Here is a 144,179-nt window from a genome sequence, read left to right on the forward strand (position 1 = left end):
ACATTCCGTAAGTGTTATAAAATATTATTATAATCTGCGCTTCACTCAAATGCTACCCAAACTGAAGACTTCGATCAGTTCTTCTTTATTGGTGCGATAACCGCTTAAGCGGTTTTGATCGAGTTTAAAAAAGCCTGCAGCCATTTCTTTCTTGGCGTCCGGCGGCAGTTGAAAACACCAAATGAAGCCAAATCCTTCTCCAGCTGATCTTACCAACGCAGAGGAGGCCTTCCTCTTCCTCTAGAACAAGAGAATTATTCATTATGAATAATTGTATATCTAATAAATAAATAATTTATTTATTCAGGAACTCAAAGATTTATTCAAAATCTAACCATCGTTGTGGAAAAATAAGAGCGATGAATATAAATACGGAAATGTGAAATTAATATCGTGGCAAATTTTATTAGAAAAATATAAAGAAGTAGTCAAAAACGCTAATATAAATAAAATGTGTGAAAAACATCTTGCTTTCGCTCCTATTTTCAAACCGCTTCCATGTCCACTCAGCAATGAACCACGTGAAACTAAAATCGTGAACAAATTCACACGTGTGTACCAAAATGAGCTTCGACGGATCGTCTCGATTTGTATAGTGTTTGTGGCCTGCATAAGGAAGAAATTTTATTTTGATTGCTTTGATTTGTTTTCATACTTTCAACCATATATCAAATATATAATGTGTGGAATTTTTTGTGGTATAAATTGTAAAATTGAAACGAAACACGAACTGGTACATTTTTTACGAAGACGTGGTCCAGATTATTTTTCTTTCCTCAACATAAATGTTGACAATGTCTCTTTGGAGTTTGGTAGTTCCGTACTTTGGCATCAAGGGATGAGTCTGTGCTCACAACCCTTGCAAGAAGGAAATTTTATCATACTTTTTAATGGCGACATCTTTAATATTACTGATAAGTCACACGCTGCTTCTGATACGGAATGGTTGGGAAAAAAGTTTTCGATTTGCAAAGACGATAGAGAAATGTGCGATTTAATACAATCTATGGAGGGATCTTTCAGCCTAATAGTTTTTAACAAATGTTCCCGTTCTCTATATATATGTAGAGATTCGATGGGTCGCAATTCTCTTATAATTGAAAAGGAATTTGGAAATCTTTGTTTCCTCAGTACTTCACGTAAGTACAAATACATGTAATTTTATTTTTGTGGAAAGAAACTCCCGAGGATTAATCACAGTTTTGTGTATGGCGCTTAAAAAAAAAGTTCACTGTTCATAAAAATGTTGGGGGAGGAGCATATTCAGTGGTTGGTTTTTCATTGCTACCACGAAAGGTTTTTCTATAATGCACGTTAAAGAAAGTTATCGGGCAAGGCGGACGCAGAGAACGTTAATGTATAGAGAAGTCTCACGAGCTACGAATAGTGTGAATTGTCAAAAATGAAGTGAAACCGCGAAGACTTTTTCACCTCGTTCAACTCGAAAGCGGGAAACTTCTTAACAGAGCTGATTACAGTAAATTATGTACAAGTAGATTAGCTCTGTTCAGTTTTTGGCGTTCCTTGGTGGAATCGAGAGATCCAGATGTTGGGGGTGAGTCGAGAAAATTTCTCAACCGGGCCCTCAAGCCTAACCTAGCTGAGGACTGGGAGCCGTACCATAATGTTCAAAAAAACTACAAGAGGCTTATTCGGAAATCGAAAAGAGATTCCTATAGGGAATTCTGCAGCGGTATTGAATCTGTGAGTGACACGGCGAAATTGGTTAGGATCCTGAAAAAGGACCCAACTGCAAAGCTGGGGTCACTTTGGAAATCTGATGGCTCCTTCACGGAGAGTCAAAGTGAGACACTCAGCTTGCTGATGGAATCTCACTTTCCAGGTAATCTGATAAACGCCGGAAGCTTGATGGACTCGTTCTGCCTAAGCTAAAAGGAGTCACAATCCAGCTATCCAAAGAAATTAAATATCTTGGAGTAATCCTTGATAGTAAATTCCTCTGGAAATCACACGTTGAAACAAAGACATCCAAAGGACTGACAGCCTTCTAGCAGTGCGAGAGTGTTTTTGGGAAAACATGGCTCTCTCCTAGCAAGGTCCTATAGATCTACACGGGTATGGTAAGACCTATTATCACCTATGCGTCAGTGGTCTGGATGAATAGGCCCCCTCTCGTGTGAGTCAGGAGGACCCTATCGACATTACAACGCACTGTGGCCCTCTGTTGTGTCGGAGCTTTCCCGACTACTTCAAGCCCGGCATTCTACCACCACTTGATGGTTTCATTCAAGAAGAGACCTCGAAGGCCATCTTCCGGCATTGGACAACAGAGTAGACACGGACTTTGATCCAACGATCCTAGCCATGCACCTTGATTCCATGCCATCCAGAGTCGTGCTAGACAAGAGATACAGTGTAGTGTTGCCAGAGGCTCAACTGTGGTCAAACTCAGAAAATGAACCTGGCATACATTGTTTTCGCATTTTCACGCATGGCTCCAGGTAGGAACACGGCTCCGGCTCTGGGGTCTACGTGGAATTCAACGGAACAAAACTTATCTTTGCTCTTGGAATGCATGCATCTGTGTTTGAAGCGGAGGTGTATTCTGTTCGAGAAGCGATGAACTTTGTTGTGGAAAACAGATTGAGAGGCAGATCTATATGTGTCTGCAGCGACAGCCAAGCTGCGCTCGTGGCCTTACACAGCCCCCCAGCCACATTAGGGGTAGTCGAGTCCTGTAAATCCTGGCTGAACTATAATAGCCTGATGCTAACATGGGTCCCGGGACACGTGGGTATCGCGGGAACGAAATCTCTGACTCTTTAGCCAGAATGGGCTCTGGGGTTAACTTCCTTAACTCGGAGCCGTTTCTGCCACTCCCTTCTGCAGCCATCAAAGCCACGGTTAGCAAACGGATTACTCTAACCCACAAGCGAGGTTGGCAGGCTGAGAAAGGCTGCAGACGGTCAAAACTGATGTTCCTGTCATGCCCGACCGACTGTCGCAGGTCCTCCTGTAGGAGGATGGTTGGATTGATGACGGGCCACTTTCTGTGGGCGAAGAATATGGAAAAGATAGGCATCTCAGAGAGTGCACTTTGCCCAGCATGTGCAGAGAAGGATTAGATGGCGGACCACTTTCGGTTCGTCTGCCCAGCCTTCGCTCAAATCAGGGTTGAGGTCTCTGGCACTGATGTCTTAAGAAGCGACCACCTTGTCTATTTGACACCACAAGATCTACTCAGATTTTTTCGGAGGTCGAGTAGATTTGAAGAAAATTAAAAAAGGAACCCGAGTGCAGTACAATGGACTTATTTGTGTCTGAGGGCTGTACTTGCTACCCATACAATGCAGTTTGTCTGAATCGAATAGGTCAAATAGAGTATGTTTTTACTTATATGGATACCATCAGCTGTAATAACTTCGCCTTCGTAGTTTGTTCAAAAAAATCGTATGAGCTATCTAGCTCGAATAAATAAACCCGTATGTTTGGTATGTGTTTCAATTGCGAAACTAATCGAGCTGTGTATTTTTATATTTTATTTTTATTATTGGTCTACAAGTATAATAATATTACAATAATAAAATAATTTCGCAAACACATTTTATATAATATATTATATGTAGGTATTTATAGTATCATATAATAGCTTTGAATAGCTTTTAAAAGAGAAGAGCCGAACCTATATTACTTTGTTACTTATTATCTTATAAATCCGGATTTGTTTCCACAAAAGCTTGATTTTTTTTATGATCTTAGTCGTGAACTTTTTGCACAGGTAATTTTGGCGCAAGTAGAAAATACTCAATGGAATTGCCTCCTCTGGGGTTATACATGTTTGATGTTGCTTTTCCGACAGAGTGGAAGCTTTTTCCTTGGAAACAAACTACTGATGTAATTTCTGATGAAATAAAGAACTTGAATAATATTTTTGGATTAACAGTATCCATTGCAGACAATTTAACCCCAAATTGGCTAAGAAGCAATTTAAAATTAAAGGTATGAGCAAATTATATATATTATTATACCTTACTTTGTTATGAATAATTTAGACTTAGGTCGCTAAAGGCGCAATTTTTGGTTTTGCACTTTAAATAATTTATTTTCCTTTGAACCGCTAAGCTTTGGTCCCAATATATATCAACTCTCAGTTATTTCCGGCGAAAAAGATGGTGTTGACTTTAAATATAATTACTTTTTCGGAAAGGGGAGAAAAAATAAAAAGAACGTGTATCGGCGATTTTCATGTACACGTCAGAATTTTTTTTTATGTATAAAATATAGAGCTCGTAGTCCGCCTGTGTGAAAAACTTTGGATCAATTTTTAACCCTTTTTCCGTGATCCAATCGCGCTGAATTTTTGCAGGCAGACTCGTGGAAATGTTTTTATTATGTAAAATTAAAAAACAAAAATTTATCAATTCTCATATTTTCTTGAATTTTTTTTTTTCTAAAAAAAAGAAAAATTTCCTAATATAAATTTTCGGCATAACTTGAAGGGACTCCAAATTTTTAAACAACTTATTAACCTTTAATTTATTGTTTCATACAACACACTCTGTGCCATTTGTGTGTTTGTTACAGTTCCGGAAGTTCCGATCATCTGACAGTTGTGCTACTAGAAGACGTATACTTTGACAATTGTTTTAAGTTTTGTTGCGCGAAAGCGTCTTTCTGTATATTTCATCTTACGAAAAATGCAGTGCCCGACTCGAAATAACTTTTGTTACGTTTGTGGCTTATTCGCACCAAGTAAAAATTTTAAAAATATTACGAAAACAGTACTCCGGAAGTCGTGTGCGACTATTGCTATAGAAATAGACAAGGACAAAATTGTTCAAAAATGTTACAATTTTAACATATATTCATTTTAGCTCGATATGACAGCTTTTTGCCTTGACTATAGCCTTCAAACGGTCAAAAAATGAGTTGCATGCTGCATGAATGTGATCTTGAGGTATTTTGGCCCATTCTCGTATAATCGCTTTTTTGAGCGCATCCATACTGACATATTTTTTAGTCCTCACCTAGCTCTCCAAAATGGAGCAAATGGAATAGTCCATCGGATTTTCGTCTGGCGAATTCGAAAGTCATTGTGTGGACGAAATGAAGTGTGGAACAAGATTTTTTAACCATTCTTGGTTCACACTTCACACGAGCTTTGAGACGGTGCCGAGTCCTGTTGGAACGTCCGTGGTCTACGACCGAAATGTTTGCGTGTCCACGACTCTAAAGCAGTTTCTAAAACATTTTCCCGATAATAAGTCGCATTCACTTTGACACCAGGTGTGATAAAAACGATTGGAGAGCGTCCATCAGCGGTCACTGGGGCCCAAACCATTATTCGCGATGGGGAATTGCTTCGAGTGGCCATACGTAGGCTCAAATTCTCGAATGAGCCTTCGGTCAAGTAAACACGATCGTTTTGAGTGTTTATGAATTGCTCAATTGGGAAATTTTTTTCATCAGAAAACACGATGTTAGGATATTCGCTACGTTCGTGCAAGCGCAACAACTCCTTCGCTCTTTCACACCAAACCTTTGTTTTGCTGGGGTGAAAGATCGTGTGCTTTTTGGAACTTGTAAGCCTTGACCTTGAGCTCATTTTTCAATATGCGTCGAATACTGTTTTGCGATATTTTCAGTTCTTTGGCCATTTTTCTTTCACTTCGACGTGGATTTCGTTCAAGTCGAGCCTTCACTTTCCGAACCATTTCTGGCGTTGTTGCGGTTTTTTTGGTCCACCTCCATAGCGTTTTGCAATGCTACCAGTATCTTTGTAACATTTTATAGTGCGATACACAAGCATTTTATTCACTTTGAGGTGACTGAGCTCACGAACAATGACTAGTTGTGATTTTCCAGCCAAATATAATGCAATCACACCATTACGTTTGAATTCCATTACAGAAAAAAACAATTTTCAACAAAACTGTGATGCAAATGCTTATGATGGCTTATAAACAATAGAATATTGAACTGTCATTAGAACAATCGTTGATGTCATGAGCTGTTTTACAGATACAAGCAGTGTGAAGTTGGTAACACTTCATATCGTTCACCATGTATAATAAAACGAACAAAAGAAAATGTCGTGATCCATTATTATTTCGATCAAAATTGCCTTCACAGCACTATAGAGATAGCTGGTGTTTGCGATCCGATAGCAGTGCTTCTTTTAAATTCTTCCCGGAGCCACTTCACACACGTCCGCTCGGTAAGCAACGTTAAAAAAATGAAGAGTAACAAATGTTTCTGTGTATTTGGCTGACTAAATTTGATGCAAAACTTGTAAAAGTGCCGGAAGAGTTATCGATTACATCGTTGCCGTATATACTCGCGCCCATGGTGAAAAGATGTTAGAGGTCTGGCCAATGTCAGACCGTTAGCCGGCTTTCAGCGAATTTGGCAGAATCAACTGATGGACTGACGTAGCCGGGGTAGTGAATCGGTTTGTTTACGAAAAAACTAAGAATGTGTTAGTAATATACAAAAAAAAAAAAATTAACACAATGTCACTTCGTTGCGTCTGAACAACGAGTGATTGGACGAGTATGTGAATGTGTATTTGGAAGAGTGTGTGAATACATTCTGTCAAAAAAGTATCGGGAATTGTTCAATAAAACGCTAAATAATTGTTTAATCATGAAAATTTATTTTGTCGCCTTCAAAATAGGCTCTTTTCGAAGCATTAGTCCACCCATCAAAGTACGTTTTAAACGCGTTTGAAGAGATCTTCTTCAGCTCCTTCAGCGAATTCTCCTTAATGGCCTCCATCGAGAGAAAAGGAAAAAGTCACAGGGGGCTAAATCCGGTAGTTATTCGATGATATGCGTCGAGTGGTTTGTTAGAAAAGTGTTCACAATATGCGCCTTGCGGGACGGTGAGTTATCATGGTGCAAGGTCCATGAGTTTTCTTTCCACAAATTTGGCCGTTTCTTACACACATTCTCTCTCAAACGTCGCATAATTAGCAAATGTTATTCTTTATTTACCGTAGAAACATTTGGAACGAATTCTGAGTGCACAACATCATGATAATCAAAGAAAACGAGTAGCATTACTTTCACTTTTTACTGACTTCTTTTTAAGTGGTTTTTTGGGCTTCGGCTGATGTGGATAGCGCCATTGAAACGCCTGTTGACTGGTTTGCATGTCAAACTCATATATCCCCGTCTCATCACCTGTTACGCCCCTCAGTGGTTTAGAGGGTTAGAATTTGCCCGCGGTTAGGTATGCTCATCGTAGGAGGCGACTAAAATCCACAGTTCAGTCTGTTAGCTTCGAGTATTAACTCAACGGCAATAGGCTGAGCAAAACAGGTAAAAAAACGGCGGGGGGACCCCATTAAAATCGAGATCACTAAGATCTTAATTATGGCAAACTGGCGATAGGAGAGGATTTTGTTTCAAATGGGCTGGTTATCGTGGTATTCTATGGCTTTGGTAGGTAAGCGTGACACCCTACTGAAATGGCTCCTGGGCTAATGTCACGATATCTCCCGTCACGCTAAAACACTGGCAGGCCTCAAATAACGCTCTCTAGCCGTCACCATTTAGTTGGTCATGTGTGTCATTTTGCCTGGTTAGTGCCGACGCGGCTCTGAACGCATGTACTCATAAAGTCGTATGTCAACCCTCGCATGGCCTCCATACATTGTATAGATAATCATGGGTTTATGAAGCATCTATACGACGTCGAGATATAACGGACTTGCATGGGGGCCCTTATTAAATGGAGACACAAAAAGTACAATAACAGCAAGCGCTAACTATAGCGGAAAAAAGCGACAGTACCAGCAACAGCGGATATGAGAAGGATAATGAAATCATATTAGCAGATAATGCTGGGAAAGGGAAAAATCCCTTCAAGATCGCCGACTTGCCCAACTACACCCAATATATCTGATGACGCGGTGGTGGCATAGGATGATTCGTCAAGAATGAGCGATCCTTTTAAAGGAAGCATCTTCACCCCAGGTACGCCAATAGCAGGGGAAAAATGCCAAAAATGCGAAAGCTCAGCAAGCTGTATTGGCCAAGCAAGGTAGCAGAGTGAATAGGAAGCTTACTTCTATAGCTAGCAAAACGACAGGAGCTGAAAGGACAGCAAGCGAATAGCACAGCATACGGAGAGCCATGCTGTGATAAATGACTGGCGACCGCGCAAGCTAGCACAAGGACGCACCGACGCGCTAATAATTTCTAAAACCGGAGACAAGCCATGTGCTGATATCTTAAAAGCAATTGAAGGCAAACCTGAGCTGAAAGCTTGAGGAAAGCGTCAACAAAATCAGAAGAATGGCGAAAGGGGAACTTCTGACTCAGCTGAGAAATGGTGCTAGTAACCAAACCGACAAATTTAAAGAGCAGGTAGGAAATATACTGGCTTATTCGGCGAGTGTGAAAAGCCTGCGTGAAAAAATCGCTATCGAATGTAGAGATCTGCAAGAAACGAAGGAAATTAATGGATTAACAGATAGCACAGTTAAGTCAATGCGGGTACTTCGAGATAACACGCAAATAGCGACTCTAGTACTCCCCATCAAGCATGCAAGGAAATTGCTACAAGTAGTCAAACTAAAAGTGGGATAGGTACGATGCCGAATACGGGAAAAGTCAACGCTAACGCGATGTTATCGGTGTCTGTCATGCACTGTAAATCCAAGCTACTCTGTGTGTAAAATCAAGGGGTTTAATGAAACAGCACATTTTAGGCAGCACCAAATGTTGGATTTATAAGAAAGCGATTAACAATATGTATAACCAGGAATAATTAAGTGTCTGCAATTAAACCTCAATCACTGTGAAGCTGCACAAGATCCCCTCAACCAAACGCTAAATGAGACAGAAATTGATATCGCTCTTTTGAGCGAACCATACCGCATCAAAACAGATAGCAACCGGGGGGCATCTGATGCAAACGGCAACGCAGCCATAATGAACTGCGGCAACTACTCCTTTGAGATCCAGCCCCAGAAATATAACGGATTCGTAATCGCCAAAATAAAGGGCATTTTCTTTTGTAGCTGCTATATTTCCCCAAATTACAGCATTATTGATTTTGAAGAAACGGTTGATGTATAGACCAGAGACATCAGAGGGAAAGCAGCGATAGTAGTTGCAGGCGATTTTAATGGGGCTGCTCGGTAACAACACAAAGGGGAGCAGCACTACTGGAAGTCTTTGGTAGTCTAGACCTAGTGCTACTAAATCGAGCCAATAAGAGTACCTTCGACAATGGCAGAGGCAACTCCACCATAGACCTGACCTTTGCTAGTCCAACAATAGCTAGAACGACACGATGGCATGTGCCTGAGAAGTATACACATAGTGATCATAAGATGATCCTGTTCGAATGGAGTCCTACATAGTGCTTTCAAATTCGAAAACACGTCGAAAGAGTATAAAAACGAGGCTGGAAAACCAGCAACTTAGATGAAGAAATGCTCTTGTACTTCCTAGAGATAATAAAGGACGCCAGAGGCACAGCAAGCCAACTGCATAATACGCCAACTATCAGTCGCGTGCGATGCTGAAATCCTTCGTAAATGCCGAGGAAATGGGAGAGCATAATTATTGGTGGAGGCATTTGCAAGACGGAGGCATTTGCTAGCCTCCGAAATGAGGTAGATGCGAATCCATGGGGTAACGCTTATAAAATTATTTAAAAAAGTTCCGGAATGGGAGTACTAGCATGCTGCTACCACATGCTAAAATGCTACACATAGTAACAAACCTCTTCCCGGATGAAGGTGTACTCTCTATCAGAAGGGATTTCACTGATAACGAGGACAAAGTGCCCGAAGTGGACCTCGACGAAATAGAACTGGCCTGCAAAAGAATTAAATTGCAAAAAATCCCGGGCATTGATGGAATCCATAACGCCGTGCTGACATTACACACTGCAAATGAAACCAGAAGTTTTTTGAAACGTGTACACAACATGCATTAAAAGCGGAGTTTTTCCTATGAAATGGAAACAACAGCGACTAATCCTACTGCCGAAGCCTGGAAAATCTCCAGAAAATTCTTCATCATACAGGTAGCTCTGTATGCTGGACACCGCTGGTAAGGTGCTAGAATCAATAATCTGCAACCGACTAGAGCAGTACTCAGAATACTATACAGGTCTGTCAGCCCGCTAATACGGCTTCAGAAAGCATCGCAGAGCAGCAGTCTATAATAGCAAAAACTGCTATATCTGGTAGAATATGGCTAGGAGGAACCAAAAATATTGCGTAGTCGTGACTCTGGGCGTTAAAAACACGTTCAATACGGCCGAATGGGACCAAATGCTGATGGCACTTCGGAGTATGAATGTGCGGAACTATCTGATAAAGCTAATTGCTTCATACCTTGATAACAGAACCCTATGGTATAATACAGACGTAGGCCCCAAAAGCTATAAGGTAACTGGAGGAGTTCCCCAAGGCTCTGTACTAGGCTCGGCTCTGTGGAATACCATGTATGATGGAGTGTTCCGCGTGGAACAGCACGAACAAGCAAGTATGCAGATGATCTAGCTGTAGTAGTCGTGGGGGAAACTCTAAAAGAAGTGTCACGAAGGGTAGAGGACACCATCAATAAAATTAAGCAATGATTAAATCGTCTGGGCTAAGACTAGCAGACCATAAGAGCGAACTGGTTCTCATAAGTTCTGGACGAAGAGTTGAAAACCTTCAACTGAAAGTTACAGGTACCATAAAATATTAAGGTTTTCAGTTTTAAAAAGCATCTGGAATACGCAACCTCGATAACTGCAAAATCCTGCGCTGCTTTATCGCGACTGATGCCCAATGTGGATGGACCAAGACAAAAAATGAGAGCATTGTTTTACGCTGTGGAAGTGTGGGGCGACGTAGTGAAATATCCCAGCTACTTCAGACAGGCTAAACGGGTGTACAGATTATGCAATGTCGGAATCATTAGAGGTAATAGGACCATATCTGACGAAGTAGCAGGGGTAATAGCAGGCAGAATCTCCCTCGATATAAAGGTAAAATTCATGAAACAAAAATACCAGTATGCAAAAAACGAGTGTGTATCTGGTAACAAAACCTCATTGAGGGCGCCCTACAGAGGATCGATGAGACCGCTCTGCAAGATTGACAGACCAAATGGAACGATAGTGGGAAGGGAAGAACCACTTTCACTATGATCCCTGACATACAAAAATGGATCCGGAGAACTCATGGAAACGTTAACTTCATGCTGACGCAGTTTTTAACGGTGCATGGCTGTTTCAGGCAGTATTTGTACAAACACAAGCACACAGACTCCTCATTTTGCCTATACTGCCAAGAAAAGTATAAAACTCCTGAGCATGCCGTGTTAGAATGCTCTAGATTTGATGGGGAACGAAGCATGTGGCGCTCAAATATCGGCGAGAGCATGACAGCTGCTAACCTAGTACAATATATGCTAGAATCTGAAGAAACGTGGAACTATGGTTGTAACATTGGCTCTACAATTATGCGAAGGCTGAGACATGATGATAATGAACGCAGACAAATGAGTGAATAAACACATCCTGCGCCTTGAAGGAAAATCTTAACTGGTAATGCTGAATGGAAAAAGCAGAACAGCGAGGTGATGGGGTGGTTTATTCCGCAGGCATTACGAAACTTAGTTCAAAAAGAGCCGGGAATGTCGCATGTGAATCGGGCATACGTATGAGTCGGCTCAAGATTCCACCTCCCAGGTTCGCATACCAAAAAAAAAACAAAATCACGTGTTATGATGCGTTGGGTAAACGTTGGGTCCGAATTCAACTGCTCAAGCATGTCTTCAGCCACTTTTTTCCGATGAATTTTTTTATAGAAATTTAACTCTCTTCGAACGAGTCGAGTAGCCACGCGTCTCATGCAAAAGTGATGGTGTAAAATGTTGCGAATTGATTTGGACGCTAAGGTCACGAGCTACCTCCCTCAAACTTAAATGATGGTTTTCCAGCACCATTTCCTTGCCTTTGTCGACATTTTCATCCGTTGAAGACGTTGATGGGCGACCAGCTCGGGGCAAATCTTCAACGAATTCTTGGCCCTCTGCAAAAGTCTTATACCACTCGTAGACCCGTGTGTTTGATAAAGCCTACTCGCCATAGGCTTTCTGCAACATTTTCAACGATTCGGCACACGGAATCCCGTTCAAAACACAAAATGTAAGGCAAATTCTTTGTCCGATATTTTTATCCAAAGTGAAAATCGCAGAGCATACCTGTGGTTGACTGAACAACGACTGATTTGACGAGTGTGTGAATACATGTGATTATCGTGCGGAATTCGTCTGGCGAATCCCCCTGTGACGTGGCAGCCGAAGTTCCCCTCCCAATTTCGTTTTTCACCATAGTTATTGGCGAAACCTGTTAAATCTATTATCCTTGAGTCGCACTATAATTAATATTCGAAATATCAGAGACGGACGCCTGTAAAAGGGAGAACATTTTGCTGCTTTCAGGTATTTTGGACTTCACTTATGGAGTCTTTTTCATATAATTGCGGTAAACTATCTCTTGAAGCATAGGCGGTTTTTGCGGGAACGCCTGAAAGGATTGGTATGGAGTTCTAGATAAGATAGATAGATTTAAATGAATATTTACAATTGTTATAAACAATCTTTTTTAATTTTACTAAAAACTGTTTTCATCAAAGATGTTATCAAAAATTGTACATTTTTATTCAACAGAGATCTTTTAATTTCTACGAAATCTGTGCAAACCTGGATTCCTCCTCGAATGATTTATTTGAAGCTTTATTGGAGGATCAAAACTTAGTTTTTGAGCTTCAGCAGTTTTCCATTTTGCTCGAAAACTCTGTAAAAAATCGTGTTCGCCACACTACACCATATTGTATGGATTGTATACATAATGGTAGTAATTGCAATCATGCTAAGATTGCAATCCTTTTTTCTGGAGGCATTGACTGCTCAATTCTGGCAGCTTTATCAAATAAATATGTAAATGAAAATGATCCAATTGATCTTATAAATGTTGCCTTTGAAAAACTAGGGACTTCTGGAGAAGTAAAGTGGGACGTGCCGGATAGATATTCTGCCAAAGCTTCTCTCTTGGAATTGAAAAACTTGTATCCTCAACGGTAATTAAATGAAAAAATATTTGGAATGTTTTTACAAGAATAATTTTTTATTTCAGGATGTGGAACTACGTTGAGGTTAACATATCACGAGAAGAGCTATATGATAATTTACAAACTCATATTAAACATCTTATATTTCCATTAAATACGATTTTAGATGAGTCTATTGGCTGTGCATTTTGGTTTGCTTCCCGTGGCAAAGGTATATGCTTAGGAAAGGAATATATTTCACCTGCAAGAGTAAGTTTTCATTTATGTATTTATTTTATATATGCAGTCTGTGTAATAGAAGCTTGACCGGCAAAATCCAAACGTAGGTTTCCGTTGTAAAAACATTTGCTGCTAAATAGGTGTATCCTTTTCGTTATACACCTTGTGTCATTTTTTTTAGTTTTGTGAGAAAAATTAGAAAGCGTACGTTGTTTTTAGTAAAGGCGTTCCACGCATGAAAAACGATTTAAAGTGTACACTACACACCCTAAAGGCCCAAAAATGTCACGTGAATCTGCAGTAAAATATTTAAAGAAGTCGAGGAAGGCGTTCATAAATAAATGGGTGCAATGGTTTACTGAAGTTAAAAACGTTGATGCGCCCCCGTACAAGGCCAAAAAAATAAATTACATCCGCAAAGCAAGATCATTGATTTGTCTGCGACAAAGCCGAACTTATCGCTGCGTGAAGCTGAAGTTGGAAAACTGATGTTAATGTATCCAAAGATATGACTCGAGGACGTTTCCGTGCAGAAGACTTCGAATTCTGGATCACATTGAAAAAGACACTGCTCATTGAGGTATTGAAATGTTTTGTGAAATCTAAATCTAGTGTTAAACATTTGTTTGTAGAAATTGTCTGCAATAATCGTAAAGTTCTTGTTGGCAGTGTGTTCCATCGAAATAAAAATGTTGAATGATATGAAGATATTATTGTTGCTGGTGACAATAACTGCAATTTGTTACTTGAGCACTGCATAACTAATCTACTGGGCTTTTTTGGTATTTTGCCAGTGAGTTCAGTAACTCCGACTTACTTCATCAATAGTAGTGTACCTTTAATTGATCTCTTTTACACTAATAAGTTAAGACTATTTTTATTATATTACCAATTATACATACCTTCTTTTTCCAAACATGACTTAATTTTCTTGACCTCGACCCCTGTCTCACTACTATTGATGACGTACAATACTTTAGCTTTAGAGAGTTTAAAAGCAACCACGTTAAGCTTAACAAGGAATCTACAATTTAATAGGTTCTGTGTAAATAACTTGATATCTATTGACGACCAGATGCAATATTTACATAAGAATGTAGTAAAATTATTTCACACTCACGTTCCATTTAAGCCAATGATTAAGTAAGATTATGACAACATTTAATTCCATTCGGAAATTAAAAAACTTATAGAGAAGCGGAATAAAATGGATGATAGTTGAATACGCCAAATCTTGCAAAAGACCCATGAAAGGAGAATCGACACACACCATCTTTTCGTCGATTTCAAAGCTGCATTCAGCAGGACGGAAAGGAGTTACTTGTATGACGCAATGTCTGAATTTGGTATCCCCGCAAAACTAAAAGGCTATGCAAGATGACGTTGCTCAGTACGAGCTGCGCCATAAGAATTGGAAAAGACCTCTCCGAGCCGTTTGATACCAAACGAGGTTTCAGACAGGGTGGCTCGCAGTTGTGAAACTTCTTTAACCTGATGTTGGAAACAATCGTACGGGCCGCAGAACTTAATCGCTCAGTCACAATTTTTTATAAGAGCGTACAATTGTTTGCGTATGCCGATGATATTGACATCACTTACGTCACTGTTGGCAGTTATAATTTCGAGGTTGTAGAAGACTTCGTATATTTAGGAACCTTTACGCCTATAACAATGTCAGTCTAGAAATCCAATATAATCTCTCTTGCCAACATGTGCTACTTTGGACTAAGTAGGCAAATGAGTAGTAAAGACCCCTCTCGACGAACAAAACAAAACAAATAGCTTTCTGGTTCTTCACGCTTCATTTGTTGCAGCGGGCATGGAGAGTAGGGTGGTGAATAATTGAAGTTTAGGTCGATTGACTTTTATGTCCTCAACAAATACAATAGCAACATAAGGCACAATGGGTTTTTGATGAAGCCATGCTGATACGGGGATGTGGAATTTAGAACTGTTAAAGCCATTTTACCCTTAGCAATGACTTCAAACATTTTAGCGATGGGTCTATAATTCGCAACAACATTTTTGGTTTTTCTTTTGAAAATTTGAGTAATACAGTGAAACCTCGATATCACGAACTTCGTTATAACGAAAAACTCAACATAACGAATATTTATTTTTTTACTCGCTTTTACGAAGTTTTTCATATAAAAATGCTCTACAGTTATAACGAAGAATTTCTGAGTCTGAAAGCCTCTATATAGCGAAGCAATTTTTCGAACACCTCTATACATCGAAAATAAATTAAGGCAAAATCAAATTTGTGTCAAGCCGTTAAAGTTCCGTTATCCCAAACCTCAGTATAAAAAAGTGAGAACAAAGCAAAATAAGCAAAAGTCCCGTAATTATGGTACGTGTGCACAAAAATGTGTGAAATTATAGTCACTCGTGCCTTGACTTTTGCCAAAATGAATTCATTAAAACGTAATTCAATTTCTATTCGCGAGAAAAAATTAATAATTGATGTCGTTGATCAAGCTGATAAATCGAAGCAAGAAATTGTTAAACAATTTAATATTCCGCCGACTACTCTTTCAACAATTTTAAAAAATGGGGAGATTATTTGCAACACCAAGGCAGATGAAAAGAATGCGGACGTTTCCACGACAGTCGGTTCTACGTTACCGAAACGACCCGGATTTATATCCGGCCAAGGACTGTCACTCCAGCAGCATTCCCCGTATGTAAGTATGGGGAATGTTTATGCTGCTACAACAACAAAAGAATGCGGACTGCTGAATATGGAGACATTGAGCACTGTTTGTTTAAATGGTTTTCACAATGTCGGACTCAAAACATTCCTTTAGGAGGTTCGTTAATTAAAGCCAAAGCTGAAGAATTCGCTGCACGTATGGGGCACAAGGAATTTAAGGCTAGTAGCGGATGACTTGAAAATTTTAAAAAGCGCTATGAAAGCGGACAGACGAAACTGGGCTATTTTTTAAATGCGCAGCTGGTCGAACAATGTCACTTAAATCTGAGAAATGCCACGGCGGAAAACATAGCAAGGAAATACCCTCAATTTTATTTACGGTAAATGGTGCTGGCACTGAGAAGAGAAAATTGCTGGTAATCAGAAAATCGGCTGATCCAAGATGCTTTAAAAATATTAGAAGCTTCCCAGTGGACTACTTTGCGAACAAAAAAGCTTGGATGACTACTGAAATATGGTTGGATTACTTAGAAAAATTTGACAACGAAATGACTAAGGCTAATCGCAAAGTGTTATTGCTCGTTGATAACTGCATGGCGTACAAAAACCCTACATCACTGAAATCTGTTAAATTACAATTTCTGCCGCCAAACGCAACATCGAAACTACAACCTCTAGATCCGAGGATAATTAAAAATTTCAAGCAATTCTATCGCTAAGAGGTGGTCAAAATTTTAATTAATGATATGGAAGAGGGGCGCAAGAGTAGTATCAACGTTCTACAAGGCATCAAAATGGCCCATAAAGCATGGGAAAACGTAAAACAACCAACGGTAGTCAACTGTTTTGTGACATGTGGCTTTGTCGACAGTCCAAACATTTTGACCATAAATGATTGTGTTCAAGACAGCGAAGAATGGCTTGTCGTTAAAAGCCATTTCAATTTGGATGAACAATTTGATGATTTTGTTACTTTCGATGATAACGTCAGTACTGCTGGTCTTATTACTAATGATTACATTGTTGATACTGTTTTGAACAGAAGTACGGTCGACTTTGTTGAGGAGGATGAAGAGGTCGAGAACGTTATCACTGCCAAAGAAGCTAAACAAATGGTTGAAAAGCTCCAAACTTTTCTTGAGGCACAGGAAGCTATACCAAAAAGTGCATTCGATAGCTCAGCATTAGTTGAGCGAAGTATTGATGGCTGCAATCGAAACTTGCGCAAACAAACAAAAATAACCTATTATTTTAGTAAAATCTAATTGAAAAAGTTTATAACTTTTTATTTTTTATATCCACCCCACTTCAGTGCAGTTTTATCATTATTTTGATGTAAACAGGTAAAAACAGTATTTATAACGAATTTTCTTTCAGATTTCTTTAAATTTCGTTTTACCAATAAGTACATATAGCGAATAAATAGATATAACGAAAAATTTTCTGGTTCCCTTCACATTAGTTATATCGAGGTTTCACTGTACTTGTCATTCCCAATCATAAAAATTCCCGATGAAAGAAATAAGTTTCAAACTAACATTAAAGACTAAGCATAGATTCTCAAAATCATAATCCAAAAAGATTTTTGAGCGACTTCAAATTGACACTTTATTATTCTAAAATTGATTGAGATATACAACTGCATACCCATAGGCTGATAAAACAGTTGAGAATTTTGATGATAATTTTTGGAAATATTGTAAAAAGATGAAGTCAAAATTATGTAAACATAAGTGTGCACACGATTTTGTACAAAATCATGCTTTGGTGAAGCAAAGGGGTTAATTAATACTCATATCTAATTTTATATTTTTAGGTTGTTATAGTCGGAAGTGGTGCTGATGAACTTTTTGGAGGATACATGAGGCACAGAAAGGCATTTTGTCGCTATGAAGGAAATGAAACCCAGAAACTGGCAAACCTTCGTAAAGAATTAGAACACGATTGGGGCCGAATTTGGAAACGTAATTTAGGCCGAGATGATAGAGTTGTAGCCGACAATGGTAAAACATTAAGAGCGCCTTTTATTGAAGAAAATCTGGTTCAATACATTCGTTCATTTTCACCCTGTCAGCTTTGTTGTTTTCTGTTAAAAGAAGGCATTGGTGATAAATTATTTTTGAGGTTATATGGTTTTCAGCTAGGTTTAAAAAACTTAGCTAAATTAAAGAAGAGGGCAATCCAATTTGGATCAAAAATAGCTAACAAAAAGCAAAAAGCAACTGATCGATCTATGTACTTGTAATTGACCCTTTGGTTTATGATTTTTTATGCAACATAGACAATAAAATAGTGACTAAATAATAAATGATTTATTTCATTTCAAATTAGCAGAACAATTAAAGACAAATGGTTGTTATTAATATAAAATTCCGAAAATAATTGTTTACAGAATTCCAGAGCAAGGTAAGTAAAAGTAACTTTTTTAATGAAGTAAAATTTTTGCTGAAAGTTCATTTAAAATAAACCGGTAGTCTACTAGCCAATTTTTCATGTTATTACACAAGTCCGTTATTTAACGGTCATTTCCGACGAATCCAATCGCGTCGAAACAACGCGTTCGTACTGTCTAAAGCCCTGGATCTCGTCAGTTAATTCGAAGAGATGCCTCTTAAGGTGGCTGGGAGACGATTCAGCCTGCATTAAGTGCTACCAGGAATAGCTCCTGCGATATCATCCTACTGGATATCCTCCCAATTAAGAAGCACAGTAGTCGCGTTCTTAAAATGTTTTAAAAAGAGCATTAGGAACCACCCTGTGGCTTTTCTGATATCCGTAGGAGGTCTGAAGCTTCATCAACTGCATTCAGGATATTGTAGCAGGTTAAACTCCTACGTACCTTTAGGTACAGAGATTACTTAATAAAAGAGTTTAACTGGTTTTAAAAACCGTAAACCGAAAATTGTTTTGCACGAAAAATAAATCGACAGACGGCTCATGCCATTGTCGTTAAATTATTGTAAATATTTTTTTTTCCTTAATATTGCAATAAGTAAATTTCAAATTTTGTATATTTTACTTTTATTTGCAATAAATACTACTACTACTACTACTACAAACCTTTTGGGGCAGAAATACCTGTTCAAAATAGCGAAGTGCGAACACCCTACATGCATATACGGAGATACAACCGACGATAACGTTGACAACAAGAACGTCGAACGGTGGATAATGCAATCGCTCACAAAACCACTATATAATCGTGGAGCGAGGATATCTAAGAAATCATCTGTGGTTAATCCTAGGCTTAGACCTTGTAATGAGAAAAATGGAGCGCCACTCTGAAGTAATGCGAAAACGGTTCTAGGGTGGGTGACGGGGAGTCTTTTTGTCTCCGGACACACCATTGCTGCGACGGCAGCTGTGATCATGCATTATGTATTTTAAGCCCCCTAATCCGCAAAAAAAAAAAAGTAACAACAAACCAAATCAAAATTATTAAATGTTTAATATTTTTGAATTTCACAAATAGCCTCATGCCTTAGTCTATTTATTATTTTTCTATTACATTTATATTGTTTGGGAATAATAAATTATTACTCTGCAATTCCTCTATCTCCTAAATCTGACAATCAATAGACATAAACGCGGCTCCACCTTGACGAAATGTTACCACGGTCCCAGGGTGGAATTCAGCCGATAAGGAGGGTTGTTATAGTGTTAGTGGGAGCATGCCCCACATACCACTGGTGCGACGGCACCATTGATGATGTTTCTAACATTTTGATTTGAACCTCCAAAAAAAAAAAAAAAAAAAGAAAAAGGAAGACCGCTGTTAGAGTAATGATTTCTTCATTTTGGTGTTTCATGGAGAGAATATTTTCTCTGTGCTAAGCTGATCTCTTAATTAGTGCTTTGCATGATGAACGATTGCAGCTTATTGAAAAATTTAGTGTTTTAAATACTGAATTTCTTTCACTGCAGTCTAACTTTTGTGTTCAAAATGTCATTTAATGTATGTTGACTGGGAAAATTTACAGCTTCGCTGCATAGTGGATGGTTTTGTGAAACATTCTAAATATTGGGCTGGTGTATACAACAGCAAAAAAATTAATTGACCGGCCCAATCAATCTCATCTCGTCCTCATCTCTTGCCGACGGCTGTACTGGTAATTTCTCAGCAACTACTGCACCATGTGCTTGTGTTGTTTTATCTGCTGCTTTCACAAATGCAACGAATGCGATTATGACTCCTGCGTCGTCTATGTCAGTTACATTTTGAGCTGACAGTACTGAAATTCCTATTTTGGCTGATAGAAACATTGTTGCTAGCAATGCAGCTCGCCCCCTTCGATCACAAATGTTGCAACTGCCTCTCTAACGTCATGTGCTTTTTCTACGTTGTTGTTGTTGTAGCAGCTGCATCGCCTCCGCCTGCTACATCTCTTGCTGATAATACTACTATACCCATTTGTTGTGATAAATGTGTTGCGCTGCTGTTGACTCATCTTCGTTAATGTCTTTTATCAATGCCGCCGAAACCATCACGATGTCTTTGTTTTTGTTAATGATCCCAGTTTTTCTTTTTCGATGCAATCTGCGGCGTTTACCATGGTTGCTGCAAATGTGAGCTAATTTCTCCTGCTGACAATCTAATACTGGTTGGATCCTTGTAGAGAAAAACCTCGTAAAAATCTCTGAGTTGTTGGTTTGCACTCAAGTACCAATTCGCAAGTGGTATATCGTAAAAAGTGGCTACATCTTACCTTCAATCTCTGCGGATAATATAATTGATTATATTGTTAAATATGCTGGTGTGGACAGAAAGTATAGGGGTTTCCAAACAGAGGTGTTATTTTGATATTCAAAGAAAAATTATATTTTTTAATATGAATGATCGGATGTTTATTTCATTATAAAGAGGAAGGTATGCCGTTAATAGTGAAAAATAACATCAGGCAAATGACCACCATGACGACTCTTACAGGACAATATCCTTTTCATGAAATATTCCATAATGGAATTGTAAAGTGGCTGCCTATGTAATCGATAGCCTCACGAATTCCACCTTTGAGGTCTTGAATTGACCCTGGGCTGTTGGTGTACACCTTCTCTTTCACGTGTCCCCAAAGAAAAAAGTCACAAGGTGTTAAATCACAAGATCGCGGTGGCCAATTGTGAACATCTCTTCGAAAGGTAACACGCTTCGGAAACTTTTCCCGTAAAAGATCAATGGTTTCGTTGCTTGTGTGGCATGTAGCGCCGTCTTGTTGAAAATAAACGTTGTGCAGATCAATACCATCCAATTTCGGCCACAAAACATCGTTCATCATCTCTCGATAGCGCAATCCATTCACCAATAACACCTGTTATTAGAAAACCGTTTATTTCTTATGTTGTTAGGTGTTAGTAAAGTAACAAACTCCGCCTGTTACTTCCAAACAAGTTAATTTTAAGCCTTGCGTTTCGCCGGATCTTTGGCCCGCTGACGTAACTTACGCCCTTTTCGTTTTTTAGAAAAAAAGGAGGGTCAAGAAATAACATCGCAAGTAGTTCCAAAACTGTAAGCAGTTCAAGTGAACTGTGGGTATACTTTGAAAATGTTTCAAGGCTTCGTTCGAAATTCTAGTCTGTATATGGACTACGCCGTTATTGTACATGTTGAGACCTGGCTAACTTTGAAATCTTCTTCCGCTTTGCTTGAAAATAGTGATACTCTTTTGGACCAACTGTGTGTCTACGAGAGTGGATCTTCGTCAACTGGATCACTGTTTTTGGTCGTTTCTTACATTTCGGCCAATAGCTGTGATAAATTGTACTGCTCAATTGCTGATAACGTCATTTCTCTAGGTCATAAGGTAGGAAATAATAATTTATGTGTTCTATGTGGCTTTAACTTATTTAATAATGTACGTTGGTCATGTTCATGGGGCAGGGGGGATTCCGAACCCCAAAGCCTCCTCACTTATGGAAAGACGGACGGAATCGCCTTCTGTAACTAGCTCGATCTGACGGGCAATACGAGTAGGGGCGAAAGGGGTTCGGAGCCGACTTCGAGCATTGTCTCAGAGGGTGTGAGTGGGAATCCGCCGCACATTTGTAAGCAGCAGCATGCGGAACCGCAGGATAGAGCAGGAAAACCTTATATGATCAGCGCATAGCTACCAAGATCCTGGAATGGTACGGTGCCCAAAATACTTAACAGGTGCCTGAGAAGTACCTACGGACGTTTGAGTGGGCCCGGATGGAAAGGGAAGGAGCAGAAGCACCACCATTGGAATCGGCAGTCAAGCGGCAACGCTCTAAAGAGGAGGAAACACACCTCTTGAAGAAACCTGAAACTGGTGGACGACTGCCGAAATCATTTAGCAAAGTCGCTAAGCAGGCGGGATTTATCACTCTCGAGGTTGTCGACAACGACAGGGAAGACTGTGCCATTTTCAGGGTAGAATGTAAGAAAGTGGCGTCGCCTTTGCAGTCTTCATGGAGGTGATAAAGGAGAACATTGGATCTTCATCGTGCTGTGAGAATGCCAGTACCACCCGACACTTTTAAGTGTATTATGTGCGCCGACGAGCGCATGGTGAGGACACTGACCTCAGGGTGTTGGAGAAGATTATTGAAGATGAATATTCTTCAGAACTCTAGGGCAGCATCCGCCAATTTACTACCCCATCTTGAGCAAGGTGGAGTCGACGTAGTCTTGATCCGGGAGCCGTGGTTGAGCAGTAGCGGTATTTCTGGATCAATACGAAAACTACTTACTAATGGTGCAGAGGGGCCAAGGTAAACCTAGATCCTGTATACTCATCAGGAAAGAAATAAAAGGATTTATTTTGCTTAATTTCAGCAAGGAGGACATTGTCACCATAAACGTGGAGAGTACTCCGGGAGACTCTGGCTGGTCTCAGCCTAAACGGCGTAAGACGATGAAGTGGAGCCACCTCCGATGTTGCTAAGGGAGGCCCTAGCTGAGGCGAGATGAAGAAAAACCGGTTACATCATTGGTTGCGACGCAAATTCCACCACACAAGTTGGCGTAGTTCGGACATTAATTCAAGTGGTTGATTTTATTCTTAGTGAAGGCTTGGTTATTTGTAATAGATGTAAGGACCCCATATTCGCTACTGCGGTCAGGGAGGAGATGCTTGTCCTCACCGTAGCCTCTTCTTTACTGATGTATCGAATATCTGAGTGGAGGGTGCCTTAGGATCACGGATTGGGACCAATACTGCAGAAATCTAGGGAAAGCGAGAGAGACTCGTGGAGGAGATTCTGCGAAGGTGTGGAAGGGAGTTATGAGTCCGCGAGACGTATTCTTTTAAGGAGTTTCGCACCTATGGAGTACTCGAGGGATGGATCGGGGTGCTGGACTATGAGCAGCGAGAATTCGCTGAGGTTGCTTCTCGACGCTCATTTTTCGGTAAACCCAAACTTGAGCAATATCAACTGAGATAGTGTGTAAAACATTTCTTGTACACATAGCTGCTTGCTGAACAAGCGCCGACTGGCTAGGGCGATTGACTCTTTCAAGCACTTTAAAGTCACACGGGCCTGATGACATTATACCTACTACAACAAAGATGGAACTATGTGAGAATTACTTTCATACCCATGGCAGATAAAATCTCACATGTATCCCCAGCCAATCAACCTCTGATCGTTCTTGATAAAAGCCTTGGAGAGGTTGATTGATTTGCACTTAAGGAGTTTGATCCCTATCAAATTTGGTTGGTTATCGAATTTGATAGCTATCCTTATCGGACATTGTCCGTTAGGTGTCCATACGTTGAGACTCGTAATGGCTCAAGTAACCTTTCTGCAGAAGCTGTCTGGAGGACGAGGTGAAATCATCTCAGCACCTTCTTTTCAGCTGTTCTGCTCTCGTCGTGCAAAGGTTTAGACATCTGGGCTCTCAGTTTTTCGCTACACCGGCGGATATGCGGGTTTAAATATCACACATCTCGTGAAATTCATCAGTAGCTTGAAGCGGTTAATACGAACGTAAATCGCCCATTTTTGTCGTCATCCTCTAGTCCAAACACCTTCTTGCTCTTTCTTCCACATGCCTGGTTCCTCACCCTTTAAATAAATAAGTATTTAATATAATTCATTATATTCTCAATTCTCAATTTAAAAAGTTTGGAGAAAAATTACATTACCAGCACATAATTAATCCCAATTAGAAAATATGTACAAGGAATTGAAAAAGTAATCAATTTGTTGCTGAAGACTGAAGAAAAATATTTAACACGGGTGTACAAGTGTAGCCTTGTTTTCATGTTGCAAATGAATGAAACTAACATACATATGTAGTGAAAGAAATACATAAGAATTTTATTATGAGTTCGGTATTTGACAAGCTCTTATTGCCACTAACTGCAGCAAAACAAAAAGTGGTGAAAAAACTTCGCTATATTCTAATTCAGTTTGTCCAGATAATTTTAAGCATAATAAATATTTAAATATTGCAATTAGCACGAGAAAATACGAGCTCCACATAACTCTATGGAGTGCTTTTCGCTTGTTGTCCGAGTCAAGATACATTCGAATGCCTACAATTACACAGAAATATGCATTAAAAATATCAATACAAAATAAGGGACTGAAGGTGGTAAACCAATCGATCACTGAATTTGTATAAGTTCCAGATATCTTAAATGCTAATACCACAGTAAAGGTAAGCATTCCACATAGGTTTATTAATATTTCAAATTCCGTAAGACCAAGCCAGCGTACAATCTCCGATAACTTAAACATATCCAAGCAAATTGAACTTTATTAAGACATATGTCGCGTGAGCCTAACATGTACAGCAGAATTGCTTCGTTTCTTTAAGGTAACGTCTCGGTCTTCATGTAAAGGATGAGATTCATCTGAAGGAAATATTAAAAACAATTTCAACGATATTTCGATTCAACGATTAAAGTTTTACTTACCAATCAAATGAATAGTTGAAGTATGAATTGAGTATGATAAGCTCAGGTCCGATTTCTTCACCAGATGTAAGACTAAGTTTAAGCAACGGCTAATTGAACTTCCTAGGCAATGTATAAATATTTCTTTTCCTCCTAAATTGAAAATATTCGTGCAGTGCTTAACTTGTGCCTGTAATTGAAAGGTGAATTTAGAACTTATATACTGCTGAATCCTTTATTCAAATATGAATGTATGACTTATAAAATAGCATATTATATTAAATCAATGAGATGCATCAAGGATGTAAATAAAATATTATGAAAAGACTTCCCAAATAAAATATGCTGCTTGGGAGCAGCATATAACTGTGTGTGTCTCCGTTTGTGGAACATGAAAATTGGCCCAATTCGAAAATGTTTTCAAGCCAAGCAAATTTTTTCTTGTCAATCGCTCTTCTTCCTTTGATTTTTCCTTTTTTCGGCAGCTGTTATATGACCGAAATAAGCGATTTTTTGTTATTTTTATAGCTGTGGAGGTCAGGGGAGAAGGTCCAGGGGGCCTGTTGACACAATTTAGAGATGTTTTTGGAATTTGAATTCCCAGGTTATACAGTGATGAAATGCACTTTCGTATAGCGGACTTTATCTTGTATGTACGTTTATGTTTCGAAGCAGTCTTCAAGGTATTAAAAAGAAGCCTATTGGTGGTGGTCAAAAGCTTCGAGATTAGCCTAAAGTTGAGACTTTTGTATCTATCAGGGATGGAGAGTAGGCCCGCCTCGTAAAGTATGCACTTAGTAGGAGATGTTCGAAAGGCGTTAAGGCTTCTACGAAGTGCGGTATGGTAAGGCTTGTTTAGTAATTTTAGGTTCGAGATTGCGCAATTGCCATACATAGCCAGTCCATAGTCTATTTTTGATACTAATAAAGCTCTAGCTATATTAATGAGGGTATTTGTGTGGATATGAAGGTGCTTAGATGAGAGGTATTTGATGATGTTAAGTCGGGTAGTACGACTATTCCTGAGGTACAGACAATGTTCTCTAAAAGTGTATTTGTTGTCGAATACAATACCAAGTATCTTGAGCCTCAGCTATATTTGTATTTTGATGATTAATTTGTATAATATTTGTGGGCATCGTCTCTTCCGGCAGATATGCAGTGTCTGGCATTTGCTGTATGATACAATTGCTCCCGAATGTTTGCTCCAGGAGCTAATATCGTCAAGCAGCTTTACGAATATTGATTGTACTTTATTAATGTCTTTGACATTTGTGTAAAAGAAAGCATCGTCAGCATATATTCGGAAGTACAAACTTTTTTGTTTGGAGGCAATTTTATTTATTTCCTCGAAAGCTATAATAAAAGAGTACCACTGAGAAGGGAGAGCCTTGGGGTATACCGTTTTTAAGGCGGTGCATTGAGGAAGGTACACCATTGATTTTAATTTGAAATGTACGATTTGCTAAGAATGACTTTACCAACTGGTAAATTTTCGGGCAAATATGCCACGCTGCAAGGTGTTCAAGAACAACATGGACTCCAATGCGGTCAAAGGCCTTTTCAAAATCTGTCGACAGTAATATTAAGTGGTTTGCTGATGAGAGAGTATCTGCTAATGTAGTGTTGCAGGGGAATAAGACCTTTCACGGTGCTGTGGTGTTTTTGAAAGGCAACTTGATTAGGACTCACAAATCCGTTTTTTGTTATGAACCACATAAGCCGTTTTGCTATCATTTTTCAAATGATTTCCTAAGCAAGAGAGAAGTGATATGGGTCTGTAGCTATCGAGGTGATTTGTGGGCTTATTCGTTTTGGAAATTGGTATCACGTCGGCTGACAGCCAAGTGTGAGGGTATTTACCAGTTTTAAACATGTCGTTGTAGAGAGAATATTCTGACCAAGCTTTAGTGAACGTGTTAGCAATGTCTAGGGAATTACTGATTAATCCGGTTGAGAGTTCCATGGAACTGAAGGGATACCCGTAAGAGCTTTGATAGAGAACCACTTTTTTTTTGTGTTGAAGTCGGGTTAATTTCTTTAGTGAAAGTTGCTATTGATGCTTTTTTGGCTTCTTTGACACGTTTTTTTAAGAGGGCGTTGGCTTTCTTGTAGGCAATTAGAATACGGTTGGAAGGTAAAAATTTGTAGGTTTGCCAAAGGGATTGTTTACTTGTTCGAAGATTATTAAGGCCTTGGTTTCACCATGCGGAATAACTTTTTAATTGGGAAAAATTGCTCTGAGGTATAGCTTCATTGGCTGCTGATTTAATGGCTTTAGTAATTTTTGCTGCGAATTGATGAACGTTGGTGGAGCTACAATCAGAGAAATTTTTCACACAAGAGTTGATATTGATTCCACTCTGCGGCATCCGTTTTAAATTTGGGAGATTTATTAAGGTCACATGTGGTTAGTCTTGTTTGTATTGCACAGAAAATAGGATAGTGATCACTGCCATATAAGTATTTTAGAGTATGCCAATTACATCTGGGGCGTAACTGTACCTTCACTAGTGTAAGATCAATGAGTGTGGGAAAGTGCGTTGGCGACTCGTTGTTCGAAATAATGAGATTTTTTATTACGGCCACATTTTCGATGGTGGTGCCGCGATCATTTGATTTAGGCGAGCCCCAAAAGGGGCTCTAAGCATTGAAGTCCCCGAGCAGGATACGTGGACTTTGGGAATGTTATAAAAGTGTGAAAATGTCATTTTCGGAAAATGATTGGCTGGGCGGTATGTAGGTATTTATTATTGTAAAAGGAGGTGATGCGCTGAATTCTATGACTATGGATTGTGGGGTGCTAGTTTGAAAAATTACCCTGTGTGGGATATTTCGTTTCACGAGTATGGCTACCCCTTGTTTGGATGGGGTTATTATCTGTTTAGTGTGATACGAAATGTGGGTTTCTTGTAGACATATTATATTAGGATTTGTGTCTTGAATTAGGCTTAGTTCATTGTAATTATTAAAATAACCTTTAATGTTCCACTGTGCAATTAAGAAAGACATAAGAAAAGAAAACAAAAAAGAAAAAAACAAAAAAAAATTATAATAATAATAATTTAAGAGAAATCAAGAAAATATAAAGAGCGTAAGAGACGACTTTTAAGTATGAATGTTAGGTATAGTATTATATATCGACTTAAGTATATAAATGTATATTATTAACATAGTTTGGGCTTAAAAATATAAATATATGAATGAATATTATTTGTTGGTTGTATAATTGGGTATTTTGTTTTTAAGTATTCTTCGATTGAGAGTGGTTGCGTGCCACTTGTTGGCCTGCTCAGTTGGCGCAAAATGTTCTTATACAGGCTTCCGGGTCGTGGGGAGGAAGGTTGCATGAGACACATGATGGAGTGTTGCGACAATGCTTCTGCGTATGACCGAGCTTTTGGCAGCTTTTGCACCTCATTGGGCTGGGATAATAAGGGCGTACATATATGTTAATAAATGTTATATTAATTCTGTCTGGATAGCTATACTATCGAAGGTTAATAGTACAACACCAGTGTACTGTGATTTCCCTTGGACTACACGTTGAAACTTGTACACATTAGTCACGTTGTACTCTTTTAGTCCCTCTACGATCACGTCTTCGTTTTCGTTTTCGTGGTAGCTGACGGTAATGATACATATTTCAGGTAGGATTTTCGTGTCTAAGAATTTTTTGCAATGGTCTGATTTTTAAGTAGAAGTATCAGACTTCCATCTGCGTTTGGTATGATATATCTTTGCATATAATAAGCAAAGCTTTGTGACCGGCAAAAATTGAGTAGCTTGAGGAAGTTTTTTCTGAGTCTGTAGTTTTAATTACCACAAATTTAGAATCGTCTTTTTTTGTTAATGAGAGGTCTGGGAACTCTTCGGAAAGGTTTTTTGGTTGAGCTTTTTTTCGTTCTGCACGATTAGTAGGAGATAACAGGGCGAACCTGTTATTGCCAAGTTTGTGGCCCGTGAGGGTCATTATGCACTTAAATAATTTGTTGATTTATACACAGCAGATTTTTTGGTACAGTAGTAAATTGGATTGGGATGCCGCCTAGTAAACTAGCCCTGCCTAGTGTACCGTACCCCACTAGCCCTGTTTTGGATCGATATCGATATCTCTTTCCATCTAAAACCACGTTTAAAATCATATTAATTGGAATTCGCAGACTACGAAAGCTTTATTTTTACGCAGAGAGCCCATCTGCGGTTACCGGCACCCAAACCATCACCTATAGCGGATACTGCCTCCTGGTGGCCAATCGATGACTCAAATTCTCGTATGAACGGTCGGTCAGTCATATAAACCCTATCCTTTTGACAGCTTTCGAATTGCTAAATTCGAAAAATTTTCTCGTCAGAAAACATAATGTTCGGAAATTTACTGCTTTCGGCCAAGCGAAGTAACTCTTTCGCTTTCTCAAGTCTGACTTGTTGCTACTTTGGTGTGAGATTATGCGCCTTTTTTAATAAAACATATATATAGGTATATGTATATATATATATATATATATATATTAGGTTAGGTTAGGTTAAATGGCTGCCCTAGCTAAAGGGCTCACTTGGACAAATGTTAAGAAATTCGTCCGTTGTGGTGCCATACATGGGAGAGGAGAAAGGAGATGGGAAGGAAGAAGGAGCCTTGGGATTAGATACGATGATGACCATACATTTTACGACGGCGCCGACGGGGGCTGATTTGCGTTCGTAGTTAGCCGTAACAAGCTACTAATGAACTTCACCAAAGCCCAGATTTCTAAGTCTTTGCCAGACGAGAGCAGGGCAGCTGAGAAAAAGGTGTTGAGATGATTCCACCTCGTCCTCCAGACAGTTTCTGCAAAACGGATTTGAGGCAATCCCAAGTGTTACGGCGTGAACACCTAACGGACAATGTCCGGTAAGGATGCCCACCAAATTTGAGAGCTGGGGCTTTGTTAGCCTTAGGAGTTCCCTTGAGCGTCCCCGATCTACCCGTGGCCCGAGGGATCTCGCGACCTTGCATGTTTGCGCACTAGCCCAGCGCTCGCTGAGTTGACTCGAGGCCCATCTTTCCAGAAGCAGACCACAGGTTCTCAGGGGAACCCCAATTCTTTCATTTCGCGACGAAACCATCTCCAAAGTTCCCTGTCTAGCCAGCTCATCAGCCCAGCAGTTTCCTTCTATGCCGCTGTGCTCGGGAACCCAAATGAGCCTGATGATGAAGTATTCGGATGCAATCGAGAGAGAAGCCAGACATTCCCCGACCGATCTCGAACGCACAAACAGGGTCAGAACTTTGTACCCTCTCCAGCTACTTAACTGATACCATCATTTCTAGCGAGTTCCACCAGACAAGTACTCCGTATAGCAAGATTGGTTTTATAATCGTGTTATAAAGACAAAAAGTGACTTTAGGCGAGAGGCCCCATCTTTTTCCGATAGCACCCCTGCAACCATACAAGGCGACTGTTGTCTTTCTGATTCTCTCCTCAATGTTTGGCTTCCATGTACGACCTCTGTCAAGGATGAGTCCCAGGTACTTCACCTTCTCAGAGAGCACCAACGGAGCGCCCGATATTGAGGGGAGAAACACTCTTGGTATTTTGTATTTCCTCGTAAATAAGACGAGCTCCGTCTTCAGAGGATTTATCGATAGGCCGCGGTCCAATTCATAACTAGATTCAAATAACCCTGCATCAGTTCCATCAGAGTATCTAGAAACTTGCCTCTGACAAAGTGCCACGTCATTCCCGTAGGCCCCTCCCCTCCAGCTCCTCCAGCAGACCGTTAAGTACGGCAAATCAGAGTAGTGGCGAGAGAATACCGCCTTGCGGAGTGCCTCTGTTCACTTGCCGGCGGAGAGAGGTGCCACCCTATGCTACCACGACCTTTCTATTGGCAAGCATCGTGTGGATAAGCCTTACGAGTTCGGTTCCGACTCCTAGTTACCTAGCGACCTGGTGATTGCCTCCGGGAGGACATTATTAAAAGCCCCCTCAAGGTCGAGGAAGGCACCCACAGTGAACTCCTTATGGTGGAGGGACACCTCGATGTCCTTAACAATTGTATGCAAAGCAGACTCTACCGAACTGCCTTTACAGTAAGCATGTTGAGCGTACGATAAACGCCCCCGAGGAATTTCACTCCTTATGTGCAGATCAATCAGCCTCTACAGGGTTTTTAGCAGGAACGAGGAGAGACTGATTGGTCTGAAATCCTTAGGGGATACATGTGAAATCTTTCCTGATAAAGTTACTCTCACACCCCTCCAAGATCTGGGTATGCAGCTCCTATCTATGCAGCTCGCGTAGATAGGAAGAAGCCAATAACAAGATACCTCAGCAGATTTCTGCAGTTGAGCCGGTATAATGCCATCGGCCATAATATAGTGAATATTTGGAATAAAAAATTACGCGATTTTAAGTACATAAATACATATATATCCATAAATATACCTATATATATATATATGCCTAGACGTACATATATAATATAAAAATAAACTAAAAAATTTTGTATTTTTATTCATTTATCTTCTAAAATGTTTTATATTGTTTATTTATAAGATGTCCGACAGCACTTCCGCTTGTTGAAATAACGAAAATAGGAGAATTCTTAGTCAATTTTACAAATTTTGAAAACAAATAACTTAAGAGTATAACCCTTCGACCGGCGAGGTTAACCCTTTTTTTAATTCATGGGCAATCAGATGGAAATTTTTCCACTGTCACTCCAACAGCATTCCCCGTATGTAAGTATGGGGAATGTTTATGCTTCTACAACAACAAAAACAGCAACCCCTTCAATACTTGTTTTTTCAATACGTGTTGCATTATACTGAATATCTCATATAATACAATGTATAAGTGCATTAGAAATCTTGTCATACAATAAACTAATGACGGATGGGTGAATTTAGTTCAATTTTTTTGTACGCCCACATATGCAAGGTTATTGCTGTCTCCTCTGGATGCGATAATTTTTATGATTTCTTCCTGTTTCAATAGCCACGACTGCCCAGTTCTCAAAATTACACTTTAGATATAATCGAGTGGGCTTAATACATGTGTATTTCAATGCACTATAACGGAATAAAAGCATGCATGACGAAGACCCATGTTTATAGATTTTGGGCAAATTTACCAGAAGTACATACAATAGAACCCGCTTACCATACATACTAATTTTACCAAACTTTGGTAATATCTTTAGATTTTCCAAAACAAACCTCAAAACTTGAGTTAGATGTAATATATACATCGTGTTCGCTATTAAAAAGTTTTCGTGGAATCCTTTTCACATGAGTACCGTGTTTCAAATTACCCATTTTACTAATTCCGAAAAATTTTAGCAATCACCATATTTGTTCAAACAAACTCTGTGTTGATTTTATTAAAAAAAGTCGCTCCCTACACAAGATCGATAAGTCAACTAACCAATGCGATTTAATTCTTCGTTTACATTTAGAGATACATGATGTATACTTTTGTTTTGATATCTCGACTTTTAGGCCGGATTCACACTATGATGCCGATCACGGTCCGCTCTCGGTCCAGTCTCGGTCCGGTAAAATATTCACAAACGAAAAACAATGACTGTATTCACACTATCCGTGCTGTTCAAGTTTCGGTACAGTCACACTCCAGCATCGATCAAGTTCGAAGAATATTTTGCTGGAGCGTGATCGAACTTGCCGCGACTTGTACTGATAGTGTGAATAACGTTGCGTTCTCGGTTCAGTCTTTCGACAATAGCAACCTATTGGAGAATTGAAAAAATTTTCAATTTCATTTTCATTTTCAACGAACGATGAATCGCGACTGCACCGATGTAAGAACAGAAATGTAGATGTCGAAAGATTTTACCGAACCGAGACTAGACCGAGAACGAACCGTGATCGGCACCATAGTGTGAATCTACCCTTATGATGACAGTGGTGTCACCTTCGCTACTATTGCGGTAAATCTTGTTTGTTATTTGGCTGGGCTTTCCATTTCTACCACGATAAAGTTATTTATAATGTCTAAGTGCGTGGACCGTATTTAAAAATTTTAACACGCAAATGTAGTCACTATATCAGCCTTTTGATTAAATCATTTTTTATAAATTACAACTAAGAATTAATAGAAATATTTAACGTTAACAATGCTTCTTTTTTGCATAATCTGGAACAAATACCCTATTACAGACGCTTATTTCACTTAAATACAAACATTGAAAAGTAACAAATTTACTTATAAACATTCTTTATTAATCGAAGATTCGATTTAAAGCAATTTTTACTAAATAACACCATAAATTCTTTTAAAATTGTATTATTACAAATGTTCTTCTAAACGTTTATAATACGGTGCAGAATAAATGTGAGGAGCGAACTGTCAAACGAACGATGAGAGAGAGAAGAACAAAGCGAAATAAGAAAAACCCAGTCAACCACAAGCGAACAATTCTTATAATAATTATAGGGGATATGTGCAATATAACCGATCTTAATGACCACACTGATTCTTGTTTTATTTATTTAAGATAATATAAAAAACATAAACATTATGAGAACAACAGTCCATAATATTGTGGTTAGAGAAAGAATTCTGTTCCATTATACTGCAGTAACAGGAAGACTTATTCTTACTTATGAATTTTAAAACCTTGCCTAAATATTGGTTGGGCTAACAATAACGGTACTGTCCTAACGGCATTCAAATTTCCTTTATCTATTCTGTGAAACGGCTTTTGATATTTTTACTGAAACAATTTTGTGCAATATGAATAATTATTCTGGTAAATATAAATAAACTAAGAAACAAAGAGTTTAATAACATTGATAATTTAACAGATGACGCTGAACCTTCCACCAGTCGAAAAAAAGGATAAGCGCGAGTGAAATCAAATCAATGTGGAATTTGACAGGCGTAATAACCGAACTGGGAACATAAGCAAAATGCCCTAAATTCTCGGAAGAAGCAGGGCTCTTGAGGAAAACAATGTTGTGAGCAGTACATAAGGCATAAATGCGGCTAAAATTGGCAAGAACAAAGTTGGGTCTTTCGTGTGCTCCAGCGGCCAGTGCAGGTCCAAGAAGAACATCTCTCGTGCCACAGACAGTTGGTTTGCGAACACGCGACTAGCACTTTCGCGTATTTATCACTTAACGTTTTGTTTTGCATACCGCACGCCTCATGAAACGGTGCAGCGCAAAGATTTTATAAGGGGTGAGACCGTCCTATTATCAAGAACGATATCTGACTGGTATAGCTACTGCAAGGAGACTGTTGTAATATACCAGTGCATGTCATGTCGAATCATTCAACAATATTATTAGGAATTGTTTATGGACCTCTAAAACACATTGCTTATCATGATTCATGGCAGCCGGTTCAGCCGATACAGGAATCACTCGGGGTTTTCCCTACCAAGGGCGGCTACCCGAGTGAACTAGCCCTGTCTAGTGAACAGTTTATCACCCCACCCCTTCATCAGTCAAATGCAATTTTTGCAGTGGCTGGTGTCACTTTCGGAGGTGTTCCGGCCTGCGCACCACCTGTGAATGGACAACTGACTACGTTGCCCCCTGCTGCAGAGTTCTGCACCTGCAACCGCCCCCTGTGGCGCGGCCGCCCACCACCATCAGGCCGCAACAAAGACAGCGGAATGCACGGCAGGCCCCATGCACAGCGGCCTTACCTGCACAACTGCAACCGGCGTACGACTAATGTCGACAATAAAGTTGACTTTATGAGCCGACACAGTATCCCAATAGCTGTGGTCCAAGAAACCAAGCTGCTCGCTAGGTCCTCTCTGATCACCAGGGTTGGCTATAACATGCACAGACATGATCGCGAGCGAGACAATGGTGGTGACCTAGCGTTTATACTCCACCACATAGTGCAGTATCGTCTCACTGATGAAGGCATCGACCGCAGGGACAGCACTTTAAAATGTCAAGGTATCGCTGCCGGGCAGGCGATGCCGAGCTCGAAATATATAATATTTACATACCCCCTGTCACCTGTTGCTGGCAGGATATCACCCTGATATAGGTGTGCTCATCCGAAGTGAAAACCGATTGGTTGTAGGTGGCTTCAAAGCGCATTAACGCCCCGGGCGTAGTAGTTGGTAGATCAACATAAGTGGATCAAATGGGTTAAGCACCTGAAGACCTGCAACCTCACCACTGGAGTGAGTAGGCTATGGTCCACCGTCATGTCCCTGTCGAACCCGACGACAAGGTGGCTATCACTTTCAACGGTTGCACTTCGTCGGACCCGAAGAGATGCATCAGCTATTTCAGCCGACTTTTTACACTGCATCCTCCGATCGACAGATCCAAGCGTCGTGCAACCAGATGGCTGCAAAAACTGACGAACGACAGGCGCCACTTACTTTCTCCTGTGATGAGGTTCAGGAGGCCATCTACAAATCAAAATCTTCAAAAGCCATTAAAACCGCTACTGCGAGAAGTCTGTCCTAGTAGCGTTAGCAGTCAGCCATTTCACGCTTCCAGATGATCAGTCGACACTCCCGCCGCGGCTGAAGAGGTGATCCGCAAACTACTTGAGCGTTCGTCACTCGTCAGTGACTTTTTGAGACCGTACATCTAAATAGAAGAAGATTAGGCAATTTGTACGGCATCAGCAAGCATTTGCCGTGAGACCCGCGTAACACTGGCACAACTTCTTTCTGGATGCATGTGAAGGCACCCCGCACGACGCTAACCACCTTTTTACATGCCCTTTAAAAGCTACTCATCTAACACTTCTCTCCCTCTGGACCCAACCTTTCGAAACAGCATGTTTCCTGGGCCTACCTTTAGATAGGCCAGACGAAGACGATCGGTGATATACCCTACACTGACGGGGCTTGTATATCTGTTAAAACAACAACAACCATATATGACAATAATTTTTATCCGCGTTCGATGTTCACTCAGCAAGGGACAGCATTAAACTAAAATGGTCAACAAATTCACACGTGTGTGGCAAAATGAGTTTAAACTGAGTGTTTGGATTTGTTTTAATTTTGTGGCCTGCATAAAACACCTTTATTTTTAATGTGAGTTTCAATCTTTTAGAATTAGTTTCAAATACTGTAAAATAAGGTATGGTTGTGTATTTGGTTAAAATATCAAAAACATCTGTGCGTGTAAATAGGGCAGCAGCTTCTTTATGTTCAATCTCTTCAACTTTGGTTTTAACTAAGCGGACGTATTTGCCCACATGTAAATACGCTATTACTTTGGAATTACATATGGAATTTCAAATCTTCATCATGGCATTCCAAACTGGTTGGGTACTTGTTTTTTAATAACGGAACTAAGTTTAAAGGATACAACCACGATAGTGTTAATTTCGTATTAAAATGTGTGACTGGGCTCAAAAAGCAGAAGATCAGGAAATATCGAGATTGGTATTGTGGGAGAACGTTTTACATACAATAACTAAAATATGCTTGTTTAGGTTAACACTCTGGACATCAAAACAGAAGATGATAAGGATCAGAGTGTTGAAAATGCTGATGTCGCAAGGTAAAATTATTTTTGTAGTTTTTTGTTACCTGTTTGGCGGATATGTATGTACATCAACTCCACTTTCTCTTGATTGAAAAGTCATCTAATTTACATTCATATGTATATGGTTATATTCAAACACGTAACTGGCGCGATCAACATGCGTTGGATTTTACGCCAAGCTCTTAACAATTTGTGGTGTGCGCTTTGTCTTATTACGATAGAGTGGTATACAGTTTTATACTTCCTCTGAACGGCAGATTTTGTTAAGACTTGTTATTACACACAGGTTTGGCATTGCCTACCCAGGAGCGAACGTATAAAGAATCTGGTTCAGGTCTATTATATAAATCATTCCCGGGAAATATTTAGTATAATGCAAAACGCTTTGAAAAAATGTTCACTGGATGGTGGTTTGTAAAACTCCATTTTTGAAAATATAAACTTAAATGTTTATGGAAAAACGTCGCAAGAGAAAATTTGTGAGAAAAACCACGTCTGGCTTATGCTATACACGTATACATATAACTGATCGAAATTCGAAAAGAATGTTAAAATAGGTATCACAAAATGTACTAAAGTAATTAAAAACCAAAAAGATTGTTTTATAAGTATATTGTGTGCTTCGATAAGCTTTACAAAGGCGTCTTCATGGGCTTCGTTTGGCTGCGCTTCTAAAAAATAAAACCTTATTACAGTATTTTTGCGTTAATTTCTTTTCGCGTGGGCGGCCTTCGCCGCGGTTCAAAAAATGACCTTCATCAGTCCAACTCTGGTTACGCCATCTATAGTATATACATATAATATTTGTATTATTTATACTCATCAATGATCAAGTATTAATAACTATTCAATGATCAAGTCAACGAAAAAAATATTTGAGCGAGGTGGAAAAATGACAGTGCTGGCAGAAATGAGGTCCGAACAGGATATTGGAATGGTTGTCGAACATTCAAATAAAAAATTACGAACAAATGGTTTAGGTGGAACAAGGAACAAAAGCTGGTTTTTGGCCAGGAAGATGCAAGTATAACCTTAAAAATGTGGTATGATGATAGGCTTCAACATGTAAACATAGATTATAATGTATTACTAAGTAAAATTAATGCAAAAAATTAGATAGAGTCTGTCATAGCAAATTAGTTAATAAAAATAAACTTAAAAGTAGTATAATGATTTGAAATGTTCACAATTTAAACTACATATCATTTCCTATGTCAATGGCCTATGTCAATGTACATTTTAAAGCAGCCTGTGTTTGTACTCATAGAAACCCATCTAACTGAGGAGAAAATAAACCAAGCCAAAGTCCCCTACGATCATTTGGCACGCTTGAACGCCAGAGATCGTGATGCGCATTAAAATCTCCTACTATCAATCGGTTTTCTCCCCTGATGAGCGCACCAATATCAGGGAGATATCCTGCCGGGCAGCAGGTGACAGGGGGTATATAGATATTATAAATTTCGAGCTCGGCATCGCCTGACCGGACAACTATACCTTGCCATTCTAAGGTGCTGTCCCCGCGGTCGATGTCTTCATCGGTGAGCCGATGGACTATGAACGCTATGTCACCACCATTGTCTAGCTCGCGATCGCGCCTGTGCACGTTATAGCCATCCCTGGTGATCAGAGAGGACCTAGCGAGCAGCTTGGTTTCTTAGACCACAGCTATTGGGATGTCAACTATCTCGTCGACCTTACTCATGAGTCCTTTGCAGTTATGTTGAAGAAGCTTAAAGCTTCTGGGTAAGGCTGTTGTAACACGGGGGGTGAGGGACGCGTGTGGTTGCCTACGCTGGGCCTGCTGTGCATTGCGCTGTAGTTGTTGCGGCCTGATGGTGGTGGGCGGCCGCGCCATGGGGGGCGGTTGCGAGTGCAGAGTTCAGCAGCAGGGGGCAACGTAGTCAGTTGTACTCTCGCGGGTGGTGCGCAGGCCGGAACATATTCGAAGTGGTACCAGCTACTGCGAAAATTGCATTTGACTGATGCCAGGTTCCGAGGTATTCTCTGACTTACAGAACAGACTGTGCGGGGGAGCAAGAGCTACTGGTTTGGAGCAGGGGGTAAGGGGATAGGCTGTGTTGGGGGAGTTATGTTTCTCTAATAGGCTCCTTTCCGTGGAGGTATGGGTTGTGGTGGCGGTTGGAAGTGCCGGCCTATCAGGGGGGGTATTAGCCGTTGAGGCATCAGACGCCTGCTGGCGGGAGCAACACGAGGCCACATACCGTGTGGACCACTCCCTAGTAAATGCAGTTATTGTAAATATTAAATTCTACTAACTTTATTCTGCATAATTGGCCCACTTTTAACCTTCAAGCTTACACTGCCAAGGCGTGTTGTTGTAAACAAGTACTCGCGTTGCGTCAAAGCGAAATCGATGCCAACACGACGTAAAAGTTCCATGTTGTTTCTTCGACTGACCTCAACACAATGAGTTTTTAAAGCGAAATAGAACTTTTATTTTCGAAACATGGAACAAATCCGCATATTGCCATGTCCATCGTTTACAACAATACAAAAAACCGTTGGATGCGAGTATAAATCCTGGCGCAACCATCAGACAGTTCACAAAGTAGGAGTGAATATTAAACAACTTCAACAACTAGTACACTATAGGAGTACCAACTATCCTATCCGGAATCGACCCCAACATACTCAACATAAGCCCGGCATACGAAGTAATCTCGTTTGAGCCTAACCTTTTGGGTTGTGGTGAAGTCACGGCGAAGCACAGAAGCACTTCCCATTAATTTACTGGACATTTCAGATGCATGCTCTCAAATTCTGGTCTTTAAAATTTCATCATTAAAAGATTCATCCGAGACTTTGTAGAATTTTTCTTTGGAAGTCGTTTTCACGTGCCGGTTCTCAAAACCCAGCGAACAAAAAACCCTGCTTTTCTATATAGCGAGCCCCTAGCTTCCAGCCGCACTTACTGGCACATAATTGTTTTTGTTACTTATTTAAAACTTATGTTTGAAAAATGGTTGATGCTAATTTAATCCCATATATTTATATATATTATTTTAGCGCTGCTGACACAAGTTTGCTACTAAAAATAATTCGCAAAGGGCTGGTTGAATCGAATTTGGATTTGGAAGTGCAACGTAAGGATCCTAAATCACCATTGCATTCCGTTAAAACTTTTGAAGCTCTGCATTTGTAAGTTTTCCTAACATTTTTATTAAATATCTTTTATTAATTTTCGTTAAGAAGGGAAAAGTTTGAGAATATTCTGATTTTACTACGAATTTTTTTATATTGTGCGATAAGTAAAAACAGTATTTTATAATATATAGTTTTTATTTAAACATTTTTGTGTATTTATTTGCATTTATGAAATAATTGCATGTGTTGCAAAATTGCAATTATTAAAAATTGTTCTAAACTGAAATATGTACAGGGTGCGCCATCTCGAGCTTCGGTATGGAAATATTGAATAACTTTGCTATCCATTGTCAGAAGGACTTGAGAAAAAATAATTTGGAAACGTCAATTCAGTACAATTTTAACGATGAATAACTTTACACATAAAGAACGCGGGGAAATTGTGACCATGTATTTGGAAAATGGTCGTTCAATTGTGCTTGCTCAACGTGTATACCGTCGAAGGCGAAACCGTCGATGGCGACCGTTATCGGTGGATTTTGGCGCACTATGTGATTCCAGAAATGCGCAAAAAAAATTTATTGAACTTCTGGTTTCAACAAGACGGCGCCCCATGCCACACGGCGATCAAAACGATGAACTTTTTGAAGCTAAAGTTCCCTGGCCGGTTGATGTCGAAAGGTGGCGATGTTGAGTGGCCTCCAAGATCGCCGGATTTGACGCCGCCGGATTTTTTTTTGTGGTGCTATTTAAAAAGTAGAGTATACGCCAACAAGCCCACTACATTGGAAGCGCTCAGGACCAACATTAGATCTGAAATAGAGGCAATATCACCCGAAATGCTAGCAAAAGTAATGGAAAATTCGAAAAAAGAGCACAATATTGTGTGGCTCGTAAAGGTGGTCATTTGTTGGATGTTGTGTTCTAAGTGCAGTTGAAACAGATTGTAAAGGACAAAATCAAATAAAAAAACACCAACAAACATTCAATTTTGCTAGTTGCTAAAGTTATTCAATATTTCCATACCGAAGCTCGAGATGGCGCACCCTGTACATAGATTCTAACACTTTATCAAGATGTAATCTAATGTGAAAATTAGACCCCTCCGTGTTTTTTTTTTTTTTTTTTTCAAAGTGTGCAGGCCTAGTAACCAAAAATTAGCTAAGCAGGTTAACCCGATTGTAAAATGTTATTTAATTTTATATAATCAAAATATTTCTGATATAAGGACTAAAGCCAAAGATGTATTTTTAGCCACATCTTGCTGTGAATATTATGTATGTTGAGTCTTGGTTAGCGATGACTTTTTTGATGCTGAATTTTTGACCAGAGTTTATTTCATACCTATCATAAAGATAGAGACTTCGACAAAACTGGATGCCTAAGAAACGGGGGCTGCTAAGTGCCGTTAGGTGTTCTCTCCTCTCTACGGTTTTTTAGCTTTCAAATAGTGATTCCCTCCTTGATAAGCACTGTGTTTATATTTGAAAGATTTGCAGAATTTATTTGTGCGTCGTACATTCCTTCTATTAGTATTCCCTGTACTACTCTCATGCAAACATTGAAGTTTGTGAAAGAAATGTAAATAGTCGCTTTTGGATTTTAGGTGATTTTAAGCTAAATATACTTCTTTGGTCTAATTTACTAAATAATCATACTTTAACTCCAACCACTAACTGTCTTCATTAGAATAACTTCCCGGATAGCATTTTCAATCTTGATTTAATTCAGATTGATTCATTTGTAATTAAGATTAATTCATTGTAAAATTTGTAAGTCGGCCGCCATAGCCGAATGGATTGGTGTGTGACTACCATTCGGAATTCAGAGATAACGTAGGTTCCAATTATATATATTTCTGTATATATATTTCTGTCAAAAGTGTACTAGGAGGATATCTTAGAAGGCATGGTGAAGCAGTTGTGCTCAACTTCTTCCAGAAAGATCCCACTCCACCCCATACGGCAAAAACCACCCAGCAGTGGCTAAAAGACAATATTCCTGAGCTCATAGCCACAGAAGATTGTCCGACTTAAAGTCTAGATCTGAATATATTGGACTACAGTTTTTGGTCAGAATTGGAGAACATCGTCGGTCGAAGACCTCACAGAAATTTGGAGAGTCTCAAACAATCTATGGAAACCGTGCGTGCTGTACTAGCTGAATGGCTTAACCCTTTAATGCCAAATGTTACTTATAGGCAACATTATATATTTCTACGCGTAGTTTCTATAGTTGTTGTTATTTTTGCTAACGGTTTTTTTTTTACAGTAGCTGATGTGTTTGGCATTTTCTTGAGAATTTATATTGAGAAAAGCTTAACAGGTGTTCATTTGCGAGCTAGTTGAAGTGGTGTGCTGACGTGTGCAAAAAAAAGTGAAAATAATCGTTCTATAAAAATTCAAATAAAAACGTAATACGTAAGATTTTTTTAATAAAAAGTGAATTTTATTATAAATAACAGGTAAGAAAATCAAATAAAGTTTACAAAACTAAAATAAAGTTTTTTGTTTTATGTCAGTAATTTCGCGAACACAATGTTGCTTATAGGCAACATTTGGCCATAGTAGCAATAATATTTTCTATTTTATTCTTTTAGAAATGCGTCCAAAAGGTCTTACAGATCTAGAAATAAAACAGATAATAAACTTCGATTGGAATAATTCTGATGATGAAGAAGATGAGGAAGAAGAAGAAGAAGAGTTATATGATTCGAATCTGGAGAAATTCATTGAAGAAACGATGGATAAAGTAATGGAAAGTGGGGAAAACGTTGAAATAAATTTGATAGACGGTATTGTTGGAGAAGATGAGCATGCTGATGAAGAAGTTGAAAATGTAGCGGACACAGAAAATATCGCCGAGGTAAGTTATGAAAAAATCAATCTGGAGAAATTGAGATGGAGGAACGCGAGCCTAACCGTTTTTGAAACTGCTTGGAAAGAAGATCAAGTTTGTCGAGAAGTCAAAGTGCCAATCAAATACTTCAATGAATTCTTCGATGATGAAATAATAAACAAGATTTGCAACGAAACAAATCTGTATGCAATGCAAACTAAAGGAGTAGAGCTAAACTGTTCGCCATTCGAAATTAGGCGATTCTTTGGTGTACTTCTTTATTTAGGCATTATACAAGTTCCAAATTTGAGAATGGCTTGGATGCCAAACTTCAGGTTAACGGCTGTTGCAGATTCTATTTCAAGAGCGCGTTTTGAGAAAATCAAAGAATCTTTCCACATAAATGATAATTCTCAACAGCCGGAGCGCGGATCAAATAATTGTGATAAACTCTAGAAAATACGACCATTATTAAATAAAATGAAGGAAAAATGTAACAGAATAGACCAGGAGGAATGCCAAAGTATTGACGAACAAATGATTAAATATAAAGGACGTCACAATTTGAAAAAATACCTTCCAATGAAGCCCAATAAGTGGGGCTTTAAAATGTTTACGGGAGCTGGAGTTTCAGGTATCGTATATGATTTTGCTCTCTATGTAGGAGAAGGAATATGCCCATCTTTTGGACTAGGGATATCATCAGATATAGTATTGCATTTAGCCTCAACTGTTCCCTCAAATAAAAATTATAAATTGTTTTTTGATAATTGGTTCGCTTCCATAAGCCTGATGATTGCGCTAAAGGAAAAAGGTATATTAGCAGCAGCAACAATACGAAGCAACCGGATGAAAAACTGTTGCCTTACGGATGAAAAGGAACTTAGGAAAGAAGGTCGTGGTTCTTATGATTTTAAATATGAAGCAACATATAATTTAGTTGCATGCCGCTGGTACGACAACAAGAGCGTTCAACTGGTATCAAACTATATAGCTGAAAATCCAGTTTCAGAATGCAAACGCTGGTGTCGTAAGCAAAAAAAGTACATAAATATAGCTAGACCTGCTATTGTTGGCTGTTATAACAAGCATATGGGAGGCGTAGACCTAGCTGATATGTTGCTAGAGTTGTATAAAATCAACCACCGTTCCAAGAAGTGGTATATGCGTATAGTGTACTGGTGTCTTAGCACAGCAGTGGTCAATAGCTGGTTGATGTATAGAAGGGAGTTAAAAATTCAAGCTGGGAAAACGAAACATATGTCATTGTTAAATTTTCAACTGATGATATCAAACGAGCTTTTACACGCGTCTGATATGGAGCCAGTAAACCAACGCAAAAGAGGTCGCCCATTGGCAGCTCTTTCAAGCATAGACTCAGATTCATCATCACCGTCGCCTCCAGCACCATCAAATATTTCAAACGTTTCATCACAAGGTTCATCGCAATCTACAAAACGATCATATATATCTAAACCTCCAAAATCCATGCGCCTCGATCAAGTCGGTCATTGGGTTGAATGGGGACCAAAGGGAAGGTGTAGGTTATGCCATACCGGGATTCCAAAATCCAAATGCTCAAAATGCAAGGTACATTTATGTTGTAACCCCCAAAAAAAATGTTTTGTTTCATACCATACATAAAAAGTTAATAAAAGTAATAAAAAAATAAATAAATATCAATATTCCTTTGTGTTTTGAAATATACCACTATGGCTAAATGTTGCTTATAGGCAACTTCTCATAACTGTAAAACCAGAAGTCCTAGAGCCTTGAAATTGATATCAGTTCATATTTAGGACTCTAACATCTACCTAACGTAGTAAAAATATTTTTAACCGCGCCCACTTTAATTCTGACATTAAAGGGTTAATCGTTTGAAGACTTGTGTAAAAGCAAATGATGACCACTTCAAATGAAAATTAAAATATTTTTTAATATTGACATGATAAAATAAAACCAACTTCATACAAAAAGTATAAAAATTTCATATCTATAACGGACTTAACTTGTAACAGAACTTATGGCAGAACTAAGTATATATCCGGCCAAGGAATGTCCCTCCAGAAGAATGTCACATGTATGGGAGGCTGCTGCTACAACAACAACAACTATGTTTCAATGGTGACAGGACGCTGTATGCGCTAACTTGCGCAGTAAAATAAAATCAGATAAAGCAGATTAGGTCTGTGAAAAAAACCAAGACCGGCGATATTTTTGTGGAAATTTGTTAGGATGGATAGACGCAGAAGCTCTGCGATTCCAATAATAAAACATTGAAGGGCAAAAACACAGATAGAGATAAAACCAAAAGTCTCTATCGAGGTACGAGATTTGGACGCTCTTACAGATAAAGCCGAAGTCGTAGAAGCTGTGAGAGAAGCAACTCAGAACTTGGAGGAAAACGTCACGTTGCACCTGTCAAACGCAAACAGCAGGGAACGGCACGCTTTCATAACTGTCATTCGGTGGTGTTAAAGAAGGAAAGCTTAAAAGTAAGATGGACTAGACAGAATAAATGATGTTCACTCATTATTGGTGGAAAATTATCGTTCAGCATACACCGATAACAGACACCATCCACAGAAATTTAATTGGCAATGGTTATGACAGGTATCTCACTCGAGGCTTGAGAACTTCCACCAGGTTTGAATAGAAGCAATAGTCATGGCCCGTACGCCATACATGGTAGCACGACCCACCTTGTCGCAGGTTTAATGTGCCCATTCTACAATCAATTGTAGCACTTAAGCATGGGGAATCATTTTCATTTTTCGAAGCATAGTAGACAATATTACTAGTCTGAACAGTGGGCTTAAACGATGACAGATGCATCCATTTCAGTCTGACAGCTACATCGAGATTCGCATTGAAAATGCTTCCATGACAATTATAGGCGCTTTACGAGTTTTGTTTATAGTAATCTGATTCGGCCGCTGTAACCGAATGGGTTGGTGCGTGACAACCATTCAGAATTCAGTGAGAGCGTAGGTTCGAATCTCGGTGGAAGATCAAAATAAAGGAAAAGTTTTCTCTAATAGCGGTCACCCCTCGGCAGGCAATGGCAAACCTACGAGTGTATTTATGCCATGAAAAAGCTCCTCATAAAAAATATCTGCCGTTCGGAGTCGGCTCGAAACTGTAGGTCCCCCCAGTTTTGGAACAACATCAAGATGCACACCACAAATAGGAGGAGGAACTCGACAAAATACCCAAAATGGGGGTATGCGCCAATTATATATAACATAATATCATTGTTTTCTGAGAGAGAGTTCAGCAGAGCCAGCAACGTCAGCTTACGAAATGGAATAATCACCTACAGTAGAAAATCCAACACATCCATCGTTGCCAACAAGTACATTAGCTTTATTAGTAGGCAGCAACAACGTTGATGTCGACTTCGCTCGTATTACATTATTAGAGTCATCAGCATTAGAGCTCGACTGGGTGAGTACAGTTTAATATAGCAATAATAGGCAAATATGGAGACAAATCAACCTGGCTGTTGAGTTATTACAGTCATGCCTTTGTTTTTAGAGACTTGCTGTTTAATGTTTGCAGCTAAATATGATACTTGCTATTATCTTTATTAATTGTACCAGGATTGTTTTTGTTTGCACAGTTAGCAACAACATTGCGTCAAATTGTAAGTTTCGAAGTTAACGAAGATATTACAGCATTATTACCACAGTAAGTATTTGCGCATTTTCTGAGCGCAGAGCATTCAAGGTTTTAGGAATATCGAGCAACGTTATGTGTTGACTATTAGAGTTATCATTTGAATTGCTCCAAGTTTTTATCAGTTTTTATTGGGGGGTGGAGAACGAATAGATGCGCGACACTCAAGTGAACAAGTATTATAATAAACGTTTTTATTTGGTGTGGGAAGAAATTCAAGGTCGGCCGCTGGCATGATTGCATACAACACCTTTGGTACATGGTGGCGTAGTCTTTCCATATGAGACTTAGCGTTTATGTTGATCGAAGTGGCAACTGATTCGATGCCAAGGTCGCGTTCGATACCGGTGTTGCGGACGTACTAAGATGCATTAACAGCGCATCGTAGTACCTTATTTTGGAATCTTTGTATGGATTTTATGCTGGTTGAGCTTGAGTAGCCCCATAGCTGGATCCCATTGCTCCAAATTGGTTTAAGCACCTGCTTATATAAAAGAATTTTATTGTATAGGGATAAGGCTTTTTCCTTTTTAACGTGAGAATTCCATCTAAACTTGGTATCTAGTGTCATAAGTGTAAGTATTTGGGGGTGTTGTGATACTGGATTTGCTCGCCGTTTATGTGTAGTGGCAGATATTGGATTTTCTTCTGTGTGAAGTCTAAATTAACCGATTTTGCTTCGTTTAGTTTTATGCGCCATTTAATGGTCCACTTGGAGATTTTATTTAAATAAATTTGAAGGTTTTGGATTGAGTCAATCTGAGTTTCTCCTACCGATAAGATGGCTGTGTCGTCAGCAAAAGTTGCTGTGGAGCAATTTATGTCATTAGGTAAATTACATGTAAAAAGAATATAATATAAAGACTGGGCCCCCAGCACGCTGCCCTGTGGGACGCCAGCTTTAATTTCCTTAAGTTCGGAATATGGGTTTTCGTATTTTATTCGGAAAAAAACGATCGGATAAATACGATTTTAGAATATTAAAATATATGGTTTTGGTAGTTTGCAGCATGTCATATATTTTTTTTATACCGCTAAATGTCTGGTTACTCCATGTCAAAGTTCTATTCAATATATTTATATATTACTCCTAGATTTTTAAGAGTGTAACACAGCATTATTTTACCAAACTTTTAGTTTTACTATTTTCTTTTATATAGTGATGCACTGAGATTTATCTGTATTAAGGAGTAATCCATTTTCGGAAGCCCACCTGCTTATAGATTTAAAGAGAGAATTTAAATTGTTATTACAAGCGTCAATGGAGCAAAGGCGAAAACTAACACACACTTGTTTATGTGACATAAAAAATAAGGAAATTAAAAAATATTTAAAAAATTTATTATTTAATTTAAAATTATTCCTTGTGGAAATGTATAATAAAACTTAAAAACCAGATAAAGCATCAACCCCTACTAAGAAAAGATGACAACACATGAGCTTTTACAAATGATGAAAAAGCAACGACATTGGGAAATTATTTTGAAAATGTCCTATTGAACGATGAACATAAACAAATTGACACGATTAGTAATGTTAATACTGATACCATCACAAAAATAAGAAAAACAAGCACACAAGAAATGATCTATGCATCAAAACTAGAATTAAACATAAAAAAGCACCCGGATATGATATGCTAACAGGCAAAGCACTTACGGAGCTACCAATTGAAGCTTACATATTCCTTAGAAACGTGTTTAATGCAATGTTTCGCTTACAATACTTCCCAAACCAAAACCGGGTAAAAACCCAACAGCTCTAACTTCATATCGACCTATAAGCCTACTTCCGACTATATCTAAAATTGCATTTTACATGACAGAATTACCCCAATACTTGACACGAAAAACATCATTCCAGATCATCAATTCGGTTATTTCAGAAATGGAAAATAAACGACACTGCGTTGCTGTATTTTTGGACGTCGCAAAAGCTTTTGACAAAGTTTGACACAAAGGCCTCTTGCATAAAATTAGGACAATATTACCACTGTACTATTATTTAATTATCATGAGCTACCTTACTGATCGATGCTTCTATATAAAATACAATTACAAATACTCACATATACATCCGAAAACAGCAGGAGTTCCTCAAGGCAGCGTTCTAGGACCACTCTTATTTACCTCTGACATACCACTCCCAGAAGAAACTAATTCAACTATAGCGACATTCGCAGACGACACAATTTTATTGCCATCTGACAAAAACCTCTCATCAACAAAATTACAGATGTACACCAACAATGTAAAGAAGTGGTTTAAATGGAGTTTAAAAGTAAATGAGGACAAATCTGTACAAGTAATATTTACGACAAGAACAGAGGTAGCTCCTATGCCGATTAAGCTCAACAATAAAAATATAGTGATCTGCAAAATATCTTGGAATCCATCTGGACTCAAAATTAACTTGGAAAGATCACATCAAAAAGAAAATAAAACCAATAAAGGAAAAATTTAGACAATTGCATTGGCTAGTAGATTTCCTCAGATTTCTCAGTATTTCCAACAAACTTTTAGTATTCAAGGCAGTCATTAAACCAATCTGGGCGTACGGACTTCAAGTGTGGGGAACTGCAAAAAGAACTCACATAAACAAAGTACAACGACAACCAATCCGTTTCCACGACAGTCGGTTCTACGTTACCGAAACGACCCGGATTTATATCCGGCCAAGGACTCTCACTCCAGCAGCATTCCCCGTGTGTAAGTATGGGGAATGTTTATGCTGCTACAACAACAACAACCATCAAAAATCTTACGTATAATGACAATGTCCGACATGTACACATAAAATGATGTCATCCATACAATGTTCAATATACCCTTAATCGATGAAGAAATAAAATCGATATCAACAAGATATTTTAACGAAATAAACCAGCACAAAAACAAAGAAGTCAATACACTCTCACAACTTAAAAGAAGAACTTTACGACGTCTGAAGAGAAACCGACCAATTGACCTATTAAATTAAATATGAATTCTCGTATGCTAAAATAACTGTTCTGTGTAAAATGTAATTGCGGTCCTAAAATGTAAACGGCGTATTCGTCTTGGCACTGGTGAAATATGTTTATTAGTTTACTTAACTAATTGTTAAAAAATGTAATAGATGTCAGTATGACAGATGTATGATTAATGTAGGAAATAAAAAAATAAAAATAAATGTTCAGCGTAGTACCCTTTTAGAAAGATGCACCTCTCCCAACACTTCGGCCATTTTTTTTAGCTCCTCCAAGAAATAGGATTTGTCCAAAACACTTCTCTGTCTCGGCGTTGACTTCCTCGTTTAAACTAAATTTTTTTCTTGCGTGGCATTTCTTCATGTTAGGGAACAAGAAAAATTCGTAGAGAGCCAGATCGCGTGAATCCGGCGTTGTCCTCGCCAAACTGCATGAATTCTTCGCCATGTCTCCTTAAATTTTTTGTGAAAGCAGTACAATAACTCACTGTAATATTGTCCAGTTATTGTGCTTAATTTTGTAAAAAATCCATGAGGATGACGCCGTTCGCATTCCAAAAAATAGTCGACGTTGACCTTTCCGGCCGATGGGGCTGTCTTCGACTTCTTTGGAGCAGATTCACCGGGAGAAATCCATTGTTTTGATTGTTGTTCAGTTTCTGGTGTGTAATGATGAATCCAGGTTTCATCCACGGTGACAACCCGATGCAATAATTATTTCGGATCTCTCTTAAATTGTTCCAAACACTGCTTTGAAGTTAACAGCCGCATCCGCTTGTTGTTGCTTGTGAGCAATCGCGGCACCCATCGGGCCGACAAATTTTTCATCGTCAACTTATCATGTAAAATATTAATTGCCGTTCCGGTCTACACACCTCTGTTACTTCGCGCACTTTCGTTTGTCGATCAGCGAGAATCATGTCGTGAACGTTTTGAATGATTTGCTCGGGAACCATGTCAGCGAGCGTCCTGGTCGCTCCTAATCAAAAAGGGATATTCGCCCACGTTTAAATTCTTTGAACCAATATCTAACTGTGGTCATAGATGGCGAAGCGTCCCCATAGACAGCATTCAACTATGCTTTTATCTCCTCTCATTTTTCCCCCCTCCAAAAAGAAAAAGCGAATTAACGAATGATATTGCTCTTGTTCCATCTTAGCTAAAATCTCGAAACACATCTTATTCGAATAGCTGCCAAATCCAAACTAACCTATCAGTCAGTCTGAAATTTGTTTTTCCGTTGTTTGATAGGTGACAGCACACGATGCTAACTCCAACTTCCCTCAGGAGCACCCTCTGTCATGCTGTAGTAACCCACTTCACTGATTCAGTGATACTCAAAAAACCCCCTAAAGCAGGATAATAGCAAAGTTGTGCTTTTCATTTAAAGTATTTTAGTTAACTCTAAAATATTTGTATTACAAAGTTTTATATTAATTGTATAGTATATACATAAATATATATATATATATACATTATTTTAGAAAACCAGAGTTGTTAAAAGGCATATATGCTATGGGATTTAATGCTCCTTCTAAGATACAAGAAACTGCACTCCCTACATTACTTGCGGACCCGCCACAGAATATGATAGCCCAAAGCCAATCTGGAACTGGAAAAACGGCAGCCTTTGTTCTAGCTATGTTGAGTCGCGTTGATACCAAAATGGATTTTCCACAGGTAAAACTAAAAAAGAATTATTTAAAAATATTTAAATATTTAAAGCTTTTGATTTAAGGAAAGCTATGCAATAATAATTACCATAGCAATCACTAATGTATCACTAATTTATTCACCTTCAATTATACCCGGTGTACTCTAGCAGCATCTATAAAAGTTCTCGGAAGGATTGTTGTATACATACCTGAGCAATGCAGCGAATACTTGCAATGTTGTAATATTTTGATGAACATTTAAGATCGGCTTGTTTTTTGTTTCTCTAATATTATTCGAGTGCAAAACCGGTGTAGACATGTAATTTTGGAAACAGTTCTTTAATTTGATTACCGAAATGGCAGTTATTTCACGCATCTTAATTTCATGTACGGATTCGGAACCGTGTACTTCGAGTGGTATTTATAGATTATTGAATAACCAGAAATTACACGGTTAGTTCGGCGAATAGAGTGGCGTTGATATATATACATTAGGCCGGGTCGATTTGTGGGAAGGCAAAAAAATCGCCCATTGCTCTGTGAAAATCATATTCTAGGGATCAAAATAAGAAACTTTGCCGAAGGAACCATACCTCTAAAACGAATTCTAATGTCCCCCAATTTGGGTCGAACTTTTAGTGTGTTTTGTGGGGAGGCAAAAAAATCGCCCATTGCTCTGTGAAAATCATATTCTAGGGATCAAAATAAGAAACTTTGCCGAAGGAACCATACCTCTAAAACGAATTCTGATGTCCCCCAATTTGGGTTGAACTTTTTAGTTTCTTTTCTCATGCAAAGGCCAAAAATGGTGATATTTTGAAATGATTGTATGGGGAACCCCCCAGGGGAGTTCCAGGGGGTGTGCCACTGGCATGGGTGGATCGGCCGTCCAAAGTTAGTGGGGGTCGGTCATACATTTGGACTCGATTGGAGCACTCTAAATGGGTCAAAGTGGGATTTTTCGTTCGACCCAAATTGGGGGACATCAGAATTCGTTTTAGAGGTATGGTTCCTTCGGCAAAGTTTCTTATTTTGATCCCTAGAATACGATTTTCACAGAGCAATGAGCGATTTTTAAATCGACCCGTCCTAATATACATCCATATATAGAACGAGTTTTTGACCAAATGATAAGGCACAACGAATCAAGTGTAAAAACAAGTGTTGATTGTCATGACTGTAGTTTTTTCTTTGGTCTTTCTTCTTTTTTGACATGATATTCATAGGTCGTGGGCATAACCTCATTGCCAGTTATGATTTGCTTCATGACTATTTTAATTTGTTAATGGAGCGGTTTTATTTGGTATACAAAAATTAAATGTTTTCGGAATCAAATAGTTTTTCAACCCCAAATGACTTTTTAGGCACAAAATCTTTGATTTCGTTCAAGTGTTGTTACCGAGTTCATGTTTTAAAATATGTTTTTCTCAATAGAACCAAAAATGCCGATTTAGTTTTATTTGTTCATTTAACACAATCATCATTATGAAACCAATGAAGATATTTACACTCAATTTACGTTAATGACAGTACTTCTAACCTAAAACAGGAATTTTTTTTCCGAAACAATATACCCGAGTTAAATTCGAAACTGACCAATTGATGATTAATTTGATATACTATACATACCTATATACATAGATGCTATATGTTTTTTTTATTTTTAGGTTCTTTGCATTTCGCCCACTTATGAGCTTGCAATTCAAACGGGTGAGGTAGCTGCTCGAATGGCACAGTTTTGTCCCGATATCAAACTTAAATTTGCGGTGCGTGGTGAAGAAGGTTGGTAATGTTTACTCTTGCGTTGAGAACTAATTTAATTCAAATCATAATTTAAGTTACTCATAATTCCAAGCTAAAGGATCATATAATCATTGGAACACCTGGGAAAATTTTAGATTGGGGATTAAAGTACCGTGTGTTTGATTTGAAAAAAATACGAGTATTCGTTTTGGATGAGGCAGACGTAATGATTGCAACACAAGGCCATCATGATCAGTGTATTCGAATCCATAAGTAAGTAATGATTTTAAAAGCAAGAATTCCGATGTACATTTGTATGTATTGTATGTAACTGAAAATTATTTCGGAATAGTGTCAGTAGCGACTGATTTCTTTTAAAGTTGCTCACCTCCATCTAACTGGCTGCGAATGACCATGGACCACTTACGGTCTCGGTTATGGTTCAACGGTGTTACAGATATTGAAGTTTATTTTATCTCATCTCAAGCATCACGATACGAACGTGTAAGCACATAGTCATGTACGGAGTTCGGAAACAAACGAAACATTGGATGAACAATTCCTCCAATTGCACAAAACTTCCGATCAAGATATGTATTTACAAAGCAAAAGAGTGCTAACAAAGACAGCAATAGTTCGCTCTTTAACCGTCAATGGTGTATCGTTTATTTACACTCGAAGCGTATATTTGTATAAACCAAACGCAACAATAAGAGTAATTACAGAAGTAAAATCCATAGACAACTTGTAGAGAAATAAAACACGCAACTTTTTTTTATTAAATCATCTCGCGTCCTAAAAAATTAATATTGTGGGGGCTTTTTAAATTATAGGAAAATAACACATTTGTCTTAAGGGGGTATTCTAGTCTAGAAATTTATTGTAAAAAAATGGAATAATTTTTTTTTTCAAAATTTGATAGTTTAAGTATTCAAAAATATCTCCCTAAAGGATTTTTCAAAATTCGAATTATTTTCGAAGTTACGCGACAGCTAGACTGGTTTGAGCGGACGGCGAACTTCAAGCGTGTTTTTCTCGAAACTACTTCTTTCGATACGGTCGGCACGATATCTCAAGTTCTAATCAACAGATATGCTTGAAGTTTATCATGAATATTCTTTAAATAAATCTCTATCGGATGACGCACGAAAAACTGGAAATTTCAACTTTTTAATATGTGTAAACAATTCGAGAAAGCTTAAAAATTAGGGAAAAATCGACCTTAATTTTTGAGTAGCCGCCATTTTATGAAAACAATTTTTTCGCCCTTTTTTTCTACGTCATACGATAATTACATTCATATTAATTAAGAATTTGCCATCTTTTTTTTCAAATGACGACAAGGGTAGAAATCGTGACGACGAGGACACTGCCTTGTGTTTTCCATGAATTTTTTTTTTTTAAATTCATTTTGTGTGCTCTTAATATATAAATAAATAAATGATAAAAAAATGGATAACGTGTGCCAATAAAGTAGCTGGACAAATTCCTTTTTATTAGAACCTAAGAGTGGTGAATAATATCTTTTTCATTTAATCCTTAAATTATTTATTAGTTTATGGCCTTTAATTAAAAAATTATTTAAATTAATTTTTTATCATGAAGGTCGCAAACCAAGACCATTTACGTCAACGCATTTATGACATGCTTGGACAGCATTCAAAAAAAGAGGTTTTGCAACACTTTCTTCTGGAAAATATTGCACGTTCAACAATTTATTCAATTTTTAAACGTTTTGATAGTGGGATAGCTCCCTCAGGAGTGAAAAAATCAGGTCGCCCAAAAGTTCTGAACGCAAAACAATTAAAAAAACTGCAAAAAGCTGCTATTGACAAAAAAGGTGCATCAAACCGCAAGTTAGGTCGAAAGTTTGGTATTTCTAAAGAGACTGTACGTCAAAATTTGTTGAAAAGTGGTATTAATTATCACAAAAGGGTAACGGTTCCAAAATATAGTGATAAACAACTAGAAGAAATACCAAAGAAATGTAGATTGCTCCGCCGTAGCTATTTTGTTGGCGATGTTGAGGTGATTCTCGATGATGAGAAATATTTTACGTTTGCTTGGAATAACGGAGACCAAAACTGTGGATTTTATACAAACAACATAGAGAATACTCCTGATAATATTAAGTTTGCTCCTAAAGCTAAATTTTAACCGAAAGTTTTAGTTTGGGCTGCCATATCTTCCAAAGGACTCTCTCAACTTTATCTTCAAGATTCCACAGCTCCTGCCATAAGAAGTGACATTCAAAAATGCCTTACAAAACTTAAAAAATTTATCAAATCCGAGCATTCTGATGGTAATTACATCTTTTGGCCTGACTTAGCAAGTAGTCATTATGCTAAAAAGACCTTAGAGTGGATGTCAGAAAATAATATAAAATTTGTTCCGAAATGTGCTAACCCACCAAACATCCCAAAGGCCAGACCAATTGAAAATTTTTGGACTCTACTTTGCCAGAAAGTGTACGAAGATGGCTGGGAAGCTAAATCAAATCAACAGCTGAAGAACAGGATCAAATTATGTGCAAGGAAAGTGGACATGAACGTCGTCCAAAAGATGATTGGAGGTATCAAATCAAAGCTTCGGAAAATAGAAGACCATGGTCCTTTAGAACTATACAAGTAATGCTTTTTTTGTGTAACAATCATATGTTTTATAAATAAAAAAAATTAAACAATTTTGAACAGTAGTATGGTTTTTTATTTTTAATCAAAATTTGTCTAGCTACTTTATTGGCACACGTTAGTAAAAATATTAATACCTTTTTTTTATTCACCGTCAAAAAATGCTCGCAGTTCGGGCCTCTAGACTAGAATACCCCCTTAAGTGGACATGCCAACAATTTGGAGAGGCACTGAAAAAATGTTCACCCTTTATTGTTTTTATTTTATTCATGATTTTTAGTGTTTATTTAAAAATGCATATTAAATTTGCCATCCTAATCTATAAATACATAAAAGTCATGCTTTAATATGGATTTGCAATATTTTTCCACTTGATCCGCATGGTGTTCTATAGTACATAAATATTACTAATTATCCTACGTACATATGGTATACATATATGGTAATTAATATCAGGCCAGTCCAAAAGTTCGTGGGTATTTTACCAATAATTTCACTTTTGTACGATTTTGGCATACAAAAAATTATTCGCGGAATATAACGGAACTATTTCTATTTTCTTTTATATATTGTGCATTCAACAAGTGATTTTAAACGGAGATAGAAGCACGTGTTGTTAAAAAATAAAATGGAATCTTCGAACACGTATATGCGGCATATTTTGTATTCTTTTTTATAAAAGTGGTAAAAATGCAACAACTGCTGCTGCAGAAATAAACACTGTTCACGGAGAGGAAACCGTGAGTGTAAGGACTGCGCAAAAGTGGTTTTCAAAATTCCGAAGTGGTAACTGCGACGTGGAGGATGCCCCGCGCGCTGGTCGTCCCTGAAGTCTTTAACTCCGACGCCTTGCTCGAACTAGTAGAAGCTGAACCAAATTTGACAGTCGATATGATAGCTCAGAGGTTAAATTCATCGCATGGAACAGTTCACAGGCACCTGGTTCAGTTGGGAAAGGTTTCAAAGCTGGGAAAATGGGTATCGCATAGACTTTCCGTCGCCAACCTTCAGCAGAGAGTGAATTTGTGTTTTCAGCTGCTGCAACGGCTTGAAAATGAAAGTTTTTTGAACCGTATCGTTACTGGTTATGAAAAATGATTCCTTTACAATAATCCTGTTCGCAAGCGTCAATGGTTAGATAAAGATGAAACACCAGAACTGACCCCTAGAGATGGCTTTCGCCCCAAGAAGATTCTCCTGTCTATTTGGTGGGATACGGCCGGTATTGTTTATTATGAACTTCTGGAACCAAACCAGACGACAACTGCTGATTATTATTCCCATCAGCTATCAAACCTTAATGAGGGTGCGACCAGAGTGAACGCTGATGCCGAGCCGAGCTTATTGACGCTTATTTTCATGCGAGAAGAAAATTTGTATATAACACAGTGAATGCGAGAATCAGCGCTGAAATTCTGTTTATTCCATGTGTTTTGCTCTTATGTCATTTAATTTTGTTGTTCATTTGTGTTTATAAAATTGCTGTACACGGTAATGGACTCATCTGATGAAGAGTATTTTGCTTCTCCTAGTGTGATTAATGCAATTATTAACACAAAAGAGTTTGGAAAACATCCAATTACACTAAAAAGGAATGAATTTGGTGAATTTCATCATTTATATTATGATTTAAGAAAATATCCAGATAAATTTCAACAATATACTCTTGGTTTTTGCATGATCATAATGCACCGTCTCACACTGCACTCGTTCTTCGTGACCATTTCGCCAAAAATTCCACGCATATCGTTCCGCAACCATCGTATTCGCCTGATTTGGCTCCGTGTGACTTCTGGCTATTCCCAAAACTCAAGAGGCCACTCCGGGGAACGCGTTTCGAGTCGATTGAGGAGATAGAAGCTGAATCGAAGAAGGTGCTGATGGCTATACCGGAAATGGACTATTTGGCATGTTTCGGGGATTGGAAAAATCGTTGACATAGGTGTATTTTATCGAGAGGGGATTATTTTGAAGGGGATGAAATTGATTTACAAGAATAAATAAAGATTTTTCATTTTACAACCAAATTCACCTTACTTTTTGCCACAGGTAAAAAAAGAAAATATTAATCCGGGCAATCCTAATAAGGATAATGGAAAACTTTTATCAAATTATTGCATTGTCATCGCTCCTTGATAGGTGTGCAAAATTTCAAGTCGATCAGATTTTTAGAAGCCAGTGAAAATTAAGCTCAAAGATTCCGTTACATACATACATACACACAACCCGACCTAATAAAAGTGTGTTAAAAACACAACTGCACTCTAAAAAGTAAACATCAACAATCCAAAAAAGCGAGCAAAACGCTTTGAAACTGTTTTCTCGCACTCATCGGCTTTGCTCTCTGCTCTTGTCGGCGCTCACTGTGTTATACACAAGCTTATTTGTATTGACTTGTATGTAATCAGTTTTATCGCACTGACAATCTCGGCTCGGCTTTCAGCGTTCACTCTTGTCGCACCCTGAGGCGCTTAACAAAAATCGACCGTCTTTAGTGAATAGATGCAAAGTTTTGTTTCGAACGAGCTCGGATGGGAGCTAATGCCGCATCCTCCATACTCTCCGGATATTGCACCTTGTGATTATCACCTTTTCCGTGGACATGAGTTACAAGAACTACTCCTCAAAAGAAACTATAAAAAGGGATATCGAAGCGTATTTTGGCTCCAAGGACAAACAATTTTTTGAGCAGGGAATTAAAAATTTGGCTAAACGTTGGGAAGACATAAATAAATAATGAAGGAAAATATATTATTGATTAATAAATAGTTTAAACATCTCTTTTATTAATTTTAAAACCATCTTTAAAAAACGCATGAACTTATGGACTGTCGTGATAGGTTGTTCAACATTTTGCGGTTCGATAAGAAAAACACAATTTTATGAAATGCACTTTTATTCAGTATAGTCTTCTTAAACATCAATATATTTGTTTCAATGAGATTCCAATTCATGAATTCCATCCCTGAAGTGAGAATTTGGAGGGGCTGCAAAATACGCTTCCACAGCTATTATGACCTCATCATTTGATGAAAAACGCACTCATATCACTCTTTAGCCTCCTGTTTTGATTTAGGATCATGGAGCCAAGTCTCATCCATAGTGATGAATCTACGCACAAAATCTACTTTATCCTTTCGAAAACGCTCAAAATGTTTCTGAGAAAATCGCATTCGAATGTGTTTTTGTTCCATTGTTAGCGAATGCGGTACCCATTGTGCACACAGGTTTCTGAAGCCCAATACTTCAGTAATATTTCAGTCAAAATATTGCTTTCACGTGGATCGTCTGCACGGCTTGTTCAACCGTTTAAATTCAGCAATCTATCTTTTTATTGTATTAATTGATGGCAAAAAGTCCTTATACACTTTCAACATTCGTTCATAAATTTCCGTTGCTTTCAAAAATAAAAATTCAATCACCACACCATACTTAATTTTTTGATTGTAGAAAATACTGGAATACGTCGATACTAAATGGCTTGTAATCCCAGAATGAATTGACAGATTGACATGAAACTTCATATACGTTCATATGAAGAGTGTACCAACATAAAATAAATAAATAAATAATTGGCGCGTACACTTCTGTTAGGTGTTTGGCCGAGCTCCTCCTCCTATTTGTGGTGTGCGTCTTGATGTTGTTCCACAAATGGAGGGACCTACAGTTTCAAGCCGACTCCGAACGGCAGATATTTTTATGAGGAGCTTTTTCATGGCAGAAATACACTCGGAGGTTTGCCATTGCCTGCCGAGGGGCGACCGCTATTAGAAAAATGTTTTTTTTTATTAATTTTGCCTTCACCGAGATTCGAACTAACGACCTCTCGGTGAATTCCGAATGGTAATCACGCACCAACCCATTCGGCTACGGCGGCCGACCAACATAACAAAAACAAAAAACAAAAAATGGGCTAGTAGCAATGCCCAATGCAATAAAAGAATGCCCTCTAAACATAATAATAAGCAAGAATTACGTGACTTTTGGGTCAAACTCCAAATTTATGTAGGAGAAGCATGGTAAAGTATGTTCAATAAAATTTATTATGAATCGGCTTCTTCTATGAAATAATTCAGTTTTTGCTTAATAGCTTCATGGCTGGTAAAACTTCGCAACTTTGGTATCAGTATTAAATTTAAAAATTAATTCACAAAATACTGTCGGCGAAGAAGGTGACCGTCAAAATTTAAACTAAGAGTTCCGTTATAAAAAAAATTAAATGCTGCTAAATAGGTGTGGCATCGGTAGTCTAGCTAAGTGCACTAGCCTGCCAACCGAGAGGTTGTGGGTTCGTATCCCACGTAAAGCACGGTCCTCGCACTTTTAGACATGTACCTACTTTCCCTGTTTCTAAAAAAATCCGTCCTCAACCCCAAAAACTTAGCCTTTCCATTCATTCCAACGACAGGTGGGTATTCCCACTACTGAGGACTGATAGCGGCAGACTAATCACCACCTACCCTGTCAGAAATCAAATAGATTAAGGAAACCAACGCAAGACAAGTCTTGTCGAGGCCCTATGCTCCCGAGAGGAGTGAACAGAAAAAAAACAACAAAAAAATATAGGCGTATGCTTTTCGCAATACCTACGTGTTGTGCAATTTATTAGTTTTGTGAGAATTTTTTTTTATAGAGCGTACGTTGTTTTTACAAAAAGAGTTCCGTATAGAAAAAATTATTTGACACAGTGCTCCTATCTTCTATCCACAAAGAAATCGAAGACGTTCATAAATGAATGGGTGCAAAGCAAGATCAGAAGTTTATTAAGTTATTTGTGGCAAATCCGAACTTATCTTTGCGTGAAGCTGAAACAGTTTTAAGGAAAGTGGTGTTAATGTATGTAAAGACACGATTCGATGACGTGTACGTAAAGAAGACTGTAAATTCCGAAGCACATTGAAAAACCCACTGTTCTCATTATCACGCATTGAAAAGACTTATATGGACTAAGGCCCAACAGAACTGTTAAGCATCCGGCTAGGGTTTCGTTTTGATGAATTAAATGTACCAAAAGCGTTATTACCGTCAGAAGTTGTTTAGAAGAACCAGCCTTGAATTTTATAAGAAGGCAACAATTCCAAGCATCGAAGTCGGCTGATGCCAACCTTTTTGAAAATGTATTGCCAATAGTTAGTACGTTTGGCAAAGAATTAATAAATAAACTCAAAACTCTAGAAAACATATATATGCTATTAGTAAAGGAGATAACTGTGCTAAAAGGTGAAAACGTAATATTAAATTCATCAAAAAAAAAATAAACAGAAAAAAGGAGCATGTATATAAAACCGATAAGGACGAATTGGGCAGAAAAACAGACTGAATACTCAAAAAGAAAAGATCACGTTAAAAACGGCAGGCCAGTTCTTCATCAGAAGTGGCTAATCTAAGCGGTTCCTTGGATCCTAATGTAAAATAAAAAAAACTGTTGCTATTAAAATAGAAAGGCCCACTCCAATTGTTATCAATGGAATAAGTGACTTTAAAAAAATTGAATTTCCAACATATCACAACTATAAAAAAAAGTTATTTGTAAAAATTATAAATAGCGGTTCATATAAATTTAAGTCCGCAAAAAATATCAGTCCTTTGGTCATAGACAAATTTCTGTGGAGAACTGCAACTGCAAAATGCTCAAATGCAAAAATTAGCTAGAAGTAGTACTTCCTAACGAAAACATTGCTTTAATCGAAACTCATTTAACGAAACAAACGTATTTGAATTTCAAAAACTACTCCCTGTACCACAACATACGTTCTGAAAATTGCGCAAGGGTTGAAACACTGGTAAAATAAAAAAACACAATAAAACATCATTTATATGAGAAAATTTGAATTCCAAGCGACATCCGTTTCCGTTGACACTTTAAAAAAGCCAGTGACGTTAATTGTTCTTTACAGTGCACCCAGGCACCAGCTGAAATCTGAACCTTATTTGGCACCTTAAAATCGTTTTCAAGGTCGCTGTAACATTAGCGACGACTTTAACGCGAAGCACACAGCATGGGACTTAAGATCATCATAACAAAGGACAAGAATTGTATAAAGCTATGCATCGGGCAGGTTGTAAGCCAATTGCAACTGGTAAACCGGCTTCCGGGCCATCGTATACAAAGAAAATTCTGGATTTAATTGATTTTTTGTAGACAAAAACTCTCAGACAGCCCATTTTCTGTTATTAATGGTTTTGATTTGCAACAAAGCCAACACGGCTGCAATTACTGATCGGACAGTATAGAGGCAGACATTAAACGACATTCATCGGGAGTCTCTGGAATACTGCTATCGGAGTCCAACCACCACCTATTGCAGACGAAGAGCTTCAACTGACTCTTGAGTCATGCGTTACTTTGGCTCAATTACGTTCTACATATCCGTGATCGACAGGGCCTAGTGAACTGCTACAACAAACACAAATTGAAGCAGTGCTTCATTTTACGTAACAACTTCAGTTGGCTACGGTGAACAGTATACACACACCCATAACGGGCTTCTGATGAGAAAATTAACCACCTTTTATCAGAATCATAGTAGCCGAAAAACGGAAACTACGGAAGCACTGGCAGCAAACCAGATCTCCAGAAATTAAAACGAAATTGAACTTAAAAAATAAACTGCTACACATAGCCATTATTTACATTTAAATATTATGCATTTAATCGATGTCTGTCTGGGCTCGCATCCAATAAATGCGCAGAATATTCCTTGTGCGACTAAATTTTTCAATGAACCAATTCAACACAGCACTCCTGCTAAAATTGACGAGAGAAACTGGAATAAGGCAAGTGAGCAAAGAGTGATTATATTTACTGAGCATTTAGAAAATAACTTTTGTCTTAATGGCGGCACCGATGAAGTAAAACATATTGGAAGTTGCCCTGAGTGCGATGAATATATTATGCTTGAGTACTTATCCATATATTGGAAATTCTCCGAAGTTATAATGATACCTATGTTTGGTAAATAACCCAATGAAGTATCCCCTGTAAAAGGGGACTGTTACTGTTACCAGTAATGTTGAACCTTTTTGAAAAAAAATTTTTAAAACATTACAACCACTCATTGAAAATACACTCTCCTCATATCTTAATGACAAGTACTTTTGCGTAAAACACAAAAATGCATATTTATCTCTTAAAAAATATTATTATTATTGTAAACGGCTATTTGGGCACTGCGACCTAAAAATATATATTGTACAGCCTACTATTTATACTAGCTACTAAAAAACAAAATAAATAATTGGCGCGTATACTTCTGTTAGGTGTTTGGCCGAGCTCCTCCTCCTATTTGTGGTGTGCGTCTTGATGTTGTTCCACAAATGAAGGGACCTACAGTTTCAAACCGACTCCGAACGGCAGATATTTTTATGAGGAGCTTTTTCATGGCAGAAATACACTCGGAGGTTTGCCATTGCCTGCCGAGGGGCGACCGCTATTAGAAAAATGTTTTTATTAATTTTGCTTTCACCGAGATTCGAACCAACGTCCTCTCTGTGAATTTCGAATGGTAATCACGCACCAACCCATTCGGCTACGGCGGCCTATACTAGCTACTATTATAGTTTTTATTAAATCCTAAAACTGCTGTAGGCTTAATTTCTACCAGGAGGTCTGGATCTACCTCTTTACGTTCAGGATCAGTGAGTCTTTTTGAATGCCGCATGCCCGTTTGGGCTCTCCAGTACTCAATTAAGACTCGTTGGTTGAGGACCAATGAAGGGAGTTTTTGTATCCTGTTTCGGTAAAGTGTCCACAATTGCATTCCCTTCGTGTCCCTCATGTCCTGATACCCTTGGTTGGTTGGTTGGTTAGAGTGGTGATTCATCCAGAATCCAACTAGCGCTTCCGCACCATTTTGTTGCCACATCCTCGTTACCAAATTGTTTAACAGTTATTTGCAGCAGGACTATATCCAGTCTGTGCGGTTTAGGAACCTTATTAGGTTGTTGACGTCTACGCCAGACAGTTGCTCGAGACTCTCCAACAGCGGTTTGCCCAGGGTTAACATTCTGTCCTTCCATAGGGCAGGGCATTCACAGAGGAAATGGAAGATTGTTTCTTTTTCCTCCGGTTGTTTACAACTATGACAGTATGTGTTGTGAGGGATGCCCATTTTGGCGGCTTGTTCTCCGATGGACCAGAAGCCAGTTATGACTGCCGTAAGTCTGCAGGTGTCCCGTCGTTTCATGTTTATTAATGTCAACGATTGCTTGAGGTTGTAGGTGGGCCATAACGTTCTGCTGATTTTGCATTTCGTCTGGTCTTTCCATCTACAATCTGCAATTCGAAGGTATTTTAGGGAAATTGCATTCTTGACCGCACCTAGTGGAGTGAATACTGGTACTGCAAGAGCGCTATTCATGGCAGATCCCCATCTTGCCAGTTCATCAGCTTTTTCGTTACCTTCTATGTTCCGGTGTCCCGGGACCCAAATCAAGGTTACTCAATGGTTTTCACTCAAGTTGGTGAGGCTATTCCTACTTTGCTCCACCACTTTAGAGGTTGTTCTAGTCGCGTCCAGCGCCTGGATTGCGACTTGGCTATCCGAAAGAATAGCGATATTGCCCTTAAAAGAAAAATCTGCGATTAGTAACCTACAGGCTTCCCCAATTGCTAGTACTTCCGCTTGGAAGACGCTGCTGGAATTAGGGAGACGCACAGATTTTTCAATTCCAAGTCTATGAGAATATATACCAGCTCCAACACCACAATCCATTTTACTGCCATCTGTATAGACTGTGGTATCGAAGTTGTTTAGAGAGAATCCCTTCTTCCATTCTTTTTTAGATGGAAAGAGTGTGGCAAAATTCCTATTGAACGTTACCATCGGGGCGATGTAGTCAGTCCTCTCCGAGGTTAACTGAGTTTGTCGCAATAATAGACTAGCGTGAAGGGCTGCATCCCGGAAAATGCGTGTTTAGCAGAAGCTCTAGCGATTCTTCTGCTGTAGCAGTCCAAGTTCCATCAGGTTTCTTGACCCAAGAAGCCATAGAGTGGTCTTTGGAAAGAACCCGGCTAAGCCTAGCAGAATCCCTAGTGGATTCGATTGACGAACAAAATTCCCTCCAGCTCTCTTTTTTGGCGGCCCTGATTGCCTTCTTGTACTGTCTCCGACTTTCTCTATACAATTCCCAATTTCCCGTCGAGTAGCTGAGGTTAAACGTTGATCTAGATTTTTCCCTTAGTTTTAAGAGCTCACTGCTCCACCAAGGAGGGTGAGTTTTTTTGCTAAATTTTATGGGGCAGGACGTTTTGTAGGCCCTACTAAATGCCTTTTCCAGTGTTGTGACCCTACTCTCAAGGCTTTCCGTGAGAGTGATTTGAGGGATAGGAGTCCCTCCTATCCTCTTGTTTACTGCATTTTTGAACCTCTTCCAGTTGGTTCTTAAAGGATTTCGATACGGTAGGGGTGGATCTACCTTAAGATCCAAATCGTAGAGGATCCAACTATGATCAGAAAAGGACCTTTTATTGGATACCCTCCAATTATCTACCCTTACTAAGCTATTTTCAGACAGTAGAGTAACATCAATCACTTCCTCCCATCCTCTGAAGTACTCCGTACTAGGAAAGGTGAAAGTGGGAGTGTTACCCCTGTTACATACCGATAAGTTATTATTAATAATAAAATTATATAAAGACTCACCTCGGTCGTTTGTCTCGGAACTTCCCCACAACGCATGCCTCGCGTTGGCATCGCATCCGAGCAGCAGGTTCTTGTTTCTGGTTTCACACACCAGCCGACGAGCCTCCTCGGGTGGTGCTGGCCGATCATGTGCCATGTAGATGGAAGCCAGTATGATGCCGACACCGTCAGCGGCTTCTACCTCCACAGCCGTCACATCCTGTGAACAATATGATGGGATTAAAAATATGTTCAAATGTTTCTTAGCTACAATACAAGATCTGGGGTTACCTTCAGTCCGTTTGTAGAAAAGGTTGTGGTTGTTCCCAGTGAACCCCTTCACCTCGGTGCCCCGCACCCAGGGCTCCTGGATTAAAGCGATGTCGACATCCTCCTCCGACAGGAGAACGGTTAGGTTGTCCGTTGCAGTCCGCGAGTGCTGCAGGTTTATTTGGACAACCTTGAGACCCATGCTGCTGGTCGCTTTACAATTTGACGGCGTCGCTAAGCTGCACTCCCGGGTGCTGCTCATTAGCGCCATCGTTTTTGGTAGACGCGGCGTCGTCAAGTTGCATGCCTGTGAGCAACTCATTGGCGCCGTCAACCTCGTCCTGTTCATCCTCCGGATTAGCAGATCGGAATATCTTCAGTTGCGTTTTCCTGACGCCGAACCGAAGTTTATTGTCCACTTTCCCCAGTGGCTCGATACTCTCCTCCGATATTTGGAGAAGGAAGGACACACTGTTCTTTTGCGGAGCCTCCGCTTTGATGATGCTCCAGTCATCCATCGGAACAGTGCGGTTGTGGGCCTGCAAGTATGGAATAAGTTGCTTAGCTTCGAATTCCATGTTCGGGATCCAGATGCGAGCCCTCGGCCGTCGAGGGATTTCGCTGGCCGGGATTAGTTTGAGCCTCAAACCTTCCCAGTCGTTCTGGATCTTGCCCACAACTGTTTGCAGGAAGTTAAGGGAGAGTTGATCATCGCACTTGATCACCCTGTATCCGCGGACCACCTCCATTGAATCAAATCCTGGCACATGGCCCTCCGGGTTTGCCATGACGTGATCGACGACAATGCGGGACAGCCGTGCCTCGATTTCGGACCACTTATCCGATGCAGGTTTACCGCGGTTTGTTATTTCATCAACCAACGCTATTTGCAGGTGATCCCTTGCCACCTCATTAAATGAGCGTTTGATTGGTTTTGGTATTGAAGCAGTGTGAACCGACACTTTGTGCTTCTTCGTTGGTTTGTCGCTTTCGTCCTGCGAACGATTGCGTTTTACGGCTTCTGCCTTCTGGGTGGCCTGGAACGCCAAGTACTCATCGACCACCTTTTGGCACCTTGCCTTATCGGCCGCGTCCTTGGGATGAGTTTTACCTTCAGCCTCATTTTTATTTATTCTTCCGAGAATAGTCAGAGACCTCTGGTAAAGCTTATACCTGGACGGGCCTTTTTTAACGTTTTGGCGCTTTTGCCCCTTGGCATCAGCGGATGTGGATGGTTGATTAGATGTTGATGGCGTGCTGTGGCCCACAGCTTTGCCATCAACCGTCTCTTGGCTGGAGGCCAAGAGTTCGTCCTCTGAGGAAGTTCCCAACTTCCTCAGTTCGTTGGTGTCGGTCCGAGTTGTCCATTTGTCCGTCTGTTGTGTCAATGGGTGCGTCCGTTTATCCGTTCGTTTTGGGTCTGTGTCCGTCCGTTTGTCCGTCTTCTTTATAACCTTATCCGAAATTTGTTGTTTTTGTTGTTCGTTCATTCTGTTTCGTACGGTCACCTGCCCTTCCAGAAGGCTGCACATGTCGCCATGTGCGGTGACCAATGAGGATTTAGGGGAAATAAACAGTCCGCCATGGCAGCGCCCCATACCATGGTAAGGCCACCGTTACAACCTGAGGCGGCCTGGTGTCAGGAGGGCTCCGTTAAAAGACAGCCTAGTTTTATCCCCCGGCTGCCAAACCCACCCAGTAGGCACGGGTCGCGTTACACCTTGGGTTGAGGGAGTTTTTTAACGAAGTTTACGTCTTCGACCTGTGTGGTTCGCGGGAGACCTACTCTCCTACCTTCCATATCTGGGAGGCGTTCCCCTATCCACCACCTGGGGACGCGCCCTATAGGGATAACAGGTTCCCCCAAGGGCCCTTATTAGAGTAACAAATTTTCTGGATGCTAAATTTTCATTCCAATTGCTTTTTTGAAATGTTGTTCGACAATTTCAGTCCGCGCATTATACCTATATATATATATATTGGCGCGTACACCCTTTTTGGGTGCTTGGCCGAGCTCCTCCTCCTATTTGTGGTGTGCGTCTTGATGTTGTTCCACAAATGGAGGGACCTACAGTTTCAAGCCGACTCCGAACGGCAGATATTTTTATGAGGAGCTTTTTCATGGTAGAAATACACTCGGAGGTTTGCCATTGCCTGCCGAGGGGCGACCGCTATTAGAAAAAGGTTTTCCTTAATTTTGGTGTTTCACCGAGATTCGAACCTACGTTCTATCTGTGAATTCCGAATGGTAATCACGCACCAACCCATTCGGCTACGGCGGACGGTAGTCCGCGCATTGCCGTCTTCCATTTTGGACCCATCAGTTAAATACACCTGAGCACCCTGTTTTAATGATATTTCATTATTTCTCTACGCTGAACGATCACTGAATTATAGTTTTCTTTCCATCTTGTCATAGACACAGAGAGTTCACGATTGAACCAAGAATTCCTACATACCATGTAAGATTACCTTTTTTAAGACGAAATAGATTAGGAAGCTTTAGGACTGCACCAGCTGCCAACCGTTTGGCTACAAGGTGGGGTGACCATTCCTAAAGCTGTTGTGGGGCAAGTTCGCATTGCTCCCGTTCCGTTCAGTCAGGCTATTCTGTATACCTTGTTATGTGTCATATCAGTCGTAGGTAATCATTGGCACAATTATTATCTTATAAGGCCATACTATCATCTTTGGTCGCAGACCCCATGTTTTACCGTAAAGAGTAAAGCCATGTCAAGTGATCCTCGGAAGTTTCACTAAGTCACGGATTTTAGGTCAAGATGTCTCGTTGTGTAGTCAAAGTCATGTTATCGCTGTTCTATAAATATTTCGCGCAAATTCCAATTTTAGCAATTGTTATTAACAATCAAAATTTTAAGCAAGATTAAATTGAAAAATTAAATACTCCAAAACTACAATAGATAATGACGCATACCATTCAAGTATTGTCTGTACAATTTTTCAAGTGTTAATATCTCTTTTTATTGTGACAAATAGATAAATAAATAATAACTTTTTGTAATCAGTTGCATTTTTTCATGTTTTCTTCATGCTGTTAAACAATCGGACTTACGCATAATTGTGCGGAAAACGCTTACCATCAATAATCTGAAAATAGAATTTTGTACTTTTACTCCATTTCCGAGATATTGACTGTTTTGTAACTTGGTGCGCTCGACGCTGGCATTTATGCCATCGGCTGATCGGTCGCGCGGCGCCTTGAGGGACCGCACAAACTGAAGCAGCGTACAACTAATTTCATTAAAATAATTATATTGTATTAAAAGTCCGAAAGATTCCAACTATAGTACATTTTTACCATAATATGACAGTTGTATTTACTTTTCTTACTTTACAAACAAAGAATCGTCTTTTGAAAAAATTCGACTTTGAATTTTTTTTCCAGTCGTACACATAGGTTGAAACTGGTGGTATTGCCGCATATTTTTATCGCTACAGCTCCTTTGATGCGGTTTTGATATATTTTTTTCATGAGCATCATGCTCAAGTTGAGAGCAAAAATCAAAATCTATTGTTTTGAAAGCACTTTTCGCCCATTCATAGAGAGCTTCAGGGTTACTTATATGATCCCCGCTTACACGTTGCATACTTGCTTTATGTGCTAATCTCTTCACAGCTCCTCCAACTCCATCGCACGCTCCTTTTCCATGAGACGGTGCGAAAAATTCCATTCAGCGTCGATCGCAAAATCATTCTTATGATGATATAAATTTAAAAAATTTAAATTGTTTTTGTGCTGTGAACCTGCCCCATCGGAGAAGTAAAAAATTTTTTTCACATTTCTACATCCAAATTTCTTTTTCAAATACTTCGCAAGTCGTGCATTGAATAAATGGACAGAATTCGCGTCATGAGTCAATTTTCCAGATTTTATCACAAAACTAAGATGATAAGCTACTCCATCTTTGCGATAATATATAACATAAGGATGGAGAGTAGCTTGAGTATTAGACCAATGATGGGATTGGATTGCATCTTGAATCTGGAAAGTGTAATTTTCAGCAAAATCTAAGCCTCTTTCTGGTGGATGATAGCACACTTGTTTTGGATTTATCGAAAGTCTTTCCTCTTGACACCAATCTTGCTTAATGTCGAGAGTTAGTTGCATGAGATCGACTATAGTAGAGTCAAAGCCCTTTACTTCTTGGGGCATTATTTGGTTTACTTCACACATAATCCCCATGAGGTATGCACTTGTGCCAACGTTTTTTCCAATCTTCGAAGCACTTGAAAAAAATTTTTTTTTTTTTTTAATTATCTTGTTCAGCTCCTCCTTCGATGTCGTCTTTATCTCGTCAATCGTAGCGTAGAGTCGTCCTTTCATGGGCCTCTTCAGGTTCGCGAACAAGAAAAAGTCACAGAGGGGAAAATGGTGGCTGTGGCATCTTTAGTGTGTTGTTTTTGGCCAAAAAGTCACGCACAAGCAACGATGTATGAGCAGGGGCGTTATCGTGATGCAAGAGCCAATTTTTGTTCTTCCACAAATCCGGGCGTTTCTGGCGGATTGTTTCGCGCAAATTGCGCATCACTTGCATGTAATATTCCTTATTGATCGTTTTACCCTGTGGCAAGAACTCATGATGCACAACGCCCTTACAATCGAAGAAAACGGTAAGCAAAACTTTTACATTCGACCGAACTTGGCGCGCTTTTTTCGGTCTTGGTTCGTGCGGCAGCTTCCATTGAGATGATTGAGCCTTGGTTTTCATAATCATAAACCCACGATTCGTCAACAAGGGTTAGGAACCTCTGGAGCAAATTTGGGTCGCCGCGAACAGAGTCCAACATCTCATTAGCAATGTTCATGCAATGCTGCTTTTGGTCGAAATTGAGCAGTTTTGGTACGAATTTTGCGGCCACCCGTCTCATGCAAAAATCATTGAAAAAAAGCGTATGGCACGAACCAATCGGTATGTCTAGGTCCTCAGCGACTTCTCTAACGGTGATTCGATGCGTATTGTTGAACATGGAGAGGTAAATCCCTAAGCTAAGCGGCTCTAATGGATTGATCAATTTTGGCTGTGATCAAGAAAGATGTTAATATTATGGGTCGAAAGGCTTTTGGGGTATGGCCCACCTACCTACCCTAGCTTTACTATATGTCTTTGGCATTGTGCCTGATTCCAAGCTTATCCTGAAAATACATATATGTTAAGACCGGTGCTAATACATTCACGACGTTAGATACTGCTGTATTTTATCATATCCGTATGAGGCCAATGGTTCTTGTATGGTCAGAAAGCCCAACAACGTTTTCTCCACCATTGCACCGAACCTGATTGAGGCTCCTTCTGCTCGGTGGAGTTTTATTTGGAGATAGCGAAACTGACTCCAGAGTTTATATTGCTTTTGGGGTAGAGCCTGGGACATTATTTGGCAGACTGGCCTTTCGGATTTTACCACCCTTTTTGCACCGCATCCTCCGGGTCTTTTCTTTCTCCATTTTCTTAACCAACCAAGAAAAGCCGCCTTTGGTTTAGGTTGAGGGAAATTGGGTCCCGTTTTTGGCTTTTGGATGCTCAAGGCTCGAGCAGCTGCGGAAATTTGTTGCTGTTCGTACAGCACCTTTGCCGCGTTATCAGTTTTTTTTCTGGCAGACATTAGCCTAGGTCTGAGCAGGACACCGCCAAAGCTGTAGAAGACTTTGTTGCCTTGCTTTTCGAACCTTTCAGCTGAACTAGGGTCCAGAGCAATTGCGAGTTCCACCAGTTCACCTTTTTGAAAGCGGTGAGTACTCGCCATTCGCTTACACGAAGTTTCGAATTTTGCGACTCTATTTGCCCAAAATTCGCTAGTTACGACAGGAAGCAAAACTTGGGGAAGTAGCCAATAACGATTGTTGCCTTTAGCACTTCTCGCTCGTCACAACCTTCAGATTGGCTCCTTCTCATGGTTTTAGAGCCTCCTAGTCCAGCCAACATTCCATTGTCCAGACAGATAAGAACTAGCAATTCAAGCCTGAAACTATAGCAAGCAAAGTGGGGCTTCATATCCTGTCAAGAACGCATTTCGGGAAAATAAGTGGTATAAATCCGATTTTCTTTGATGCAACGATCTCTGCAAGCGTAGGCCCTGGGGAAGAAAATTCGAAGCACCCTTTAAAACCTGCTCTTTAGAGACCACCGATATCCCTTCCCCAAGACCAGGACTGTCCTTGGTTTAGGTCTTCACTCTCTTCATCTTGCAAGCCGACAGAGAGGCTGCGGGCACTGCCGACCTTTTTGCTACCAGCTGGTGTAAATCGCTTCATCGCCCTGGAACCCTACGCGAATATTGTTACGAATTTGTTACGTTTTTAACATGTTTTAACACAACAAGTGGCCTCACCGTATCCATGCAAATCGACCCCTAATTTTGTACGATGTTAATTCAATTTGCGTGCTGGAACCAAAAAAACGCGGACTACAGTAAAAAAATTTACTTCACCGAAGAAAAAAACATGCTGTTGTAAAAGTTCTTTGTTAAGAAAAATATATAATAATCGATGCGTTGGCGGCTGATGCAATTCCATACTACTTCTAAGCTAATTACGATTATGCCTTATATATTTTTCTACGCCGCTATCCCTTCCTTGATGCTAGTGGTTTTTATGTATGTTTTTGTTGACAATGCAAATGTACTAAAACTGCGTATGCTTGTTCTTTCATAAAAATTGTATGCCATTCATACTGCTCGTTTTTTTTTTTTTGCTTATATCCCCTTTATTTATTACAATCTGTTATATATTAACAAAATGCAATAATTGTACAATTAGGATCTATTATGTTCTTTTAGCAATGTAAGAGCCTTTTTTTTTTGGAATTGCACTGTAAATGTTATAGTTAAGTTAGTCGGTGAGTTGCTTTGATCTTCGTTTGATATTTTCTGCCGGTACTATTTTAGTACTACATTTTGTGATTGTTTCTTGGATTGTGTCTACATTTAAGTCGCGATATATGGCTTCATTGGAAATAAACCAACCAGCATTTGTACTTATTATATTTCGTAATATTTTGGATTGTGTTCTCTGTATGTGCAGACGATTTGTGTTTTTAGCCCTTATATTTCTATTCCGTATTTCCAGATGGGAGTAATAATTGTTTTGTAAAGGGTCCGCCATATAACTTTACGTAATTAAAAATGCTATAAAAAAGAAACTACTCAATATTTTTCAAAACTGTTTTTTTTTTTTTATTTTGAAGTACAATCCTTTCGGTTTATGATGGAACACAACTTCATTCATATGGCTGCCTCGGCTAGCCATGCACCATGCATGTACGGCGTCATACCAAGGTATTTACGCAAAATTCGTCAATGATGTCTCCGAAATGTCCAATTGTTGAGAACCACGGTGAACTGATGTTCCTGGTGATTCACGAACTCTCTCGGCCACAGCAGCAATATTTTCGGGTGTACGCACGGTTTTTGGTCGGTCACGCGTTAGTTTGTCAATAAGCAACCCAGTTTCTCTTACTTTTTTCGCAAAGTAACGCACATACGCTTCATTCGGTGCTTTTCTTCTTCCCATTGCCGTTCGTAATTTTCGTACACATTCTGCAACATTACCATGATTTTCAAAGTAATGTCGCAATATTTCCCAGCGTTCTTTGAGTGTATACACAACCATTTTCGTTCAGCGGAAGAATAAAACTAATTTTCTGTCAAATCAGATGACAGCTAAGTGTTACCATTCTTCAAATAATACCTAGTTCAAATCCGTAACGATAGAGGGCGGGCCCTATATATTATATAAGCACTTTATTATAAAGTGATACTTTTGATGCTCGTCCGATTAGCAAATTTAATTCCCTATACTTATTCTTAATTTGATTCCTTTTGTTAATGATATGCTGTTACCATGTTAGTTTTTCGTCAATAGTTATTCCAAGATATTTTGCTGCTGGACAGATTTTTATTTTGTTGTTTTTTAAGGTAAGATTATAATTTGATGTTTTTTTGCTTGTATGTATAACTTGTATAGATTTGCCTTTATTAACTTCTATACCCCATTCGTCAGACCAATTCATTGCATTGTTTATTTTTTTTAATGTGAAATTCGCCAATTTTTCGTCAGTGTTTGATGCCATTAACACAGTATCATTTGCGAACGTTGCTATCATTGCATTATGTGTTATCGGAGTTGGCACATCTGCGGTGTATATTAGATATAAAAGTGGTCCTAGTACACTGCCTTGTGGTACTCCAGCTGTCATTGGTAAGATATCGGAATATTTGTCTTCATATCTTATTACAAATTTTTAATCAGTTATGTAGGTCTTCAAAAGTTCATAGTTGTTTTGTGGAAAGATTCGTTGGAGCTTATACAAAAGTCCTTTATGTCAAAATTTATCAAAGGCTTTTGCAATGTCCAAGTATACAGCTACACAAAATTCTTTGCCATTCATATCGTTAAGTATTTTATTAACAACCCTGTGGACTTGTTGGACTGTTGAGTGTTGCCGTCTAAATCCGAATTAATGGCTTGGTATCACTTTTTTTGCTGTCAAAATTGGTTCTAGTCGGTGGAACCATATTTCTTCAAACATTTTTGGAACTATCGGCAATAAGCTGATGGGCCGATATGAGGTAGCTTTGGTGGAATATTTTCCTGGTTTTATCGTTTAGCTTTCTTATTTGATTTTTAATTGCACTTATGGTAGTCTTTCTTATTTTGGTTAACGGAACTTTTATTATGTTATCAGATTTAATGTTAATGTTTTGATTATCCATTTCGCTTGTAAATGTGTCTAAGAAATGTTTGGCTAGTGTGTCGGCTTTTTCTTTATTTATTTTGGCCCATGTGCTGGTTTCTGTTTTGATAGAAGTTTTGTGTACTATAGCACCATTAATATGATATATTTTGCTGCTTTCCATAAGGAGTAATTTGTAGATGCAGCTGTTCTTGGGTTTGCCATATAATTTCGAAGTTTTCTCTCGTTGTCTTTTGTAAATAGTACTTTCTGCTCATTTGTCGCCTTGTTAAGTTTAGTTTTATCTGCTGGATGTTTGGTGGCTTGCCATGTTTTGCGGAGCTTTCTTTTTTCGCCGATTTTCTCTTCAATGCAAGTTGGTATATTTTCTTTATTTGTCATTTCTAGAGGACGTAACTGCTTGTATTACGATATCATTGGAATATACAATAGCGGAGTCAATCTCATGTTGAGTGATACATTTATTTTGAGTTTTTGTTGCAATATTTGACGAGCATTAGTCCAATTCGTTTTAGAATTATATAGGCCCAGAGATTGTTTTACTTCAATAGGTCCAAGTAAAGTCATAATTAGTGGTGAATGGTCTGAGTGAGGATGGCTCTAAACATGATTTTATTGTCAGCTTTTCATAGAATATATTTTTAATGATGCAGAAGTCAATTAAGTCCGGCTGTTTTTTTGTATCTGTTGGCCAGTAGGTTGGTTCACCTGTGATAATAAACCGACTATTGCTTTTTCTACTGGCTTCAATTAACTGCTTCCCTTTGTTAATCTTGACCCCCACAGTATATTTTTGCCATTGTAGACCCTCCGGCTAAGTAACGATTTCTTAGCGATTTTAGATAAGGTAGGTATTTATCTCTTTTGTTGTTACATTCTGTCAAAAAAATATCGGGAGTTGTTCATTTAAAAAGCGCGCGTTACACATACAGTAGAAGCCCGATAAGTTCAATTGGAAAATTTCAGCAATGATTACACTTAGCGAAAAATTGCACTTTTGCGAATTTCTCCTGTGGATCGAGGAATACCTAGGGAAAAATATTTTAACTCTATTCAATGCAATTAATGAGCTCAAAAGGTCGATATTCAAGAAAAATGAACACATATTTATTGAAATTAATACAAAGAGATCAATGCGGAAGGACATATGAGTGTGTGCTCCAAAATTCAATTATTTTTTTTGGCAAAACTTTGTTATTTTCGATTGCGTTTTCTCGTAACACTTTTCATCGGATATCATGCAAACAAGCGATCTGATTGAATGGCAGTACATCGTTCTGTTCACCCCATTTCAAAATTGTATTGACACAGCCAAAAATAGATTCATGCTGGACTTGGACTGCGTCATCCAAGCAGTTTTGTTGCTAGCATAATTCACCGGTAGACGAAAATTTTTAAAACAACGCGGATTCATAGATTTGCCGATAGTTTATGGTTTTATTTTGTGGCTTCCATCACCATTTGCACACAAAAGAACACTGATTCGATCTTTTGAAACTTTGTTGCCTGGAGCACTCTTTTCATCTTTTGAAACGTAGGTTTTATTTGGCAAAAGTTTCCAAAAGAGCCCCGTTTCATCAGCATTATATATTTGTGATGTTACATATCCTTTTTCAGCGATTTTCGCTGTCAATTTTTCCTTAAATGGCTCAATGGCTTCTGGATCACAAGATAATGATTCACCAGTCACAGTCAAATAGTGAAGTCCAAAGCGTTTATTGAATCGCGAAAACCATCCATCACTTGCATTGAATTGTTCTCCATCCTTTTTTATTTCATCAAATATTTTTAATGCTTTGCTTTTCAATATCAACCTAGAAACAGGAGCATTTCGTCGCCGCTGATTCATGAAAAACTGGTACAAACGCTTCTCGAGCACTGGATGATTGCCAAACCGCAAAGTTTTCCGTTTATTTCCAAGTGAAAATAAATTGTATGCATTTTCTTTTAATGAACGGGATTGTTTTTTTATTCGGCAAATCGTTGCGTAATCAACTTTGTATTCGAATGCAAGATCTCGTTGTTTAACGCCTTTTTCAATTTTTTGGAGAATCGCATCTCTTTCTTTCAATGTAAGAAAATGTAGATTCTTTTTCACTTTTCCCATGATTTTATTTGATGAAAGCAAAAAAAAATGATTCAAACTCCGAACGATTGTTTTACTCTCAAGAACCAGCTTGAAACTAACGCGTGTTGAATGTCAGAAACGATTCGATGCCATATTTTATGATATCAGCGCTACAATTTTACAGTTATTTGTAAAAATCAAAAATCACAAAGCGTGAGAACAGTGTTTTTGGTCGCAATAATTCCGAGCATAGCTATAAAGCTGTGTCTTCGCGCGTGATGAACGCAAATACATTGCCGTATTAAGTAAAAAATTTCTTCGAACAAGAATTCTTTTGCGCCCGAAAATTGCAATTTTTTATTGCTCTTTTCGAGTTTTCTATGTACTCAAAATCGAATTGTACTTTCCGCGAAATTGCAGTTATCGGTATTGCACTTATCGGGCTTCTACGTATGTCTAATTTTTTTTTTGCTGGAATGTTGGTACAACTATCCTCTATAGAGTCGCAGAGTTTGGCCGAGATCTGTCAATTAACTTGATTTTGCATTTAATTATATCAGGCAACCGCAGGTGTGCTCTGCGAGTTTCACTATGGATAAAAATATCGAACAAAGAATTTGTCTTAAATTTTGTGCGTTTGAACGGGATTTCGGTTGCCGAATCGTTGAAAATGTTGCAGAAAGCCTATGGGGAGTATGCTTTATCCCAAACACGGGTCTACGTGTGGTATAAGGCTTTTGCAGAGGGTCAAGAATTCGTTGAAGATTTGTCCCAATATGGCTGCCCATCAACATATTCAACGGATGAAAATGTCGACAAAGTGTCTCGCGAATCAATTCAAAACATTTGAGCTTTGAGTCAGTAGAGGCCATTAAGGAGAATTCGCTGAAGGAGCTTAAGAAGATCTCTTCAAATGCGTTTAAAAGGTGCTTTGATGACTGGACTAATAGTTGGCATATGTGTATTGCTTCAAATGGAGCCTATTATGAAGGCGACAAAGTAAATTTTGATGATTAAACAATTATTTTGCGTTTTATTGAACAATTCTCGGTACTTTTTTGACAGAATGTACATTTGGGCGGACAATAGACTGCATATATTGCTATTTGTCCTTTTGTGTCCTCTATGGCTATTGTGGTTGCTTGAATGTTTGTTTCTCTGTGAGCCTCCAGTTTAATGTATTTAATATTTCTTTTGATAATAATTGCTGACCCACCGTATGCTTTGTTGTCAGGTTGATTTATGGAATGTATATTTTAGTTCGGTATGTTAACAACAGTTTTGTTCGTGGCATGAATCTCCGAAATCAACATTATATCGATTGCATTATTTTTAAAAATGATTTAAGTTCCAGATTGTGGAGAGCTAGTCCATTCGCATTCCATATAGCTAAATTAATTTTATTTTTTGGTTCATCTAGTTTGGTAACGAGCATTGTTAGTATGTTCATCATTTCTGACATTAGGGTTATTAATTTTTTTACTTTTAGTTCGTTCATATCGTCGTTATTTGTAACATGTTCGATGTTATTTTTTGTTTGCTTCGGGCGAATGTCATCTCTGGCACCACTCGATTTGCATTTGCGTTTGTTTTAATTACCTCATTATTCATGTATTCTTTTCCGTTTTTTATGCTTTTTTTGCGTAGTGCCGGATATCTCTGAATTTGCAATGCTTTATAAATTGCACATCCGCGGTAGTTTAGTGTGTGATTTTCACCGCAATGTATGCAATTTATGCTATTTTTATTATTAACTGTCTACTTTGTGATCGTACTCTAGATATAGAAAAGCAATATAAATCTCAGGTGCAAGCTAAAAATATCAAAGGATAAGCTAAAAGGTAAATAAGTGATGTCGTATATTAAATCAATAAGGAAATATATATGTATACAGTGTTGGAAAAAATAATAGAAACGATGTGAATTTGTCTTTCCTTTGGGTATATTTCTTACAAAATAATTTTTGCTGTTGAAGTTCATATCTTTTTATAAAGAAACAGTTTTATATATAAAAATAGAGGTACTCAACTCTTGCTACATTTTTGTAAAAAAGAAATCATGAAGTTCATTTTATTGTCCTTGGAAAAAATAATAGAAACGACGTCCTTAATGCTACAATAATAAACATAAGTATTTTTCTTTAAGATAATTAAACAAAACTTTTAAAATTGTAAACAAATTAATATTTGGTTGTTGCACCCTGGGCTTTAATGACTGCGGTGCAACGACGGCTCATTGAGTCCACTAACTTGGCACAAACTGATGGGTTTATACTAAACCATTCTGCCTGGACTTTTTCCCACAAATCTGCTTTATTTTTAGCCTTATAGGCGGCAATTCTCTTCTTCAGAATGCCGCAAAGGTGCTCTATTGGATTCAAGTCTGGGGATTGTGAAGGTCATTCTACTAACTGTACATTGTTATCCTGGAACCATTTCTTCGCCAGTTTAGAGGAGTGTTTTGGGTCGTTATCTTGTTGAAACTCCCAAATCAGTGGCATCTCTTCTTTGGCATATGGAAGCATAACACTATTTAAAATATTTACGTAGTCCGTAGCGCACATCTTATCTTTAATCCAGAATAAAGGACCAACTCCTGCCAACGAAAAACATCCCCAAAGTAGTATATAACCACCTCCATGCTTCACGGTCTTCAACGTGTGCTTTGGATCGTATGCAGAGTTTTTAGGCCGTCTTACATGTACCTTGCCATCAGACCCAAACAATTTAATCTTTGTTTCATCTGACCATAACACGTTTTTCCAATTTGCACGCATTAGATGTTTCTTTGCAAACGATAATCTGCAGGTTATGTTTTTTTTGCTAAGGTATGGTACTTTTCTTGCACTATAGGCCTTTAAGGGGTTATACGCAGTTATGAAGCAAATAAAAGACGGGTTGTCAAGGATTTATCCTGAAGAAGCTTCAGAATATTTTAATTTCAAAATTTTTGGCGGTTATAAAAGCATCCTTCAAGAACGTAACAAAATTTTTTATTTATGAAAATGTTGATTATAGAGCGCGCTGCAGGCGATTTCTGGAACCTCCTTTAAAAAAAGACGATTTACGGTGTACATCGTAACTCAGGATTGGATTATCTGAAATCAAAAAACCAAACAAATTTTGTTAATATATTAGATTATCTAGTAATTAATCGTTCGGCTAATCAAAATAGTGAATTTTCACAAAATGGCAGCTTTTAAAAGAAATGATTTCGATTTTTACGTTAAAATTTGGCCGTAAATTGATTATAAAATGGAAAATAAGTATCAGATTTACAAAAGGAACGATTAATTACTAGAAAATGTATCTTTAAAGATTGAGTTAAAACGGTTGACCGATCAAACAAGCCGTTTTCGAAATATCGTGTACACCGACTTGAAAAATGCCGTTTTGAAAAAAACACGTTTAAAGTTTCAATACCTACCTTAAAACGTGCCGAGGCATCTCTACATATTTAGGTATAACTCCGAAAGTATTGCTTAGATCTACTTCAAATTTCGTGCGTATACTTTTGAATATATGTACATTACAAAAATGCAATAAAAAAATCGATTTTTTTGAAAGTCATAACTGCGTATAACCCCTTAATCCCCCAGATATTAATCTATTTCGGATTGTTCGACTGCTTACTGGCGCTTGTAAAACATTTTTCAATTCTTAAAAAATAAAAATTGTTTTATTTCGATTCTCGTATAAGCAGTTGGTCAAACTTCTTTGATGTTGCGCGCTTTCGTCCTCGTTTTTCCTCTGTAATTTTAAAATTAATCGCAGAAAACACCTTTTTTTTGAGCATTTCATTAAATCGGCAATCCGTGACATAGAAAGGCCATCACTTTTTAGTTTTTTTATAATTTCTCTTTCATTAACAGTACAGTGTTTACCACGTCCCATTCTGAATGCAATATTCATAAGATAAGAAATATTTTATGAACAAGACAATAATAAATATAATTTTTTACATACTTTTCCACCAAAATATCAAACAGTTTAAAAATAACAGTATATTATTAATTTTAACTGTAGCTATTAAAATTTTCCCGAAACGTTTCTATTTTTTTTTTCCAACTAAAACACGCGGTTCTGCACCAAAAAGAATACTGAGCCTAAATATATATATAACGACAAATGTGGCTTGTTCCTTTAGGGTAAATGACATATCTCGATGTAGCAGCCGATCAATTTTTATATACAGTAATTCAATATTGCTCCTTAAAATACTACCTAAACTGTCCACACACCACAAATTCAATTATAATTTGAATTGAATTACTGTATATAAAAATTGATCGGCTGCTACATTGAGATATGTCTTTTACCTTAAAGGAACGAGCCACATTTGCCATTAGAACTGTGTTTTCAAAATTTAACTTGTACTGTCCTAGATTTTTATAAGTAATTTCCAATGCAATTCACAAGTCGTTAATTTTACTATACCAGTTCAGGAATAGCTGATCAACTGTCAACTGTGTGTTACCTCTTTTATATTAATTAACTCATCACTGTGGAATAAAGCCTTATTCCCAAAAAATGTAGGCGACATAGAATAAAATTAAAGTTAAAAAATTGCAAAAAATGATTGATTTTGTTTTGAAACTGTTTATGTTATGTATGCACATAAATGCAGATTTTGTATAAGCTATAACTAATTATTAAATTACTTGTCTAACACTTTTTGTATATCTCTTTTTATAGGCAACTGTCTACGAAATGCCAGATGTTATTTTTTTCGGCAACGTACGATAAAGAAGTTATGAATTTCGCACAACATATTGTACCTGATCCAACGATTATAAGGTAGATACAAATCTTGATATTTATTTCTAGGTATTGTCTTTCCAGAGAATTTCATGCTTCCTTATTTTCATTTTAACGCACTTTTGAGTGTTGCCTTTTGTTTTTAGAATTGCTTTGCTTTGATTTGATTTCATTTCAATTAACATTTTGTAATAACTGATTTTTTATGTTTTCTTTCTTCCTGAGTTGAGGAAAGGTGTCACAAAAAGCTGACTGTACATTTTTAAACAATTAATGCAAGTTAATGCCGTCTCGAAATAAGTTAGACCATACTTTATACTTTACCGTAGTCATAGTAGAGTTAGAATATTTTCACCTAGTCAGCTCTAATGTTAGAGTGACAAAAAGCTATCACTACGCTTTTCGATATTATTAATGATTTATTTTAGAAGAAGAAGTCTTCAATAACCGCTATAGCCTAGACAAAGCCACAATTAAAAATCTAAAAATTATATCTGTACGTATGCACACACATATGTATGTTGGTTGGTTGCAGTGGTGATTTGTTAAGAATCCAACTAGCATTATTTTGTTGTCATATCCTCGCAACCAACTTGTTAAGTTGATTTTGAGAGCATGACTATATCCAGTCTGTGCGGCTTAAGAATCTTATTAGGGCGGGTTTAAGCCAGACAGTTGTTCAAAACTCACGAACAATGGTTTGCCCAGAGTTGACATTTTTTCGTTCTATAGTTCAGGAAATGGAAAAAAGTTTTATTTTTCTCTGGTTGATTACAACTATGACAATTTGGGTTGTAAGGCATGTCCATTGTGACTGCTTGTTCCCTGATAGGCCAAAAGCTGCCGTGAGTCCTCAAACGTTTCGTTTCATTTTTATCAATGTTGACGTTTTTTTTGAGGTTATAGGCGGGCCACAACGTTCTGCTAATTTTGCAGTCGTTTGGTCTCTCAATCTACAATCCGCGATTCGAAGTTATTTGGAGGAAGTTATATTCTTGATTGCACCCAGTGGTGTGAAAATCGATTCTTCTAGAACTTTATTCATGGCAGATCCCCGTCTTGCCAGCAAATCTGCTTTTTCGGTACCTTCAAAGTTCCGATGTCCCGGAACCCAGATTAAGGTAACCTTATGGTTTTCACTGAAGGTGGTAAGGCTACTAGGTTGTTCAATAAGTTTTGCAGTTCGATAAAAAAAACACAATTTTGAGGTTTGAAATATATATCTTATAATTCAATATAGTCTCCTTAAACTTCAATACACGTGTTCCAACGAGATTCCAATTTATGAATTCCATCCCCGAAGTGGGAATCTGGAAGGGCTGCAAAATACGCTCCCACAGCTGTTATGTCTTCACCATTTTATGAAAAACGCTTGCCACGCTTGAATTCTTTTAAGTCTGGAAACCGATGGAAGACGCTAGGGGCCAAATCTGTTGAATACGGTAGATTTTCCAAGAATTCGAACTTTAATTCAGAGCTATAGAGCTCGAAAATTTAGGGTATTTTCAGGAATTTTGTTTTTACAATAAAAAAAATGAAAAACGATATTTAAATTTATAAGGCTTTTTATTTAACTTCTTTTACATACAAAAATGAAAAAAAAGTTTTGAATTTTAAATATAAAATTTTTTTTAAATTTTAATAATTTAAAAAATGGCACTGAAGTTGACCCTCCCAAAATATTTGACCTGGAAGGTGTTGTCCATTTTGGCTCTTCTATTTATCTGGAACACAAAAGCCAAAAAAATTATTAATCAGTATGACTGCAGCTATGTCCCGCTACTATGTAGAATAAAAAAATTTACAAAATGACGCGGTTTTGAATTTGACACTCAAAAAAATTTTTTTTTCCGATTTTTAATCAAAAAATACGAAAGAATTGAAATAATAATATGATTCTAGTACGGGCGATAACCAATGATGTTGTGAACAACATTTTAAAATTCAGACGATTCGGTTGAATATTTTTTTTTGTTTTTGTTTTCTTTTGTTTTATTTTTGACAACACCAGACCGCAAAAGACGTTTCAAAAGAAATGAGTTTAAAGTTTGAGGCACAGGAGCGCGTGGACCGCTCTCTACCTAGTTAATGGGCTGTAGAAGCTATAATATTGGGAATTTCTGCATGAAAATTTCACAGTATATTTTTAAGATAGCATACTTCCGAAAAAATGCACTTGTGACACGGTGCATTGTCCTGATCCAAAAGAAATTTTTCTTTGGCGAACTGAGTTTTTTCACCAATTTTTTCCTTCAGCTGTATTCAGAGGTATTCAGAATTTATTGCTTTACCAGTTTGCAAGTGATCAACAAACAAAATTCCTTTCGCATTCCATAAAACTGATGCAAAGAGTTTGTTAGCCGATTTCTGGACAAGAACTTGTTTTGGAGTCGAAGAACCAGATGTATACCACTCTTTAGTGTTTTGTTTTAATTAAGGATCATAGTGATATAGCATCCATAGTGATGAATCGACGAACGAAATCCACGTTTTCCTTTCGAAACGCTCAAAATGTTGGTGAGAAAGTCGCATTCGAATGTGTTTTTGTTCCACTGTTAGCACATGTGGTACCCATTGTTCACACAGCTTCCTTTACGTGGATCGTGAATCGTTAAGGTTTGTTCGACCATGTATCACGTTTAAATTCAGCAACCTATCTTTCTACTGTACTAATTGATGGCGAAAATTTCTTATACACTTTAAAAATTCGATCGTAATATTACTTTTAAACCTGCCAAAAATAAAAATTCAATCCCTGCACGCTAATTGATTTTTTGATTGTAGAAAATACTGTGACACGTCGATACTAACTGACTTGTAAATGAAATGAAGCGAATACGAAGAATGTGCCAACATAACAAACAAAATTTGCCAAATAGCAACGCCCTTTTATCTATTAGTAATCTACAATCTTCCCCAATTGCCAGTACTTCCGCCTCGAAAACACTGCAAGCCTAGTCTATGAGAATATATACTTGATCCAACATCAAAGTCCACTTTAGAGCCATCTGAGTAGTGGTGGGGGGATGAGAGTGATGTCTGTCGTGCATGCTATAGCATTAAGATCTTTAAGTTGCTACTAAGCTTTTGGCTATCTAAAATTACACTATGACCAAACTTCCTAGCATTCCAAAAACTGTATAGACAGTAGTCGAAGTTGTTTAGTGAGAAACCCCTACTCCATTCCTACTGAGATGAGTGGTAAAATTCCTATTGATGTAATCAGTATTCTCCGAGGTGGACTTAGTTTGATGCAGTAATAGACTGCCATGACCACACGGGGACTTAAAGTTCTCAAAGGAAGACAAGGAAAGCCTTATCGATTCTTTTGCCACTATCCGACTAGCAATATACCAGCTGTACCAACGATGGATGCTACCGTTATTGTTCATGCCACTCTCTACTTCAGAGAGAGTTCTACTACCCGGAAAAATGGGTTTCGAGTAGAGCATTAAACGTTTCCGATTTGGAAATGGTGTACGATCGGGGAAATAACCGGTCTGGCAAGAAGCGCCCCATACCATGGTAAGGCCACAGTTATCAGCAGGGCTCCGTTAGAAGACAGTCTAATTTTATCCCCGGGCTGCCAAATCCACCTAATATTCATGGGTTGCATTACGCTTTGGATTGGAGTTTCTTTTTTTAACGAAGTTTACGTCTTCGACGTGTGTGGTTAGCAAGAGATAGTTATTCTCCTACATCCCATTTCTGGGAGGTGCTCCCCTATCCACCATCTGGGGACGCACCCTCTAGAGATAACAGGTTCCCTCGAGGGACATATAGATGTAAATAGTTTATAATTCTTCGTAATTCGCAACAAATTCGGATTGCTTTGCGTGATAAGCTTTCCTAAATTCAGCTAATTTGCTTGCCACCAATTGCAACATTTTAAAATCATAATTTCTGTTTAGTAGTACTGTAACTGTAACCGTTTCTCGGGATACTTTCGCAAATATGTTTTACAAATGCTTGATATTTTTGAACAATGCTATATATCAGCAGAGTTATCCTATGCAGCAAATGACCTATAAAATCTTTAAAAAAAGGTTTATTTTTAGGATCTTACAATTTCAATGGTAAAAAGTTTTCTTGCATTATAAAATATCCCATAATGTACAGAAATATCCCTTTTCTCTCTGCAGGAAAGGTTAATATGGTATCGGAATATACATTCTCTGGGAAGCCAATACTTGTAATGATTGTAGAAAAAATTTAAATTCAACTAATTTTAAAATTTAAATTAGACTAATTTTAATTCTTTTCCAGACTCATGCGGGAGCAAGAATCGCTTGAAAATATCAAACAATATTATGTGAAGTGTATGAATGAGGAAGATAAATATAATGCTATACAAAATATTTACGCCGGAATAACAATTGGACAGGCTATAATTTTCTGTCATGTATGTACGCATGAGTGAAATATATTTACAATATGAAAATTGAATGATTTTTTTTTAGACTCGGAAGACTGCTGGATGGCTCGCTGGTAAGATGTCATCCGATGGTCATTCGGTCGCGGTACTCTCTGGAGATTTAACTGTGGAACAACGACTTGCTGTTTTGGATCGGTTCCGTGCTGGTCTTGAAAAAGTTCTCATTACAACAAATGTCCTTTCAAGAGGTATTTACTTTTTTTTTTGTAAACACATAGGGAAGTATATATGTAGTACATGAACGAAATAATCGAATCATAATTCCAATTGGAATCAAAACTCGAGAATTAGATCATGTACTGAACTGAATGCAGATTATAATATAAAAAACAAATATAATAAGTAGATTAAAATGAGAGATGTACTTGAGTAAGCATAAAGCAAGTGTAAAGAAGAATAATACAATATGATTGTATAGTAGACTAGGGTACATATGTCTGAGTTAACAAAAATGTGAATACAAAACATTCTTAATGTTGCCCTTACATAAGTTGCTGTGAATAGAAGTTGGAACAGAGTTACGTATAAGGATAATGTCGGGGTATGTCGGCAATATGTAGCCGATTGTGAATAAAGAAAAAAAGATAGGGTTATTTTTATACACTTTTGTAAATTAATTTATTTCGATAATGTACATGTGTATTTTAGTGTAATATGTTGAGGTTATAGAGTGTATATATTATATAATACATATTTATAAAGGATAATATGGTTTGACAGTTAAGAATGGCAAATTGGGTTGACAGTTCTGTTCTATAAGGCTTGGAAAGTCATAATTTATCGTTTAACGCCAGAACAACGTCTCAAATTATTGGAAATTACTTGGAAAAAAAAATGTGTTCGCGATGTTGATAGAGCGAAATGTTGAAGGGGACGCCGAAATGTTGATTCGTCGTCGTTCTAAACTTGTTGGCGTTGTCATTCGTCTACTACATGAAGCATTTTATGTAAGGATCTTGGCTTATGTGCCTATAAAATACAGCCCGTGCAAAAATTTAAGTCAAATGGCAATCGTTTGCATCACATTTTTGCTGATGGGCCTCATTCAGATTTATCTAAAAATCATACTCAAAAAATAAATGCCATAAAATTATCTACCAGATTATAATAAAAAAATTATTCAAACAATATTTCTGTTTGTATTATCATTAAAAAACACCGTTTGCAATATGTATGATATTAATAGTTTTGAATAATTTTGGAGTTGGGTTAGTGTATTGAATATATATGTATTTTTATATGTATATACATATGTACATACATATATGTTATATTATATTAACCTGATAAACTTGTGAAATTGGCGCGGCTATTCATTTCTGCATTGTCCTTTCGCTTTTCAGAGTTTAAGAGGACGATGCAGGCATGTGTTTATTTGAAATAAAGATAATGTTGTTGGAGAGGCGGATGGTTAAAGGTGGACAGTTACGACTGTTGAACGATGAACTAACTGGTACTCTTTTTCTGAGTTTGGGGGGGCTATGTCACTGTTGAAATTTATATTTGAAAGGTCGAGCTAAGAAGAACCGAGAGATTTGGTAACTCCTAACGCACTCAGGTTAAAAAGGCCATAGTACTTAAAGCTCTGGAAAGGGAAAGAGTAGGTAGTCAAGGAGCAAAGGAGAGAAGTAACAGAAGGAAAAAGATAGGATAGAATAAAGGAATAGAGGTATATTAGTTAAACCTGTAAGAATTTTCCATATTCTTTGATAAATCTGAAAATATCGTCCAGATTGGGAGAACGGATTTTGCTTGGTCTCATGACATCGGAACCTAAAATTCATAGCTTTGGTGTAGCAAATGCGGGGCACTCAGTCCCGCTCAGTGCTATCCATCTTCCTCTACGCAAGCAGGCAAATCGGATCCGCAATGATTCCAATGGTAGCCATATGTTGACCCTATGGATTGTGTCCTGTAATAATACCGACCATCAACCGCACGTCTTTCTTTCCAAGTTTTAGCAGAAAATCCGACAGTTTTCTGTTCGGGCTTGTCACAAAATACTTTGCAGTTCTGCAGCGTTCTAAACCGGACCCACGCTCTTTATGTAAATTTCATACATAATCGCTGATCCACTTATTGATTCTTTCAGAACTGATTCCGATTATTATCTCTGGTCCCTGTGGGCAACCGCTGATCCACAGTTGGTCAATTCATCGGTTATTTCATTTCCTTGAACCCCGCAGTGCCTGGAACCCATTTAAGTACGAGCTTATTCTGTCTTGCAACAGCATTGCTTGGCCCTGACGGTAATTAGTATGTCACTGTTCTCACCAGCAATTAGCAGCCTCTCAGAGAAAATAGAATTCATCCATCCATTTTACAATGGTTTGATTAATTGCGTGTCGTTCGGCAGAGGAACATATTAAGTCAAAAGTGGTATTATCAAAAACCCATTAATGTCCACGAACACGTCCATTGTATATTTACCAGCTTCTAGCCCGGGTTAAATTTTGCTAATAAGATCGTGTAAGCCGGATTCGTATGATTTTCCACTCTAGTAGGCTGCATACCCCCACTGGAATATGTTTCTCTGCCACTCGTTCTAGACTTTTCAACAAGAACGATGTCAATCTGATTGGTCTAAAACTTTTAGCTAGAGAATAGTCATCTTTTCCTGGTTTCGGAATAAATACTACTCTTACGCGTTGCAATTGAGATTGTATGTGACCAAGTGCAAGACAGGATTTGAATATGTTTTTCATGGCCTCAATCAGCCTGTTTCCTCCTTTCTTTAGCATTGCTGGATATATTCCATTAGGTCCAGGGGACTTACAGTTTTCTATGGAAGATAAGAAAAACCTTACCGATTCCTCTGTCACTATCTGACTAGCACTATACCAGCTATACCTAGAGGGTCCACCATTGATACCGTTAATGTCAATTCTGCTTTCTACTTCAGAAAGCGTTCTACTACCCAGAAAATAAGTTTCATGACACTAATATAAACTTTAGAATTAATTGGGTAATATTACGACCATTGTTATGGGGTTCTATTTTGTATTCAGGTCCTATTATATGAACCGAATATTACTCTTTTTCAAGGTAGATTCATATTGCCGAAATCAACAACCACTCCCACAAAGCGATAAATAAAAAAAATATATATATAATATATGTGGATATTTTATATATATTTTTTTAATAATTTTTACGTACATAGGCGTAGTTTAAGAAAAATTTTAATTAACCGATCGAAAAATCCCCCGTTATTCTCTGTAGAGGTTATCTAATGTGTACCAATTTTTACGTCAATCGGTTGAAAATTGTTTCAATTATCATATCCAATTTTCTTAAAAATGTGGTTTGGAAAAAAACCACCATCCTGCAGTGTTGTTTTTAAGTAGTCAGAACTTTCCTAATTATTTAGCTATTTTTATCGGAAATATATTAAGTTATATGTATGTATCTAATAATAGGTGTTATTTTGATATTTAAAGAAAAATGCTATTTTTTAATATAAATGATCGGATGTTTATTTCATTATAAAGAGAAAGGTATGCCGTTAATAGTGGACAATAATATCAGGCAAATGACCACCACGACCACGCTTACAGGACAATATCCCTTTGATGAAATTTTCCATAACGGAATTGTAAAGTGGCTGCCCTATGTCCTCGATAGCCTCACGAATTCCGTCTTTGAGCTATCTTTCACGTGGTCCCAAAGAAAAAAGTCACAAGGTGTGAAATCACAAGATCTCGGTGGCCAATTGTGATCCCCTCTTCGAAAGATAACACGGCCCGGAAACTTTTCCCGTAAAAGATCAATTTTTTCGTTGCTTGTGTGGCACGTAGCGCCGTCTTGTTGAAAATAAACGTTGTCCAGATCAATACAATCCACTTCCGGCCATAAAAAATCGTTAATCATCTCTCGATAGCGAAATCCATTCACCAATAACACCTTTTATTGGAAAACCCTTTATATAGTCTTCTAAATTAAGCAAAAAAAAATCGATTTTTGAAAATTGCAGAGTGGTCTTCAAAATGGTTTTGCAAATTCTGTAATAATTTAAGTTTCTGAGAAATAAAAAACCTTCATGAAAAATCTAAAAGATAATAAGATGGGGCTTTGAATATTTCCGGTGTGATCTCTTCATTCCAGATATGCCGATTCTATGTGGAAAAGCATTAGCCAGAGGGCTCGGAAGGGCTTGGAAATTTTTGAGATATTTTCTCTGTTTGCTGTGTTGCTGTTGTTCGTTGAGTTTGTACTGCAGTTTGTCTATCATTTTTCCGCTGAGGGGAACTGAAAGATCACATGTAAAAAGCAAATATAATAAAGGGCCAAGTATGCTTCATTAGAGAACCCCTGCTTTAATGTTTTTGAGACATGAATATGAATCTTCTTTTTTTACTCTGAAGTGGGGATCGGAGAAATTCGAACGTAGGATAATGAAGTACTGCCCATAGTGGCCTTTTGATCAACAATTTTTCCACCATTTTCGAAAGCATTGGAAGAAATGAGATAGGTCGGTATGATGTTACGTGATGAGCGGCTTTGTCTGGCTTATTAAACAAAATGACTTCCGTTGTTTTCCAATATATTGAAAAAGGTTTTAGCTTGAATGTGGTGTTGGTGATATTCGTCAATATGGCAATTTGCTCGGGAGCTGCTTCAGTATTTCAGCAGTAATTAGGTCGTAACCCTGCGATTTTTTATCTTTAATTATCTTCTATTATTTCGCTCTGTGTTACCAGAGGAATCTTATTAATAGCATTACAATCGCCGTCGTGTTGCACATTAGGAATCATTACCGATTCATGTGGGGTCCTCGTTGTAGTTTGCGAAGATATCTGCCTTTTGTTTATTTGTTTTTGCCCATTTGTTGTCATGTGTCTTGATTGGAGCGTTTTGCGATGACGGTTGTTTTAATTTTTTTGTACATTTTCCAAGTGAATAATTCGACTTTCGCTCACTTGTTAATTCTTGTAGGTATTTTCTGACTGAACTGTTCTTGCACGTTTTAATTTCGTCGCTAAGTTTTTTAGTTATTTCACTTAAAAGGGGTTTGTCAAGAGGTGATCAAGTTTGATACCATCTGCGTCGCATTTTCCGTTTGTACAGAAATGGTTTCCTTTATTTCTTTGGTATACTTGTAACCTGAGATGGTATTCTTTATGGTAGGTGTACTCTGCTAAGCTGCGCGTTGGATGTTATTTATCAATCGAAGTACTTCGTTCTTTGTGCTAATTATCGACAAGTGATCACCTGGGACTTCCAAGGCTTGCATAAGCGGTTGATACTTTTTTAGCGATGAAAAAATCAATTAAGTCTGGTGTTTTCTGTGGATTTGTTGGCCAGTACGTTTGGCTGCTCGTTGATATAGAAATGCATCCTGTCTTTTTAAGTGCGTTGTAAAGTTCTCTTCCTTTGGTCGTTGTGAGTCGTGATCCCAATGTGTATATTTGGCACGCATAATAAATCTATTCCTGTGACTGTTATAGTTCAACATATCGGGCACATTTGATTGTATGTCGTGGGGGGCTATATACCTCGGTAATTGATATTTTAATTTCGGCATTTCTCGTAGCAGTAGTTGCCTGGTTTCATCCGTGCAAGTTTTTTGGTCTTCGTGACGTTTTAGGTTAGGCTAGGTTAGCCTGGTTGACAATAAGCCACGCATAGGCCTTTTCGTCCCTAGCGATACCAGCTGGAGACCGTCCTCTATGAATATCGAAAGTAGACATCATGTAGGATGTCAGCGCTTTTGGCGAATCTAAGCAGCGCTGGGGGATCCGCTTTTGAAACGTCCTCCAGACCCTCAAACAATAGGGCTCCAAAGCATTTTGAACGCGTTTTTAATAATGCCGAACAGACGTACAGAAGGTATTCTAAAGTTTCCTCAACATATTTTCTGCATTTCCTGCATTTGTCCGTGTTAGATAGATAATGACCTGTTAGCATACCTATGATAGTTCCGCAGTCCTTTCGCGAGAGCGTAAGTACGAATTGAGTCAGTTTTTTGTCGTTAGTTCTACACATAACTTTTGCTGTTTTGCATGTGGTCAAATTATTATTATTATTATTTAGTGACTGGTATGAATACTAGTACTAAAATTATGTTTGAGCATTGGCTGCAGAGGCCATCAGTTCTGTGGCTGTGTGGATTATTTGTTATATTGTCATTTCGATAGTTTTGATGAATTTGCTTATTTTTTCGATGTTTGAGTGACTGGGAATGGCGAGGATGTCGCTTATTTGTTCTGAGTTTAGCAGGGCCGTAGAGAGCATATCCGGGTCCCGGGGGAAAATTGCAAATGCGGGCCCTTTCCAATTATGTCGAATTCATATAAATACGTATAATCTCGAGTCCGGGCTCCTCTGAGAACTCGGGGCCCGGGGTAAAAAGTCCCCGATCCCCCCCCCCTTCACGTCGGGCCTGGAGTTTAGTATTTCTTTTCTTGCGTTGGCGTGACTTGGACATTTTTTGAGGATGTGGTCCAATGTTTGGTTTGTGTTGCAGGTTGTACAGATAGGGTGATTTTCTTTTTTTAAGATATGTTCATGGGTCTGTGTTGTGTGGCCTAGGCGAAGGCGGGAAAATATTCGGGTGTTAAATCCGTGTATATTTGTTGGGTAGAGTGGAGGGTTTCCATTCTTATTAATATTGGAATAGTGTTCATGCTTGTAGTTTTTTAATTACTGCCGCTGGCGAAGCCCTTTCTTTTTAACGAAAAAACTGAGATTGTGTTATTGGTATACGAAACAATCAACCAATGACCACACTTCATTGCTATCTGAACAACGACTGATTGGACGATTGTGTTAATACATGTGAAATGTTTGTGCTATTATATTAGTGATATACGAAAATTGCAATCAACCAATGACCCCACTTCATTGCTATCTGAACAACCACTGATAGGACGATTGTGTTAATACATGTGAAATGTTTGTGCTATTATATTAGTGATATACGAAAATTGCAATCAACCAATGAACACACTTCATTGCTATCTGAACAACGACTGATTGGACGATTGTGTTAATACATGTGAAATGTTTGTGCTATTATATTAGTGATATACGAAAAAACTGAGATTGTGTTATTGATATACGAAACAATGAACCAATGACCACACTTCATTGCTATCTGAACAACCACTGATTGGACGATTGTGTTAATACATGTGAAATGTTTGTGCTGTTATATTAGTGATATAGTGATATGCTTTTTTCCGTATATCAGTAATATAATAGCACAAACATTTCACATGTATTAACACAATCGTCCAATCAGTCGTTGTTCAGATAGCAATGAAGTGTGGTCATTGGTTGATTGCAATTTTCGTATATCACTAATACAATAGCACAAACATTTCACATGTATTAACACAATCGTCCAATCAGTCGTTGTTCAGATAGCAATGAAGTGTGGTCATTGGTTGATTTCAATTTTCGTATATCACTAATATAATAGCACAAACATTTCACATGTATTAACACAATCGTCCAATCAGTGGTTGTTCAGATAGCAATGAAGTGTGGTCATTGGTTGATTGTTTCGTATATCAATAACACAATCTCAGTTTTTTCGTTAAAAAGAAAGAGCTTCGTGATCCAAGTCACGTCAGCCCGATAGCTGATTCTGTCAAATTCACTCAGAGCCGAAACGGTCTGATAAGTAGAAAATCTTTTCACCATAAATGGAAACGATTTAGACTTCCATTGTTGTTTGAAAGTTTGAATGATTGGGTGTTTGGCCGAGCTCCTTCTCTTATTTGTAGTGTGCGTCTTGGTGTTGTTCCACAAATGGAGGGACCTACAGTTTCAAGCCGGCACAGAACGTCAGATATTTTTATGAGGAGCTATTAGAAAACATTTTTCTTCATTTTGGTGTTTTACGGAAACTCGAATCTACGTTCTCTCCGGATTCCGAATGGTAGTCACGCATCCACTCATTCGGCTACGGCGGCCGCCAAAACGTTACATTCTAAATAAAAACTCTCCAATATCGTGGGAACCATATTGCCACACCCCTTTTATAGACTACTTTAAATTATGTTGAAAATAAACTTCCTTGATAGCTTTCAAATGCAAAACAAACCTTGCTTTTCGGAGCATTCTATGCGAAGTTATTACATTACATGTATTCGTACATATGTATGTACGTATTTCGGAACTTTATTTTATATTTATTTCTAAGAGAATATAGAAAAGTCTTTTTCGGAAAATTTACCTTAAGTGATTCACAACTGATTGAGATTATCAATGGGGAAAATTATCATTGGGATGAACTTTTGCGTTTAAACAAATACTAGGATCGCCCATGCGTCGAAATTTCGACGTTATATAAATACGGAGAGCAAAATTTAGTCATACCTTTTTTTAGTATTTATAGTCATAGAAAAAAGTTGAAACATATACAAATAGATAGGTTAGGTTAGCCTGGTTGGCAACAAGCCACGCATAGGCCTTTTGGTCCCTAGCGATACCAGATGGAGACCGACCTCTATGAATATCGAAAGTAGACATCATGTAGGATGTCAGCGCTTTTGGCGAATCTAAGCAGCGCTGGGAGATCCGCTTTTGAAACGTCCTCCAGACCCTCAAACAATGGGGCTCCCAGGCATTTTAAATGCGTTTTTAATAATGCCGGACAAATGCACAGAAGGTATTCTAAAGTTTCTTCAACATCCTCTCTGCATTTCCAGCATTTGTCCGTGTTAGCAATCCCTATCTTGTACGCATGTGCAGCCAATAGATTATGACCTGTTAGCATACCTATGATAGTTCTGCAGTTCTTTCACGAGAGAATAAGTACGAATTGAGTCAGTTTTTTGTCGTTTGTTCTACACATGACTTTTGCTGTTTTGCATGTGGTCAGATTAGTCCACCTAGCTTCCACTCGCCTTTTCATGTAGTCGTCCATTTCATTGTATATTGTATTTAGCGGTTTTGGTCTGTCGTTCTCTTGTTCAAATGGTAGTCTAACAGCACTTTTTGCTATCTCATCTACTATTTCGTTCCCCATAATGCCTTTGTGACCAGGTACCCAATAGATCTGCAGCCTACTGTTTGCGGCTAGCCTTTCTATGGCCTCCCTGCTCCGTCGAACATTTTTGGACGTAATACAATATGAGCTTATTGCTTTTATTGCTGCTTGACTGTCCACGTATATATTAATTGTTGAGTTCTTTCTTGTTCTTGTGTAGGCTAGCTCCGCGGCTTTCTCCACAACAAAAACTTCCGCTTGGTCTGGCAGCTTGATAGGCTGCCGTATCACTAGTTTTGAGCAGTAAATGCCCGCTCCCACTCCGTCTATAGTTTTAGAGTCGTCTGTATAGATGTGAAAAGTGCTATCGCCAGGCTTCATGCCTTTGTGCCGTCCCTCCTTTTCAATTGTAGTACGAAACCTTCTCTCCAAATTAAAGTACGGAGTCATGTAGTCTGTGCCACCTGAGCTTCACTTTCCTATTGAGATGTGTCCGAAGGTTCTACAAGTATACCCCAGCAGCCACTAATCTCCCCGCGGATTTCGCTGCCAGGTTTTCCGTCATAAGGTCAATAGGTGGCACGCTGAGTATCATTTTCAGTGCCGCCGTTGAAGTGGTTTTCATCGCTCCTGTTATGCACAGAGCAGCGAGTCGTTGAATCCTTTCCAGTGCCATTAAGTATGTCAGTTTTCTTGTCGCAGTACACCATACTAAGGCCCCATACAGCAATATCGGTCTAACTACCACCGTGTAGCACCAATGCATCAGAGAGGGTGATAGACCCCAAGTAACGCCCAACATTATTTTACATGCGTACAACGCATTACTGGCATTTTTCACCCTCTCGTCAACATTGTGCTTCCACAGCAATTTACTGTCTAGTATTACTCCGAGGCGGCCGCCCTAGTCGAATGGGTTGGTGCGCGATTACCATTCGGAATTCACAACGTCGGTTCGAATCTCGGTGAAAACACCAAAATTAAGAAAAACATTTTTCTAATAGCTGTCGCCCCTCGGCAGGCAATGGCAAACCTCCGAGTGTATTTCTGCCATGAAAAAGCTCCTCATAAAAATATCTGCCGTTCGGAGTCGGCTTGAAACTGTAGGTCCCTCCATTTGTGGAACAACATCAAGACGCACACTACAAATAGGAGGAGGAGCTCGGCCAAACACCTAAAAAGGGTGTACGCGCCAATTATAAATAAAATTACTCCGAGGTACCTCGCATGATCTTTGAGACATAGTTCGTTGGTGCCTAGCTTCTGGAGGTTCCACATCGGGACCTTGTACTTCCTGGTAAAAAGTATGTCCGTTTTTTCGGCGTTTATTTTTTACGTGTGTTATTCATCACATTACTGATGGTGTCCAGGTACTTTCCCGTAACTACTATAACTATGTCATCTGCATATGCCACTAGTTTTGGTGCCCCTCCGTCAAATTTCTTGAGCAGTTCAATTGCTACAAGTAACCATAATAGCGGCAATAGTACCCCACCTTGCGGAGTGCCTCTTCATGCATATTTGGTGACGCTCGTATCGTTCCATTCCGCTCTTATCTTCCTGCTAGCTAATAGCTGCCTTATCAATAGATAAATCGCGGGTTGCACATTAAGTGTTAAAGGCCCCTGATATATCTAGAAATACTCTTAGAGCATACTCCTTATATTCTAACGCCTTTTCTATGTTTAGTACAAGTGAGTGAAGTCCAGTTTCAGTAGATCTGCCTTTAGTGTAAGCGTGCTGTGCCTTGGATAAACGTCTGGCGCAATTGCGTCTCTAGTGTATGTGTCTAGAATCTTCTTTAACGTTTTCAGGAGAAATGAGGTCAGACTAATGGGCCTGTGTTCCTTCGAGTAGGGAGGGTTGCTGTTTCTAGCTTTTGGAATAAACACAACTTTCGCTTCTCTCCACAATACAGGAACATAGCTGAACCTCAAGCATCCCTTGAATATCGTTCTGAACCACCACAAGATGGCTTACCTTTTGGAGCATGGCTGGGAAGATTCCATCCAGTCTTGGCGATATATGGGTCAAAACTTTGTGTAGCCCATTCTATCTTGTTGGTCGTAAATATGTTCGTCGGGACGTCGTGCACAATATCTCTTCTAGGTTCGAGATCTGTAGTGTCCGCACACCCTGGAAAATGTGTGTTGACTAGCGGTTCTAGAGAGTCCTCACAGCTGTCAGCCCACTAACCGTTAATTCTTCCGTATATTTTTTGGCATAGACGGATTCTTGGATAACAGTTTCCTAAGTCTAGCCACTTCATTAGTGTCTTCCATGCTGCTACAGAAGTCACTCCAAGAATCTCTCTTGGCTCCACGTATTTCTTTCTTATATACTTTTTGTAGATCCTTATACTTGTTATAGAATTCATGTACCCTACGCCTTTGTGCTCCTAATTCCTTGTTCCACCAAGGAGGTTTCACCTTCCGTTTATTACGTGTTGGGAAGCAGGATCTTTTGAAGTCTTTAACGAGAGTAGTTGCAAACAATTCAACCCCTTTCTCAAGTGCGATGTGTGACCTGTATTCCTGGGGTATCATTGGTGTTTTTGATAGTATATCCCTATACAAGTGCCAGTGCGTATTCTTTGAATTTCTACAGGATATAAGTTTGTTTTTTGAGCGGAATATAACCTGAAAGCTAATGTATCTAATTAGAGAATGTGGGCCTACCCAATACTTCCCATTCCTGTACCATAGCATGCTTGCTTGTATAGAGTGTTAAACCAAGTACATTCTTCTCGGTTGGTCCAACTTATGTTGGTTCTTCAAGAATATAGTTAAATTGTGACTGACCTCGGTCATTTATGTCTGCGCTACCCCAGACCGTGTGATGTGCGTTTGCGTCAGTTCCTACCACCAGAGCGTGCACGATACCAACTCCCCAAGCCATCCTCCGATTCATGCAGGTCTTGTGCCAGCTTGTTGATCTAGAGAATGTAGTCATGGCCTCCATCACAGTTGCTGGTTTTACCACGTTCAACACTTTCCAGTCGTCTGTCTGCACGTCTGTATTTTGTCTTTGTAATAGACGCAGTGCATTTTCCAGTTTTACCACGCACGGAATGAAAACCTTCGCCTTCGGTATAGAGGGAATGCAGCTGCTGCCAGCAATTTCAAGTGATGCCCCCTCCCACAGGCCTTGAAGCGTTTTTACTGATTCCTTTATCCATGTGAGCGTGGGGTCATCCTTGCATTTTATAATCTTGACGCCGCTGAACCATCGTGCTCCGTCAAATGCTGGCATGGGTGCGTTTGGTTTTACGCCTATTTTCGTAAATAGCGTTTCCAGTAGCTTCATCTCCCTTACCTTCTACTGTTCCTGCGACATTCGCCCCAGCTTTTCACTACGATCAACCGCTGCTTCTGCTTTCGACATCGTTGATCTTTTTTCCTCACTGTTTTTCGGTTTAACGTGTTTGTGCTTCTGCTTTTTCGATGGTACTGAGGCCTCGCTATCTGCAGAACGTTATCTCTCGATGGCTAGTTTTTCTTCAATTCTGTTCGCATACCTTGTATTGGAAGCTGGGATCTGTGGTTTTGCTGCGGCCATTTTTTATCTCCTCTGGCCCAAGCCATTTCTTCTCCTGCTTCGTCAGGTTGCACTTGCTCACGATCGGGCTTGATCTTTGGCGTATTCTTGCTATCCGAAGCAGCATCATTGAACCCATATGGAGCTTCCCTCTTAGTTCGTGTTGGGGGTCAGACCAAAACTTAAGCCTCATCCCCGCGGCAACGATACTAACATGATGAGGATGTTTCAGGTTACTTATGATGAAAATTGTACTACCCTCTCTTGCTCAGATGCTTGGCTTGATAGGGTGATAAACCTTATAATTTTTAATTTTTACTGATGACTCCTTCGGAAAATGTCTCTCTGCTATCAAGAATACGTCAACCTTTTGTGAATCTAAAATAAATTCCAGCTCTTCCGTTTGCGTTCCACGGCATTACTTTCAAAAAATTTGGCATTATGATTTTGCCACATTATTATTGTGTAGATATTTTTCGACGTTTTGCAGTCTTTTTTCGATTTTGAATATTTTCTGAAGCTCCAAATGTGAAAAGGAACATATCAAGCGGTTGAGTAGTTTTCCATTTTAATTTATTCACCGCGTTGGTTATCTTTAATCCCTGTTTTTTCAAGTTAGAAATTATATCCTTGCCACATGAGTGGTGAAAATTTTTGGTTATGACTTTAATTAGTCTTTGTTTATCTTCATAGATATTCTTGCTATTTAATGCTGTTATAATTTTTCTGTAATCGTTTGGATGTTTGGTAGTTACTTTTTAATATTTATTATGTAGCAGTTTGATTAGAAACTTTTCGATCGCTTCATCTTTCGCTATATTAAAGAGCTCTTGATAATGAGACTCTTCCGATACCATTATAGGAGGAGGTCGAGGAATCCTTGGTTTCTTCTGGATTTTTAGTGGTTGAAGGATATTTCAATAGTTCGGGGGAAGAATCAGCTTTCCTCTTTTTGCTGGAGCTCTTTTTTTTAGTATTCATTTGTTTCACGGGTTACCTTTTCTTCATCGGTTTCATATATTTTATCATTTCTACTTTGCATTTCATGTGGCAATTTTAGTTGGCAATTTTCTGATTTAAGTTGTACTATTTCTTTATTAAGATCGGTTCATAATTTTTCCAATTTTTTTAATTTTTCTGACAGTTTACTTATTATTGTTTTATATTGATTTTTTTAGTTGCAATTGCCTTTGGTTGATTTCCGCCACCTCCTGGCGGAGGTGAACAATCAATTCCCATAGTAACGCAGAAATCAATTTAAGTGGCAACACTTTTTTCAGTAGCAAGGTATGGTTCGGTCTGGCAATCTGGCTGGTATTGATCGTGTAAATTTTCAATTAGTCCTTACTTAAAAATTTTTTCTTGGGATTTTATAAAAAGACAATGATTTCAAGCATGGAAGCCGAAGTTGTGTAGAGTGGAAACAGCAAAATAGGAATGAAATGTTGTATTGATCTTCACCCTATCGAAAATATTTTTGCAATAATTAAATATATATGGACAATTGCTTGACAAGCATTGGGTCAAGCAGTTATCAAGACAAACTCGGCTACGCTAGGCCGATCCCGGGGATCCTCGAATAAAGGATCTCAATTCGGAGATCCGGCAACTGGTAACCCGACATAAGCGGACTAAATGGGAAGACCATCTGAAGTCCTGCAACTTCACCTCTGGTGTGAGCAAGCTCTGGTCCACCGTAAGGTTCCTGTCGAACCCGACGAAGCACAACGACAAGGTGGATATAACCTTCAACGGTCGTACTTCGTCGTATCCAAAGAGATGCGCGAGCTACTTTAGCCGGCAATTTATTCTGCATCCTCCGGCTGACAGATACAAACGTTGTGCTACCAGACGGTTGCACAAACTAACACAACAGTGCACCGCTTGCTTTCTCCAGCGACGAGGTTCAGGGGGGCCATCAAACTCATGAAACGAACCAAACTGATGCTGAGAAAGCAAGGTCCACTGGGAGTAGAATTTCTCATCAAGGTCTTCAACCTGTCTATGGCCACTCTCATCATTCCTGATAAGTGGAAATTAGGGCTTCCACTACTGAAGCCAGGGAAACCTGCCAACCAAGGGGAGTCTTATCGTCCGATAACTCTCCTTTCCCCAGTAGTGAACTACCTTGAAGCCCTTCTACTCCCACTCCTTACAGAACACCTGACCCAGCCTCACACCATCATGGTTTCCGAAGAGTGTACAGCACCACCACGGCACTCACCGTCATTAATACCCAGGTAAACCGCGCACTCAACCAAAACTGCCCCTGCGAGAGGACTGTCCTAGTAGCGTTGGACCTGAAGGAGGCTTTCGACACAGTTAGCCACGCCACGCTACTAGATGACATTTTACAGTCGACACTCCCGCCAGGGCTGAAGAGGTGGACCGCGAACTACCTGAGTAGTCGTCACTCGTCGGTGATATTTCGAGACCAAACATCTAAACAGAGAAAAATAAAGCAGGGAGTACCGCAGGGTGGTGTCCTTTCACCCTTGCCTTTTAATGTCTATATTTCGAAACTCCCCCACCCACCAGAGGAAGTTTCCCTGGTCTCATACGCCGACGACTGTACGATAATGGAGTCGGGCAATGACATTGATGGCCTATGCACCAAAGTAAACGACTACCCTCCGTTTCCACGACAGTCGGTTCTACGTTACCGAAACGACCCGGATTTTTATCCGGCCAAGGACTGTCACTCCAGCAGCATTCCCCGTATGTAGGTAGGTGGAATGTTTATGCTGCTACAACAACAACAACTACCTCGCCGGCCTTTCTCGCTTCTTCACTGCGAGAAACCTACAACTTTCTCCCACTAAATCCACGGCGACCCTTTTCACCACCTGGACAAAGGAGGTCAAGCTGCAACTTCAGGTACACGTCGATGATACCCCAATACCGACGGTAAACAACCCCAGAATATTGGGAGTCACCTTTGTCAAAGTACAGAATCGCAACTAGGTCCTCAAATCGCTTGCCGGCAGCACTTGGGGTAAAGACAAAGAAATGTTGCTGTCGACTTTCAAACCAATAGGCCGACCGGTTCCTAACTATGCTGCGCCTGTCTGGTCGCCTGGAATCAGTTATTCGCACTGGACGAAGCTTCAGACCTGCCAAAATACTGCAATTAGGACCGCGACAGTATGTCTCATAATGTCCCCGATACAACACCTACACGATGAGGCCCATATGCTGCCTGTGAAGGAGCATAACAAAATGCTCAGTAAGTAGTTTCTGCTATGGTGTTACCGCAGGCCTCACCCATGCAGACACCTGCTTGAGCCTGAGCCACCTCCCAGGCACAACAGGAGGCACTTCCTAAATTACGTGGCCGAGATCCTAGACAAAACAGACAGACCACTCCAGGATCGGACAGTGTACAGACAGGCCATAAACGACATTCATCGGGAGGCCCTTACCACCTTCTTAAGCTCCCGACCTCCGAATGCCGTTATCGGAGTCCAACCACCACCAATTGCACACGAAGAGCTCCAACTTCCCCGAGAGTCCCGCGTAACCTTGGCACAATTACGTTCTGGATACTGTAGCAGGTTAAGCTCCTACCTATCCAGAATCGACCCCGACATACCAAACATATGCCCAGCATGTGAAAGGCACCCCGCACGACACTAACCACCTTTTCACATGCCCCATCAAACCCACTCATCTAACACCTCTCTCCCTCAGGACCCAACCCGTGGGCCCTACCGCTAGATGGGCTAGACGAAGACGACCGGTGATTACACTATACTGACAATACTATAGCAACAATAAATTCGGCTGATTTGGAGCCGATTACCTCCATAACTTGGCCAGAAACGAACTAACAAAGTATGACTGGAAGATGTGAAGCTATTATAGCTAACATAATGGCAGTGACTATACATTTTATTGAATAGATTGCATATAATAAATATACAATATAGTCAGATAGTTTTTAAGTTATGGCCTTTTCATAAAGCGGCCGCTGCAACCCATTATATATTATATAATGGCATGAATGTAGCTCTAAAATTAAGCCAGATTTAGTATGATATCTCACATCGTAGTGGTGTTATCTTGGTTCATTTTCTTAACAGGTTTTCCCAGGTTATCTATAAAAACAAATTATTAAATAAAAAAACATAAAACCTTCCTATTTTTGTAAGGGACATCTGCCCCCTGTATTTATGTCGCTTTGTGTCAGTCCTTTCTAGGTTAAATCATGTTTTTACAAATTAATTATATCTATACTCGTACTCTATACCTCGTGAAATTAAACAGCAGCAGTAGAATGAAAGGAGCTAAAACGAACATCAGAATTGTAAGGATGAAAATTAATTATTATAGCTATAACCGTGTTACTAAGATAATGGTTTCTTTTAATCTAAAAATACAACCTCATTACTTTTTTGATTATTAATAACAACTTTTTTTATCGTTCAGGCATTGATATTGAACAAGTTACAATCGTTGTAAATTTCGATTTACCGATGGATGCAAAAGGAAACGCTGATTGCGAAACTTATTTACATAGAATCGGTCGTACTGGAAGATTTGGTAAACATATACCTTACTTTTGTTAACGCTAATAATACCAAATAATTTTTTACAGGCAAAAATGGCATAGCGATTAACCTTGTGGATGGAGAAAAATCCATGAGTATTTGCAAGTATATTGAGAACCATTTTAAGAAAACTATACAACTTCTTGACACAGGCAATTCAGATGAAATTGAAAAAATTGGATATTAAAAATATCATTTATAAACTATATTCTTATAATAATTGTGTTTAATTTGGCAATACACTAATAATAATCAAATTTTTGGCCTAAAAGCTGGCTAAGTTATTAATATGCATGCAAGAATTTGGTCTGTTTTTTTTTTTTTTATTTATGCCGTGCAACAGCTTCTCATAAACAATCTTTGCCATTCAAGCCGGCATGTAGGTTCCTCTAAAACACAAATACGGAAATCATAAATTGGCGGTGAAATTCGGCAAAAAAAAGTTCAAAAAAAATAATTGCTCTATTACGTAAACAAATTCAAATCTCCCAATACCATTGGCGCCAAAGTAGTCGGCCAAGAGTCCTTCTCAGTCGAAAGGAATCCACCGAGGCATACTCGAGTTGGATCTGGCGCAGTTCCACGGACTGACGACCCCAGCCAACACCTCTGTTACTGCTAAACCTTTATGAGAGGCATTCCCTAAAAGGCATAGCGGGAACAAGGCGCTGCACTCAAGATTGTGGAGAGGCTTAACGGGATTCCGTATGACTATCTCAAGCCTGACCAAAGGGTCGCTTTAAAGTGGGCTACCAGAGCAAAGTAGAGAATAGCGACAGGAATCATATTCTCTTCGACACTGAAGGAACCGACTTCTAAGTGACCAACGTCTCTGGACAACACCCAGAGCGGATCTAAGAGACCTCGGCTTTCGGCCAATTCACATACTTAGAGAAGCTCAACTAAATTACACTTCATTTTTGTAATCGAAATGAATTCATTACTGCTGTGAAATGAAATAAAATTTTTGCTTTTCAAATATAAAACAAAAAAAATAATTTTTCTTCATCTTGTAATCCCCAAACGAAATGTTACAAAAAACGAAGCCATCTGGTGGTGAAAAGGAGTTCGCCGCCGGGCTTGCTAGTTTCGGATATAAATAAAAAAATGTCCATTTAAAGAAAAGCAAATATCAAATTTTTATTGAATTACTTAAAGAACTGTGTATGCGTGGCAAATTGTCTTTACTATGTGTGGTTTTTAAAATAAATATAATATGTTCTGGTTATGTACAAACTTATGTTATTATGTTATTTTCTATTAAAAAGGCCGATAAGATACTCCTTTTTTTCAAAGGTCGTTATGGTGTGTTCAGTATTATCTGGTATTTTTACAACTTTATGAATTTAGTTAGTATTCAGTAAATTCAAAGAGCTTTTAAAATTTATAAAAAGTTTTAAATGTTAAGAATAACTGAGAGAATTAGATCAAATTTTAGAAAAATCAACAAATAGCACTAAAATCTCTCAGAGTGGCCGATTTAGCGTTTTGTTTTTAATTGTTCTTTGTTTTTTAGCTTACAAACTCCAAACTCAAAAATTTCCGCATTTTGGGTATAAAAAATCACGAAATTTGTTTCGAAGAGTAAAAAGGATGGCAGCACTACACAACTATGCTAGTGTAATGTAACTCTCTCTGATGGGCGCAATATTGTTTCACTAATTTTTGGGTGTGGCCAATATCAGACCGTTAGCTAGCTCTCAGCGAATTTGGCAGAGTCAGCGGATAAGCTGACGTACATAGTAAGTGTTATAAATAGGGTTGTTTACGAAAAAACTAAGAATGTATTACAGTGTCACTTCATTGCTGTCAGAACACCGACAGATTTGACGAGTGTGTGAATATGTGTGATATTATTGTGCAGCCGATAAGATTATATTAGTGGTATATAAAAAACATAAAATCAATAAAGCCTACGCTAATGTTGAGTGCATGAATATAGTTGAAATGATAGCGCAGAATTCAACCGGCAAATCACCCTCGTCACTCGCACCAGGGTGGTAGAATACATGGCAAAGAGGTAAATAAGCAAAGAGGAGGAGATTTTCTTGTTTGTGAAGAAGAGGAGTAGGCGAAAGCTATGGAAACAAAAAAAATTATAAAGGGTGTTTTTTTTAGAGGTTAGGTTTTCAAGATGAAATAAAACGTATATAATTTAATGTTATGGCCAAGAATTTAGCTTTATTATAAAGATAAGGGTTTGCCATTATGTTTTAAAAATGATTTCGGGCAAGTGGCCGCCGCGGCTGGCTCGAATAAATTCCAGCCGAGAGGCCCAATTTTCGACCACTTTTTGCAGCAATTAGGGCCATATGTCAGCAATAACGCGACGAATATTCTCTTCCAAGACGTCAATCGTCTCGGGCTTATCTGCGTAGACAAGCGACTTCACATAGCCCCACAAGAAATAGTCTAGCGGTGTTATATCGCACGATCTTGGAGGCCACGCCACAGGTCCACGGCGCGAAATAATGCGCTCACCAAAAGTTTCCTTCAATAAATCGATTGTTGCGTTGGCTGTATGGCATGTAGCGCCGTCTTGTTGGAACCAAAGGTCGTCCACATCAACATCGTCCAATTCAGGCACGAAAAAGTCATTAATCATAGCTCTATAGCGCTCTCCATTGACTGTAACATTGTGGCCGGCTTCATTTTTAAAGAAATATGGACCAATGATTCCCTCTGCCCATAGAGCACACCAAACAGTGACTTTTTGAGGATGTAACGGCGTCTCAGCAATAGCTTGTGGATTATGTTCACTCCAAATGCGACAATTTTGCTTATTGACATACCCATTCAACCAAGAGTGAGCTTCATCGCTGAACAAAATTTTCTTGTGAAAATCGGGATCGGTGGCCATCTCGTTTTGGGCCCATTCACCGAACGTGCGACGCGCTTGATGGTCGTTCGGCTTCAATTCTTGCACGAGTTGGATTTTGTAAGCCCGCAAACCAAGATTCTTCCGCAAAATCTTCCACAAAGTGGAAGGGCACATCTCCAATTGCTGCGCGCGATGGCGGATGGACTCATCCGGGTCTTCTTCGATACTCTGCTCCACAGCAGCAATAGCGTCTTCGGTGCGCACTGTACGACGTCTCTGAGGATGCGTATTATCCACTAGAGCAAACGTGGTGCGAAACCGATCCATGGTTAATCGAATTAGTGACTCTGGTGGACGATTATGTCGACCGAATATTGGACGCAGCGCGCGATGCGTCGCGCGAACCGAACTATTATTTTCGTAATAAATTTGCACGATTTGCAAACGTTGTTCAGGTGTAAGTCTATTCATTATGAAATGGCAAACCAAACTGAGCATAAATCAAGTGACAGCTGTCAAAAAGACCATCTACGAAAAAAGTAGTGCCAACTTGAAAACCTAACCTCTAAAAAAACACCCTTTATATACACACACACATACTTTCTTGTCACCGCGACCTCCGCATAAAACCGCAAATAAACTGCAGTTGAATGCTTTATATTAATTTGTGCTTTCCCAATTTAAAACACAGCAGTTTGTTTCCCTTAATTTGTTTAGATAAAATAATTCAAAAATCACATTACTACCAAGCCATTCACTAAATTTTCAGAAATATGTATTTTCTTCTCCTTTTGTTTGTTTTGTATTGAAAAGAAACTGACGTCAGACTTGTCAAAATCCCGAAAAGTAAAATAACAATTGAGTAGTAAAGTCCTCTCTCGATGAACACTCTACAAGGCTCTCATCATGCCCGTCCTAACGTATGGCGCAGAAGCGTAGACGATGTCAATATCCGATGAAGCTTTGCTTTGAGAGAAATATTCTGGGCAAGATTTTTGTAGCCGACGGCCAAGGTGGATTTAATAAGGTGACAGCATTCACCCAGCTGAATTTTTCGCCGTAGGTATGGCTTATGTCAAAATGATATGCTTTGTTTGTATGTATTGGTATGTCTACATTCGTATGTTTACATTTGCTTGCTGATTTTGACATGATGCTTGCACCAAACGCAACAACAAATACATGTAGGGTTTTACTTATATGTGTTTGCTGTCACCTGTAATAAATTCGCCTTGCCGACGGCGAATATCGCAGGCGATGAAGAAGAAAAAAATAAATCTTCTTTTCGCGAAGCGTTAGCAAGTGGCGAACAGATGAAGCAACTGGTATAAATGAAGATTTGCTTGCAATGCGAGAATAGAGCTGCATTAAATTACATGTGTTTGTACGACAGTAAGTTATAGCAGTTTTTCGCATACAAATTTTTCGTTAAGTTAATCGAGCATAAAGATAGTGAGTGGGGAAATGGCGAATAGAAGAGGCCTTATGTGTATTTGAGTGGAAGGCGCCACACACTTAACACATAATCTAATATACTCTCAGCCAAATTCATTGCCTCAACGGTCGCAACAGGCCCATTGTTACAGGCCGATAAGCTTTGCTGACGCCTGTTATAAATTTACATATTTGCAAGGTGAATCTATTAAAGGTAGCATCTGTAAATCTTATTTGTTATTTGATACTTTGACAATCAAACGTACAAATATTGTTGTTGGCCTAGTGACACCACCTTTGATGTTTTTTTTTGCCATTTCCTAGTGCATCATCAAAGCTCCCGTCGCAGCTATGTCCGGAGACTCAAAAACTGCCCCTCGTGTGGAACCGTCGCCCACTCTGGAGCCGCTTTTGCATTCCTTCAGAGTAGCACTCTATCTGCCTCCTATACCTATGTGCCTGCGTCCGTTATGTGACCAACTGCATTCTCCAGCGTTCGACGTTCTTGTTCGTAACCCATACATTGGAAGAATGTGTGTTCAGCCTCATCTTTGGCGGCATGCCAAAAATTGAAAGTTCAACGGGAGATGCAATAGCTGCAGAAATACATAATTTTTTGTGCAAGTGGAAGCTCGATGATTTAGTGGAAATTGTATCATTTGATACAACAGCTGCTAATACGGGAGTTAATAATGGAGCAGCGTTCTTGCTTGAAAAAAGGTTGGGCCGAAATCTACTTTTCTTTCCCTGTCGTCACCATGTTAGTGAGTTGCTAGTCAAAGCAGTGTTCGAACTAAATTTTGGCAAATCATCAGTACCGGAAGTTCCCTTATTCAATCGTTTCTCTAACAGCTGGAAAAACATTAATTCTAAGTCATTCAAAAGTGGAATATCGGAAAATGAAGTTCGGAAAGTCTTTACAATAGCGGAAGTGGAAATATTTAAGAATTTGTGTCTAACTGCATTAAATAGTCACCACACTCGTGCCGATTATAAAGAATTACTACAACTATCGTTGCTCTTTGTTGGGGAAGACGTACCAAATTTTTCACAAGTACAGTCACCTGGTGCAACATTACACGCAAGGTTTATGTCGAAGTGCCTATATTGCTACAAAATTTTTCAGTTTCGCGAGCAATTCGTGTTAACGACTTCAGAGATAAAGAGTCTAAGAAGCGCTTGTATTTTTTAACCTGCATCTACGTTCCATATTGGTTTCGTTGTGTGGATCCAATAGCTGCTCCACAAAATGACCTTAAACTCATTCACGATGTGATATTATATTTCTATAAGAATGTATCCAATGCCTTGTTACATAAAATTAAAAATCATTTATGATATTTGTCGGAAGAGGCGGTTGGCCTTTCATGTTTTGATGATCAAATTCCTTCACATATTAAGCGAAAAATGGTGGAAGCAATTACTAGCGATAACCAGAAGGAAGATGCTGTTCCAAAGAGAGTTGTTCCAACAATGTCAGAAATAACGCTTTACGGCAGCAAGAATATAAATGATTTTATTTCATCAAGAACTAAAACATTCTTTACCCGCTTAGGAATTGAAACAAGTTTTTTGGAATCAGATCGCTGCAGATAGATACTTATAATGAAGAAGATAAACAGTACATACCGCAAGTTGTTGAGCACTACAGGCAATTGTATACGTCTTACACAAAAGCATCTCTCATTAAATAGACAATCTAATTCTTTAATTAAAATTTTATTAAATTAAAATAAATTATATATTTAAATAAAGTTAAATTATATAAATATTAAGTATATACATATTAAATTAAATTGAATTATGTAAATTGGAAACAAAAAATTTTTTTGTAAAAATTGGGATTTTTTGAAATTGTCCATACTTTGGAATCAAATGGGCACGGTTAGGCATCATCGGATCGGGTTAAAAAATTACACCGTTTTTCATTACTCCTAACCACATGTTTTAAGACCCGAAAATTTATGGATTTCCACAAAAAAAAAGTTACGGCCAGTCTAGTGTGCACACATAATTTCTTATTCATAGCCATATCACGTGGGTGTCTTGCGCAGACGTTTTGACTCACTGTTTGTTCTGGAGCCGGTTTTTACACCGTAGTTCGCGGTGGACTATCTCCCTCAGGTGCAGTATTTGCTGATCGAATACTATGCTAAGAAGCTCTTTTCTAATTGGAGCATAGTTTCTGTGTTTTTGTTAAAAATCATGTGCCACTGGTAGATTATCCTGTACTAACCATGCTCCAAGTGCATGATCAGATGCATCGGCTTGTATTGTGACAGGTTTGTTGGTATCGAAGTACTTTAAAACCGGAGCTATTGTAATGACTGACTATAATCTTTGAAAGTATTTTTGATGCTGTGTTGTCCATTGCCATTCAGGCTTTCACGGTCCTTTGGAGTAGGCATGCTTTTGACCGCATCTATTTTTGCATTGTCTGCTTTTAGTCCATCTTTTAACAGTATATACACGATAAAGTTTAGTTCGGTTTTACATAGATTCATTTTTTCTCTGTTAAGTTTAAAATTTTTTGACGTGATAACGTCTTATAATTCGATGTAGCCGGCTGCACGCACCAAAAAATGCGTCGTTACCTTTCTTGAACTGCAAGCGAGAGCGCGGAACGAACCACAAAGAGGCACAACCGGACCCCGCGTTCGGCAACGTTCGACATCTGACTCTCTCCTACTTGAGTGAGCATATATATGTATGTATATGCGCATATGTATATAAATTCACATATTTGTATTTGCATATGCCTTCTTCCTGTGTGCATAGTAATGAACCATTTATCTGTTGAGATTAAGACGATGATAAGAAAAGTAGGAAATGAAAGGGAGTGTTTCGAGTGTAATGTGACTTGAAAAAGTCAAATCGGTGATGGTGCCTCTTAGTGTTGTTGACATATTAACGTCCGATGCACAATCGAAATTGAATATATCTTTCATGAATTTGATAAATGTTTCGTAATTTTTCACGTTTGTGTAAATGTAACTTGATCAATTCCATTCCGATTCCATTTACCTTCTTCTCTATATCCATACAAAATATCTATCAAACAAATAAAATTAAATTTGCTTTTGAAAAAATGCAACCATTCCATCAGTATTTTCTTAAGACGTTGCCACGTTAAACTATCATCATTAAACCGACTTTACAGACACCCTCTTTTTTCTCTCAGTCTTTGAAAAAGATTTTGCAAGTTCTTGTTGTGATCTTTGAAGGCTTCTTCTATTGTTTTACCTTTCCCATAGAGCAAAATATCATCGGTTATTACTGCGATGGCGGCCGCCGTAGCCGAATGGGTTGGTGCGTGATTACCATTCGGAATTCACAGAGAGGTCGTTGGTTCGAATCTCGGTGAAGGCAAAATTAATAAAAAAACATTTTTCTAATAGCGGTCGCCCCTCGGCAGGCAATGGCAAACCTCCGAGTGTATTTCTGCCATGAAAAAGCTCCTCATAAAAATATTTGCCGTTCGGAGTCGGCTTGAAACTGTAGGTCCCTCCATTTGTGGAACAACATCAAGACGCACACCACAAATAGGAGGAGGAGCTCGGCCAAACACCTAACAGAAGTGTACGCGCCAATTATTAATTTTTTTATTTATTACTGCGACTCCTTTTAGGTCGTGGACAACTTCGTTTTGTTTCATTTGGTAAATTTCCATTGCCGGTTTTATGCCAAAAGGTTTTCTCAAAAATCTATATCTCCCATATGGCATAAAAAATATGCACAGCTTACTACTTGGGTCATCTAGCTACACTTGACGCTAATCAACTGTAGAGAATACTTTCCAAACATAAAATTTCGTCGATTGTTTCGGGGTCTAGGCATATGTGACACTTAGTATTTCTTTTGGCAAATAAAATGTAACCCACTCAATCCGTGTGTTCGCTCTCTTTGCAAATAACTTTCAACTTTTTTATTTCGTCTAGTTTCTGTTTGAGTTGTCTATTTATAACCGGCGCTACGTCGTCGTCGATTTGCAACTTCACTTCGCCATCAAATTCACCTAAACCTTGAAAAATGTCACAAAAATTCTTAACAACCCGTTTAATTCCCAGTATGAGCGTCCTTCATACTTTCTATTGCATTATATATGCATATATAGATATTTGTATAATTATATTTATAATTGGCGCGTACGCTCTTTCTGGGCGTTTGGCTGAGCTTCTCCTCCTATTTGTGGTGTGCGTCTTGATGTTGTTCCACAAATGGAGGGGCCTACAGTTTCAAGCCGACTCCGAACGGCAGATATTTTTATGAGGAGCTTTTTCATGGCAGAAATACTCTGGGAGGTTTGCCATTGTCCGCCGAGGCGACCGCTATTAGAAAAATGTTTTTCTTAATTTTGGTATTTCATCGAGATTCGAACTTACGTTCTCTCTGTGAATTCCGAATGGTAGTCACGCACCAACCCATTCAGCTACGGCGGCCATCAGAGAGGCTCTTCTATTGCATTACACCTTCTTATAAATCACATCTTTACGCACGCTTCTCCGGATAACAATGGCATATGACTTCAAACTTCAATCGATGCTTTTCTTTCTTGTGTTTGCAGTCGATGGAACGATCTCTTGACAATCAGTTTGCGGTTATTCAATTTCAATAATTTCTTTAAGATTTTTTTTCCCTATCACATTTATCGTTGCTCCCGTATTCTATAGCTTTGTATTTCTGTCTCTTTAAACTCGCATTGATAAGCATTATTGACTTGAAACCATTGAGTCATCTTGCTGCTACGTTCCATCTTTACTTCTTCACTGCACAAATTCCAGAAGTTTGAGATGCATTCCATTGCTGCGTCAATTGTAATACCTGCTTTTTCAGCAACTCAACCTCTTTTTAACGTCTTCTCGGGACATTTTAAGTTTTTTTTTATAAATCTCTTTTAATTAATTATTCTTTGTTTCATGAGGCCGGGTGCTCTGACACCATGTTTTAATCATGATGGAAAGAGTAATGAGATGGCGCCTATCGTGGTACTGTTACTTTGCTCTCAGCAAATTTGACAATGAGTGACGTCGTATTAGCACCAGTATGGCCAGATTACCATTTTCGTAACTTGATTACTTACCATAAATAACTTTGCAAGCGTTACAAATTACTTTTAAACTGTGCGTTTTTTTAAATAAATGTGTTATGGGTATGTACAATTTAATTTATGAGTTTTTTTTTAAGAGAACCTGTTTTGTTAAGAGAACGGCTTTTTTGCTATATTTCAGGTTATGTAACAAGATAAGGTACTCTTTTTGTAAAAAATTCGTTTTGGTTTCTTCAGTATTTTCTGATATTTTGTTGCTTATTTTTACTATGAATGCACCTGTTGATGTCCTATGTCCCACTAAGGATTGAGGACCGGAAGAAACGATTACACCTCTATGGTCTTAATTCGCGTTCAATAAATTCAAACGCTTTTTAAAATGTGTAAAAAGGTTTTGAATGTTAAGAAGAGTTGAGAGAAGAAGATTTAATATTCTAACATAACCTTAAAAGGAACAGAAAATTAAATTTTTACTTTCAAAATATCAAATTTTATAAGAACCAACAAACATTAACACTAAAATCTTCTCAGAGTAATATTTTTTAACATTCTTTTCTTTAATAATACAGTTTTTTTTAAATTATAGTTTCGGTACCTTTAAATTAAAAAAAAAACAACACCAAACTTAAAAATTTTCGCATTTTGAGTATAAAAAAGTACTAAATTTATTGCGCGGAGCAAATGATTGGCAACACTGCACAACTCAGCTAATGCGACGTCACTTTAAATATTTTAGACCCAATTTATATAATCATTAAACAGTTAATTAAAAATAAACTGTTTGATTCTGAAAAGTTTTAGTTTTTAAATTGAATTTTGTTTGACCAATAGTTCACCTTTTTAGAATTTGGCATCAACTGCCTGTTTGTTCGCAAATATGACTACCAAAATTTAAACATAAATTTGTGGTAAATTGCCTGATTTTCCCACACACATACCATCTCAGATAGTTGTTTAGTAGTGCTATTTTTTTTAAATATTGTTAATTGTTTCTGGCTATATCATACAAACGGCTTGGACGATATTAGCCTCAAGGGTGTTGAGCCTTTCGAGCTATCTGAGATGTTAATCCTTCGATCAAATTTTGTACCGAGGTCAATTACACCTTCGTGGCGACCAGTTGGAATGGACAAGACGGTTGATAGCTATGTATATCTCATATACCTGTATGTATATATCTAATATATATATAACTGGCGCTTACACTCTTTTTGGCTATTTGGCGGAGCTTCTCCTCCTATTTATGGTGGCGTCGTGATGTTGTTGCACAAATGGAAGGACCTGCAGTTTAAGCCGACTCCGAACGGCAGATGATTTTTTATGGGGATACATAAAATACACTCATGACAGAAATACACTCGTAGGTTTGCCTATATTTTGCCCAAAATATCGGGTTTCTGATGGGTTGTACGTGCGTCATTTTGATTTCACGTTCGTATATTCAATGACATTTGCAGCAGAATCACCAAAAAAACTGGAAATCATTCCTATACACCATACTGTACCTCAAAAATGGATAATACAAATATATTTAAGTATTTCAATAATGTAATTGGTGAAAATATTTCTTTGATTTTCATTCTATATGATGTCTGGTATTATTATAGAATGAGTACAGATAGAATATACAAAAAATAAATATTAATGGTAAAATAATTTCATGCTTTACTTATCAGCAATCCAATTTCATTTTGGAAAATTTTCATTTGAAATCGGTTACATTTATGCAAATATACTTTCCCTAATCGCTATTAATTCGTACCCCTACGATTTCTTTTCATATATGTATGTATATCAAATTATAAATACACCACTATTCTTTATAAAAATCTAGCTCATACCACAACAAAACCACGTAGCGCAAAGTTTGAAGCTTTGCACAATGTTTTTCGAAACTTTGAACTTCTTAACAAGAATTTTTTAGGTATGCAGGTTTATAGCACCCTATCCGGATTTATAATTTTTGAAAATGGTGTCCTATGTCAATCATGTTCGACGCTTGTGAACTAAACAGCTACAATATAAAAACAAGCAAGGAATGGAGCGCGTAAAGGTTAAAATAAAGATTTCCATCTCTCCAAATAATTTTTTTTATTTAGTTAAAAAGTTATTCAAAAACAAAATTGGATGATTAATTTTGCGCCATTTTTTGTTTGTGGAAAACAGATTGTAGCACCGTTAACAAAACAAATTGGGAAAAAATCTTTGAATTACTTGAAAATTCAATAGGCTATACAACTGCATACCCAGAAAAACTCCAGTTGAAAATTGGTGTATATAACGAATTAATCGTGGCTATGGTAGTTATGTAAATATATAATATTTATCTGTTTGTTTCCACACCTGCATGAAATATTTTTACTCCACTTATTTTTATGTTCCTCTGCTTAAACGTCTCAATTATAAAGAAATTATAAGGATAAAAAAGGCAAGGTGAATCTATACACGGTCATATTGATTTTTTATAAATACATACATTTGATGATCAAATTTCGGCTGCAGGAAGAAAAGGGAAAGATGGTACAAATACTCTCATTTTGACAATCTAGCACCAATAAGCTGATGAAACAACACCACTTTGTACAGATTCGCCTTTGAAAGAGGGCGGAATTCGTTTGAAATTTAATTTCATTCATTTAAGATGCATTTGCATGAGGCTACTTTGTAAGCGATCAACACCGTCTGAAAAGTTGCTAGAAAAATTGCTCACACACGCGCATTTAAACAGGCGACAAAAGTTAGAAAAACATTAAATATGAACAGAGAAAAGATTTGTAAAACTACGCCAGCAAATAAGACAGGGCAATGGGTCCGAAAATATGTTCGTCAGAGTGATTTGATAGGTACTTCTGATAATTTGTTTGTTTGAATTTTCAAGCTCACAACGAGAGTAAACAAAGTTGAATAGACAAAAAATCGTCAAGGGGCAAGCGATTTTATCACTTTCTGGAAAATTAAAACAAAATTGACAAAGGTGAATGTATTCAAGATGACAATTGGCACAAAAATAAAAATATACATGTATTGGTCAAAATATATAATGTATTTTTTTTTTGCTTTTGGCCTTCAGGTTGTCAAACCAAACTGATTATTTCTAAGATGAATGAGTTCGCTTTGACAGAAATAATTTATTTTCAGGCATTGTTTTAACTGCTCTAACGCATTGTTGTTTTTATAAATGCAAGTGACTGCAAAGGTAAAATAACTGAAGATATGCCACAATCAACGGAACATACCTCGATTAGTTCCAAAATTACTGGAAAATTCTATGAGGTACGGAGATGCATTCCAAGTCATACGAGTAATTGTATGATTGGATGAAAGACTATCCACAAAATTGTTTGCAACCGCTTCTTCCGTTATAATTTAACACGTCATGGGCCAACGGAATCATTCGGGAATAGGATAAATTATTCATTTCTGTTCCAAAACACACTTGCAAATATTTAAACGACATCTTTTCTTCTTTCTATTGAAAGAAATTTTCACAACACTGTGCCGAATTTTCAAATGTAAATGTAAACAAACAATATGTTAATAAAGAGCTCATTTTGTGAATTTCAAAGCTAAAGCAAACAAAAAAATTAAATCAGCTTTTCTGCTGATAACATCTTGAATGGATTCTCCTTGCAGGCGATTTTGTTGAAAGTGATGTAGATTCGCTTAGAAAATCGCCTCGTGTAAATGTACCTTTAAGAAAATACAACAGGTGCTGAAAATTATTTGCGTTTGAATATGTTTGTAAATATCGTTAATATACCCTTATCCTTAATTTAACTTTACGTTGAAACATTCCTGATGACTGCATAATATATTGATAAAAATAAGTAAGCATATTAATAATATACATAATGGTATTTTCATATTATTTTTTGCTAATGTGATAAAATTTTCTTAATCTATAGTTTTGAAAATTAGTAGTTATATGGTCCATACTGAGACCCGTGGTAATATGGCCCTGGATATATTTGCGGCTGTGGGTAACTAGCATACGGCGGATAAGGCGGTTGCTTCTGTGAATAAACTAAATTTATGGAAAATATTGTAATGCTCAATTATAAATAGTATATGAACACATAATACCTGGCATTAAATATTGTAAATTCAGCTGTTCCTCTTTTTCGCGTTCGTTTCTTAAGCAGATGGCAGCCGCTGACAACAATACTGCAGCTAGCAAGCATGCACCGATTCCGGCCCATGCAATAATATACGACCAATCGTATGATATTTTTGTGTTATCTCTGAGCACCTAAGATGTAAAACTTTTAAAGTTTTCTATACTACATTTCATATTTGGTATTACCGTATTCCATTGTTGATAATAGTCTTCTCCAACGACCTTTTCTTTTTCAAAAAATTCAACAGTATGCCACAAGCCCATGGCACCAGCTGATAGTAGACAACTTGCTAATAAAAGAATTGATGTAGCTGTTATAGCACCAGACGACCGTTTCCAACATCCAGAAAGTCCAGTCCAAAATGCACAGAAAATTGTGATGAAGCTAAATTAGGATAAGGGAAAATTACACCATTAGTATATTTGTCAAACTTCTATGTTCATATGTACTCGTACCTAATAGCAAACAAAGCAATACACGATCGAGCCAGGTGGAGTCTGGAACTCGCGTCTTCGTTTGAAACTTTTTCTTCATCCCACTGAGGAAAATAGTCTACATTCGAGCAATGAGTTTCTATTGGTGATAAATATGTTGGCACTAAAGTTAAACAAAAATATATATATATTTAAAATACAGCAAATGTAAACCCTATATTATAACAGATAAGTCAATAGTCAAAACGCCATTCAAAATTTAAGATTTGAGTGTGGTAAGCTTCGCAACCAAGCAACGCGTGTTAAATTTCGAGTCACTGGTCGCAACTTAAATTATATACTGCTTATTTTGGTCGTAATAATCATCCTGCCAGAAAGGATGTGTATGATGTAGTGGATAAATTCAAGTCAACAACTTCGCTACAGAATGATTCTGTACCGGTGACACAGTGTACCCAAGTACAGAAAATATCGCAGCCGAAAGCCAAATTAGTTGAATGAGGCGGTTCACAGGGAATCTCTTGGCCCCCATTATAGCGAACTTTGCGTAAAATTCTGCAAAAGTTATGTCATGTCCCTGTTGAAACCCTTATAAAGTTCTTATAAAAGTTTAAAGTTTGCAAAATAGCAATAAACAAATCTCAATACAACAAACCAAATGATTTTGAAACATTACAAATAACATAACACTAAAATCCGGTTAACTCAGCTATGGCAGCACTGGTATAAGCTGTCATTTATTCCCAAATTAAACAAGCAAAATGAAACGAAAATAAAATACTTTTAACAAAAAATGATACTTGGGTCGTGCGTAAATATTTCATCCTTCTGCTTCATGTACGCAGCGAAATATAATATTATATAAATCAAATTAATACTAGTATAGACGTTGCCACTTTTGGATCTCTGTGGAGAAGCATCAAAATAAAAACTAAATGAAATGGATGCCAGCAAAGAAAACAGGTCTGTAAATATAACTCTAATAAAATGTTTGTTAAATATTATTAATTATGGATTCATTCTACAGAAAAAAGCGTGTGTCCATAAACTTTTTGTCGTCTTATTACTTATTATAAAATGTAATATAGAATTTCCTATGCGTATTACTGCCATAATTTTTTGCAACCTCAGCAAACGTCGCATACGGATTTCTTCCAACTGTTTATTATTAGCAGCTTGCGCAATTGGCTTAAATTAGCTATTCCTTCTCCATGTATTTTCTTCTTATCGTTACTAATAATTAATGAAACCAAAAACACCGAAATATTCCGCCAAAATAATTTCTATGAAGAAAACCCTACCGAAGCGTTATTGACAGCTCATTGTCAATATTGCAGGTAATTAACCATATGTCCGTTCGATAGATTATTTTCGTGGATTTATAGATGATTAATGCGTATGTGAACTTATTATAAAGAAAAGAAAGCTAAATCGAGTTACGAAAATAGTAATCTTGTCACACTGATCACTAATTGTGCTAGGGTGACGTCACACGATTGTCAAATTCGCTGAAAATAAAGTAACGGGACCACGAAAGGCACCATCTCATTACTCTCTCCATAGTGGTTCCCATGCAAGTAATCCGCTCTCCCATTCATAATTTGCTCTCACATTCCTAATTCACTTCCCAATTATCATTTGAATTACGTTATTTGCGATACAAAATTTGGAGACCGAATTATCTCATTTGTAAGTAATTTAGTTTCAATTACCTTGCGAATTACAAACAAATTGTTGTAATCGAACACCTGTCAAATTAAAACGAGTAACCCAAAACAAAGTGAACAAACATTTAATAGTAACGATGTAATTTTATTTTATAGTATCAGAAAAAAAAAAAAGAAATTGTTAAAAAAAAATAATTGTGCAATTCCTTCATTCTGCAACTCCTGCATCATTTCTATCTGTTTTCCCGGAAGCTACGCAACTCGTTTATTTTTTCGCCCCATATTTCTATAAAGGCCCTTTCGCCGGTTTACTGTTCGCTAGCACTTTTTCAAGACAAAATCTACATTAGAAGGAATATGGCTTGAGAAAGCAGCTAGCGTGTTAAATGAGATAACAGAAAAAGACTTCCAGCATTGCTTCTAACGATGAAAGATTCGCATATCATAATATAGTACAGGTGCTGTGATACAGGATGTAGAGATAGCCAAGTAGACCAAAGACCTTAACTTACACTCTCACTACTTCAAAACTAGTTTAGCAAAGCTCTTAACAATGTTTACCAACGAACCTGTTTCTCCAGGAATGACAGAAGAAACTATCCGTTTTTTTAGATCCGCAACTAGTTACTGGAGTTCCCAGTTCCATTAGTGAACCCATCAGAAAACTGATGTTATAAGTCGAGTGTTAATAAAATATAATTTTTTTTTACTATATCTGTATAAAATATTGTGGCAACCCATAATATTGGTCTGTTGGCAACAACTGTGGTTTCGCAGGTAAGTCTCTCATAAAACAACATTCAACGAGTTCACCGGATTTGAAGGGAAACCTTAACCTTTACTATTTTTTTAAGTACCTATTTGCGAACTTACCTGAATTTGGGGGTGGTCTTTCTTTTGGGTAGCATATTCTGAATAATCCCCTTGTTCGAGTATAGTAAAAATATTTATTATTCATGCTGTTAAATAAGTCATCCGCATCAGAGTGTTTTGAAGCAAACATCTAAAAATAAATGAATATAAATATAACTCAATCTATATGGATATATACAGGATATACAGAGTAATTCAAATTTATCTAATTTTTTTTAAATGAAATAATATCTCACAATAATTCCTCTGAGTTCGATCACTGGATTGTTAAATGAAGGCCAAAAAATAATGGCAACATAGTTTGCTTGTGTAGTAAGTGAATAACTTTATTACTTTTCGTTTACTCTTTCACACTCTTTGCACTTACGACTGAATACCCTATGCGCATTCAACTCTGCTTACATGATTCAATGAAAGTTTGCTCAGTAAGCAGCTTTCTCGTTCTCTCTTGACAAATCGGCTCCTTTAGCAAGACACTGGGTTGCTAGCTGTAGAAATTTTGAGTAAAAGTGGAGGAAAAGTAAAATTTGTAGAAAAAGCATTTCATTTTCAAAATGGTCTGCTTGCGAGCAACAACTCGCTATAGTAGTTTTCATCGGTATGTTCAGAACCCTGGTAGTGGACATGGAATACATACCATAGATAATAAGATGTGAAACTCTTTCCTTTTGAGAGAGAGCGCGCCCATGAGGACGTTTCAAAACTTGGCAGCACTCACACATTATGGGATTTTGAGCAGCTGATAAGCGAAATGGCAGGCTGCCAGAAGAAACGCGCCAAAAATAACTGACGAAAACAGTTCCTTTTTGTTTAATGGAGAAATGACGTATTGAAATGTTTATAATTATTTGTCTTAAAATTAGTTCAATTGAAATGTAATAATTTGAATTGAAGTGAGTTTGTAGAATCCAAAGCTCGTTATATCCTTTTCGACTTCTACTTTTAATTAGTCTTATGTACATAATGTAATTTTATTGAAAACTGTGTGTTGGTTTATGTAAATTTGTATATACGTAAATATTCTATGGTTGAAAAGCGTAGGTAAGGAAATTGAATTTGTGTTTGAGATATTTTACAAAAATTAAAAGTAATCTGCTTTAACTTATTTTGTTCGTTATTTGAGAATTGTTTTTTTTTTTTGTTACCCACTTTCTGTGTTATATAAAAAAATCGCAATAAGTCATGTTTTTAATTATAACTTATGTTTTTCGGGTTCATAACTTTATTATTATTAAATCACTTATGTATATCAGTTTTCAATAATTTCATTTACATATAAACTTTTTAAATTTTTTGCTTATTTAGGTACATATTTCATACGGATTGTGCTTATTTTTAGTATATGTAGGTGTTTACTAGTAATATACTATTGGGCAACCGCACACTAAATACTAATCTCAATGGTGGTGGGTAAACTAAAAATTCCCAATTTTTGTTTACAAAAATACCCAATTCATGTTTCTACCGGTGTGGCAATATTGGAAAATGTTATAAAAAATGCACATTTTTCAGCGCTCTCACGAGAAAAAGAGTTTCACATCTAGTCATCTATGATACATACCATAGATAACTAGATGTGAAACTTATTCATTTTGAGAGAGAGCGCGCCCATGAGGACGTTTCAAAACTTGGCAGCACTCACACATTATGGGATTTTGAACAGCTGATAGGCGAAATGGCAGGCTGCCAGAAGAAACGCGCCAAAAATAACTGACGAAAACAGTTCGTTTTTGCTTAATGGAGAAATGACGTGTTGAAATAGTTATAATTATTTGTCTTAAAATTAATTCAATTGAAATGCAATAATTTGAATTTAAGTGAGTTTGTAGAATCCAAAGCTCGTTATATCCTTTTCGACTTCTACTTTTAATTAGTCTTATGTACATAATGTAATTTTATTGAAAACTGTGTGTTGGTTTATGTAAATTTGTATGTACGTAAATATTCTATGGTTGAAAAGCGTACAAAAATTAAAGGTAATCTGCTTTAACTTATTCTGTTCGTTGTTTGAGAATTTTTTTTTGTTACCCAATTTCTGTGTTATATTAAAAAATCGCAATAAGTCATGTTTTTAATTATAACTTATGTTTTTCGCGTTCATTACTTTATTATTATTAAATTACTTTTGTATTTCAGTTTTAAATAATTTCATTTACATATAAATTTTTAAATTTTTTGCTTATTTATGTACATATTTCATACGGATTGTGCTTATTTTTAGTATATGTAGGTGTTTACGAGTGATATAAGGCTATTGGGCAACCGCACACTAAATACTAACCTCAATGGTGGTGTGGAAACTAAAAATTCCAGACCTTTGGTTCAAAAATACCCAATTCATGTTTCTACCGGTGTGGCAATATTGGAAAATGTTATAAAAAATGCACATTTTTCAGCGCTCTCACGAGAAAAAGAGTTTCACATCTAGTCATCTATGATACATACCGCTTAAGTCAGGACATGATAGATTGACGCAATCCGAGATCGATGAGTGGAGAATTTACAAAGCATTATTTCTTATGATATGGTTATTTTGACGGAATTCATGTTTTGCAAAGAGCTAGCTTTTCTCAAAGAGTTACGACAGGGAGAATAATTGGATCGTCCCGACGGGATCGATAACATTTCAGACCTCAAAACACAGTTCCTTATAAAAAACCATCTGCCGGAAGTGGCTCAAAATTGTATATAATCGTTAATAATTAATTCACAAAATAAAATCTTGGATTAAGTGAAATAATTTCTTGTTTTAATATTAGACTTGGCAATTTCCGCTAATAACTTCTATTTGTACCATTATTTACATTCAAACAGTGGAACACCACTGAGAGCGCGTGAAAAAGAAGTGTTTTTCTTGAATTTGTTTTATAAGTAGGGATTATTATTTGAGGATTGGACAAATTATAATTTATTTGACATATATTCACCTATACTTACACAAATTTTTATAAAAAAATATTAATAATTACAATAGTTATTAATATTAATGCCATGACGTCATAAAAACCATATGCACCCTGGTGTCCACGATACAGCGGTGAAAAATCATCTGAAAGCCAAAAACTAAAAAAATGCTTAGTCTATACATAAATGGCTATCGTCGTACGTGACGGTTTTTTTTTTTGTTTTTTGAGAAAATGGTTCAGGTTTGAAAAATGAGTTTGTGTTTTTAATGGATTTAATTTGTTCCACATTAAGAAGGTGTTAAATACAACCTTTTATAAGGGAGTGTCAAACATCGAGTGTCACTAGTGAGCAAACCTTTAATAATTCAATCATGCTCTGCTTATACAACGTGAAGTCTAAACTAAATATATATATATATATATATATAATTGGCGCGTATACCCTTTTTGGGTGTTTGGCCGAGCTCCTCCTTCTATTTGTGGCGTGCGTCTTGATGTTGTTTCACAAATGGAGGGACCTACAGTTTCAAGCCGACTCCGAACGGTAGATATTTTTTATGAGGAGCTTCTTCATGGCAGAAATACACTCGGAAGTTTGCCATTGCCTGCCGAGGAAAAAAATTGTTCTTCATTTTAGTGACTGAGATTTGAACCTACATACATCTCTCTGAATTCCGAATGGTAGTCATGTACCAATCCATTCGGCTACAGCGGCCGCATTTTGATACTTTATTGTGACTTAATTATAATGAACAATTATCGGCATTATTTATGGAACACGATTTTATTGGATTTTCAATTCAATGAATTGTTGAACTTTTTATATGAAAATATTTCCAAATATTGTTCAACGTGAAGCGTCTCACATTATTCCGCCACCAAGGCTTTAAGTGAGGAAAAAGCTATCAGTTCCAAAATAATACTAGTCAAAGAAACCCTGTGTGTGGACTACCAGTTATGTATTGGGCGCTTCAAAATTTTTCCTAAGGACCTTCGCACACGGGTTAAATCGTCATCGTAGCGTATGCACGCGGGGCACAAACTTCGTTGTTGCCCACATGTGTTAAAATGGCGAACCGCACACGGGTCAGCTACCTGCTCTCGTCAAAGCAACCATGCAGCATGGTGCTTTTCGTACAGCAGAGTCGTCAAATATCGCTTATAGTTTTTTTGATTTTTATATATTTGGCCAAAAGGAATGTGGGAATGATAGAATACTCGTATGAGAAACGTCTAAAAGGTTTTTGTCTGCAATTAAAATTTTTTTTATAAACTTTTCTTAAACATTTTGTTAATAATTATCTACAGACAGAAATGTGTTTAAAAAAAGTTTCCCAGTGTTCTAAGAAGAGTTAAGTTTTGTTAAAGTTTAGATGCTGGTTTTCCAATGAAGTAAGGTTGAGAATTTCAAACCTTCTTGTACTCCGTTTACCACACCAAAATCTAAAATATAATGCCACAGCGTAATCATAATCCTTTCCACCGGGCTAATGTATTCGCGCATGTTAGCATTTTGTTTTTGTATAGCCGGTTTTACAATTTCTACAAGCTCTTTAAAAGAATTTTTAGACAGTCTGTTATTTATTTAATGCAACTTGGTGGAGATGTTAGGGAGCGGTTCAGGTAACTCCTAATATTCCGGAAATAATAGTTTTGCAATTATTTGCCTTTAAAGTGCTCTCGGAAACTTCACTATAGTTTGGCACATTATAACATACACAGTGCGACATCAAAAATCAAACCGCACCGGACCTTTTTTTCTGAAAATATACCTATTCAATAGCAAAACCCTCGCTGGGTTTTTAAAAGTTAGCTCGATCTTTTTTTTTATTGCGTTTTGAAGTTTTCTATTTTCATGAGATTTTGGAGTTTTACCTGTACGCTAAATTTGACTTATAAATCGACCTTTGTTTGATTTAATCGATTTATTTTGTCATAGCTTGATGCAGAAATTTCGTACATGTACAAATAAACTTATTTTGAGAAGAACCTATATCTCAATACGCAATTTTGAATACCAAAATTTCGAAAAATTTTATGTTTTTACCATTTTTTACTGTAATTATGAAAATAATTTTATACGTAACCACCCGTTATACACATTTTCAGATTTTTCTATTTTTGCTAGTATTTTTTCCAGATACGGTTTTCCAATGAATGGATGTAACAAAATGTGATCGTGAGTAGTGAAAAGCATGATTGGTCTCACAAGACTTTTAGCCTGTTAAGTACATAGAAAAGTGGCTAGCACACATTCCAAAATAAAAAGTATAAAGAAGGTTGTAGTCTGTCTTATCAGGAAATGTTTGTTTTAGAAATTCCAAAATTTGTTACCAACGATTTTACCTGTTCTAAGATCGCAGCAGTCTTGCGAGATCAGGTTCGTGCATAACAACTCCTAAAACACATTTGACGCGCTAAATATTTTGTGAACAATATGGTTTTTGTTAACATATTTGAATTTATTAATTTCATTTACGTGAATTTTTTATGAATTAAGAAAATAAAAAATATACAATTGTCCTGCAAATATTATCGTTTTCTGCTATTGTTGTGGACGTTTCACACCAGCGAGTGAAAAGCATGGATCAATCAGTGATGATTTTACTGTGGCATACAGACATTATTTTGATCGTGAAGTTATTTTGAATGTACCTTGGGCGCCAAACATAGTGTGTTGAGCTTGTTATGTTGGTTTAGTTAATTGGTTGCACAAAAAACAAAGCAGAATGCCTTTTGGAATGCCAATGCTATGGCACAATCCAGAAGAACATGATCCAAAAAATTGTCATAGTTGTGTATTATAAGGATTCAAGTCTATATTCTTTTTACTTAATCTATTTAATATTTTTACCTACAGAGTTTTTAGATATTTAAAAAAAAATTTTAAGCAGAGAATAAAAAAATTATTTTTATGAAGAAAAATCTTGTTAAAAATTTATTTTTTTAGAAAATAACAAACTTAAAGTTCAGTTTTATGTTTTTATCTTATAAATGACTTTTTTAGTACATTTTGCAACATTTTTGCTAGAAGAAATAGTGAGAAATTTTAATTATTTCATAATTACAGTAAAAAATGGTAAAAACATAAAATTTTTCGAAATTTTGGTATTCAAAATTGCGTATTGAGATATAGGTTCTTCTCAAAATAAGTTTATTTGTACATGTACGAAATTTCTGCATCAAGCTATGACAAAATAAATCGATTAAATCAAACAAAGGTCGATTTATAAGTCAAATTTAGCGTACAGGTAAAACTCCAAAATCTCATGAAAATAGAAAACTTCAAAACGCAATAAAAAAAAAATCGAGCTAACTTTTAAAAACCCAGCGAGGGTTTTGCTATTGAATAGGTATATTTTCAGAAAAAAAAGGTCCGGTGTGGTTTGATTTTGATGACCCCAAAATTGTCGCACAGTGATATTTTTTTTTTTTTAATTCCTTTAAATTCATAAAATATGCAGTCACACGTGTGTTTTTACTTGTTTTTATACTTGTATTCGAAATATTTCAATGAAAATTAAATACAATTGCATTTATCCATATCATCATTGATGAGGGTTATTCATTTGAAGCGCCGCCAATGTCCGCCTACGGACAAAGAGTTCTACGCAAAAATACTGTGGATTACGTAGCCGGAGTTGGACTGATGAGGATTATTTTTTTTGAAGCGCGACCGAAGGCCACCGACACGGAAAGGAGCTCTACTCAAAAATACTGTGGATGTCGTAGCCGGAGCTGAACTGATGATGATTATTTTTGTGAAGTGCGGCCAAAGACCTCACATGTGAAAAATAGTTCTATGCAAAAAAAGATACTACAAATACCCCATTGTAAGGCTTATCGAAGCAATACGATACACTTATAAATCGTGCCTTTTGGTTTTTATTTACTTTACTATTTTTTGATACCTTTTCTTAATATTCCTCTTTTACTTAAATGAAATTCTTCTTTTACTTTATTTTTAGTTCAGTTTTATTAAACTTTATTAATTGTTTCAATTTAACACAAAAACATCTTTTCATTACAACTTTTCTGCCATTTTGATAGAATAATACAAGTAAGAAAAATGATAGGAAAAGAATTGGTTGACAGATACAGTGTAATACAATGTATGTAAATGTACACCATAATACCAACACAAATAACTATTTAAGATGTGGCAAAATTAACGAATCATCCTTTCCAAAGGTCAATCTCGTCAGAAAATATATTGAAAGGGTTTAAAAGTTGAGACAATGTTGTTGAGTGAAAGTGCGAAGTAAACAAGGAAGCAAATATTTAGTTCCGATTTGGGAAGAAATGTCAAATACAGCTTTCCTGAAGAACTGAACTAAATTGTATGCTAAACATGTATGCATGTATACGCCTTAGTAAACGAGATACCTGCGCTCAAAAAATAAAACGAAAAATTTGAGTCAACTATAAAATCTACAGAATAAATACATGTTGTGAGACCGATGAGGACGAATTTTCCAAAGGAACCGTCCGGATATTCAAAAGAAAATACCAAATAAAAAATAATAGGCCGAAAGAGCTACGACACCTCCAATTGTTAAGAATGGTGCAAATGCCAAAAATTACTTGCCTAATTAATCGCAATTATAAAAGATACGTTTTTTGTAGAGATTATAAACATTGGTTCATGTAAAGTTTCTGATTTGTGCTCGGATCATTCACTGGTACTAGGTGTAATATTACAAGATGCACGAAACCAAAGGATAAAACGGCTAGTGAATACTTTCACCGACTAGAAATATTTTCAACTTCAGCTAGAGCAATTAGCGAGCAGCTTGATGACACAGCGCTTCATTTTACGCAACTTAACTTAGCAGCGTGGAACATATGAGAAAAAGTATCCACCCTTTATTAGAAACTTAACAGCAAAAAAAAAAATGAAAACTACGGAAATGCAAGCAGCCATCCAGATTTCCAGAAATTAAAACGACATTTAACTTAAAAAACACAGCGATCAAGAAGTTTAAAAATGATGCATTAAATGGATTTCTGTTTTGCCTCAAAGGATGTTTTGAGTTGTTTCTTTATGAAATAAGTGATAAATAAATAAATTCCATACTATAATTTTTTTACCAATGCTAACGACAGCAGCTATAGTGTCGGAGGTGGTGGCGCTTTTTGGAAAATACTACAATAGGAATATTCGATCTTAAATATTAGGTGCCCAACTATGATGCCGCCAGCAGTGTGTGCTTGTCGATTCCAACATAGCCTAAACGTCATAAACTAAGCTTAGACATATAGTAAACAAACTGCTTCGACACATTAGTGATTTTGTTTTGGTATCATTAACTTTTGGTTTTGTGAAAATGTCTGATTTTGTGCCGCATAATCGTCGTCGCCTCGGCCGAATATTTACGCTGGGGTAATGCTATGTATTTGGTGGGACCAAGTTGGTGTTATTTTTTATGAACGGTTAAAACCAAGCGAAACCATCACTGGGGGTCGGTATCGACTTCAATTGATGCGATTGAGCTCAGCACTGCACGAGAAGCGGTCGCAATAGGCGGAGAGATAACGCTCGGCCTTACATTGTCAAACCCGTTAAAACCTATCTGGATACACTGAAATGGGAGATCCTACCCCACCCGCCATATTCTCCAGATATTGCGCCGTCCGATTATCACCTGTTCCGATCGATGGCACATGGTCTAGCTGACCAGCAGTTCCATTCATATGAAGACATAAAAAAGGCTTGATCCTTGGATAGCCTCAAAAGATGAACAGTTTTACCGCGACGGTATACGAGATCTACAAGAAAGATGGAAAAAGTAGTACCCAGCGATGGGCAATACTTTCAATGATCCACTTGTAACCATTTTTTCAGATTAAAGTTGTATTATCATCAAGAAAACAGCGAGAACTTAGTTGCGCTTCTAATATTAAATTTATAAAGTGCCGATATGCAGCTTTCCTGAAATTTAAAAAGCGAAACATTTCTTTTTTTAGGTGTATGTACTTATAGATTGCTATATTGATTTTTTTTCGTATATAACCAACACAAACTCAGTTTTTTTCGTAAACAAACTGCTCTCATGACCCCGGTGACGTCTGCCAACCAGCTATTTCTTTCAAATTCTCTGTGAGCCGCTAACGCTCTGATATTGGCCTCGCCTTCTGAATTGTTTTCACCATGGTCTGAACAACGACTTGTTGAATACGTGTGAAATGAGCGGGTAGAATTCTGCTTCACTCTGTAGCGCAAACAGTAGATCTCACTATATGCACCTTTTAGAAAACGCAATATACTTCATTGTAAGCATTTATATTATTTTAAGTTCTAAAATTTTTTTTTATTAAATCTGGCTACCTAGAAAGCTTTCCATCAGAAATTGTCAACACACTCAAAAATTACTACCATCCAAGAATGATAGAAAGAAGAGTGCTCTTCTTAAGATTGAAAACCTTTTTACATATTTTAAAAAGCGTTTGAACTTACTGAATGCGAATTAAAACCATAGAGGTGTAATCGTTTCTTCCGGCCATCAATCCTTAGTGGGACATTGGGCATCAAGAGGTGTATTCATTGTAAAAATAAGCCACAAAATACCAGAAAGACACCATACTGACATTTTTACAAAAAGAGTACCTTTTCTAGTAACATAACCTCAAATATAGCAAAAAAGTCGTTCCTTTAACAAAAGAGTATCGCTTAACAAAAAAAACTCATAAATTAAATTGTTAAAAAAAAAACGCACATTCTAAAGACAATTCGTCACGCATTCAAAGTTCTTTAAGTAATTCAATAAAAATTTGGTGTTTTATTTTCTTTAGATGAGCATTTTAGTGCGTTTTTATATCCAAAGCAAGGCAACACTGCAATAGCAAGAGAGAGATTTGACTGCTGAAAGCAGAAGAACACCAACAAAAACTGCAATCGCGGGCAATCCTACCAGATGTAAAAAAAAGTAGAGCTAAATAAAACTGAGTGAATTATTGAACTCATTTTTAAAAAATGTATATTTTACAAAATTATAAACATTACTTTTAATTAGAACAGGCTAGAAAAATGTCATGAAGAAAGAACTAAAACTCCGATACTAAATAACAAAAAAAAATGCCAAATCAAGTTACGAAAATGGCAATCTGGCCATACTGGAGCTAAAACCACGTAACTCATTGTCAAATTCGCTGAGCGCAAAGTAACGGCACCACGATAGGCGCCATCTCATTATTATTTCCATCATGCTACCATCTGTGCAAGTTCCACCTGTGGCGACATCTCACTTTATAAGTTTTTGTACATCTATTCATATTGTTGCCCCAAAACATGTACAATCATATAATATATTAATATTCTTTGTAATAGCATTTAGTACTATTTCACTTTTTAATATAAAAAATATCATACATTCTTCTTATGCAACATTATAAATGTATTGAACACAAATATGAATTCATTGTTACTTTCTTACATATTACAATAATAAAATGACAAGTAAGTGAAAGAAACGGAACGATTCGAGACTAATATTATGACAGCATAGTTCGCAGCCACAACTTTTCAATTAACATATCTGCCTTATTTTGCCTGTGAATTTCGTTAAGGGTCGAGGCTCTCAACTTAAAATTTAAAAGTATGCATCGTGATTTTTGAACGACTTCAAACTGACACTTTATTGTACAAAAATTAAATGTTTTATACCTAAACGTTTTTAAAGATTCTGATTAAAAAGTTAGAAATCTTTTTACAATTTTTTGAAATTTGTAAAAGATTGATGTTACTAAAGAAACTGTTTGTTTCTTCTTGCGATTAAGTGATCTGTTTTGATTGTTGTCGTTTCCTTTGCTAACATTCTACTTGAAGTTTTGACATGAAATTCTGGTTATATGCACTTTATATGAATTTGCCTTGCCTCCGTGATAAGCTTTAATTCGAAAACTAGTTTATGTGTTTCCGATCTGACTTTGAAATCAGGATAGTTATAGGAATATGGTTTTAGATGGGCCTAGAGATAGAAAAATTTGAACTAATTCAAATTTGTATTAGTTAACAAATATATGTAGGTAGATTGCGCTTGTGAAAGCTATTAGCGTGCTTCTCTTTAAACTCGAATGTTAATGAAGATATTTTTATGCATGGTCGCAAATATAACCATACATATGTACATACATACATACATACATCTACAACAATTGAGTGCAAATAATATGTGACTCAAACTGGTTTTATACCGTCATAAAAATGCCCTGAAACGTATTCCTAAAATTGACCAAAAAATATCAACAGTTATGCATTTAGCCCAGGTAAGCATTTCTACAATGGTATATTTGTATCCAAACATACTTTTGTGTATATACATATACATACATATACTTGCATGTGCACATATATTATATTATCACTAAACAAGTGTTCGAGAGAAGCGTTCATCGTGCATTTTACATACATACATATATTTACGAGACGCATTCCATTAGCACTAATACCAATAAACAACGTGTACTAGCGCTATATACTGTGTGTAGCGATAGAGAAAACGAAACTATGACCATAAAGTACACGTAGAAAGTTTAAACTTTATAACAAATACTAATGTTTTAGGAAATATCTCACCAAATATTCATTTTATAAAGTAGTATTAAACTATTCATTCCAATAAGCAAATTCCTGCTTGTTTTACTCACCTGAATATTACTCCGTTTGACGTCATAATACAACCAGTTATCTGTAGAAAACGCTATTGCTAATAAAGCAGTTGCAATAATGGCAGATATTGTTGCAATAGAAAGCGTAACTGCTGAGCAAGGCATCTTGGGTTTTAGAAAATTTCTAGAAATAATTTATGTTCTTTAAAACTGAATTCACATCTATTTCCTTGATATCTTATTTTATTTATTTATATTTATTGAGCTTCCCATCAAATTACACTTTATTCAAGATGTCAGAGTTGATACTAACACCTAAAGACATTTGTAAGCCCGAAGACAATACCTGCGTAAATCTGGATTTAATTTCACTCAGAGTTGGTAATAATTGAGTTAGACTTCTTTGAGCTGAAACTCAAGAAAGAGAAGCAGAAGAAGGCTAAAACAGATTTTCTAACTGAGTGAAATGCTTACACATATACATATATGTATGTATTATATGTACAATGTTGCAAGAGCTCACACTCACCATTGTAAACGTACGCCCGTACGCCCGAATCAGCTGGCACGATGAAATAACGATCTACGATACTACCGAACGGAACGGTGGTGAGAATTCATTTACATGTAACTATCAATAGTTTCATCGTGTCAGGTGATACGGGCGTATGGTTACGTTGGGGAGTGGGAGCACCATCTGTTTTTATTTATTATTAACATACATATCAGGGAGGTTCTTATTACCCGTATTTTCTGTTTCGTATTGCCAGGACTGCTTTTGTTAACTATTACACCCTAAGAACTTATGAACCCGTAATACTTTTTTAACTATTAAACGTTTTTACAATATAGTATTGTTTGATAATGTCCAAGTGACGCTCTTCGTGAATATCTGCGATTCCAAGTGAACAATGGAAAATAAATTTGAAATTAAAACTAAACGCTATTCACAGCAACTATTCACGACTTTCGGTAAAAAACTGTTACCACCAGGACATTTTTCCAACGCAGCAAATCAGTTCTGTTATTGGAATCCTTCGCCGAATCCTGCAGACCCATAAATCAAAACGTTTCTCCACCATCATAAAGTAAGCACTTTTAAATTCTTTTTTATTGAAAATTCACTCTGCCATAATCAAATTCGCAAAATAATTAATTTGTCATATTATCTTCTCTGACTGACGCGATAATCGCTTAAGCGATTTTGGCTGTGCTCAACTAAGCGCGCCAAATATTTTTATTTTCTTTTGATATTACAACTGATTTCTTAATGTCTCAAGAAGCATTTTGGTTTAAAAAATTCGCACAGATTTAAATGTAAATATTATTGACAATAAATATTTACTATCTATCTTATTATACGTTCACATATAAGTAGATTATCTACTTTTTCGTGCTTAACTTCCAATCCGTAATTAAAACACGAGATTACTCATACAAAATTACTATCCGTAAATCTGAGATTATAAAATAATCCTATATTATAACAATAACTTTTATACATACAACCCTGTGTTATCGATAATTATTTTTACGAATGTAAGCAAAATAAAGACTAAATAAACCGGATGCCGGCAAAGAAAACAGGTTTGTAGACATAATTGTAATACAATTTTTGTTAAAACTTTTTAATTGTGCACTCATTTTACATAAAAAAACGATAGCACTTTTCCAGAGAAGCAGTCGAATTTCTTTTGGACTTGTCACGGAGTTGTTCTTGTTTTACAGAGATGAAGGTTGTTGGGCCTTCAGACGGTACCCCATCGGTGTGGAAGTAGTTCAGTAAAGTAAACCATCTGGTCGTTGAGTTGTAAGGCAGAGGCTTCGTAATAAACTGGGTAAAGCGAATTGTAGAAGCTCTCAGCACAATGCCTGGAACATTTGTACTAAAAATTTGAATCGTGTTCTCGCTTTAAGCGCTTTGAGGAATTTTACTTTAAGAACGACTGCTCGAAAGTTTGGGAACCAAAAACCAAAAATCAAAAAAATCAAAAATACTCTACCAAACCAATTTCTAAGACGAAAAATCTTTTAAAACAGTATTGGCAGCTGATTGTTAATTTTGCAGGTAATCCGCAATACGTGAATGGGTAGATTAAATTTTGGGGATTTAAGAACTGCATATGTCAACGTACTTTTACGTATAATATTTTAGGTACATTACTTTTCGGAACATACAGATCAAGCAATCCAATTACAAAATAAAAATTAAGTGCATTAAAGAGCTTTGTATATAAACTATATCTAACTATTTATTAACTGCGGTGGATCTTTGCATTTTGGCTTTAGTTGTTTTTGGTTTTCTTGTAAGGGCAGCAACCCCATTATGTGTGACAGTAGCCGATTGATATGCTTTATAGGCCTGCCACAATATGTATGTACGAAAGCAACAACAAAGTTATAGAGCAAGATTTACCACTAGCGAGTATAACTATAACTCATTTGACTAGTACAACAGGGAGTTAGTTATACAAGCACAAATAGTTTCAGGCAGCCCTATTCCATCGTTGCCAATATATTGTATATCCATTTATACTAGTTGCTTCATCTATTCGCTACTTGCTAACGCTTGGGGAACAGAAAAGCGCTAATATTGCAAAGGTCGCATAATGATAGGCGTTCTTGATGCAAATCATCCGGAAGGCATAATTCCAAAGTCGCAATGGAAATGGGTTGAAATATCGTTAACGAAAGTAACGAGTGAGTCTAAATGCTCCGAAAAGAAGCTTTATGCGAAATAAGGGAAGATACGGACGTAATATTAACATCGGATGCATCTTCTTCAGATTAATTTACATAAGTGCAAAGAAGACCAACCAGATGTCGTCATTCAGGAACCATGGACACACGGACCTGGATACAAACTATACAATGCTTACTGCGAAGGTACTAAAAGAGCATGTATGTATAATTGCAAAATCCCAATTAAACATTTTTAAGATTCATAATTTCAGTACTGAAGACACGACTACGGTCAGTTGAGAAGCAAGCGGAAGCAGCTGCTGGCTGACCTCGTTTTACTTTGCCGACGATGACACAGGACCACTACCGTCGCAGCTAATAAGAACGCTTTTATGGAGAACTGCGAAGCTCGAAAGCGTGAGATTATCCTATGAGGGAGTACGTACATCAATGAATTGGGTGAGTCTCTCTTTAATTATACTATAGATAAGATAAGATATAAAATTTTAGTGTGTAACAAAGGGGTTCGTTATATGTACGTAATAGCTAAGAAGTCCTTTTACACTTTACGAAAAGATGACGCAGTGGAGTGATCAAAACGAACATTCACACTCTGACCATCGCTACACTGAAATATGATTTGAAGGAAACGGACCGCCCCCTCCTGCTAATAGGAATGTGAAAAAGACCAACTGGCACATATATCAACGGGAACTTAAGGAAAGACTTCCTAATTCTCAAAATATCATTATTGAAAGTACAGAATCATTGGATGCACATGTACAAATCCTTACGGATGTTTGTAAAACAGCACTAAATAAAGACTGCCCTATAATTAAGTATAAGGGGAAAAACCGCCGTGGTGGTCTGAAGGCCTACAACTTTAATAACTGTCTTCAGGAGCAGTTTAATATATCGAAAGCTACCAGAGAGTGTAAAAACTGGGACTGCTACTATACTTAATTAAGAATATATAAAAAAGAAATTAGAAAAGTGAGAAGGTCTGGTTAGAGAAAGCAAAGGAACCACGGAAGCATTTATAATGCGTAAAATCCTTACAAAGAACCATTATTCTTCCGGATACCTCCAAAAACCGGCTAAGAGTGGTAATATCTCGAGCACACTTTCCCATCAACAAATTCGTTAACATATTATTTAATAATAATAATTCCAAAAAAAAAAATAGCAAAGGAACACAGGCTACAATATTTCGGAAGTAGTTCCTCCGTCCCTAAATGGCACGGTACTTCTCGATTAGGGAGGAAGCCCGCTACTTGGAATTAATACTAGACAAGAAACTCAATTGGAAGTCAAATGTCGGAGATAGAGTAAGGAAGACACTCTATAGCACTCTACTCCTAATAGGATCAACTTGGGGACTTTCCCCTTACATTGTTAATTGGCTTTACACAGCAATAGTAAGACCAATCCTAACTTACGGTGTACTGGTATGGTGGCCGGCTTTCTGAAGGGGGTTCATCATAAAAAAAACCATTTGCTGTTCGTAGTCGGCTTAAAACTGTAGGTCCCTCCATTTGTGAAAAAACATCAAAACACACGTCACAAATAGGAGAAGGAGCTCGGCCAAACACCCAAAAAGGGTGTAAGCGCTTAACATAAAAAGTGGTTTAGTATACTAAAAAACAAAAACTCAACATAATACCCTTATAAGTACACAAAATTAAAAATAAAAATGCACCAGTGTATTTCTCGGATATGACTCAGACACAATTAAGTCCATTGTACTGTATTCGGATTCCCTTTTTAATTTTCTTTAAATCTACTCGACCTCCGAAGAAATCTGAGTAGGTCTTGTGGCGCCAAGGATCCAAGGTGGTCGCTTCCTAACAAATCAGTGCCAAAGACTTCAAGCCTGATTCGAGCGAAGGTGGGCAGACGCACACAAAGTGGTCCGCAGTGTCATCCTCCTCTCCACATACTAAGCAAATGCACTGTCTGAGATGCCTACCTTTTCCATGTGCTTTGCCCATAGAAAGTGGCCCGTCATCAGTCCAACCAGCCGTTCACAGCCCCCTCTGCTTAGTGACAGGAGGAACTGCGACAGTCGGTCCGACATGACAGGTAACATCAGTTTTGTCTATCTGCAGCCTCTTTCAGTCTTAGAGTAGGTTAGAGTAACCCGTTTGCTAACCGTGGCTTTGATGGCTGCAGAAGGGAGGGGCCAAGAAAGTTGGCATCAGAGCCCATTCGGGCTAAAGAGACAGAGATCTAATTACCCATGATACCCACGTGACCCGGGACCCATGTTAGCATCAGGTTATTATGTCTACCGACATAGTTCAGCCTGGATTTACAAGAGTCGACTACCCCTAATGTGGTTGAGAAGCTGTGTAAGCCATGAGCGCAGCTTGGCTACCGCTGCAGACACATACCATATATATCTGCTTCTCCATCTGTTTACCACAACAAAGTTCATCACTTCTTAAACAGCATACACCTCCGCTTGAAACACAGATGCATGCATTCCAAAAGCAAAGTGCAGTTTTGTCCTGCTGGACATATGTGAGCCCTGTATTTTTGGTAAAGCACATCGCCTACCATTCGGCACTAGAGTAAAGGCAACGAAACCAAGAGGACTTGTTTCAACAGACGTTGTAGGCCCATTTTGCGAATCCTTTAGTAAAAAACGATTTCTAGTTGTGTTCAAAGATAGCTATACAGAGTTTCGTTATGGCTTCATAATTAAGCATAAATCAGATGTTAAAGTTATGTTAAAACAGTTTTTAGCACATGCAAAGACACTTGGGCACAGCATTGAAGAGCTACTCAGTGACAATGGAGGAGAGTTCGATTGTGAAGAAGTCCAGGGCATCCTAGCATAAAACGGAAACTCGCAGAGACTGACAGCGCCGTACACGCATGAACAAAATGGCGGCAGTGAGCGTGAAAACCGTACTATCGTCGAGATGGCGAGAACTTTCAAGTACTCAAATCCTGAGATCTTTTTTCCGGATGCAATATGGGCAAAATTGGTGACGTCAGCTGTTTATATTCTCAACAGAACGGGAAAATCGTCTGCAGATGGTCTTAGTCCCTATGAACTGTGGATGAACAAGAAACCAAGGCTGAAGCACTTGCGCATTATCGGATCTTCCTCCTATGCTCACATTCCAGTTGAGAAGAGAAAGAAGATAGACAAGAAAGCAGTGAAAGGATTCCTTGTAGGATACGATCAGGACGAGCGATACAGAATCTACGTTCAAGAAGAACACAAGGTAATTTTGTCAAGAGACGTCCAATTTCAATAGAAACCAAAAGAATGTGAAGAAGAAGTCAAACTACCAATGAGAGATGTCGAGAACGAAGGTGAGGACTACATTGAAGAAAGGAGAAGTTCATCATTGGCTCTGAAGAAGATCTGAGCAGCGAAGAAGAGTATCAAACTGGAAATGAGTCCGATTCAGAAGAAGAAGAAAACTCAAAATTACCAACAGAAAGAAAATTGAGAGATAGGTCAACGATTTCGAAACCGAAACAGCTCAAAGATTATGTTTTAACAGTAGAGCAGTTTGCCAACATTACTGAAGATCCTGAAACATTTGAAGATGCTTTACAAAGTGAGGACAACAATGAGTGGAAAAAGGCCATGGATCAGGAAATCGCGTCTTTAAATGAGAATTAGGCCTGGGTCATGTCAGAACTTCCTTCAGGTGCAAAGGCGATTCCATGCAAGTGGGTTTTTCGTTTGAAAAAGAATCCTGACGTCATAGACTACAGCGAAACTTTTAGTCCGGTTGCAAAATTAGGAACGATTCGATCAATTTTGAGCATTGCAGCAAATGAGAATATGTTGAGTATGAAACAGCTTGACGTCTCTACAGCGTTTTTATATGGAGAACTTGAAGAAACTGTTTTTATGGAACAGCCCCAAGGATACGGAGATGGAACCAACCAAGTCTGCAAGCTCAAAAGAAGCCTTTATGGTCTGAAGCAAGCGCCAAGATGTTGGAACAAGCGTATTGGGGGATTTCTGAAAAAACTAGGATTTCAGGTTAGTGGTGCAGGTCCATGTCTATACATTGAAGAGAAAGATGGCAATAAACTCATACTCGTTATTTAAGTGGATGACGGCTTAGTTGCAGCTACATATCCACGAAACCTGGAGTTTTTCATAAAAGAGTTGGAATCGGAATTTAAAATTACTTCAAAAAAAGCTGACTACTTTTTAGGATTAGAAGTTCAACAAGAGGAAAACTTCATTAAAATTTGTCAAAATTCGTATGCAAAAAAATTTTAGAGAAGTTTAATTTTTCAGAGTGCAAGCCGATCTCAACTCCAATTCTCAAGAACTCAGAAACTTTGGGACCAGGGAAAGATGATCATAAGTCAGAGAAGTTTCCCTACCGACAGGCAGTCGGAAATCTAATGTATCTCATGCTTGGTTCAAGACCTGATCTGGCATACAGCATAGGATTTGTATCCAGATCCCTGGAGAACCCCTCCTCTGAAGATATCGTCCGAATCAAGAGCATTTTTCGATGCATAGCAGGGACTTTAGATTTGGGCCTAGTTTATCAACGAAACAAGAAAAAAGGTATTCTGGAGGTTTACAGCCATGCAGATTTTGGAGGATGTTTGAGAACAGGTCGCTCAACTTCTGGAGTCATCGTCAAATACGCAGGAGGAGCAATTTCCTGGCTAAGAAAATGGCAGACAGGGTAGCGAGCTCCACGACGGAAACAGAAATTATAGCAGCAAGCAAGGCAGCCAAAGAAACCATTTGGTTAAGTAGACTTTTTCGTGCAATCGTAAAACTAAAACATGTCCCTATTGTTCAAGTTGACAACAATGCAGCGGTGAGACTTGCACAGAATCCAGAGTTCCACCGCAGAACGAAGCATATAGCAATGAAACACTTTTTCATCCGGGATAAAATTTCCAAAGGACGACTGGGAATTGAACGAGTTTCCACGGATCAAAACACAGCTGATATTATGACGAAGCCTCTACCAAGAACCCGTTTGAAGATTCTTTGTATAAAAATGGGACTATCATAGATATATGTATTCATAAATATATTAAGTTTCTTTTTGTCTGCCGCTTCCATTATTAATATTATTTTATGACTTAAGATTCAACTTTAATTAACAAGGGAAAGTGTTAAGGTAATAAGTTGCAATATTGTTAGAATTCAAGTTGATTCAGAGATAATCGCACAGATGGCGCGTCGATGTCGATTCAAGCAATTCAAGACCTCTGGTAGCTCTGCCTCTTGCGATGATTTGCAATTTCTTATATATATGTATATACTATATTAGTTACACTTGAAGCGAACAGAGAAACTCGAAGCTTTGCCATTTTATTTTTTACCGAAGAATTTTGTAACGCTATTAAATCAAGCAAGTAGAATTTTGTAACGCTATTAAATAAAACAAGAGAAACTTTGTAAATTAAAAAGGTTGTGGCGTGAGTTTTATTAATTACTCAAAACTACAACACTCGATTCCACCAAGAAACGGGAGTCCGGTCAGGGAGAGGTCGAATTGGCTGACTCAAAACATTTAGTTAAGGCAGTGTTGAATTTTTCAACAACCGTCTCAATGCCCTGTTCTTTCCGAAGTCTTGGTGGCATCACGTCAAGTACCTGCAACGCCCCCCTAATTTTCTGCCGGTCTTTGCCGGTTCTTTGTGCATCCACACTGAAACACAATTTTTCTATGGGCTGAGCACGAATCTGCTTGAAATAACAGGTCATCCAATTATAAACTGAAACGAATATGTCGGCTAAGCAAATAACACTGAATAATATGGGTCATAAATATTTATTTGTTGCGTGCATTCAAGTTAATCATTGCGGTTTTAACCATAGATGACTAAATGTGAAACTGTTTTTCTCGTGGGAGCTCTGAAAAATGTGCATTTTTTATAACATTCGCAAATATTGCCACACCGGTAGAAACATGAATTGGGTATTTTTTAAACAAAAATTGGGAATTTTTAGTTTCCACAGCACCATTGAGGTTAGTATTTAGTGTACGGTTTCCCAATAGCCTTATATCACTCGTATACATCTACTTATACTAAAAATAAGCACAATCCGTATAAAATATGTTAATATATAAGACATTTTTATGTAAGTAAAATTATTCAAAACTGAAATACAGAAGTAATTGAATAATACAATAATAAAGTAATGAGTTATAATTTTGAGGTTGTAAAAGACTTCGTCTATTTAGGAACCAGCATTAACACCTATAACAATGTCAGCCTTGAAATCCAACGTAGAATCTCTCTTGCCAACAAGTGCTACTTTGGACTAAGTAGGCAATTGAGTAGTAAAGTCCTCTCTCGACGAACAAAACTAACACTCTACAAGACTCTCATCATGCCCGTCCTAACGTATGGCGCAGAAGCTTGGACGATGACAACATCCGATGAAGCGACGCTTGGAGTGTTCGAGAGAAAGATTCTGCGTAAGATTTTTGGACCTTTGCACGTTGGCAACAGCGAATATCGCAGACGATGGAACGATGAGCTGTATGAGCTTTACGACGACATAGACATAGCGCAGCGAATAAAGATCCAGCGGCTACGTTGGCTGGGTCATGTCGTCCGAATGGATACAAACGCTCCGGCTTTGAAAGTATTCGATGCGGTACTAGCTGGTGGTAGCAGAGGAAGAGGGCGGCCTCCTCTGCGTTGGAAAGATCAGGTGGAGAAGGACTTGGCTTCACTTGGTGTGTCCAACTGGCGCCGGTTAGCACGAGAAAGAAACGACTGGCGCGCTTTGTTAAACTCGGCCAAAATCGCGTAAGCGGTTATAGCGCCAATTAAGAAGAAGAAGAAAGTAATGAGCACGAAAATCATAAGGTATAAATAAATACATAACATATTACGATTTTTTAACATAACAAAAAAAGTGCGTAACAAAAAAAAAAAAGCTCAAACAACGAACAGAATAAGTTAAAGCAGATTACTTCAATCTTTAAAAAATATCTCAAACTCAAATTCAATTCCCTTACCTACACTTTTCAACTATAGTATATTTACGTTTATACAAATTTACAGAAATAAACCAACTCAGAGTTTTGAATAAAATTACGTGTATGTACGCGTAAAACGTATTCATATGCATAAGTGCATAAGACTAATTAAAAGTAAAACCGGAATTCTAAAACTCCCTTCAATTCAGATTATTACGTTTGAATTAAAATTAAGGCACATAATTGAATTCATTTTAAGACACATAATTATAAATATTTAATCGCATCTTTTTTTCATTAAGAAAAAACGAACGGCTTTCGTCAGTTATTTTCTGCGCCTTTTTTCTGGAAGCCCGCTAATTCGCCTATCAGCTGTTCAAAATCCCATAATGTGTGAATGTTGCCAAGTTTTGAAACGAGCTCATAGGCGCGCTTTCTCTCAAAATGAAAGAGTTTCGCTTCTTATTATCTATGGTTTTAATTTCCACCACCGGATAAGCAAAACCTAGTTTCCCCAACTGCTTTACTATTGAAATGTATTCCCCATAGCTCATCAATTAATTTATCTTCTCGCCTCTTATCTGTATTAGTGCTCTTCCGCCGGTCTGATGCCATTTGCTCACACTTTTTCTCATTGCTGGAGAATAGTAAGAACAAATTAATTTCGTCTTCGCTATGCGATCTTAGTTTTAACTTACTTTTTTTCTATTACCGGTACTTTCAGCATATAATGGTTTTATCATTAAAAACAATAACACAAAGGAAAACTATCAAAATGAATTACGACTGCGTAGTAAAATAGGGTAATTCGAGAATTACTTAGAGTTCTAATCACTGGCGATAGAAACATAGCATAATGTGTTCACAATCGATTGAGAATTATCGATTTCTTATTGTATTTTAATGCATACATGAGTCTTAATGTATATATGCATATGTAAAATATAAACCAATTTTTACTCGTTCTGTTGTATGATTTTTTCGCTAGAATGGCTGCAGGACCTATTGCCGAAAGGAATCAGGGTAATAAACATGTTATTGTTATTTAAACGACATCGTTATTATTCAATAATTTTTATAGATGCAACTATATATGTCGGCGGTCTTGACGACAAAGTGTCTGAGACTTTACTTTGGGAATTGTTTGTTCAAGCTGGACCGGTAGGTAAGAATTTGCTATACATTTACTTTTATTTTAAAGCGTTAATCTATGGTTTCCCCAAACTCAAACTTTCATGTTGGGTATAATTCGACAATTTTGGATGGTCATCTCCTAATATGGGCAATTGTTAACTCTTTAGTTTACTTCTTTTATTCCTAAAAATAAAACTTCTGATTTCAATGCTTTCAAAAACTTCATCACACAAAGTACTATAAAGTCTTGCTTTCACTATTTTTTTTTGTTAACCTCTAATTTTTTACATTCCAGTGAACGTGCATATGCCCAAGGATCGAGTAACACAAATGCACCAGGGTTATGGTTTTGTAGAATTTCTTAGTGAGGATGATGCAGACTATGCTATTAAAATTATGAATATGATCAAACTCTATGGAAAACCAATACGGGTGAATAAAGCCTCAGCTCACCAAAAAAATCTGGACGTAGGTGCAAATATTTTTATTGGCAATTTGGATCCCGAAGTGGACGAAAAATTACTGTACGATACTTTTTCGGCTTTTGGAGTTATTCTGCAAACTCCAAAAATAATGCGTGATCCAGAAACTGGCAATTCCAAGGGATTTGCTTTCATAAATTTTTCCAGCTTTGAAGCTTCCGATGCTGCTATGGACGCTATGAATGGACAATATCTCTGTAATCGACCTATTTCGGTTTCGTACGCCTTTAAGAAAGATTCTAAAGGAGAGAGACATGGATCTGCGGCCGAACGATTATTAGCAGCCCAAAACCCTTCATCACATGCTGATCGTCCTCATCAGCTATTTGCAGATTCCCCAGTACCGAATATGGTGGCAGTAATTCCCGGACAAATTATTCCACCACCGCCACTAATGGCTCCTCCACCTCCGCCTGTGTCTTCAAATAACATGTTACCGCCACCTCCGCCGGTTCCCCCTCCACAAGTGACAGGATTTCCAGCTGCTATACCTCCTCCTCCGCTTCCACCCCTTTCTACCGGCCAACCACCTTTGCCTCCACCCGTTGGTATTCCACCGCCACCTCGCATGGCAGGTTATACTACATCACCTCATCCACCATTTCCTAATGGCATTCCATCAGTACCATCCCGTGTTCCTCAGCATAACTGGAGACCACAAGGATTTCCAACACCTCCGCCAGTTGGATACCAATACTGATGGCAGAATTAGCTGCAAATATAATATTTCGTAATTTGTTTAAATGTATTTAAATCCGTTATAAGAAATAAAACTAATTTGAAGATAAAAAAAATTGCAATATACACCTCGTTGCATAGTTCTAAGTGTACAAAAATTTTACTTATAATTTTTATTAGAGAAGATATTTTTATGGCTTGGTGCGTGACTACCATTCGGAGTTGCGTAGATTCGAATCTGTGTGCATGAAACAGCAATATGATACAAAAATTTGTTTCCAATGCTATCGCCCCTCGGTAGGCAACAACAAACTTCCAAGTGTATTCCTGCCATGAAAAAGCTCCTCATAAAAAACCATTTCCAGTTTGGAGTCGCCTTAAAACTGTAGGTCTCTCCATTTGAGGACGCACACCACAAATATGTAGAGAAGCTCGGCCAAACACCTAACAGATGTGTACGCGCCAATAATTTGTTTACAATATTACAAAAACATACAAGTATAGTAGGTTCTGTTTTTATGCGGCTTTTTTTTATGCGGTTTTGAAATAGTGCGGTTTTTTTTTAAATTACAAAATGCATGTCGACCTATCGGGAATTGTACATATAAACAAGATTCTAAACCAGCTAAGCAAAAACTCATCACAGATTACATCAGAAATGCTAACCCTACAAGTATGGAAGATATATAAAGATATAATTTTCAAAAATACAATATTTTGTTTATGCGATTTTATTTAATTATTTCAGATTCATGCGGTCTATGGAACGTATCTATAGTTATAATATGGGACTAGTGCCCTTTTTTATGCGATTTTATTACATTATTTCAGATTTATGCGGTTTTAGCATTTGAAACGTATCTATAGTTTTACTATAGAACTAGTAGCTTTTTTTATGCTGTTTTTTTTTTATGCTGTTTCTTGCGGGACATATCTACCGCATAAAAACAGAACCTACTGTACTTGTTTTTGCTTGGAGTTAAGCATCACGTCGAAAACAGTTGTTTGTTTTTATGGCGACTCACTTAAAATACCTTAAAAACGATGTTGAATAATGCTACTTATAGATAAATGAATTACTTGCATTTAGTGAAACAACCATCTAGGATACTACGGAACGGAACGGTGGTGAGAATTCATTTACATGGAGCTCTCATTAGTTGCATCGTATCAACTGTTACGTTGTCGAGTGTGAGCACCATTCGTTGCTAAAAAGCTATTGGACAAAGGGATGCTATCAAAATTTTCGATTTTACTTGCGTGTTAAACTAATTCAGGAGAAGGATACATGTGTAGTCCCTATGTTCAATTTGGTATTAATTTTTAGATATAAACTGTACATCCGATTTCAAGGAACGCATACCCCATAAAGCCATTTAAACTCAACGATGAAACTTGTATTTATCACATACAGTGTACAGCAGAAGTCTTAATACCCTACCACTTCGAAGATGTTTTATAAAAAATATCATGAATATTTTTGAGTGATTTAATATTTGATTCAAAATTAAATAAATCCAATTGTTCCTGCAATATAAGAAAATATAATGGTGCTGATACTCTTGCAATAAAGGTTTTGTGTATGAAAAAATGTAATAACAATTTGAGAAAAATTACATTCAATATTTTGGAGGATATCTTCGTAATCGAATAATCTCTTTTAGTCGGTCGGTCGAATAACCTCTTTTAACGGGTCATTTTTTAGCTATTATCTTTTTAAACAGTTGGTTTAAACAGTTGACGCACGTTTCTTGTTTTGTTTCACTGTCAAACATCTTCAGTTTGGTCTATAATTTAACCATGAATCGTCTTACAAACGAACAACGCTTGCAAATCATTGAATTTTATTATAGAAATGCGTGTTCTGTTAAGAAACTTTATCGCGCGCTTCTGTGATGAAACCAATAGACCCACAAAGATTGACTGTTTGGTGCGGTTTATGGGCCGGCGGCATCATTGGGCCGTATTTTTTCCAAAATGAGGCCGGTCAGGCAGTTACTGTGAATAGTGTTCGCTATCGTGAGATGATAACGAACTTTTTATGGCCCGAATTGGAAGATATGGGTGTGGACGATATGTAGTTTCAGCACATGCCACACAGCATGCGTAACAATGAACTTGTTGAGAGGCGAGTTCCGTGAACATTTTATTTCACGTTCGGGACCTGTCAATTGGCCACCCAGATCGTGCGATATAACGCCTTTAGATTATTTTTTGTGGGGCTATATTAAAGCTCATGTCTATTGAGACAAGCCTGCTTCAATTAACGCATTGGAAGACAACATTAAAGCATTTTTATGTGAGATACCGGCCGAAACATTGGAAAGACTATGCCAAAATTGGACTAAGCGGATGGACCATTTGAAGAGCAGTCGCGATCAACATTTGCATGAAATTATCTTCAAGCATGAAATTATATGGACTGTACTATCAATTTAAATAAAAATTTCATGCATTTTTCTGAATTTTACGTGTGTTTTTTTGAAAACTTGCCTATAGCTCTTAAAAAATCAGCCATTCGACTTGGAGCAAGCTTTTAAGTTGATTTTTCGAAGTTATTTGGTGTTTCTTTAATCGTTTTTGC

At 37.7% G+C, this 144,179-nt stretch overlaps 6 protein-coding genes and 1 long non-coding RNA gene across 8 annotated transcripts; 4 read left to right on the forward strand and 3 right to left on the reverse strand.

Moving 5' to 3' along the window:
* Nucleotides 1–603: 603 nt before the first annotated feature.
* On the forward strand, nt 604–18,250 carry LOC128858572 (asparagine synthetase domain-containing protein CG17486). Its single transcript, XM_054094965.1, has 5 exons — nt 604–1,139; nt 3,740–3,960; nt 12,648–13,057; nt 13,114–13,297; nt 17,737–18,250. The coding sequence occupies exons 1-5, from the start codon at nt 680–682 to the stop codon at nt 18,163–18,165; spliced, it is 1,704 nt and encodes a 567-aa protein (XP_053950940.1). The 5' UTR covers nt 604–679; the 3' UTR covers nt 18,166–18,250.
* Nucleotides 18,251–24,171: 5,921 nt separating this feature from the next.
* LOC128858573 (transmembrane protein 203) lies at nt 24,172–24,620 on the reverse strand. The gene has a single exon (XM_054094966.1). The coding sequence runs from the start codon at nt 24,618–24,620 to the stop codon at nt 24,201–24,203; it is 420 nt and encodes a 139-aa protein (XP_053950941.1). The 3' UTR covers nt 24,172–24,200.
* On the reverse strand, nt 24,513–32,202 carry LOC128858574 (ribonuclease P protein subunit p20). Its single transcript, XM_054094967.1, has 3 exons — nt 31,980–32,202; nt 24,800–24,968; nt 24,513–24,736 (listed from the first exon to the last, which is right to left on the reverse strand). The coding sequence occupies exons 1-3, from the start codon at nt 32,076–32,078 to the stop codon at nt 24,642–24,644; spliced, it is 363 nt and encodes a 120-aa protein (XP_053950942.1). The 5' UTR covers nt 32,079–32,202; the 3' UTR covers nt 24,513–24,641.
* A 3,771-nt stretch (nt 32,203–35,973) lies between these two features.
* LOC128858575 (DEAD-box helicase Dbp80) lies at nt 35,974–102,070 on the forward strand. Its single transcript, XM_054094969.1, has 11 exons — nt 35,974–36,157; nt 36,208–36,275; nt 39,291–39,422; nt 50,336–50,531; nt 52,174–52,288; nt 52,345–52,522; nt 80,246–80,347; nt 84,575–84,710; nt 84,769–84,931; nt 101,647–101,760; nt 101,816–102,070. Exons 1-11 carry the CDS (start codon nt 36,110–36,112, stop codon nt 101,953–101,955), a joined length of 1,392 nt encoding a protein of 463 aa, XP_053950944.1. The 5' UTR covers nt 35,974–36,109; the 3' UTR covers nt 101,956–102,070.
* Nucleotides 102,071–113,504: 11,434 nt separating this feature from the next.
* On the reverse strand, nt 113,505–130,012 carry LOC128858576 (uncharacterized). Its single transcript, XM_054094970.1, has 6 exons — nt 129,715–130,012; nt 118,163–118,292; nt 115,644–115,785; nt 115,374–115,572; nt 115,154–115,319; nt 113,505–115,094 (listed from the first exon to the last, which is right to left on the reverse strand). The coding sequence occupies exons 1-6, from the start codon at nt 129,838–129,840 to the stop codon at nt 114,985–114,987; spliced, it is 873 nt and encodes a 290-aa protein (XP_053950945.1). The 5' UTR covers nt 129,841–130,012; the 3' UTR covers nt 113,505–114,984.
* Nucleotides 130,013–130,696: 684 nt separating this feature from the next.
* Nucleotides 130,697–137,730, forward strand: LOC128858577 (uncharacterized). Its single transcript, XR_008454033.1, has 3 exons — nt 130,697–132,576; nt 132,630–132,816; nt 136,634–137,730. It is a non-coding gene; the product is annotated as an uncharacterized LOC128858577 (long non-coding RNA).
* Nucleotides 137,731–140,188: 2,458 nt separating this feature from the next.
* On the forward strand, nt 140,189–141,721 carry LOC128856648 (splicing factor 3B subunit 4). 2 transcript variants are annotated; one of them, XM_054091959.1, is made up of 4 exons: nt 140,189–140,324; nt 140,383–140,462; nt 140,603–140,669; nt 140,731–141,721. In XM_054091959.1, the coding sequence occupies exons 1-4, from the start codon at nt 140,291–140,293 to the stop codon at nt 141,615–141,617; spliced, it is 1,068 nt and encodes a 355-aa protein (XP_053947934.1). In that variant the 5' UTR covers nt 140,189–140,290; the 3' UTR covers nt 141,618–141,721. The 2 variants fall into 2 exon arrangements, with proteins under 2 accessions (XP_053947934.1, XP_053947935.1); XM_054091960.1 differs by lacking the exon at nt 140,603–140,669 and having other exon boundaries at nt 140,190–140,324; nt 140,383–140,466.
* The last annotated feature ends 2,458 nt before the right edge of the window (nt 141,722–144,179 follow it).

Source organism: Anastrepha ludens, chromosome 3 (genome assembly GCF_028408465.1).
Source record: "Anastrepha ludens isolate Willacy chromosome 3, idAnaLude1.1, whole genome shotgun sequence".
In the NCBI taxonomy this organism is placed as follows: domain Eukaryota; kingdom Metazoa; phylum Arthropoda; class Insecta; order Diptera; family Tephritidae; genus Anastrepha; species Anastrepha ludens.

Excerpts from the sequence above, each read along its gene's own strand:
- LOC128858572 (XM_054094965.1), top strand. The coding sequence starts at position 680 with ATGTGTGGAATTTTTTGTGGTATAAATTGTAAAATTGAAACGAAACAC. Across the intron at positions 1,140-3,739 it reads TTGTTTCCTCAGTACTTCAC|GTAATTTTGGCGCAAGTAGA; the intron begins GTAAGTACAAAT and ends CTTTTTGCACAG. Across the intron at positions 3,961-12,647 it reads GAAGCAATTTAAAATTAAAG|AGATCTTTTAATTTCTACGA; the intron begins GTATGAGCAAAT and ends TTTATTCAACAG.
- LOC128858573 (XM_054094966.1), bottom strand. The coding sequence starts at position 24,620 with ATGTTTAAGTTATCGGAGATTGTACGCTGGCTTGGTCTTACGGAATTT.
- LOC128858574 (XM_054094967.1), bottom strand. The coding sequence starts at position 32,078 with ATGGGTAATTTGAAACACGGTACTCATGTGAAAAGGATTCCACGAAAA. Across the intron at positions 24,969-31,979 it reads CATCTAACTCAAGTTTTGAG|GCACAAGTTAAGCACTGCAC; the intron begins GTTTGTTTTGGA and ends TTTCAATTACAG. Across the intron at positions 24,737-24,799 it reads TTCAACTATTCATTTGATTG|ATGAATCTCATCCTTTACAT; the intron begins GTAAGTAAAACT and ends TATTTCCTTCAG.
- LOC128858575 (XM_054094969.1), top strand. The coding sequence starts at position 36,110 with ATGTGTGACTGGGCTCAAAAAGCAGAAGATCAGGAAATATCGAGATTG. Across the intron at positions 52,289-52,344 it reads TGCGGTGCGTGGTGAAGAAG|TTACTCATAATTCCAAGCTA; the intron begins GTTGGTAATGTT and ends TCATAATTTAAG. Across the intron at positions 84,711-84,768 it reads AGGCTATAATTTTCTGTCAT|ACTCGGAAGACTGCTGGATG; the intron begins GTATGTACGCAT and ends ATTTTTTTTTAG.
- LOC128858576 (XM_054094970.1), bottom strand. The coding sequence starts at position 129,840 with ATGCCTTGCTCAGCAGTTACGCTTTCTATTGCAACAATATCTGCCATT. Across the intron at positions 115,573-115,643 it reads ATTGCTTTGTTTGCTATTAG|CTTCATCACAATTTTCTGTG; the intron begins GTACGAGTACAT and ends ATCCTAATTTAG. Across the intron at positions 115,320-115,373 it reads ATTATCAACAATGGAATACG|GTGCTCAGAGATAACACAAA; the intron begins GTAATACCAAAT and ends TTTACATCTTAG.
- LOC128856648 (XM_054091959.1), top strand. The coding sequence starts at position 140,291 with ATGGCTGCAGGACCTATTGCCGAAAGGAATCAGG. Across the intron at positions 140,463-140,602 it reads TGTTTGTTCAAGCTGGACCG|TTTACTTCTTTTATTCCTAA; the intron begins GTAGGTAAGAAT and ends TTAACTCTTTAG. Across the intron at positions 140,670-140,730 it reads CAAAAACTTCATCACACAAA|TGAACGTGCATATGCCCAAG; the intron begins GTACTATAAAGT and ends TTTACATTCCAG.